Source organism: Arvicanthis niloticus, chromosome 26 (genome assembly GCF_011762505.2).
Source record: "Arvicanthis niloticus isolate mArvNil1 chromosome 26, mArvNil1.pat.X, whole genome shotgun sequence".
Classification (NCBI taxonomy): Eukaryota; Metazoa; Chordata; class Mammalia; order Rodentia; family Muridae; genus Arvicanthis; species Arvicanthis niloticus.
In genome coordinates, this window is record NC_133434.1 from 68,743 (window position 1) to 212,921 (window position 144,179).

Here is a 144,179-nt window from a genome sequence, read left to right on the forward strand (position 1 = left end):
AAGGTAAGCAAATGGCGGGAGTGGCAGTAGTAGACAGAAAGCAAGTGATTTGGACCAGCAACCTGCCAGAAAAGACATTGACAACAGATATGCTTTTGCCACTGCCAATATTCACAGGACAATTTACAGACAGAGGGGACTGCTAAAAAGTCATTGTCCTAGACATCAGAAAACCCAGAATACTGTTGCTGAAAAAAAATCAGGTGACTGCTAAAAAGACTGCTCAAAGAGCTATGATCCTGACTGTTGAAAGTCCTAGAAAATATCTTGATGTCCATGTTAAAAATAGTCCTTCCACAGAGAGAAGGACAAAGATATGTGACAAATTTACATTGTTTAGCTCACCTAAGAGCTAAACATCTGAAGAACTTGATAAAGTCCTCTCAATTTTATGTGGTGAACTTATCTGATGTAGCTAAAACAGTAATAAAAAACTGTGAGGCCTGTGCCCTGACTAATGCTGGGTATTCAAGATATACCCAGGAAGAAGACTTCAAAGAGATAGACCTGGGGCCTAATGAGAAGTAGACTTCATGAAAGTCAAACCTGCTAAATATGATAACAAATACTTGTTAGTCTTTATAGATACATTTTCAGGCTAGATAAAAGCCTTTCCTACAAAGACTGAGACTGCCAACATGGTGACTAAGAAGATCTTAGAAAAAAACTTCCCCAGGTATAGAATACCCAAGATAATTGGGTCTGACAATAGACCTGCCTTTGTTGCCCAGGTAAGTCAGGGACTGACCACCTAGCTAGAGATTAATTAAAAATTACATTGTGCTTACAGACCCCAGAGCTCAGGACAGGTATAAAAGATAAATAAAACTATTATTAGCCTTAAAGACTGGCTGGAGATGACTGGACAGCCCTCCTTCCTTTTGCCTTGTTCTGGGTTATGATTTAAGTTAACACCTTATAAGATTTTATGTTGGGGGGGGGGGCTGGGGAGATGGCTCAGTGGTTAAGAGCACTGGCTGTTCTTCCAGAGGTCCTGAGTTCAATTCCCAGCAACCACATGGTGGCTCACAACCATCTGTAATGGGATCTGATGCCCTCTTCTGGTATGTCTGAAAACAGCTACAGTGTACTCATATAAAATAAATAAATCTTTAAAAAAAAGATTTTATGTGGGAGGTCTCTGTCACTAACTGAGATAGATAGAATATATGATTCTGATGTTGTTCTTTCTAAATTCCTATTTGTCCACATGAAAACACCTGAGGTGGTCCGACATGAGGTCTGAGAGCAGTTAAAGAAGCTTATGAGACTGGAAACCTGAATGTGCCTCATCAGTTCCAGATTAAAGATGCTGTTCTCATCTGCCACCACCAGGTTGAAAACCTTGAGCCTCACTAAAAAAGACCATACCTGGTGCTCCTGACCACCCCCACAGATGAAAGTCGAAGACATCTCTAAATAGATTAGTTACCTTTCTTAGAGAAAAAATAAGTGCTGTTCAGATTTTGATGTTATGCAAACAATATCATACTTTACGGGGTCATAAAAATCCAGATTATAAAGATACTAAAATGAATTCTATGATTAGAATATCTACATCAGCAGAAATGGGGAAATGAAAGAGTTAAAAAAAAATTAAACCTTCCACAGATGGAGTCAAAAGTGCAGATCAGCTTGTTCTGCACTCTGGGTCCTAGGAAACTAGCTATTTACAAGACAAGATTGATTGAATAGGGTTTGAGCTGGGAGTTCAGGTCAGCATGCCCGTGCACACTGGACACCAGGAACAGAGATAGGGTTTCATGCCCATGCACCCTGGATACCAGAAACAGAACTGACCACAAGATAGGGTTTTGTGCCTGTGCACCCTGGATACCAGGAACCAAAAGACAAATTGGACAGGGTTTGATTTCCCCATAACCCTTCATTGAACCTGTCACAGAAGCTTTAAAAGGCTTTACCACACTGATTACATTCATAAGGTTTCTCTCCAGTATGTATTCTTTTATGAGATCAGAGAGGACTGTGACTTGAAAAGGCTTTACCACATTGGTTATATTCATAAGGTTTCTCTCCAGTATGACTTCTTTCATGCCTGCAACAATAATGGGAACATGTAAAAGCTTTACCACATTCATTAGCCTGATCAATCATTTTACCAATATGAATAAATTTTACAGTTGGTTTAATAATAAAGAACACTCAGATCTTAATGTTTTATCACTTTGATGTTCATGGTTGTACTTGCTCACTGTGGGTTGCTTTACCTCTTTGAAAATATCTATGATGGTAAGAGCATTTACTACATGGCTCACATTTATAACATCCTTTTTCTATATGAGATTTCTATATGATATATTTCACATGTCTGATGATATCAAGGTATTAAAACACTGATTGCTTTCTTAGTATTTCCTGTAGTGTGAATCACACCACAGCAGCACTGTGAGCCAGGACAAACAGAAGAATTTCCAAACTTCTAGTACCCATAGAGATTTTCTGCAGTGTGATGTGGGCATTTCCCTGGTAATGTCAGAAAACCAATGAATTGCAAATGTCTATCATATTCAGAAAGTCTACCAAAGACAGAATACTACATATCTTCTCATTTTTCCAGAGTAGGAAGAGGTACGTTGCTTCTTTCAACATCCCTATGCTCACAAGGTTTTATCCATTCTGACACTTGATATACCCATTAAAAGAAGGATGAGTGAAAGTTTTCCAAATTGAATTCACACCATTTGACATTTTGTTCTTTGTAAACATGTGGTATATGGATTAAGGTTTCTCTATGACTTTCTTCACTCTTACTAACTGACTACTCAATAAACTTAGAAATGTCACTACAAGAATATGAGTATCACCAAATTTACTATGGACTATTTGCTTATTGGTTGGCTTTGGATATATATTTATCACTATTCAATGTGCAACATCTAAGTATTATGAGACTATTCAGATTGGTAGTCCCACAGCAAAGCTCTAATGGAGCTACAAATCAATTAAAGGTATCTCTTAAGGCATTGTTGCCTCATCTTCTTCCTTAGAGGAATGGCTTACAAACATAAATCAGATAACTGACATTGAGGAACATGGCTTTTTCGAGAATATTATAATCATAGCTCTACTTAAAGGACTGATTTTTTTTTTACATACTTGCTTTTATTTAGAGCTTCCAGAGCACATTAAAATTTCCTCACAGGCGTATTTGTATCAGCTTGCACATGAAAACTACCTTTCATGCCTCCTAGAACTTTGACGTTGTTCTTCAATATGATGAGCATCCTATCTGTAACCTAAAACAGAGTGTCAGAAAATGAATAATATAGTATTGGAAATTAGGTAAAATTGAAGTTACTCTGAATTTTGACAGCACTGAACCTGATTTATTCAGCTTAATCTTCCTTGTTCTCAATTGAAATAACAGAGGATCATCAATAATGAAGAATCACTTGTTCCATTATTTTGAAAAACAAAACATAATTCACAGTCTTACCTGTAGCAGTGAGATTCTGGTAGGTCTCCAGCATCACATATTTGTAGAGATTCTTCTGGGAAGGATCCAGCAAATTCCACTCTTCTGCCGTAAAGTTCACGTGCACGTCCTCATAAGTCACTGCATCCTAAAATATCCCATACATGTGTACAACACAAAGCATGATCGTGACATTACTGTAAATAAATGGATACTTTCTAGACATTGTAATAATGTAATTCTAGTGCTTCCTCCACTTATTTCCTGAAACAGAAGTTATAATCTAATCATTCTGTCATTTTAGAAGGAAACTGAATTATAAGTTTCACCTGTGTTGCTTCTGATCCCTTTGAATATGATATAGCCTTGCAAGGGGGAAACAGATCAACTGTACTGAGCAAACATCTAAAAAGCTGTATGAACAATTACTAACTACAAAAATTATGAGCAAGCATTAATTAACCAAAAATTAACCAAAAATTAGTTGGGCAGAACGACATACACCTGGAATCCAATGAGTCTGAAGCCTCAGGCAGTATTGATATTATGAACATATGCCATCTGGAGAAATAGAATATAACCTATATATTTGGCTAAATTTTAAAATAAAAGATGTGGATGAAGAGCTGCACAGAAGCATGTGCTTATTTTACAAAAACATGTCAGGTGGCTTCTGTGGTTTCTATATCTACTATCAGCACAGGAAGTGCTTCACAGAGAAATTTTGTCTTGAAAACAAAAAAAACAAAATATATAAAGTTAAAAATATAAAACCACCATGCTTGCAAAATAGCTTAGCATTGAATAGCAAATGTTTATACTGTATCTTATGTGATTTAGGGACTGAGAACAAATGGGGACTGTATGGGAGTGTGAGAAGAAAGTGGAAGAATCAGTTTCAACCACAGCACAGTAGACACAGAACAAAATATGTCCTGACTAAATAAAATGCATGGGTAAAGCTGGAGCAGAGACTGAGGGAATTGTTAATGAAAACTTGCCCAGCTGGAGACCCTCCTTATGAACAAGCACAATCCATGACATTATTAGGGATACTCTGTTAGGCTCCCACATAGGAGCCTTGAATAATTGTCCATTAAGAGGCCCCATCCATCAGCTGACTGAAATAGATCCGAAGAAAAACAGTCAAACATTGAATGGTCCTTGGGGACTGTTATGGAAGAGTTGGGGGAAGAATTGATGGCCCTGAAGAGGATAGGAACTACTCCACAGGAAGACCAACAGTCTCAACTGACCTGGACCCTTGGGAACACTCACAGACTGATCCACAAATGAAATAGCATACACAGTCTGGACTAAGGTCCCTGAAACATATGTAGCAGATGTGCAGCTCAGTCTTCATGAGGGTCCTCCAACAATTGTAGCAGGTGCTGTCCCTAAAGCTACTGCCTATTTCTGGAATCTGTTTCCTTAACTGGGCTGCCAGGTCTGGCCTCAGTGGGAGAGGATGCACTTAACCCAGCAGAAACTAGATGCCCATGGTGTGGAGATACCCAGGGGCCCACACCTTCTCAAAGAAGAAAAAGAGAATATTGGAGGAAGGAACTCTGTGAGGGTGGGTGATCTAGAGTAGGGACTTCACAAAGTTCATAGCCATTTTATTTATAACAGCTTGAAACTGGAAGAATCCAAATGTCCCACAGCCAAAATATGGATATAGAAAATGTGGTTCATTTACAAAATGAAACATCATTTAGTTAATAAATAGAAGGACATCATGAATTTTGCAGGCAAATGGATACAACTAGAAACTATTATCCTGAGTGAGGTAACCCAGACCTAAAAAGCACATGCATGTATGTACTCACTTACAAGTGAATAGTAATCATAAAATACAGAAAAGCCACACAATACTTCATAGACCCAAAGAAAATAAACAAGAAAGAAGGCCCAAATGATCATGGTTGACTCTCACTGAGAAGTGGGAATAAAACAGTCATAGGAGGCAGATGGAAGAGAAAGAACTGGATGGGAGAACAGATAACAAAAGGAAAGGAGGGTAAGGAACAGGTGTGGTGAGAGACAGAGAGGGACAGAGGGACAGAATATTGAATTGAAATTTGCACCTGGCAGGGGTGGGAGGGTGGAGGCATCTATAAGATGTGACAGAGACCATGAATTTGAGGGCACCAAGGTGAATTTAACTGAGATGCATAGCAGTGAGATATGAACCCTGCAGAGGCCATATCCTGCAGCAAGGCAGGACCCCCAGTGCAGAGTTAAGGACACAAACCAAACCAAAAACCATTCCACCCAAAATTGGTCTTGTCTACAAGAAACGCAGGCACAAAGATGGAGTAGAGACTGAGGGAATGACCAAAATATACCCAGTCCAACTTGAGACCCATCCCAAAGGCAAGGATTAGTCCCTGACATTAGTGAAGATACTCTGTTATACTTGCAGACAGTAGTTTAGCATAATTGTCCTCTGAGAGTCTCCATCCAGCACCTGACTGAAACAGATGCAGACACCCACAGCCTAACATTGGAGAAGGCTCAGGGAGTCTTGTGGAAGACTTGGGGGAAATGATTGATGGCCTCTGAAAGAACAGGAAGTGTATAAGAAGACCACCAGAGTTAACTAACCTGGACCCTAGGAGACTCTCAGAAACTGAGTCACCCACCAAAGAGTATACACAGGATGGACAGAGGTCCCCAGCATAAATATACTACATGTGTAACTCAGTCTTCACGTGGGTTCCCCAACAACTGGAGTGGGGGATGTCCCTTAAGGTGTTGCCTATCTGTCCAAAGTATTCCCCATACTTGGCTGGCCTGTCTGACATCAGTAGGAGAGGATGTGCTTAACCCTGCAGAGACTTGACATGCCATGGCTGGGGGATAATCAAGTGGCCACCCACCCTCCCTGAGGAGAAAAAAAAGTCAGGAATGAGGTACTGTGGAAGATGGAATGGGGAGGGGGTAGTAACTGAGATATAATGGAATATATAAATAAACAGGAAAAGAGAACAATACATATAAATAAAATAAAATATACAAATCAGCATATTAGTTTTAAATTTTGCCCTACACAATGTCTCAGGGCATAAGCCAAGTAAGAAAGATTTTTGGCTGAAATATCACACAAATGACCTCTAGCTAAAGTTTTCACAGAGTCTATTTTCCACTGAACTAGCATGACCTCAACTACCTTTGGCTGCACTACTGTTAACACCCCAATCAGTCCTATGAGAACAACAGGTTAAGATCTATGTACAGCTTTCTATGACTTTTGCCATCTCAATTTCTGATATTCTCCACAGTCCTTCAAAAGAGAACATAGATTCTGTCCAGCAGCATAATCACATTTTGATACCATTGTTGTTGTTGCTGTTGTTGTTGTTGTTGTTGTTGTTGTTGTTCTAACTTGCTACTCTGCTGCTGTGATTGAATCTTCTGAGCAAAAGCATCTCAGGTAATAAATAGTTCTTGTACATGGTTCTGTCAGATCACAGTCCATCATTCTGGGAGCTTAGATTAGAAACTGAAAGCAAAAAGTATGGGCAAACACTGTCTCCTGGCTTGCTCTCTTGCTTGGTTATTGTCTCATGCTCAGCCTGCTCTCTCATCCAGCACTGGCCTACTTGCTTAGGGATATTGCCAACCTCAGTGGAAGAGCCTTCCTAATCAATCATTAACACTATCTCTCACAGACATAGCAACCAGCCATTCTGATGGGGCATGCCCTTGATTGAGGCTCCTTCAGGTGACTGAAGCTCTAAAATATTGGGAACTAAAAACAACTATGATACAGACACAATAATAAATGAGGAAGTTTGGGTAAAAACCCCAAACCAATGATTTAACCACATCAATTACAGAAGCCCCTGCCACCACAAGAGGGAGTTGGAGTTATGGCTGAGCAAGGACAAAATAGGGAGGGTACCTGGCTCAAAGCAGGGAAGGATACACTGGAATGGGGAGCTCAGAGGCTGTGCTGACCTGGGGTGAGCATCTTTAAACCTGGGTTCCCAGGCCAGTGCTATGAAAGATGTGGCTAAAACAGCTGGAAGGTGGGTAGAGAAACAGATTGCTCCACAGACCTGGAAATGGCCTCCCCAAAGGCCTCTGGTCCAAGGAAGATATGCTAACTCTGTTGTAATGGATGAAGAACAACCTTCCATCTAATGACAACTCCAAAACTACAGAGTCACACATGGACTAGGCAGAGGGTAGAACGGGAGGGTGTTGGGAGCCGACTTTAGCAGAAAGCGGCTAGATCAACTTTGCAGCCATCTGGAACCATATACCCTGACGAAAGATTTGGTTTTCAATAGCCTACAACAGCTGAAGCACACTCTGATATCCCACATATTTTGTGTTGCTGTTTACTGCCCCCAGCTGCAAGGTGCACGTGGTGGCCACGCCTGCAAGGTATTGCAGTTCACGTGCTGTCCACGTGCTATCTACGCCATACATGCCTGTAAGGCACACGTGCTATCCACGCCTGCAAGGCATTTCGGTGCACGTGCTGTCCACGCTATAGACGCCTGTAAGGCTTACATCATATCAACACCTGCAAGGCACGTGGTATCCACGCGCCTACAAGGCACGTGGCAAAAGCCTATAAATAGCTTAGAATTCCCTTCAATAAACGAGACTTGATCAGAATCTCTGTCTTGTCTCCATTCTTTGCGTCTCTTCCCCTTTATCCTCTCTCTCTCTCTCTCTCTCTCTCTCTCTCTCTCTCTCTCTCTCTCGCTAGACCCTGACCCTCGGACCAGAACGGGCAGTACGGGCAGCAACAGTTTGGCGTCCAACATCGGGCTCCAGTAAGCGCAACAGGAGGGGAGGGAAAAATGAGGTCTTTGTCTTTTCCACCCTGTAAAATAAAGTAGGAAGAATGTGATTGTGCCCTGGATGCAATGGGTCTTAGTTTTGTTGGTAAGAAGGATTTAACCCAATGTGAGGGGTAAGTAACTAAATCAATTGGAATGGAAACAGTCTCATTTCCTCTCTCAGTCACAGAATAAGAAAGTGCCACACACAAAACAGACAGGCACAAGGGGGCGGTAAAGGCTACCCAGCAGATTCCTCCACTTGGACAGAGGAGAAAATGAAGACAGGATGGCAGCTGTGAGCCCTGTAGCAAGGTTCCAAGTCTGCTCTAACCTTCCCAGAAATTAAGACCAGAGGCACACAGTCTCTGGAACATCTTTGAAGCACTTTGGGGTTACGACTCTCCAGCGTATCCACTGTAGCAGGGTTCCACGTTCAATTTAGTCATCTCCCTCCACATATACTCAAGAAAAACCTGAAAACCAAGGCACACACACAAATCTGGCAGACAAGCCACTGACACAGAAACAACAATGGTGCATCTTAAACACCTGCCTTTCAATCCTTTAGTTGGGAGTTCTGAGGGTCTTGGGGTTCCAGTCAATGCACCAAGATGTTATGTCCAAGTCACAGGGACACCCAGAGACCAACAAGGAGCCTATTGCAATGCAAACACATGGAGGTCTTTATTATGAGCTCTGTAATAAGGATTCTCTCCAGTCAGCCTCAGGAGATCGAAACTGAGAGACCAATCTAGGGGTGCTGGGTATTTATTGCAGGTAAAAGTTACAAATGCAAGATTGAGACATTAACATACAGGTCAGCAACTTAATATTTTAGAAACTACATGTCTGGCATAATCTACAAGAAACAATCAAGGGGCAAAATCATCTGACAACCATTATGGCTAGGTTAACTTTTTTTCTGTAAGGTGTATTAGTTAAGTAGATGTAGCTTAGCTCAGCTGTCGTACCTTGACTGGCTGTTTACAAGGGAGGCTTGCCATAGGATGTTTGCTCAAGTGGATTTTGTGAGCTCTCAAAACAGAATTGATTGAGCTTTACAAACTCATCTTTGTGCCTGTGGTCCTTATTATTGAAAGATGCTCCTGTTCGTCCACAAGCCATGCATGGCAGTCAAAAAGGTAGTTTATCCAAAGACCTGCCTCACTATCTGTTACTGCAGATCCTAATATCAGTTGAACTTACTCTGAGACAGAATACCAGTGTCTCTCCCCTGTGCATGCCTCTTATAGATAAGATAGACAATGCCCACCTGCCCTTCCTTTCCTGCATCATCCCTGTATCTCAGCCCCACTTGGGCAGACAGTTCCTGTTCAAACACATGCTTTACCTGCCAGGACACAAGGTAAGCTTTCTATAGATCTACCACACTGTATTTTATCCCAGATGCAATGATCACAATTTCCCCTAGCAGTGTACTAAACACCAGAGACAGCTTTACCTCTGTCCTGACTATGTCTCCTTGTGGATTGCTAAGATCATCTCTTCTTGCCCATGTCTTTTCCCTGCTCACAACAATACCCAGTATTCCCTATTGAGGATACCCACCAAACAGGCCAGTAAAAGAGGCAACATTAGGCAACTTTCTCTGTAAATCCAGACATCAAACAGTAACCCAGGAACAAAACTCCCACCCAAGCAAGACAAATCCAGTAATCAGTACCGAGATAATAATCACTTCAAACCCAGAGGCCTAGATACCAGCATAGGAATATAATAAATAACAGCCAGAAAAATAAGTCCCCAAATGAGCCAACCTATCCTTTCACAGCAGGTCCTGAGAAATTAAAACATGCAACAGAGATGGTACAAAAGAGGTTGTTTGGGGGGTAGGGAGATGAGTGAGAACCTGGGGAAGGAGTAGAGGCAAAGAAGAGAACCTGCACACAGGCACACAGACAGGGAGCAGAGAGAAAGACCTGAGAGTAGAGAAAGAAAATGGAGAAGGGGCATGTGCAGAGAACAGAGACAGGGAACAAACATAGAGAGCTGTGTAGCTGGTGATCCTTGTATATAAAGCACACTTGACAACAGCAGCAGGTGATGAAGTCAAGGAATGACTTAAGCAGTTGCTAAGTCCCTGAGAGCAGAGCATTGAAATTGCCTGTGCACTGACCACTACAGAGGCAAGGTTCACCCAGGGAACAGGAAAGGAAGAGAGAATCTCAGACATTAAATATGAATATGACAAAATGAATACATCATCAAAAAATGTGGATTCTAAATGTTTTCTGGCCCTAAACAACCAGTAATTCTGCAACATATGAGAAGGGAAAACTACAGATGACTGGAATAGAGAAAGAAGAGTATCAGCCCAAAGGTCTAGAAAATATTTTCAATGAAATCATAAAGAAAAAATTTCCTAAACCAAAGAAGATGCCTGTTAATGTACAAGAAGCACCCAAAACACCTAACAGATTGGAGAAAAAAAAAAGTCGCTTTAACACATAATAAACACTAAACATAAAAAAAAAGCAATATAAAAAAACTGCAATAAAAAATTAACAAAAACTAAACAAAACAAAAACAAGCAATGTATGAAAACAGATCTGTTAGATTTATGGCTGTCTTTTTAAAAACAGGTTTTGTTTGTTTGTGTGTTTGTTTTTGAGACAGGGTTTGTCTGTGTAGTCCTGGCTGTCTTGGAACTCACTCTTTAGACCAGGCTGGGTTCAAACTCAGAAATCCTCCTGCCTCTGCCTCCCAAGTGCTGGGATTATAGGCGTGCACTGCCCAGCTATGCCTGTCTTCCTAATGTATTCTATAAAAGACAAAAGGATTTGGACACATGTGCTGCAGAATCAGAGAAACCACCCATGTTTCTACATGAAAGCAACTGGTCCAAATGTTTTGGGCAGATTCAGAATCAGTCATAATAGTGATGTTCCTTAGAGGTCACCTCCTGATCTAACATGTGAGGAGCATCACCAGGGACCTCACAGGTGGTCACATCTGGCTGATGCTTCCCATGCAGCCCCAGAGAGGACCCAGCACCCCAGCTTTTACTGCTCAGCCACCTGCCCCTACCCATTGTGGGCAGTGATCCTGTGCTCACCATGACTCGATTTCAGAGCTTCCCTGAGGTCTTCACACAGCACCCATAGCAGAGCTCAGAGCAGGACACAGAGAGCCACTTAAGACTGCACAGGAACAGTGAACTTGCAGACTGGCATCTGGAAGAACCTGCCTTCTTGTCTGATTGGCAGGTCTGCTTGGAAGCATTGATAGGCCAGTAAGTCTTACCACTCCTCAAGGTTAAAGTGTGATTCCTGTGCAGGGCCAGACCTTTTCCAAATCTCAGAAGTTGTTTGTACCCCATTAGCATGTGTACATATCCTTCAGAAGGAATCTTACCCCACCCAGCCCTGGGGGAGAACCCACCATTCCAGCTCTGGCTGTTCAGCCTCCTGCTTCTCCCCTCTGAGAGCAATGATCCTGCACTTACCAGAACCTGACTTCAGACCTTTCCTGAGCTTTCCTCAGAGCATTTGCCTTCTTCTACTAAAGCCTCTATCAAAAAAATGACATTTCCCTGGCATGACATGTACAATTTCTACTAAAATGGAATAGCAGGCCAAGATATTTCTTTTCAAGGGAAGATAGATGGATAGAGTTGATGGTAAAGCCTTGCTCCAATATTCAAAATCTATGATTCACAATAAACACCTGCCAAACGCTCCAAACAACATTCTTTGCAGCACTGAGCAGCAGAGAAAGATTGGGTGCTCAAAGCAATTTTCAATTACATACAGAGGCAAGCTTCAGCTACAGGCAACATTGATATAAACAGAAATAAATAATAAGCAGGAATTTTAAAAAGTGGGAAATGTTTTTTTTTAAAAAAAGATTTATTTGTTTTACGTGTAAGTACACTGTTGCTGTCTTCAGACACACCAGAGGAGGGCATTGGATCCCATTACAGAAGGTTGTGAGACACCATGTGGTTGCTGGGAATTGAACTCAGGACCTCTGGAAGAGCAGTCAATGCTCTTAACCACTGAGCCATGTCTCCAGCCCAGAAAGAAATTCTTAATGACTTGGGATTGAAGGGGAATGAGAACCAAAAAGAAAGTATAGCAGTGTTGCATTTGAAATCAATAATTGACTTTTAAAACAAATCTATGTAGAATGAATTTGGTAGCATTCCTTCTGTTTCTATTTTGTGGAATAGTCTAAGGTGTATTGGTCTTAGCTCTTCTTTGAAGGTCTGGTAGAATTCTGCAATAAAACTATTTAGTTCTTGCCTTCTCTTGGACAGGAGGTTTATAATGCCTGCTTTGATTTCCTAAGGGGTTATACTACAGTTTAGATAATTTACCTGATCTTGATTTAATTTGGGTTTATGTTATCTGTCTAGATAATTGCCCTTTTCTCTGGCTACACATTTCATCTAGATTTTCTAGTTTATAGAAAGAACTAATGTTTTTTTTTTTTTAATTCCTCAGTTTCTCTTGTTATGTCTACCTTTTCATTTCTGATTTTCTTAATTTGGATACTGTCTCTGTGCCCTCTGGTTAGTCTGGCTAATGGCTTTTCTATCTTGTTGATTTTGTCAAAGAACCAGCTCTTGGTTCTTTTGTTGAGTCTCTGTACTGTCCTCTTTGTTTCTAATTGGTTCATTTTTCCCTGTGTGGAGGTGGGCAGTGAGAAGCAGCTGGGTGCCTTGTAGAGCATAGGCCCTGAACCCCAGACTTTTCTTGGACGGCAGGTGTTCCACTCTGCTCCCAGGCCCTGGTTCATTTAGCTTTAGCCCTCCAGAGCCCACAGAGAGGTCTATGGCCATCAGTCAGGAGGAGCAGTGCCTCAGGCTCTCCCACATGTAGATTAGATATATCCAAGCTCTTGGACCAAGTCAATAGATGTTATCTGCTGACTGACCCTAACATACTCTGAAACTGTATATAAGGGCTCTATTCAGGGGAAGTAAAGTGTATGAGAATCATCCTGTAGCTTCTGTAGCAAGAGCTGTAACACTTGGGAAGAGATCTGCTCTCCCAGAACCTGCCTGGAACACCAAGCTGCCTCCTTGCCAGCTAGCCAGCTCCTTATTGGCCCAGCCTGGGCCAGCTCAGCATGGAGACAGGTGCAGCACCTGGGAGTGACTGGGCGGCAACAGCAGAAACTCAAGTAGAGGCAGCAATGAAGGCAGGCAATCTCCTGCTTGCACCCTGTCCCGAGCTGGGCCGGAGATCGTCGTGGGACACCCTCCAGAACAAGGGACACACATCTGCCCTGAGTTTGATTATTTCCTGGTGTCTATGTCTCTTAGCGTGTTGACTTCTGTTTGTTCTAAAGCTTTCTGGTGTGCTGTTAAGTTGCTTGTGTAGGATCTCTCTGGCATGTTTATGAGGGTACTTAGTGCTATGAATTTTTGTCTTACCACTGCTTTCACTGTGTCCCATAAGTTTGGGTATTCTATGTCTTCATTCTCATTGAATTCTAGAGTCTAGTCTTTTATTTCCTGAGCAAGTTATCATTGTGTAGAAAGTTGTTCAGAATGTGGTTTTCTGATGTTTTTGTAATTACTGAAGTCCAGATTAGTCTGTACTGATTTGATAGGATGCATGAGAATATTTGAGTCTTCTTGTATCTGATGAGGCTTGATTTGTGATAGGTTTTTTTTTCTTTTTTCTTTTTCTTTTTTTTTTTTTTTTTGGTTTTCTTCGAGACTGGGTTTCTCTGTGTAGCCCTGGCTGTCCTGGAACTCACTCTGTAGACCAGGCTGGCCTGGAACTCAGAAATCACCTGCCTCTGCCTCCCAAGTGCTGGGATTAAAGGAGTGTACCACCACTGCCCGGCGATTTGTGACAGATTACATGGTCAATTTTGGAGAAGATACCATGAGGTGCTGAGGAGAAAATATATATAATTTTATGTCTCCCTTTTCATTTCTGATTTTGGTAATTAGGATATTGTCTCTGTGTCCTTTCATTAGTTTGGCTAAAAGCTTATCTATCTTGTTGATTTTATCTATCTATCTATCTATCTATCTATCTATCTATCTATCATCTATATATATATATATATATATATATATATATATATATATATATATTTGTAGGGTTAAATGTTTCATATGGAAGAGCCAGAAGAAAGACTTAAGGAGGTGAAGAAGATGGCAACCCCATAGGAATAACAACAGTGTCAACTAACATGGACACTTTAGGGCTTCCAGAGTCTAAACCAAAAACCAAGGGGCATACAGGAGATAATTCATGAACCCGGGCATGTGTGCAGCAGAGGACTGCCTTGTCTGGCCAACATGGGAGAGGATTTACTTAACCCTGTAGAAACTTGATGCCCCAGGAAAAAGGGAAGCTGTTGGAGGAGAGGTCCATGTGGGTGGGTGGGAGAGAAACCTCTCAAGAGGCATCAGGGAAGAAGATGGGGAGAAGACCACAGGGAAGAGGGACCAGAAAGGGTGCAATGTTAGAATGTTAATAATTTTTAAAAATTTAATTAAAAAAGGAAAAAGGAAACATAATTGAAAAAATATACATCTACATTGAGTTTGAAAAAGAGCAGATAGATGGCTTCCTGGCAGAGAAAGTGGCATTAATTCACTACTCTTTGACCTGGCTGCTATGTGCAATGTTAACTTCTGTGATCTGTAATGTGACACACACAGCTACAGCCAATGGCCTGTGTCTCAATCATCTGACCTAACTTAACACTGAAAGTGCATTGGAAATATCTCCAAAGTTGGAAATTCAACATTCCTTGGATTATGCAAAAATTCATAAATTATATACATATTAATCTAGTTTGTCTTCATTCACCTGACATAAATAAATACATGCTGGCAAATTAGAAAATTATTACCCTGTTACCATCAGGTCTTTTTTTGTAATGGTGATTCCAGGGTTAGAGATTGGAAGCTGTGTTATTAAAACAATCATCTCAACAAAAGTAACTTATTTAAAAAGTGCTTCATTTGCCTCCCTGTCCAATTTAAGGAGAAGAAAACAACCATGGCATTAATCAAACATTGGGTTAAATGTAAGCTGAATACTTCATGGAATCTGTCATGGAGCCTATGATGGGTCCCACCGCAAATTTCATTGTGTGAACACCAACTATTGTATATCAAGTACATTGACATAAAATAGACCTTTTCACTTCCAGAAGTTATAGCCACATTCCATTCCATGATGTTGGTCCTTGATTCTGTAATAAGGAGTAACATTTATCACCCTCTGGTTAATGAGTGTGAGCCCATTTATATTGCCAAAGAAGGTCTTAAATATTCCAACATAGCTGAAGTACAAGAAAAAGGCTTTGAAACCAACTGTATGAAGATGATAGAGGTCCTTAAAGTGGAAATGATGAAATCACTTAAAGAAATCGAGGAAAGCACAATTGGAGGAAATCAATAAATACCTCAAAGACAGCCAGGAAAATACAAACAAAAAAAAAGTGGAGGAAATGAACAAATCTTACAAATAAAGCCAAGAAAAACAAACCAAGAGTAGTAGGAAACAAAACTGTTTAATACCTAAAAGTGGAAATAGAAACAATAACAAAAGCACAAACTGAGGGAATGATGAAAACAAAACTTTAGGACTGCAAAAAGAAACTACGGAGGCAAAATTCACAAACAAAATACAGAGATGAAAGACAAATCTCAAACATTGAAGATACAATAGAAGGGATGGAAATATCACACAAAGCATATGTTAAATCTAAACCTTCCTGACATAAAATATCTAGAATATCTAGGTCATTGGAAATGGATAAAACATAAGGATACTAGGACTAGAGGAAGTATATTAGATCAAATTCTCAGAAAATATTGATGACAAAATCTTTTTTTTTTTTTCCAGACAAGGTTTCTCTGTGTAGCCCTGGCTGTCCTGGAACTTACTCTGTATACCAGGCTGGCCTCGAACTCAGAAATCAGCCTGCTTCTGCCTCCCAAGTGCTGGGATTAAAGGCATGCACCACCACCACTGGTGATGACAAAATCTTAGAAGAAAAATTTTCTAACATAAGGAGGGAGGTACCTATCAAAGTAAAAGGATCATCAAAACACCAAACAGAATGGACCCTAAAATGAAGTCTCCTGTATAATAATCAGAACACCCAGTACCAGGTGGAGGGCATTATCCCTGAATCAGAGGACACTTGCTGGATTAACATTCCTCGGGCCTCGGGGTGGGGAAGGCCCAAAGCAAGAAGACACATTCCTGATCACAGAAAAAGATACAAGTCATCTTGGTGGGGCTCTGACTGGAGCAAGTGAGAAATAGTTAACCTGAAATAGTTGGTAATGACAGGGTAGGGCACAGTGATATGGTAAAACTACATTCTTGAGAAGAATGAGTGTGCAGAGTGATTTTCACATGACTCTAAAATCATTTGGGGTGGGTTCCTCTGAATCAATCACTGTTCATTGACACTCTCAGTATCAAAGACCACAGTTCACCAATAAAAAGACAAAGGCTAACCAAATAGATGCTAATAAAAATCTATCCTTCAATTGCAGACAAGAAATATAGCTCAACATTGAGAATAGGCATTAATTCAAGGTAAAGGAATGTAAAAAGATATTCCAAGCAAATGGACCAAAGGAGCAAGTTGGTGTAGTCATCTTAAAATGTAAAAATAGATATTAAACAATTAATCAAAAGAATCAGATAAAGACACTACAAATTTCTCTTTTTTTCTTTTTTCTTTTCTTTTCTTTTTTTTTTGTTTTGTTTTTTTGTTTTTTTGTTTTTCGAGACAGGGTTTCTCTGTGTAGTCCTGGCTGTCCTGGAACTCACTCTGTAGACCAGGCTGGCCTCGAACTCAGAAATCTGCCTGCCTCTGCCTCCCAAGTGCTGGGATTAAAGGCGTGTGCCACCACCGCCCGGCTTTTTTTTTTTCAAATTTCTTAAAGGAAAAAAAAAATCACCAAAGATGACATTTCAAGTTTTAACATCTATGCCTTAAACACATGATCACCAACCTTCATTAAAGAAAGCGTTTTAAATCTAAAATCACATAACACTCATTCACTTATATTCCGAGATTTCAATACCCCATTCTCACCAGTGGACAAATTCTCCAGACACCTACACCCTCCAAAAAAAAAAAAAAAAAAAAAAAAGAGAGAGAGAAATATTCCAGCTAACTTACAACTTGAACATGAGTCCAGCTGATACTTTGAGAACATTCTACTGAAATACAGGAGAATATGCCTTCTGCTCAGCACCTCATGAATCTTACTTGTAAACTGAACACATATTCAAACACACTTCTAACCGCAATACATATACGAATATTGAAATAACACCATGAATCCTATCAGACCACCATGGATTACAGCTGGATATCAACAAAACCATAAAGAACACAAAGCTTACAAACTCATGGAAACTGAACACCTCACTACTGAATGAAAAATAGCTTAAGACAAATATAGAGAAAAAAATTAGATACTGTCTAGAATTCATTGCAAATGAATATGCAACATGCAGAATCATATGGAACACAAAGAAAATGAGTGTAGTGGTAAGAAAAAAGTTCATATGCCTACATGAAAAATTTAGAAAGCTCTCATACTAGCAATTCAACAGCATGCTTTAAATTCTAGAACAGAAACAAGTGAGCAATGAAAAAAGGATTAGACAACAGTAAATTATCAGTTGGGGGCTGAAATCAACAAAATAGAAAGAGAAGAATGCAAAGAATCAATGAAACATGAAATTGGTCCTTTGAGCCTTTTATTAGGCAAGATAGTCAAAGCCTTACTAAAAGATGAAGAATATCCAAATTAGTGAAATCTAAAATGAAAATGGGGACATGCAAGGTCTAAGTCCTGTTGTTCAGAAGGATTTAACCCAAGGTGTGGGGCTAGTAACTAAATCAATTGGGGTGGAGTCTGTCTCATTTCCTCAGTCAGTGAATAACAAAGTGGCACACACAAAATAGACAGCCACAAGGGGGCAATAAAGGCTACCCAGCATATGACAACACTTGTACAGAGGAGAAAATGAAGACAGGATGGCCCTGTACCTGGGCTCCTGGTTTGCTCTAATCTTCCCAGAGATTAAAACCAGAGGCACACCATCCACTATACTAGGCTCTGGAACATCTTTGAAGCACTTTGGAGCTACAGCTCTCCAGCGTATCCAGTATAGCAGGGTTCCAAGTTCAATTTAGTCATCTCCCTCCACAAATACTCAAGAAAAATCTAAAAACTAAGGCACACAGACACAAATCTGACAGACAAGCCACCAACACTGACAAAAGAATGGTGGACCTTAACAACTGGCCTTTCAATCCTTTAGTTGGAAGTCATGAGGATCTTGGGTCAATGCACTAAGATGTTATGTCCAAGTCACAGAGACCCCAAAGACCAACAAGGAGCCTATTGCAATGCAAACACATGGAGGTGTTTATTATGAGCTCTGTAATAAGGATTCTCGCCAGTTAGCCTCACATGAGATCAAAACTGAGAGACCAAGTCTAAAGGTGCTCAGTATTTACTGCAGTTACAGCAAGAATGGGGCATTAACATACAGGTCAGCAACTTAATATTTTAAATCATCTGACAACCATGTTGGGTAGACTAACATTTTCTCTGTAAGGTGTATTAGTTATCTATATGTAGCTTAACTCTGCTGTCATACCTTGACTGGCTGTTGACAAGGGGGATTTGTCATAGGATGTTTGCTCAAGTGGACTTTGTGCACTCGCAGAAACAGAATTAATTGGGCTTTACAAACTCATCTTTGTGCCTGTGGTCCTTATTATTGAAAGATACTACTGTTCAACCACAAGCCATGCATGGCAGTCAAAAAAGTACTTTTTCCAAAGACCTAACTCACTATCTGTTACTGCAGATCCATATCAGTTGCACTTACTTTGAGACAGAATACCAGTGGAAGTTGCCTCTCTCCCTGTGCATGCCTCTTATAGATAAGATAGACAATGCCCACCTGCCCTTCCTTTTCTGCCTTATCCCTGAGTCTCAGCCCCACCTGGGCACACAGTCCCTGTTCAACCACATGCTTTCCCTGCCAGGACACAGGTAAACTTTCTAGAGATCTACCACACTATTTGTTATCCCAGATGCAATGATCACCATTTCCCCCAACACTGTACTAAACATCAGAGGCAGCTTTACCTCTGTCCTGAATATGTCTCCTTGTGGATTGCTAAGATCATCTCTTCCTGCCCACCTCTTCTCCCTGCTCCTAACATTAGCAAGCATTCCCCATTGAGGATACCCACCAAACAGGCCAGTAAAAAAAGGCAACACTCAGGCAAATTTTTCTGTAAATCCAGACATCAAACAGTAACCCAGGAACAAAATTTCCACCCAAGCAAGACAAATCCAGAAATCAGTACCTAAATCAATAATCACTTCAAACCCAGAGGCCTGGATACCAGCGTAGGAATATAATAAAATTAATAACCAGGAAAATATGTCACCAAAAAATCCAAGCTATCCTATCACAGCAGGTCCTGAAAAATAAAAACATGCAACAGATATGGTACAAAAGACTTTGTTTAGCCAGGCGGTGGTGGCACATGCCTTTAGTCCCAGCATTTGGGAGGCAGAGGCAGGCGGATTTCTGAGTTTGAGGCCAGCCTGGTCTACAGAGTGAGTTCCAGGATTATATAGAGAAATCCTGTCTTGAAAACCAAAAAAAAAAAAAAAAAAAAAAAAAAAGACTTTGTTTGGGGGAAGGGAGATGAGTGAGAACCTGGGGAAGGGATAGAGGCAAAGAAGAGGACCTGCAGACAGGCACACAGATGGGGAACAGAGAGAGAGACCTGAGAGTAAACAAAGAGAATAGAGAAGGGGCATGTGCATAGAACAGAGACAGGGAACAAACATAAAGAGCAGCTGTAGCTGGTGGTCCTTGTATACAAAGCACACTTGACAACAGCAGCAGGTGATGGAGGCAGGGTCTGACTTAAGCAGTTGCTAAGTCCCTGAGAGCAGGCCATTGAAATTGCCTGTGCACTGACAACTACAGAGACAAGGTTCACCCACAAAACAGAAAAGGAAGAGAGAGTCTCAGATATTAAAGATGAATAGAACAAAATGGATACATTGGTCAAAAAAATGTGGATACTAAAAGTTTCCTGGCTATAAACAACCAGGAAATCTTCAACATATGAGAAGGGAAAAACTACAGATGATTGAAATAGGAGAAAGAAGAATTTCAGCCCAAAGGTCTAGAAAATATTTTCAATGAAATTGTAAAGGAAAAATTTCTAAACCAAAGAATATGCCTCTTAATGTACAAGAAGCATCTAAAACACCCAACAGATTGGAGGGAAAAAAGTCCTTTTACCACATAATAATCAAACACTAAAAGTAAAAAATAAAGCAATATAAAAACCTGCAATAAAAAAAATTGACAAAAACTAAACAAAACAAAACCAAGTAATGTATGAAAGCAGATCTGTTAGATTTATACCTGTCTTCTTAAAAACAGGTTTTGTTTGTTTGTTTGTTGACAGGGTTTCTCTGTGTAGCCCTGGCTGACCTGGAACTCACTCTGAAGACCAGGCTGGGTTCAAACTCAGAAATCTGTCTGCCTCTGATTCCCAAGTGCTGGGATTGAAGGTGTGCGCCACCACTGCCCAGCTGTGCCAGTCTTCTTAATGTATACTATAAAAGACAAAACAGTTTGGACATGTGTGCTGCAGAGTCAAAGAAACCACCCATATTTCTACAAGAAAGCAACTGGTCCAAATGTTTTGGGCAGATTCAGAATCAGCCATGATAGTGAAGTTACCTTGATAACTTCATAATCTTCATGATAGTGAAGATCAGAGGTTACCTCCTGATTTAACACATGAGGGGCATCACCAGGGACCTCACAGATGGTCACATCTGGCTGATGCTTCCCATGCAGCCCCAGAGAGAACCCCGTACCCCAGCTCCCACTGCTCACCTGCCTGCTCCTACCCATTGTGGGCAGTGATCCTGTGCTCCCCATGACTTGATTTGAGAGCTTCATTGAGGTCTCCACACAGCATCCAAAACAAAGCTAAGAGCAGGGCACAGATGACCAGTCAAGCCTGCACAGGCACAGAAACTTGAAGCAATCACACTAAAATCAGGGACTAGGTAAGGCTGCCCACTCTCTCCCTACCAATTCAATATAGTACTCAAAGTCCTAGCCAGGGCAATTAGACAACAAAAGGAAATCAAAGGGATATAAATAAAAAAAGGAATAAGTCAAAATATCACTATTTGCAGATGATATGATAATATACATAAGTATACCCCAAAACTTCCACCAGATAACCTGATAAAGAATTTCAGAAAAGTGACTAGATGTAAAATTAATTCACACAAATCAGTAACCTTCCTCTACTCAAAGGATAAACAGGCTGAGAAAGAGATTAGAAAAATGACACCTTTCACAATAGTCATAAATAATATAAAATTCCTGGGTGTGAATCTAACCAAGCAAGGGAAACATCTGTAGACAATAACTTTAAGCCTCTGATGAAAGACATTGAAGATCTCAGAAGATGAAAAGATCTCCCATGCTCATGGATTGGCAGGATTAATATAGTAAAAATGGCCATCTTGCCAAAAGCAATATATAGATTCAATAAAATCCCCATCAAAATTCCAACTCAATTCTTCATAGAGATAGAAAGAGAAATTTGCAAATTCATTGGGAATAACAAAAAAAACAGAATAGGGAAAACTATTCTCAACAATAAAAGAACTACTCGGGGAATTACAATCCCTGACCTCAAGCTGTACTACAAAGCAATAGTAATAAAAACTGCATGGTATTGGTACAGAAGCAGGTAGTAAGATCAATGAAATATACTTGAAGTCCCAGAAATGAACCCACACACCTATGGTCGCTTGATCAAAGGAGCTAAAACCATCCAGTGGAAAAGGGACAGCATTTTCAACAAATGGTGCTGGTTCAACTGGAGGTCAGCAAGTAGAAGGATGCAAATCAATCCATTCTTATCTCCTTGTACAAAGCTCAAATCCAAGTGGATCAAGATCCTCCACATAAAACCAGATACACTGAAACTGAAGAGAAGAGAAAGTGGGGAAGAGCCTCGAACACATGGGCACAGGGGAAAAGTTCCTGAAAAGGACACAATTGGCTTATGCTCTCAGAACAAGAATTGATAAATGCAACCTCATAAAATTGTAAAGCTTCTGTAAGGCAAAGGACACTGTCAATAGGACAAAATGGCAACCAAGAGATTGGGAAAAGATCTTTTCCAATCCTACATCTAATAGAGGCCTAATATCCAATATATACAAAGAACTCAACAAATTAGACTCCAGACAATCAAATAACTCTATTAAAAATGGAGTACAGATCTAAACAAAGAATTCTCAACTGAGGAAACTCAAATGGTTGAAAAACACCTAAAGAAATATTCAACATCCTTTGTCATCAGGGAAATGAAAATCAAAACAACCCTGAGATTCCACCTCACACCAATCAGAATGGCTGAGATCAAAAACTCAGGTGATAGTAGATGCTGTGAGGATGTGGAGAAAGAGGAACACCCCTCCAATGTTGGTGGGATTGCAAGATGGTGCAACCACTCTGGAAATCAGACTGGCGGTTCCTCAGAAAATTGGACATAGCACTAACTGAGGACCCAGCTATACCACTCCTGGGCATATACCCAGAAGATGCTCCAGCATATAACAAAGACACATACTCCACTATGTTCACAGCAGCCTTATTTATAATAGCCAGAAGCTGGAAAGAACCCAGATGTCCTTCAACAGAGAGGAATGGATACAGAAAATGTGGTACATTTACACAATGGACATGCAAAGGCTTTAGCACATTGATTACATTCATAGTTCTGTCCAATATGGGTTCTTTTACATTTTTGTGAAAAATCCTTATGGAAAGGCTTTTACCACAATGATCGCATTCATAGATTTCTTTCCAATATGGGTTCTTTTATGGTTTTGAAGACAAAAACTTTGTGACAAGGCTTTTACTATATTAATTACATTCATACAGTTTCTCTCCAATATGTGATCATTTATGTCTTTGGAACCTTTTCACTTATAAATGGGTTTTTCCACATTGATTACATAACTAAGATTTCTCTCTGGTATGTGTTCTTTTATGTCTTTGGAGACTACTGTGACATGAAAAGGCTTTACCACATTGAGTACATTCATAAGGTTTCTCTCCAGTATGTACTGTTTTATGAGATCGGAGACTACTGTGAGATGAAAAGGCTTTACCACATTGATTACATTCATAAGGTTTCTCTCCAGTATGTGTTCTTTCATGTATTTGGAGACTATTGTAACATGAAAAGGCTTTAACACATTGAGTACATTCATAAGGTTTCTCTCCGGTATGTATTCTTTTATGAGATTGGAGACTACTGTGAGATGAAAAGGCTTTACCACATTGATTACATTCATAAGGTTTCTCTCCAGTATGTGTTCTTTCATGTCTTTGGAGACTACTGTGAGATGAAAATGCTTTACCACATTGAGTACATACATAAGGTTTCTCTCCAGTATGTGTTCTTTCATGTATTTGGAGACTACTGTGACATGAAAAGGCTTTACCACATTGAGTACATACATAAGGTCTCTCACCAGTATGTGTTCTCTTATGACATTGGAGACTACTGTGAGATGAAAAGGCTTTACCACATTGAGTACATTCATAAGGTTTCTCTCCAGTATGTGTTCTTTCATGTCTTTGGAGAGTACTGTGACGTGAAAAGGCTTTACCACATTGATTACATTCATAAGGTCTCTCTCCAGTATGTGTTCTTTCATGTATTTGGAGACTACTGTGAGATGAAAAGGCTTTAGCACATTGATTACATTCATAAGGTCTCTCTCCGGTATGTATTCTTTTATGAGATTGGAGATGACTGGATCTTGCAAAGGCTTTACCACATTGACTACATTCATAAGGTCTCTCTCCAGTATGTGTTCTCTTATGACATTGGAGACTACTCTGACATAAAAAGGCTTTACCACATTGATTACATTCATAAGGTTTCTCTCCAGTGTGTGTTCTTTGATGTCTTTGGAGACTACTGTAACATGAAAAGGCTTTACCACATTGATTACATTCATAAGGTTTCTCTCCGGTATGTGTTCTTTTATGATATTGGAGATGACTGTGACATGAAAAGGCTTTACCACATTGATTACATTCATAAGGTTTCTTTCCAGTATGATTTCTTTCATGCCTGCAACAATAATGGGCACATGTGAAAGCTTTACCACATTCATTACTCTGATCAATCATTTTACCAATATGAATAAATTTTACAGTTGGTCTAATAATAAAGAACACTCAGATCTTAATGTTTTATCACTTTGATGTTCATGATTGTACTTGCACACTGTGGGTTGCTTTACCTCTTTGAAAATACCTGTGATGGTAAGAGCATTTATTACATGGCTCACATTTATAGAATCCCTTATCTATATCAGATTTCTATATGATGTTTTTAACATGTCATAAGAAATATGAGATAACTCAGAGCATTAAAACACTGATTAAATTCTTAGTTTTTTCTGTTGTGTGCATCACACCACAGCAGCACTGTGAACCAGGATGAACAAAAGAATTTACAAACTTCTAGTACCCATAGAGATTTTCTGCAGTGTGACTTTTGGGATGTTCCCAGTAAAGTCAGAAAACCAATTAATTGAAAACATCTATCATATTCAGAAAGTCTACCAAAGGCAGAATACTACATATCTTCTCATTGTTCTGAAATAGATAGAGGTACATTGTTCCTTTTAGTATGTCTATGCTCACATGGTTTCATCCATTCTGACACTTGATATACCCATTAAAAAAGAAGAACAAATGAAAGGTTTCCACATTGAATGCACACACATTGACTTTTTGTTCATTGTAGACATGATTAATGTTTCTCCATGACAACATTCTTGACTCTCATAAACTGACCTTGCAATAAACTTAAAAATTTCACTACAAGAATACGAGCATCACCAACTTTATCATGGAGTATTTGCTTATTAGAAAGTTATGGATACATGTTTATCACTATTCAATGTGCAACATCTAAATGTTATGAGACTATACAAATTGGTAGTTCCACAACATAGCTCTAATGAAGATACAGATCAAATAAAGGAATCGCTTAAGGCATTGTTTCCATCTCTTCTTTCTTACAGAAATGCCTTGCAAATACAAATCAGATAACTGACATTGAGGTACATAGTTTTGGGAGAATATTATAATCATAGCTACAATAAAAGGACTGATATTTTACACACTTGCTTTCCTTTGGAGCTTCCAGATCATATTAAAATTTCCTCACAGGCATATTTGTATTAGCTTAAACATTAAAATTACCTTTCATGACTTCTAGAAGTTTGATGTTGTTCTTCAGTATGATGGACTTCCAAATAATAGCCTAAAACATGGTACCAGAAAATGAATGATATGGTATTGGAATTAGGCAAAATTCAAGTTACTCTGAATTTTCACAGCAATAAACCTGATTTATCCAATTCAATATTACTTGTTCTCTATTGAAAGAAGAGATCATCATCAGTAACCAAGAAACATTTTTTTCCCTTATTTTGAGAAGCAAAAGAAAATTCACAGTCTTACCTAAAGCAGTGAGGTTCCAGTAAGTCTCAAGCATCACATCTTTGTAGAGATTCTTCTGGGAAGGATCCAGCAAATTCCACTCTTCCACAGTGAAGTTCACATGCACATCATCAAAACTCACGGCATCCTAAAATATCCCATACATGTGTACAACACAAAGCCTGATACTGACATCACTACAAAGTAAATATATGCTTCCTAGACAATATAGTCATATAATTCAGGTGATTCCACCATTTACTTGCTGACACACAAATTAGGATATAATAACCATGTCAATTTAGAAGGAACTTGAAATATAAGGTTCACCTGTGTCACTTCTGAACCCTTAGAATAGGATATAGCCTTGCAACACAAATGGCAATTGAGAGAGATATGCAAGGGGAAACAGATCAACAGTACTGAGCAAACACTTGAAAAACTGTATGAACAATTACTAACTACAAAAGTATTGGCAAGCTGCATATATTTGCTCATGTCTTTAATCACAGAGGTACAGTCAGGTGTATGTCATTGAGCTGGATGCCAGCAAGGTCTATGAAATGAGTTTCAGGACAGCAAAAGTTACACATGAAGACCCTCACTCTGCTACAAAAATAAACCAGGAAACAAAAATGATAGAATGAACTCACAGTTCTTTACTGAAGTTCCTGCAAAGAATTATACATTCACTGCACTTCTGTATTCCTCTTGCATAAACATGAAATGAACCAGTTTAAACAGCAACATTAATTGAATTTTACTAAAAGGAAATGCATGTTTAAACAGTTAAAAATGGACAGATGAAAATATTAGTAATGTATATGTTGATCAGAAATAAAGAATGTAGTTCAGGAGATATAGCTCAGGAGTTGAAAGATATTGCTGGTCTTCCACATAATGGTGGTCAATTTCTAACATACATATGTGGACCAACACCTGTCCATTTCTTCAAGATCAGGAGTTCTGAGGCTATCTTCTGACCACAGTAAAGATGAGGCACACATGAGATTCATATTCATGCACACAGTCATAATACACTTATTTATTCAAAAATTTCACAACAAACATAAGAGTGAGGCAGAACATCATACACCTGCAATTCAATGAATCTGAAGCATCAGATAATATTGATGACATGAGCATAAGCCATCCAGAGAAATAAAATATAATCTATGCATTTGGCTGAATTTCAAAATTGAAGATGTGGATGAAGAGCAGCACAAAAGCATGTGCTTATTGAACAAAAACATGTCAGGGGGCTTATGTGGTTTCTATATCTACAATCAGCACAGGAAGGGCTTCACAAAAAAATTTGGTCTAGACAACCAAAAACAGAATGAATAAAGTTAAAAATATAAAACCACCAGGTTTGCAAAATAGCATAGCATTGAACAGCAAATGTGTGCACAGTATTTTATGTGATTTAGGGACAGAGTCCAAATGGTGAATATATGGGAGCATGAAAAGAAAGCTGAAGGATCAGGCTCAACCACAACACTGGAGACACCCAGAACAAAATTTATCCTGTCTAAAAGAAATGCAGAATTAAAGCTGGAACAGAGACTGAAGGAATGGCCAATGAAAATACATTCAATTGGAAACACACATAGATAAGCTTGAATCCATGACATTATTAAGGATACTCTGTGATGCTCCTACACAGGAGCCGTGCATAATTGTACATTGAGAGGCTCCACCCAGCAGCTGATTGAAGCAGAAATGGAGATCCACAGTCAAAAATTGCTTGGATTTTGGTAACTCTGATGCAAACGTTGGGGACAGGATTGAAGGCCCTGAAGAGGATAGGAACTCCACAGGAAGACCAAGAGACTCAACTGACCTTGATCATTGGGGACATTCAGAGACTGAGCCACAAACAATAACACACAGAAGCTGGACAAAGGACCCTGGCCCAAAAGGAGCAGATGTGCAGCTCAGTCTTCATGATGGTCCTCCAACTACTGTAGCAGGAGCTGTCCCTAAAGCTGCTGTCTATCATTGGAATCTGTTCCTTTAACTGGGCTGCTATGTCTTGACTCAGCGGAGAGGATGCACCTAACCCAATAGAGACTTGATAAACTATTATGGATACTCAGGGGCCCACACCCTCTCAAAGGACAAACAGAAGATACAGGAGGAACTCTGTGAAGGCAGGTGACCTAGACTAGGGACTCCACTAAATTCATGGCCATTTTAATCATAACAACTTGAAACTGGAAAGAATCCCGATGCCCCTCAACCAAAATATGAATATAGAAAATGTGGTTCATTTACAAAATAAAACATTATTCAGCTATTAAATACAATGACATCATGAATTTTGCAGGCAAATGGATATAGCTAAATACTATCATCTCAGTGAGGTAACCCAGACCTAAAAGCACATGCATGTATGTACTCACTTACAAGTGAATAATAATCAGAAAATACAAAAAACCCACACTACACTCCATAGACACAAAGAAAGTAAACAAGAAGAAAGGCCGAAATGAGCACAGTTGAATGTCACTCAGAAGGGGGGGTAAAGCAATCATAGGAAGCAGATGGAAGAGAGAGAACTGGATGGGAGAGCAGATAAAAAAGGGAAATTGAGGAGAACAAGCAACAGGTGTGACTGGAGACAAGAGAGGGCCAGAGGGGAAAAACGAATCAAAATCTGCAGCTGGCTGTGGGGAGGGGGTACATTTAGGATGTGCCAGAGACCATAAATATGTACCAAGGAGTCTAAAGTTGATCTTAGCTGAGATGCATAGCAGTTAGATATGGACGCTGAAGAGGCCACATCCTGTAGTCAGGCAGGAACCTCAGTGGAGAGTTAAAGACGCCAACCAATACGAAAACCTTTCTACCCAAAATTTGTCATGTCCACAAGAATACAATCTACAACATAAATTCTGTACAGCAGCAAAATAATGTTGTTGTTCTAACTTGCTACCCTGCTGCTGTGATTGAATCCTCTAAGCAAAACCATCCCAGGTAATAAATGTTTGTTGTACATGATTCTGTCAGATCACAGTCCATCATTTTGGGAGCTTAGATTAGAAACTGAAGGCAAAATCATGGACAAACACTGTCTCCTGGTTTGCTCGCTTGCTTGGTCACTGTCTCATCTTCAGGTAGTTCTCTAATCCAGCACTGGCCTACTTGTTTACGGATATTGCAACTCAGTGGAAGAGCCTTCCTAATCAATCAATCATCAACACTATCTTTCACAGACATGGCAACCAGCCATTCTGATTAGGACATGCCCTCAATTGAGGTTCCCTCAGATGACTGTAGCTCTGAAATGCTGAGAACTGACAACAACTACGACACAGACAGAATAATAAATGAGGAAGTTGTTACAACACAAAACCAATGATTTAACAATATCAATTACAGAAGCCCCTGCCACCACAAGAGGGAGTTGGAGTTATGGCTGAGCAAGGACAAAATAGGGAGGGCACCTGGCTCAGAGAAGGGAAGAATACACTGGAATGGGGAGCTCAGAGGCTGTGCTGACCTGGGGTGAGTTTCTTTAACCCTGGGTTCCCAGGCCAGTGCTACCAAAGAGGAGGCTAAAACAACTGGAAGGTGGACAGAAAAGCAGATTTTTCCACACAACTAGAAATGGCCACCAACAAAAGACAAGACCTCTGGTCCAAAGAAGATATGCTAAATTTGTGAGAATCGATGAAGAACAACCTTCCATCTTATGACAGCTCCAAGTCCAAAACTACAGAGTGACATATGAACTGAGCAGAGGGAGTAGTTCAGGAGGTGTAAAATGAGGTCTTTGTCTTTCCACCCTTTAAAATAAGGTAGTCAGAGCCTGATTTTGCCCTGGATGCTGTCTCAAAGAGCTCTCTGTCATGGACTAGTCAATGGGTCTAGGTCCTGTTGTTAAGAAGGATTTAACCCAAGGTGTGGGGCTAGTAACTAAATCAATTAGGGTGGAGTCTTTCTCATTTTCTCAGTGAGAAAATAACAAAGTGCCACACAGAAAATAGAAAGCCACAAGGGAGCGGTAAAGGCTTCCCAGCAAATTCTTCCACTTGGACAAAGGAGAAAATGAAGACAGGGTGGCATCTGTGGGGACTGTCAAGGTTGCTCTAATCTTCCCAGAAATTAAGACCAGAGGAACACCATCCACTATACCAGGCTCTGGAACATCTTCAAAGCACTTTGGGGCTCAGACTCTCCAGCGTATCCACTGTAGCAGGGTTCCACATTAAATTTAGTCATCTCCACATATACTCAAGAAAAACCTGAAAAACAAGGCACACAAACTCAAATCTGGCAGACAAGCCATGGACACAGAAACAACAGTGGTGCATCTAAACACTGGCCTTTCAATCCTTTAGTTGGAAGTCCTGAGGGTTTTGGGGTTCCAGTCAATGCATTAAGATGTTATGTCCAAGTCACAGAGACCCCAATGACCAACAAGGAGCCTATTGCAATGCAAAAACATGGAGGTCTTTATTATGAGCTCTGTAATAAGGATTCTCGCCAGTCAGCCTCACATGAGTTCAAAACTGAGAGACCAACTCTAGGGGTGCTGGGTATTTATTGCAGTTACAGCAAGATTTGGACATTAACATACAGGTCAGCAGCTTAATATTTTAAAAACTGCATGACTGGCATAATCTGCAGGAACCAATCAAGGGGGGGAAAATCATCTGACAACCATGATTGGTGGGCTAACTTTTTCTCTGTAAAGTGTATTAGTTATCTATACTCTGCAGTTGTACCTTAGCTGGCTGTTTGTAAGGGTGGCAGGGGGCTTGTCATAGGATGTTTGCTCAAATGAGCTTTGTGCACTCTCTAAAACAGAACTGATTGGGCTTTACAAACTCATCTTTGTGCCTAAGGTCCTGATTATTGAAAGATGCTCCTGTTCAACCACAAGCCATTCACAGCAGTAGAAAAGGTACTTTGTCCAAACACCCACCTCACTATCTGTTACTGCACTGTCTGAAACTGTTTTCCTGAGCAGGTACCCCACAGCTCTGGAATCTCAAAATATTAGGGTTTCAAAGGTAACTTCAATATTATAGCTTCTTGTTCCAGTATCTGGGATCCACACAAGAGATTGGGTCACTTCACCAGTTCTTCCCTCTATAGCACTCTAGGTTCTGCTTCACTCCACTTTACGCCTGCTGCTGTTCTCTCTGCTCATCCCATGGGACTGACATCTTCAATATGCTGGGTTCTTCCCCTGCAACTAGGATTCACTGCATTCCTCTCATACATTCCCTTCACTGTGCCAAGCCTTAGCTGCTCTGCATGACAGGTTCATTTATGCCTTTGAAACCAATACCACCTGGGTGATTCTCACAGATGATCGACTCCAGGTGCACAACAAGGGACAACCTTGGCTATCTCTGGAATACAACTTCTTTGTCCTCTCAGAAAACACTTCTAAGAAGATGTCACCTCAGTGGTGCTGGTTTCTTCTTCATCACCACTAATTTTTTAACTACACCCAACCAGCATCAATTGTCTCAGTCGTTCCTTTTATTCTTGCCTCTAAAGCCAGAGCCACATGGACAAAGCTGCTGAGTTCCTCTGCTTACTGGGGTTGGAACAAGGCTCCTTCTATTACACCATCACCAACTTTATATTTTTCAACAACTTTATTGCCTAAGTTCGGCTGTCCTTGAACTTGCTCCATAGATGAAGCTTGAACTCAGATCTGCATGGCTCTGTCTCATGAATGCTGGGTAATACGTGTGTAACACTCTGCCTATACCTAAGCTTTTCTTTACCTAAAAACGCACACTCACAGGTACCCCAGGACCTCCTCTTCCACCAGCTGGACACGGCACCTGGAAGCTCCGGTCATCTCCCCAGTCTTTTGGCGGTGGCCCCGCGGCGGCTGATTGGATCGCGTCGTGCAGTTTGTGACGTCAGAAGGAACCCGCAGGGACAAGAGTGCTCCTCCAGGATCACCCGCAGCAGTGGAAGCGGCAGTGGAGGTCTCCAGGCTGGTGGTGAAGGCATTCACTTCCGAGGGGATCTCCAAACTGTCCTGTGCACCAGGCCTAAGCATTCATGGGAAATGTAGTCTCCGGCCAGCCGCCATCTTACTTTTTCCTCGCAACATCATGGGATATGTAGTTTGAAGGCCAGCCACCATCTTGGATTGAGTTTACAATGCATGCGCAGTTAGTTCTCTGACAGCCATCTTGGCACAACTCCTTATGGGAAATGTAGTCTCAGGCAGGCTGCCATCTCTGAGTAGCCTTGGCTATCCTGGAACTCACTGTGTAGACCAGGCAGGCCTTGAATTCAGAAATCTGCCTGCCTCTGCCTCCCAAGTGCTGGGATTAAAGTCATGTGCCATCAATTATTGATCATTATTGGCTATTGATTAGAATTGACTTTTGATTATTGATTACCATTGACTGCTGATTATCAATGGTTGGTTATCATAATTGATCACTTTTGGTTATTGACTAGCATTGGTTATTGGTCATTGATTAGTATTGATTACTGATTAGCATGATTATTGATTATTATTCCATCACCATCATGCCTCTGCTTCCCAATTGCTGGGATTAAAGATATGTACCACCACTGCCTGGCTGTGCCTGTCTTCTTAATGTATAGTATAAAAGACAAAAGGATTTAGACACATGTGCTGAGGAGTCAGAGAAACCACCTGTGTTAGTACAAGAAAGCAACTGGTCCAAATGTCTTGGGCAGATTCAGAATCAGCCAAGATAGTGACTTTACTCAGCGGTCACCTCATGATCTAGCATGTGAGGGGCATCACCAGGGACCTCACAGGTAGTCACATCTGGCTGATGATTCCCATGCAGCCCCAGAGAAGGCCCAGCACCCCAGCTCCCACTGCTCAGCTGCCTGCCCCTACCAATTGTGGGCAGTGATCCTGTGCTCACCATGACTCGATTTCAAACTTTCCTGAGGTCTCCACACAGCACCCAACAGCAGACATCAGATCAGGGCACCATTCAAGCCTGCACAGTCACAGCAAACTTGCAGACTGGCACCTGGAAGAACCTGTCTCCTTGTCTGATTGGCAGGTCTGCCTGGAAGCCTTGATTGGCCAGTGAATCCTACCACTCCTTAAGGTTAAAGTGTGCTTTCATGCCAGGGTCAGACCTTTTTCAGATCTCAGGAGTGGTTTGCAAGCCATTACCATTTGTTTCTGTCTTCAAAGAGAAATCTCACCCCACCCAGCCCTGGGGGAGAACCCAGCATTCCAGCTCTAGCTGTTCAGCTGCCTGCTCCTCCCCTCTGTCAGCAATGATTCTACACTTACCAGGACCTGACTTCAGACTTTGAATGAGCTTTCCTCACAGCACTTGCCTTCTTCTTCCTGTAATCAAGGTGAATATCTTCCATAGCTCATTACTCTAAGTGCAGTAGAGTTATCAATCTGACCCACAAGAGGAAAGATACCCTGGCTATTTCTTACCATTTTGTCTAAACTCCACCCCAGTTGCCTGGCAACAGCCAGGTATGTTCCCCACAGTTACCTGGCAACAGCCGGGTAGGACTAACCCACTGTAAAGGTGGCTGGTTGCCCCTTCCTCTCTCTTTTGATCTCTTGCTCTCTCTTTCTCTTAATCTCTTGGGGTCTTCCCTTCCCCTGAAAACCCCTAATCTCGGGAGACCCTTGCTCAAGTCTCGGGAAATCATGGCCACCCCAAAATCGCAAGAGACTCTACCTGGATGCAATCAGCAGAAGTTTAATAGGGAGAGTTGGCCGGCCAAGGTCAATTTGTTTGCTCACACAGGAGCTGAATTGACAAAAGACCAGCAAGCTGAGAGGCTTTTTAAAAGGGAAAACCACAAACTTAAAAATTAATACAAAAAGACAAAAATATATTTAATCCATATACCCACTCAGGTAAAAGTAGTATAAAATAATAATACAAGTCTGAATCTTTCCTTAAAATAGGTAACATGAACATACATATTTAAATATTATTGTTTATTTTTAAGGCATGATATATGTAACCATACAATCCTGGTCACAATGATATCTCATTGAACCCTATCCCAGTTCTAGTACACAGCATGGTCTCTATCTCTTAAGGTTCTAAATTATTTTTAAAGGGTTGACTGCTCCTAGACTAGTAGATGCTATTCATAATGAACATTGTCCTCACTCATATTAGAACAACATATATCTGTCCTTTAAAATATGATAGATACATATTTGAATTTTTATGCAGATGTAAACATGTTAATAATTTAAGAAATAAATAAGTAAAGCCTCTTTAAAAACAAATGATTGAATAAAATGATGGAAAGATCTGAAAGGTATAGAAAACTTATGAAAAATATAACATGTTTTTATGACCCCCTAGACCTGAGCAAAAGAATGCAGGTTCTCTAGTTCCACCAAGAATGAAGAACTGAATATAAGATTTTAGACCTTCACTGCCCCAGGATACATTCTGGGAGGGGTACATTATCCCTGAGTCAGAGGACACCTGCTGGATTAACATTCAAGAGAGGAAGGGAGGGGCTAATTAACATTCCTCAGACCCCAGGAAGGAGAACCCACCTGTGGGTGGGGAAGGCCCAAAGCAGGAAGACACATTCCTGACCACAAAGAAAGGTGCAAGTCATCTGGGTGGTCCCAGGAACTGGCTGACCGCAAGATAAATGGTTGGGCAAGGTTACATCCTTACAAAAAAATAAGTGTATAAGATATTTTCCTGCATGAACCTGACTAAATTTGGGTTGGGATGTTTTTAAGACTTTCTACTGTTTTTATGTTATGTTTCCTTGGTTACCCCCTCAGCCCCCCTTGGTTTGCAGCTCTGCCAGATATAAGCCCTCCACTCCCAGCTGATGGGGTCGACACTCCTCTACCCCTGCATGGGTCACAAGTCTCAGCCTCAGTCAACTGACCCCAAGATATACCTCTTGCTGTTGCATCAAGAACAGTGTCTTGTGAGTTATTGGGTGGCCACGAATTCCTGAGGCTTGAGGGAGGTCCTCCCTTCGTGGCAGGGTCTTATAGATCCACCTCAGGGCTTGTGTCTTATCTTCTAAACTAAACAACAAACATTTTCATATTTTCAGCTCTGTTGAATTAAAATAATCACAGCAGGAATTTTTAAAATATTGCTAACCCTCTATGAGAAAGAGAGAGAGAGAGAGAGAGAGAGAGAGAGAGAGAGAGAGAACATGGCTGACCAGTATTTGTACAATATGGAAGTGGAATAACTATTTAGGTAATATGAATTTGTCTCCTGACATATTAAATAAAATATTTTTGATGAGACTGATTGCAGGATATCCTCAGTCTCATAAGGAACAATTTGTCATTTTCTGCAAGTAAAGCCAATAATTTCACTGTTATCCTAGGGTGAACTATGATAATTTTGAAATGTGGAGCCATTGAGAACTTAGAAAGAGGGGATATAAATTGCTTATTTCCCACGCCTAAAGAAATATTTTCACAATAGATTGTGAATGCATTTGTTTAACCTATTGCATCCTATGGTATTAACATTTATAAAATGTTAGAATGATCTGAAGATGGAAATGGTTTTAATAAAGAAGGAGGTATATATAGGTTAGGATGAAATGTCCAAAGTGAGAAGAAAAAAAATACAAAGCATTTGGAAATTCTGAAGGAATAAGTTAGGTATTAAAGGCACTTAGATTATGAGACATATGGGAAATACCTATGGGATTAAAGTCTCTGTCTTCAGAGCCACTTTTATGACAAGGTGGCTGTGATCTACGTTTAATTCTATCCTGTGTCCAGTCTACATTGACAAGAGTCAAAATATAGGGATGATTCCCTCAGAGCTTCTAAGGGAAGTCACACTCAGTCCAAGCAAGAATATAGAGTAATGTTCACTAAGAAGAGAAAATAGTACAAAGAAAAGCTTTAAGATACAGAGATTCTTTAGAAGGTCAAGTGATAACCTAGATATGAAATTTCGATAGACCTTAACAGAAGGTCAATAGAAGTTGATTTTGCTAAATGTGGAGTTTTAAGCAGGCATATATGACTATGATCACTTTCAAAATGCTTAACCTCATGTGCTTTGGTGAAATTAGTGGGGTCTCATGTTCTTACACAAGATCTATCAACGAGATCTGGCTTGGGCCTTTGGGTGTCCCTTACCTTCTGTAACCCGCTGTTGACCACGGCCTGATCAATTGATGGGGTCCCCATGTCTGCGGGAACATTCTTTTTCTGGTGTCCTCTCTTGTTCTTCACTCCTGAAGACCAGAACCTACAAGGGTCTTACAGAAGAAAGGCTTTTATGGGGGAAAGGGTATTCCTCCACTAGATTTATCTAGGTGACTATATTGGGCACTAGATCTAGGTGTCTGAGGGATCCTGGCCTGTCTATTGCTTTAATTACTAACTTACTTTTTACTATAAATTTGTATCTGTACCAAAATGGAGGCCTATTCTTTTGGCTCTCTGACACAGGACAGCAGGAGAGCCTGTAACTTCTTGTGGCAGGCAACCTGTCTGACCTGTCTGACCTGCCTGCAGGCAGGTTTGTTGGTTCAGCATTTCTAAGCTGGAGTCATGTCACATGACTTGTCTCAGCGCTACTTATTCACTTTTCCCTTCTTAAAAATCTCAGCACTATTCACTCACTACTTTTTTAATAAAAAAATAAAATTATAACTCTCAGGTGAATAATCTTGCTAGGGCTGTTTGTCCAGCTGTCCTGGCTCCACTGCCAGGTTTTTTTTTTTTTATCACTTGGGCTCTACCTATCTTCATAGGCAGCAGGTGGAATGCTGCTGATTTGTTACAGCAGTGACCGCAAGGTACACTCAAGGTACCCAGTACAGCCAGGAACACCAATCTAGGTAGCTGTCGCACGCTGTCGCTGTGCTGGGGAATCATGAGTTGTCACTTGCCAAGTGTGGGCTGGGCAAGGGCGCCCTCCATGTAGTGTTACCTGGAGGATACCCTACATGTAGTAGGCAGGTTGTCCGAACACGAACCGTGAACACGAACCGCGGTGGCTGCCCCTTATTAAAGGACCTGCCCGCCTCTCTGCAGCAGTACTCTTGCACCAGCGGCTTCATTTCTTTCTCTGCCGGTGATCATGTTATCTCTTTTTTTTTTGTTTTGTTTTGTTTTGTTTTTTTTTGTTTTTCGAGACAGGGTTTCTCTGTGTAGTCCTGGCTGTCCTGGAACTCACTCTGTAGACCAGGCTGGCCTCAAACTCAGAAATACGCCTGCCTCTGCAATACTGGGATTAAAGGCGTGCGCCACCACCGCCCAGTATGTTATCTCTTTTTACCTCAAGATGTTTAACACAGTAGGTTAACGGCTAACACACAGATGATTCGCCAAGAAAAGACACACACACACACACACACAAAACAACACAAATAGCTCACCCCTTTCATGGGTGGCACATAAACCAGGTGATACAGACAGTTCTCACCCCTGCTACAGGCACAGGGACCAAGTTACACAATAAGGAAGGGCATCAGAAATCTGCCTGCCTCCAAGTAAGACTCCAATAACCAGACAACGTGGTCAGTATTCAGATTCAGATTTAACAGATTCAGACAACTTAGTCAGCCTATGCTGGACCAAGTCTAACAGATTTTTAACACGCCAGCAATGAACAACCCCAAAATAGACACACTGCCATGAGAGCACAACAAGTGAGAGCACAACAACCACAGTGGCCATTTCTGACCTTTTCTCTCTAGTCTCATTGTTAACACACAAAAAGACTAACAAAAACCCGTCTCAACTGCCAATGCCAGCAGAGGGATTCCACATCCTCTCCAGCACCTAGATGAACCCCCAAATGTCTCTGAGTGTGCAGCAGCTAGTGACTCCCCAGCACGTCTGCTAGTCACTCATTTATCTCTTCTCAAGACAGAAACAGCTGCCAGTCCAAACCGAAAGTGCACTTTTCAGAAACCAAATAATTCAGACAGACGGGCACAAACAACTTAGAAACCAAACAACTTAAACAAACCTAGACAAAACATCACATGAGAAATCAGACAATTTAGACAACCCAGCACATGAAAAATCAGAAACCAGGCAATTCAGACAAAAGGTCACACAACAACCAGACAGAAAACTGCGGTGTTCCCTTACCTCCCAGTGTGGTTCTTGGAATAGGGTGGTCGAAAATCCCAGACGAGCCCCCAAATGAAGACCCCCATACTCGGGAGACCCTTCCTCAAGTCTCAGGAAATCACAACCACCCAAAGATCACAAGAAAACATACCTGGATGTAATCAGCAGAGGTTTATTAGGGAAGAAACCTGGCAGCCAGTGGTCTCACTACACATTCGTGCAGGAGTGGAGTTCGACCCCAACATTCAGTCTGTGGAGGGTTTTAAAGGGAAAAACCACAAACCAAAGGAGTGGGGAGGGGGTGAAGGGTTGCCAAGGATACATAACATAAGAATAACGAAACATTCCAGAGAAACCCACCCTGAAAGGTTAATAGCCATGGAAATTACTCAATACAATCATTTTTCTCAAAAATGTAGTCTTACCAAGTCACTGTCCCCTATACCATCATTAAAAAATATTTCTCACTTCCTCCAGTCACAGCCCCACCTAGATGGCTTGTATTTTTTTATGGCCAGGAATGTGTCTTCCTGCTTCGCCCCCCACACACACACACACAGGTGGGCCTGCTGCCTGAGGCTTGAGGAATGTAATCCAGCAAATGTCCTCTGATTCAGGGGCAATGTCCTTCACCTGGAACGTGTCCTGGGGTAGTGAAAATCTTACATTCAGTTCCGCTTTCTGGAACTTGCATTTTTCTGCCCAGGTCTAAGGGCAAAGAAAAAGTCTACATATTTCATAAAATGGTCTTTATAATTTTTCACTCTACATTACAAATGCAAGATTGGGGCATTAACATACAGGTTAGCAACTTAATATTTTAAAAACTACATGTCTGGCATAATCTGTAAGAACCAATCAAGGGGGCAAAACCATCTTAAAACCATGATGGGTAGGCTAACTTATTTTCTGTAAGGTGTATTAGATATCTATACTCTGCAGTTGTACTGAAAGACCCCTGAAGGGAGACCTTCACTCAAGTCCATATTGACGCACACCCAAAGACACATGAGAGACCTTCTTGATACAATAGCAGAGGCAGTTTAATAGCGAGGGCCCTCGGGTCAAAACGTATCTCACACAGGAGATGGAGGATTCGACAAAGAGCCCAGGAAACTGGGGATATTTATAGGTAGAGGTTGGGGAGAGCGGGAAAGTTTGGTGTGGTTACATATGATTGGATACTTCAAATATCAGCAATTTTCATAAGCATTTTGAACTGGCAGGATGACTAGTTGTTTTAACTACCTGTCTGTACATGTCCGGACATGTCCTTGCATGTCTTTGTGACCATGAAACCTCAGACCTCCCAGAAGGGAGGGAGAGAAAAAAACACCAGGTGGCCCATTACTCACTTGGGCTTGTTTGGACTTGTCTGGGGCACGTCCCTTTATTTTCGGTCATCCTGTCCCTGGTGGGTCCTGGTGTTTTCATTATAGCTATTTTTATCATGTTGTAGGTGGTCTTTTGCTGACCATGAGTTTTTCAACGCTGCTTTTTTTGTTCTCACAGTACCTTGAGTGGCTGTTGACAAGGGGGATTTGTCATAGGATGTTTGCTCAAGTGGACTTCGTGCAGCCTCTAAAACAGAATTGTTTGGGCTTTACAGACTCATCTTTGTGACTGCAGTTCTTATTATTGAAAGATACTCCTGTTCAACCACAAGCCATATATGGCAGTCGAAAAGGTACTTTGCCCAAAGACTTAGCTAACTCACTATCTATTACTGCAGATCCTAATATCAGTTGCACTTACTTTGAGACAGAATACCAGTGGAAGTTGCCTCTCCACCCTCTGCATGTCTCTTATAGATAAGATAGACAATGCCCTCCTGCCCTTTCTTTCCTGCCTCATCCCTGTGTCTCAGCCCCACTTGGGCAGACAGTTCCTGTTCAACCACATGCTTTACCTTCCAGGACACCAGGTAAGCTTTCTAGAGATCTACCACACTATTTGTTATCCCAGATGCAATGATCACAGCTTCCCCTAGCACTGTACTAAACAGCAGAGGTAGGTTTACCTCTGTCCTGACTATGTCTCCTTGTGGATTGCTAAGATCATTTCTTTCTGTCCACCTCCTCTCCCTGCTCCTAACATTAGCAAGCATTCCCTCTTGAGGATACCCACGAAACAGGTCATAAAAGAGGCAACACTCAGGCAAATTTTTCTGTAAATCCAGACATCAAACAGTAACCCAGGAACAAAATTTCCACCCAAGCAAGACAAATCCAGAAATCAGTACCTAAATCAATAATCACTTCAAACCCAGAGGTCTAGACACCAGAATAGGAATATAATAAATAATAACCAGGAAAATATGTCACCAAGAAATCCAAGCTATCATATCACAGCAGGTCCAGAGAAATAAACACATGAAACAGATATGGTACAAAAGAGGTTGTTTGGGGGAAGGGAGATGAGTGAGAACTGGGGGAAGGGATAGAGGCAAACAAGAGGACCTGCAGACAGGCAGACAGACATGGAGCAGAAATCCCTGAGAGTAAATAAAGAGAATAGAGAGGGGGGCATGTGCAGAGAACAGAGACAGGGAACAAACAGAGAGAGCTGTGTAGCTGGTGGTCCTTTTATATAGGGCACACTTGACAACAGCAGCAGGTGATGTAGGCAGGGAATGACTTAAGCAGTTGCTAAGTCCCTGAGAGCAGGCCATTGAAATTGCACTTGTAAGGCCCACCAAGAAGGGAGAAACTCCCTCTTCATCCACGGGAATTTACAGCCACTCCAATAACTGCAAGACACTGAACTTGATGCAATCAACACAAGATATATTTGAATTCAAGGCATTGAGGTCGCACTTCTGGTCTGTCCTATGCAGAGGCAAGCAATGAAGTATAACCTCCTTAGAGAAGAGAAAGGGCTTTTTAAAGGAAAAAAACAAAACAAAAACGAAACCCAGGGAGATGAGAAGGGGAAATCATGATTAAGTATCTATAGAAGGTACCTGTCCAGTGTTCAGCTTCTGTGACAGGTTCAAGAAAAGGTCATGGGGAAATATCTCTTTCTTCTGTTAAGAATCAAATCCTATCTAATTTGTCTTATGGTCAGTTCTGTTCCTGGTATCCAGGGTGCACAGGCACGCTGACCTAAACTTCCCATTCAATCTATCTTGTGGTTAGTTTTTAGTTCCTGGTACCCATGGTGCTTGGTCACGATGTCCTGAACTCCCAGCTCTGAACTCCTAGCTTATCTATTTTGTCTTGTGGATAGCTAATTTCCTGGAGCCCAGAGCGCAGAACAAGCTGATCTGCACTTTTGACTCTATCTATGGAAAGTTTAAGAATTCTTAACTCTTTCACACTGACAACTACAGAGACAAGGTTCACCCACAGAACAGAAAAGGAAGAGAGAGTATCAGACATTAAAGATGAATAGGACAAAATGTATATATTGGTCAAAAAAATGTGGAATCTAAAAGTTTTTTTGGCCCTAAACAACCAGGAATTCTACAATATATGAGAAGGAAAAACTACAGATGATTGGAATAGAAGAAGAAGAATATTAGCCCAAAGTCTAGAAAATATTTTCAATGAAATTGTAAAGGAAAATTTTCCTAAACCAAAGAAGATGCCTGTTAATGTACAAGAAGCATCCAAAACACTCAATATACTGAGGGGTAAAAGTCCCTTTACAACATAATAATCAAACACTAAACATAAAAAGTAAAACAACATAAAAAACTGCAATGGAAAAAAATTAACAAAATCTAAGGAAAACAAAACGTAATGTATGAAAGCAGATCTATTAGATTCATGCCTGTCTTCTCAAAAACAGGTTTGTTTTGTTTGTTTGTTTATTTGTTTGTTTTCAAGACAGGGTTTCTCTATGTAGCCCTGGCTGTCCTGGAACTCACTCTGTAGACCAGGTTGGGTTTAAACTCAGAAATCTGCATCTCTCTGACTCCCAAGGGCTGGGATTAAAGGTGTGCACCACCACTGCCCGGCTATGCTTGTCTTCTTCTTCTTCTTCTTCTTCTTCTTCTTCTTCTTCTTCTTCTTCTTCTTCTTCTTCTTCTTCTTCTTCTTCTTCTTCTTCTTCCTTCTTCTTCTTCTTCTTCTTCTTCTTCTTCTTCTTCTTCTTCTTCTTCTTCTTCTTCTTCTTCTTCTTCTTCTTTTGTTTTTTTTTTTTGAGGAAGGGTTTTTATGTGTAGTCCTGGCTGTCTTGGAACTCACTCTGTAGACCAAGCTAGCCTCGAACTCAGAAATCAACCTGCCTCTGCCTCTGCCTCTGCCTCCCAAGTGCTGGGATTAAAAGCATTTGCTACCACTGCCTGGACTATGCTTATCATCTTAATGTATACTTTAAAAGATAAAAGGGTTTGGACACATGTGCTGCACAGTCAAAGAAATCACCCTTGTTTCTACAAGAAAGTAACTGGTCTAAATGTTTTGGGCAGATTCAGAATCAGCCATGATAGTGAAGTTACTCAGAGGTCACCTCCTGATCTAACAAGTGAGGAGCATCACCAGGGACCTCACAGGTGGTCACATCTGGCTGATGCTTCCCATCCAGCTCCAGAGAGGACCCAGCACCCCAGCTCCCACTGCTCAGCCACCTCCCCTTACTCATTGTGGAGAGTGATCTTGTGCTCACCATGACTCAATTTCAGAGCTTCCCTGAGGTCTCCACACAGCACCTGACAGCTAAGCTCAGAGCCGGGCACAGATGACCATTCAAGCCTGCACAGGCACCTCAAATTTGCAGAATGGCACCTGGAAGAACGCGCCTCCTTGTCTGATTGGCAGGTCTGCCTGGGAGCCTTGATAGGCCAGTGAGTCTTACTACTCCTCAAGGTTAAAGTGTGCTTCCAGACCAGGGTCACACCCTTTCCAGATCTCAGGAGTGGTTTTCACTCCATTAGCTTTTGTTTCTGTCTTAAAAGAGGAATCTCACCTCACCAAGCTCTGGGGGAGAACCCACCATTCCAGCTCTGGCTGTTCAGGTGCCTGCTCCTCCCCTCTGAGAGCAATGATCCTACACTTACCAGGACCTGACACCAGAACTTACCTGAGATTTCTTCACAGCCCTTGCCTTCTTCTTCCTGTAATCAAGGTGAATACCTTCCATAGCCCATTACTCAGTGTGTAGTGGAGGTATCAGTCTGACTCACAAGAGAAAGGATACCCTGGCTATTTCTGAGCATTCTGTCTAAACTCCACCCCAGTTACCTGGCAACAGCCAGGTATGCTCCTCCCCACGGTTACCTGGCTACAGCTAGGTAGGCCTGACCCCCTGTAAAGGTGGCTGCCTGCCCCTTCTCTTTTGATCTCTTGACCTTTTGTTCTGTCTTTCTCTTGCCCTCTTAGGCTCTTCCTTCCCCCCACCCCCCACATGCTCATGCCTGGCCTCTATTTCTCTACTCTGCATCTCTCTGCCTTTCTCTGCCTCTACTACCCTCTTAACTCCCCTCCCCATGTCCTGAATAAACTATATCCTGTACTATACTGTCTTGTGGCAGGTTCCTCATGGAGAAGAGCTGTCTCAGCATGAGGCATTGTCCCTGGGGGGGGAGAAATATCTCAGCAGGAGGCATGAACCTGCTCATACATCCTCTTCCCCCACACCTTCCCCCACACCAAAGAAAATATTCCATCTGTCTTTAAAGAGAGATAACTATGGGGAGGGGCATACCTGGTTGTCACCAGGTAACTGTGAGGTAGATTTTTAAACAGAATGCTAACACCATCAACATTAAAAAGGGATTTTAGGAAATAAGAGACTTGTTTTGTGGCTTCATGCTGGGTTCAGGGAAACTGTAGCTCCCTTTCACCAGATGATAGGTATTAATCAACCCTAAAGAAAAGCCAGAACCATAAGGGAAACACAGTTGAACACTACTGTTAGCCAGCACATCTTCACCAATGGCAAAGTGAAGAAAAAACACAGTTGTATTAGTACATGTTCTGTAGATAAACATATCTCAAATCATAGAGCGAATGAATCTTTGTATACAGAAAGGTTATTTAATAGAATGTCCCAGTAAAGGCTGTTGGGCAAGGTAAATTATAAAAACAAGGGCTGTTTGACTTCATGTTGCAGGATATTACAGCTGATCTTCAGTGTATACCAACATTCTGAAGAAATAAGTACTTACTAATACCAGTTTTAAAACACAAATTGAAAGACCCCCAAAGGGGACCCTCACCCAAGTCTGGACCTGCACGCACCCAAGGACACATGAGAGACCTTCTTGATGTAATAACAAAAGGTAGTTTAATGGCAAGGGCCCTTGGGTCAGAACATATCTCATGCAGGAGATAGAGGATCTGACCCCCCCCCCAGCCCAAGAAGCTTGGGACATTTATGGGTAGGGGTTGGGGAGAGTGGGAAAATTTGGCGAGGTTACATATGATTGGATATTTCAAACATCAATCATTTGAGCTGGCCGGATGACTAGTTACTTTTGACCATGAAACCTCGGACCTCCCAGAAAGGGAGGGAGAGAGAAGTAAACACCAGATAGCCCATTACTCACTTGGGCTTGTTTGGACTTGTCTGGGTATGCCCTTGCATGCCTTTATTTTTGGTCACCCTACCCCTGCAGGGACTTAATATTTTATTATGACTATATTTAACAAATTGTTGGTGGTCTTTGCTGACCATGAATTTTTGTTATTGTTTCAATGCTGCCTTCAAATTTTATTTTCACAAAATAACCAACAAATAACCAGCAAATCACCTTTGTTTTGTTAAAAAAAAAAAAAAAAAAGTAAGGCAAGTACAAAAAACAAAAACACCACCCTGTTCAATGTCCTTTATATATGTAGGTTGTCAAAAGAATCTATAGCCCAGATTAAAGGTGGATCTGAACATCTCAAAACATCAAGATTAATAAAGGATTTCTCACTTCAAAAGGTGTAATTAAGAAATATGCCCCACACAAGCAGGGTTTGAGTTAAGGTTAGGGGATTAGACAGTTATGGTTAGTGTTAGTATTATGTCTAAACTCCACCTCCACAGTTACCTGTCAACAGCCTGAATGCCCTGAATAAACTCTATTCTATACTATACCACTGTGTGACTGGTCCCTCAGGGGAAGGAGATGCCTCTGCATGGGCCTGCTGAGATATCCCTTTCCCCAATACCTCTCCACACACCCACAGAACATATTCTCTTTGTTTTTGTATAAACACATCAGTTAGGATTAGGATAAGAGTCTTTAGAATTAGGTTTAGGAGGTTAGGAAATTAAGAGGTGAGGGTTAGGATAGGGTTAGGCTCAGGGTTAAGGCTAAGGTGGCCACCATTATTCTTGATGGTCCCACTCAATCAATATTATCCCTATTACACAAAGAAGAAATATCAGGCCTATAAGGTATTCATTTTATGTCTTAATGGTTTGTTTTATTCTTATTCTGATAGCTTCTCTCTTACTTATAGAAAGGCTTCTCAAAAAAACCTAAGATTTTTCCCAGCCATTTGTCTCCAAAACTAGCATACTAACAATGGAAGCTAAGACTTTGATATTCACAGAACCCCACAGATGATCAAAGGATAAGTTGCCAAGAGCCAGACAGACTGCAGCAAAGAACATTTATGCTGCCCTATGCTGGGTCTCACTGTCAGCTATTCCTCTGAGATAAAATGCACTTCAGTACTCTTCTGTACTAGACATGTCTGGTTTACTTTCTGCCCAACCTAAAAATATGCTTATTAAAGATTTCTATGTAAAGTTTTCACTTGACAATGAAAATTGTGAAACAGGAATCCCAGACAAGCAATAGACACAAATTGACAGCTTATTAAAATTTGACTTTTTATTAATTACGTGTAGAAAATCACATGAGATATGGTTTGCTATTCACATCATGTACTTAATAGCAAATGAATTACAAGTAAATTAAATTTGTTAAGTTGAGCCTACTTCATTTTGTTCCTGATGAAAATAAACTTAAAAAATTGATATGAAAGGACAAAAATATATTTAATCAATATATCTACACAGGTAGAATAAATATAAAATGATAATATGGGACTGACTCTTTCCTTGGAGTAGGTAACATGATATAATTAAATTTTAACATCGACTTTTTTTATATAGAATAGAGTTTATTCAGGGCATGGGGAGGAGGACCGGGAGGGTAGGTGAGACACAGAGAGAGAAGCAGAAGCTGGCCATGACCACATAGAGAGAGGGGGAAGGGGGTAGGGGTGAGGGGACAGAGAGAAGCTAGAGTCAAGAGATTAAGCAACATTGACTTTTAAAAATATGATACATGTAAACATACAGTTCTGGGTACAGTGATATCTCTTTGAACCCTATCCTATTTCTAGTACACAACGTGGTCTCTATTCCTTAAGATTATAAGTTACTTTTAAAGCAATTACTACTCCTAGACCAGAAGATGTTATTAATATTACACATTGTCCTTATTCATATAAGAATAGCATATCTATGTTTTTAATTATGGTATATGCATATTTAATTTTTTGTTTGTTTTTTTGTTCAAGACAGGGTTTCTCTGTGTAGCCCTGGCTGTCCTAGAACTCACTCTGTAGACCAGGCTGGCCTCAAACTCAGAAATCTGCCTGCCTCTGCCTCCCAATTGCTGGGATTAAAGGGGTGTGCCACCACTGCCTGGCCATATTTAAATTTTTATGCAGGCATAAACATGTTAATAATTTAAAAGATATTTATATCCAGTAAATATCTGTTTTTAGTTACTGGATATTTTATTTAAATATTTAGGTTTTCTTATTTTCTTTTGGTTTTGGGGTTTTTGTTTTTTTGTTTTTTGAGACAGGGTTTCTCTGTGTATCCCAGGCTGCCCTGGAACTCACTCTGTAGACCAGGCTGGCCTGGAACTCAGAAATCCACCTGCCTCTGCCTGCCAAGTGCTGGGATTAAAGGCATGTGCCACCACTGCCCAGCTAGTTTTTATTTTTAAAAACAGATAAATATACAAAGGTAGGAAGATCTAGCACAGGGCTTATCTTATCTTCTAAATTAAACCACACCATTTTCGAACCTTCGGGTTTGTTGAATTAAAATAATCACAGCAGGGCTTTTAAAATGTTACTAAACCTATATCAAAAAACAAAGCATGACATAGCTGGCCAGTATTTGTACAACTTGGCAGGGGAATAACTATTTAGGTAATGTAAATTTGACTCCAGATATACTGAGTAAAGTACTTTTAATGTGACTGATTGTAGGATGTCTACAGCCTCATAAGAAACACTTTGTCAATTTTCTGTATGGAAAACCAATTATTTCATTGTTATTCCAGGGTGAACTATGATAATTTTGAAATGTGGTGTCACTGAGAATGTAGAAAAAGGGGATATAAACTGCATTCTTCCTACCCCTGAATAAATATTCTCACAATAGATTGTGAATTTTTTTGTTTATAAAATGTTAGGATGATCTAAAGATGTAAATGGTTTCAATAAAGAAGGAGTTATATATAGATTATGATGGAAATTTTCCAAATGAGAAGAAAAGCAAACCTACAAAGGCTTTGAAAGTTCTTAAGGAATAAATGAAGTATTTAAGGCGCTTAGATCATAAAAGTTTGGGGAAATACCTATGGGAGTAGATTATTTGTCTTCAGATCAACATTTATGGCAAACTGGCTGTAATCTAATCATCCTATCCTGTGTCTAGTCTACATTGAGGAGAGTCAAAATATAGGGATGATTTCCTCAGATTTCTATGGGAAGTCACACTCGGTCCAAGCAAAGATATTGAGTAATGTTCACTAAGAGGGAAAATAGTACAAAGAAAAGCTTGAAGATACAGAGATTCTTCAGAAGATCAAGTGATGATCTAGACATGAAATTTCAACAGACCTTAAGAGAAGGTAAAAAGAAGTTGATTTTGTTAAACATCTAATCTTAAGCCGGCATATGTAAAGTATATCACATTTAAAATGCAGTGTGTCTCTTTAGCAAGTAAAGGGACAAGAGTCCTCAAAAATTATGTTTGATCATGTGAAATGTTATTTAGAAAATAAATTCTCACTCCTGATTCTCATTGTCATATATAGATGTTGGGAGCCGACTTTAGTAGAAAGCGGCTAGATCAACTTTGCAGCCATCTGGAACCATATACCCTGATGAAAGACTTGGTTTTCAAAAGCCTATAACAGCTGAATCACACTCTGTTAAATATATTGTTTATCCCACATAGCTTGTTTTGCTGTTTAGTGACCTCAGCTGTATGGTGCACGTGGCATGAGTTCATGAGCTCCTGGCAGGATTTATAAGCTGTGCCCGGGAAGGGATCGGGGGTTCACCATCTTGACTACCAACTGCTAAACATCCTGAGTAAACTGCTGTGAGAAGGAACTGGTTGTTCTGTGTCTTAATTCCTGCTGGTCAGGGTTGGCACGGCACATTTGGTGGCCCGTATGGGACGTTAAAGTCCCGGGGTTCCAGAACTCTCAGCGGACAGGGCAGTCGACCGGTAAGTGCCTGGTGAATGGGGCCAAGATTCTAAAAAGGTTCTCGAAAGGAGACAAGAGTGAAACCTTGGTAAAGCAGCTTTAAAGGTCTTCAGTTTGCAGCAAGCAGGAAAAGAAGGAAAGTGAAAGCTCCAGTAAGCAGGATTCAGTGAAGGACACCTTGGGAATTGGAAGCAGCTATCCTCACTCCTGCGCTGGAGAACCAGTCAACTGACAGAGCTGGCTGAATTCGGAAGCGAAACAAAGGTAATTGCATAGTAATAAAAATGGGGCAAGAAATAAGTGTCACGAGAGCCAAACAGATAAATAGATAAAGGTTATAGTAACAAAAATGGGGCAAGAAATAAGTGAGTAAAAACAGATGAAAAAGGCTTTAAAGACTCAAGGAATAAATAGAAGGCTGCTCTAGGCAGAGAGCTAAGCAGAATGATAAGGTTAATTGATTTAACTTTTAAAATGGGTGTGATTCTGAGTTGTATAGTTATATTTTTCTGGATAAAAACTCAATGTAAAGGTTTTCTGGTTACTGGCTTAAGGAAAGGCTGATTTGGAAAAAAAAAGTTTTTCTATGAGTTTTCTGAAGAGATCATTAAGGTAGTAGTTATGTCTTCCAGAATTATATGGATCAGACATGACAGAGGTAGGCCTCCAGAAGACTAGATTCCAGAGAATCAAAATAATTGATACTAAAATTTGTTTTGAGATTTGTATATTGCAGAATACACAGCTTTGGTGAATGAATCTTCTTATCACCTGCATGTGCACTGATGCCCTGGACTTCCAGCTGAATGCAGTTAAGACAGACGTCAGAGGCTTATCAATTTACCTTTCCCCTCATCCCTCTTCTAATATCTCAATGCCCAATGTTCAGCTTGAAGTTAATGAAGAGTCAGCGCCCCAATTCCCTGGACTTGGGGACTGAGGTGGTTAATATTAGACTGTCTTTATCTGTATAATTGTTACTAAGCTGATGCAAAATTCAAGGATTTCATTGGTATAATTTCTTCTATTGAAAATTTGTGGGTACAAGGCTTAGACCTTTTACTTCTCCAACAGGGGAAGTTGTGTGTTGCCTTAAAGAGTGTTTCTTTTATATCAACAGTTTAGATATTAAGTCTCTTGTCTCTCGGGTTCATGCTGTTCAACAAACTGATGGCCTTGGTACGGCAACAGATAACAAATGAAACCCATACAGGTCCGCTATTACAGGCTGACAGTGACTCTGAAACCTCTGTCATCAAGACTAACGAGGATTAACCCCTAACTTACATGCTAAGCCGGATAGCCAATGATGGGTAAGAGAGCATATCGAGACCCTTGCCCCTAAAATAAGGGAGGCCTCACCATCTTAAGTGAGGCTGGGGTCCTTTGTTCCAATCTAGGACAGGCATGGTTTCCATAAGTTTTCCCAGCCTTCCCTTTTGAAAAAATTTTTAAAAGGGGGGACCTGTTGGGAGCCGACTTTAGTAGAAATCAGCTAGATCAACTTTGCAGCCATCTGGAACCATATGCCCTGATGAAAGACTTAGTTTTCAAAAGCCTATAACAGATGAAGCACACTCTGTTAAATATATTGTTTATCCCACATAGCTTGTTTTGCTGTTTAGTGACCTCAGCTGTATGGTGTACGTGGCATGAGTTCATGAGCTCCTGGCAGGGTTTATAAGCTGTGCCCAGGAAGGGATTGGGGGCTCGCCATCTTGACTACCAACTGCTAAGCATCCTGAGTAAACTGCTGTGAGAAGGAACTGGTTGTTCTTTGTCTTAATTCCTGCTGGTCAGGGTTGGCATGGCACATATAGATGCATCCCAATATCCCAGATGAAAGAAAAGACCATGGAATACTTCAGCATGGCAGGGTCTATATACAGCCAAGAAAAACTGAGCAACCTTATTAAACACTGAGGTCAAATCTAAAAGCTACATTTACTAAATACAGAACACCATCTCACTATCAAAGAGTACCTCTCACTGAGTGTGTCCTTCATTACCCTAGACATGCATGCTCACTGATTTAAATGTGTTGCAAGAGCTTCTGCCATCAAATTCACAGATTTATAGAATTATTCAAGTATCCTATCCCATGCCCTTGAACTTCAACTGTCTTTTCTTATAATGCAGCAGATATATGTGCTTCATGTGTGCAGGGAATCCAGAATTCAACTTGTGTGCTGAGTTTAAGCAGCTCTGCAAAAGGACATTCCTTAGATAAGGACAGCCACCTGTATTTAGGGACATTATCCAGACAAAGTCAGGCAGAGAAATGAAAGCCCTGCTGATAAAAGGAGTCCTCCATTTTGAGCTGAGTTCCACTCAGATTTGGGGGACTGTGACCTTCACACAGGTTTCCAACAACCTTTATTCCTTAAACCACAGATCTTGGCTGTGAGAGAAACTGTACCAAATACTGGAAGCTGATTCAAAATACAGCCTAGGACACTACCCAGCTCTCCAGGTAGCTGTCCCATAATTGGCTGTGTAAGGTGCCTTCTAAAGGTCATTCTGTTTTGCTATCAGTTCAGCACCTTTGGGGTATCAAGGAATATGGTAATTCATACCTTATAATTTATAATCATTGGCCCACTGTCTCACTTCTCTGATGTGAAATGAGTTTCTTTATCAGAAGCAATATTGTGTGGAATGCGATTGTGGTGAATGAGGAACTCAGTATGTTCATGGATCGTGGATTTGGCAGAAGCAATATGTGCATAAAAGTCAAAATCATAAGCAGAATACCTGTCTGTTCCAGGAAGAAGAAAGCTTTGTCCTTTGCCCAAGAGAAATAATCCAATGTGAGAGGATGACTCTACTGTTGTAGTGGTCTTATATTGCAAATTACAATTGAATGTTAACTAGCCCTATATTGAAATTTACAACTTAATGTTAGCTTGTCATAGATTGCAATTTCCCATTCCAAGTTAAATACTCCTATAGTAAAAATTAAAATTTCATGTTAACTAGTCCTAGATTTCAATTTTCAATTTAATGTTAACTAGTCCTAGATTGAAATTTACAATTCCAAGTTGACTAATTCTATGTTGCAATTTACAACTCGATATTGATGAATCCTAGATCACAATTTCCAATTCCATGTTAACTAGTCTTATATTGAAATATACAATTCCATGTTAACTAGTTTTAGATTGCAATTTTCAATTTAATGTTAACTAGTTCTATAATGAAAATTTCAATTTAATGTTAACTAGTCCTAGATTGGAATTTATAATTTAATATTAACTAGTCCTAGATTGCAATTTCCAATTCCAAGTTGACTAACCCTATGTTGCAATTTACAATTCCATGTTAACGAGTCCTAGATTGCAATTTCCAATTCCATGATAATTAGTCCTAGATTGCCATTTCCAATTTCATGTTAATTAGTCCTGTATTGAAATTTACAATTCCGGGCTGGTGAGATGGCTCAGTAGTTAAGAGCACTGACTGCTCTTCTGGAGGTCATGAGTTCAAATCCCAGCAACCACATGGTGGCTCACAACCATCTGTAATAAGATCTGACACCCTCTTATGGGGGTGTCTGAAGACAGCTACAGTGCACTTACTACTACTACTACTAATAATAATAATAATAAACTATTGGGCCAGAGCGAGTTGGGGTCGGAGCAAGAGGGAGAAGGGAAGGGGAAAAAAAAAGAAATTTACAATTCCATGTTAACTAGTCCTAGATTGTAATTTTCAATTTTATGTTAACTAGTTCTATATTGAAAATTCCATTTATTATTAAGTAGTCCTATATTGAAATCTACATTTTAATATTAACTAGTCCTGTATTGAAATTTCCAATTTAATGTTAACTAGTCTGATATTGAAGTTTTCAATTTTAACATTAAATAGTCCTATATCCAAATTTCCAATTATTTTTAACTAATCCTATATTAAAATTTCCAATTTTATGTTAACTAATCCTGTATCAAAATTTCCAATTCAATATTAACTAGTCCAATATTGAAAATTCCAATTTAATATTAACTAGTCCTATAATAAAATTTACAATGTAATTTTAAATAGTCCTATATTGAAATATCCAATTTAATCTTATCAAGTCCTATATTGAAATATCCAATTTAGTGTTACCTAGTAGTATACTGAAATATAATATTACTTGATATTTCCAATTTAATATTAACTAATCCTATATTGAAATTTACAATTTAATGTTAACTAGTCCTACACTAAAATTTCCAGTTATTTTTAACTCATCCTATGATTAAATTTCCAATTATTTTTAACTAGTCCTATATTGAAATTTACAATTTAATATTAACTAGTCCTATACTGAAAGTTCCAAGTATTTTTAACTAGCCATATATGAAAATTTTCTAATTAACATTAACTAGTCCTATATTGAAATTTCCAATTTAATATGAACTAGTCCTATATTGAAATTTCCTATTCAGTATTAACTAGTCCTTTATTGAAATTTACATTTTAGGGGGCTGGAGAGATGGCTCAGTGGTTAAAAGCACTGACTGCTCTTCCAAAGGTCCTGAGTTCAATTCCCAACAACCACATGGTGGCTCACATTTTAATGTTGACTAGTCCTATATTGAAATTTACAATTTAATATGAACTAGTCCTATATTGAAATTTACAATTTAATGTTAACTAGTCCTACATTGAAATTTACAATTTAATATTAACTAGTTCTATACTGAAATTTCCAATAATGTTTAGTCCTTTATTGAAATTTACAATTTAATATTAGCTAGTCCTATGCTGAAATTTACAATACACTTGATCATGTAGAGACTTGATGCCTTAGGGAGGTGAGGTGGTGGTGGGTGGATGAGAGGAGTGGAGGTGGGGGTGATGGAGCATACTCTCAAAAGCAAAGGGGAGGGAATAGGGTAAAGAATTCTGGGAGGGGGGAACAGATAGTTGGGCAATATTTGTGTGGCAAATAAATAAAACAACTAAAAAGAAAGAAGAGAGGAGAGAGAGAGAGAGAGAGAGAGAGAGAGAGAGAGAGAGAAACACTAATGTATAGGGGGCTAGCCTTATCAAGCAAGTCTTTCCATGAGGCCCTCATGTACAGAGTCCTTCTCAAACCCAGGAACATACTTGGCAGAGCCAATAACAGTCTGGGGCCTGAGCCTGAGGAGCTTATCCTAAGGCCCCAGTGGATTGAGAATAAAATAGAGCTCCTTTTCTAAAGCCAGGAATATCCTTGGGAGAGCTGGTAATGGTCTGGGGCAGGGCCTTCATGACATTTTATGTTCCCAGAACCCAAATCTTTCTACCATATGGGGCTGTGGTTATCAGTCCTAAGGCCACCATAGGCTTGGTCAGTAATGTTCTTGAGATAAGGTACATTCTTTTTCCGCAGCATCGTTTGTGAGACTCCTCCCAAGTTTGTCCTGTTGTATGATAGTTTCTGCTGGCTTCTTAGAGGTCTCCCATTTCTTTCCATTTTTCCTTTGTAAGTAGTATAAAAGATGCTATTCTTAAGAGCTTTACTTAGCATAAGACATGGTTTCCGCAAGACTTCCCCACTACAACTTTTACACATTCTACTACTTTTTCTCTTTTTCATCCTCTGGGACCTTCAGCTCAGGACCCTGTCACTGAAGAATGACCCTTTGTATTAGGGCAATGGTGTACTTAAGAAATAATTTCAGGATTGTGTTTGCTGAATAAATCTCCCATCTACCTAACTGATAAGACTTGCAGTCTCCTGTCCCTATTTAAATTGTTCAAAGTATAACATGGGGCCTGAACCTAAAAGAGCATTAGCCAGAGCTGAATTCATACTATCATTAAAGAGAATTTTTAAAAGTAATCTTTAATTGTGTACAGTGATTTCTCCCTGGGAAGGCATATTAATTCTAAGACAGTTGTATCTTCAGCCTTTTACAAAATTTTTCCAACAAAAGTTATGTTGAATCAGGTCACCTTGCTGCCAGTCTGTTGCTCCCCAGGGAAATGACCTTGCTTTCCCCTCGATCGAACTTCCTAAATTCTTTAGTCAAAAGGCTTTACCACAACAGAGTTTTAAAATTACCCATTGGAATCATATGATTAACTCTCCATTGCAGCAACAGGAAAAGGATTTGCATGTGAAGCATGGCTTCTGCCTTCAGACCAGAACATGAGGAACACGTTACTGTGTACACTGCACAGTGAAGTAGGATAGGCAATAGCTACATCACAGATTAAAGTTTAAGGGAGTCAGCTGTAGGGGACACTATTATAAAGAAAGACCTGATACAAGCAGGGTGAGTGATTTTGTAATTTCCCAGCATGTATTAATTTATGTATGTGAAGGAAAACAGACCAGATTGTGGGGGTGGACAATTTGGGTAGGTGAGCCAGTGAATATTGAATTACCAATTAGGGGACCGTACTGTCGAGATATGTGGAATGCTCACTGAGATAGTTAAGTCAGCTCAGAAACTTGAAACACAAACCATTGGCTGTGATGCGTTTGTCATCAGTAACATTGTACATAGGGACAAGGTCAAACACTATCTTATTAATGCCATTCCCTCTACCAGGGAATGTCTGCTCTTTTTCAAAGTTAGTATACCTATGTGTTTTTTCAAATATATTTACCTTTTTAAAAAGTCAATTGTTGGTATTGATTTTTGAATTTCATTTTCTTTATGTATCACTGCTATAATCTCTTGTTTCTATTCTCCAAATTTTCCTCATCATTAAGAATTTCATTCCTTTTGCCCAGAGGCTTTGATATTTGTTTCTGTTTAGAGCAGTGTCTTCTATAGCTGAGACTTTGGTTATTGTATGTAGTTAAGACTTGCTTTGAAGACCTAATCCTGCCTCTGTTGTACTATGACTTCAAGTCAGTCATACACCTCCTTTCAAGCTGGGCCCTACTGCTCAGTGTGAAGGAAAAGACATTACTGAATGAGTGTTCTCTGACCTCCATGGCTTTTTTGTGGGAATTACAAATAAAGAGGGAACTGTGTAACAGTTGAGTTTCATTGAACAACTTTGAAGCTGGTGTAGTCACAGCACAGAAAGGCTGTGGAGGAAAGAAAGTGGGAGCTTCCTGTTTTGACCGTAGTTGGCTTTAGCAATGAGTACTCAGGTAATCAATTTTAGATGATCAGTAGAAGTCCAAACTGGCCATTTGGAGATGATCACAGACAAGGGCAATCAAGAATCTGGATGTGGAGCTGAATTTATTCCTACAAACCAATTTTCTGTAGTTACACTAGTTCAACCAACACAGTTCTATTCAAACTGGTATTGCTGTGCATAACAGGATTGTTATGATTTTGTCTGAAAGTGCACAGCCTGAGAGAAAAGCTATGAATACTATTTTGGTGTGCTCTAATACCTATGTCTACTCCCTGAACAATATTAGACCATAAAGCCTGTTAAAACTTTTAAAATAAATTTTGAGGTTATAATTAATCATTTTGAACTTTCTCATTTTTTCCTACTGATGAGTCTCAAACCCTGGGACAAATGGCTGAGGTGCCCACTTAACAAATAAAGCAGATGTGGCTGTCAGTTCTCCCTGACATTTCTCAGTTCCTACCTTTACGAGGTGTGCCTGGTAGAACTGCAGTCTACCCTATGGGGTTGGTCTGTCTGTTTCTCAACTGCCCTTTCTTATGTAATGCAACCATTTTCTTACCTGGTCTTTTTTTATCTATCTTTTACCCTCCTGACTGACAGGTTATTTCTCTTCATGGGTGAGGGGTTACTTCTATGCCTTTGAAATAAGGCAATTGAATCCAGATTAGATTATATTAAATGCATGTTTACTGAGAAATTGCAACAGGGTGGGTTCACTGGTCCCAAGGACCTAGGCTGGGAAGTCACTTTGGTGGGGGTGGCTTGAGGGGAAAGAGAAAAACAGAAAGTGTGTATGCACAGACAGAGAAGGGAAGAAGAAGAGCAAGAGAAGACCAAAATGTTTGGATTATATAGGAAAGTCTCTGGAGAAGGCATCCCAGACCCTGGGCTGAAAAGTTCAGGGTTAGGAACAGGTTGTGCCAGATAGGGAATGAGGGGTACTGGGAAAACCTGGAGGCCAGGTATGCTTTGATATGGAAAATATGCACCTCAGTCCTTCTCTAGAACACTGACTTCTTGATCTGGCTCTCTTCTCTCCCCTCTTTTCTCTCCTTACTTGGCTTGGGTCATGGCCATTCTGAAATTTTGCAGATGTCCCTATGTCTTGCTATGCTCTCCCTTTTATCTATAATAAAATTTCTACTACACCATAACTAAGAGAAGCCATATCTTTTCTTTTTCATTTCTTTGTGTCACTCACCTCCCATTGACAATTTCTTGGTTTCAAATTAATGGCCACTTTTGTTTCTTTAATTGGTGTTAGTGTTTGATTTGACAGAAGTTTGGCTACAGGACTTCCCAGCTATGAGGTAGAGATGGCTCCACTGGATATTGAGTGTGTAATGTAATGTGCATACAAAGTACCCTGTGCCTTGGAAGAGTAACAGGAAGTGCTATGGAAGACTGAAAAGTTCTACTAAAATACAAATTTCCCAGAGTAGGGCTCTGTCTGTCTTTAGGGTGGAAGGGCAGAACTGGGAAGGCCTCAGCTGTCTGAGTCATTTAATCTCTGATCCCCCAGTATAGGAGCTGCCTTTGTCCTGAGGCCCAGCTTGGTTGTCTAAACTAATGAGGGGCTCTGGGCAGGCCTAGCAATCAGGAGCACCAGGTTCTTTCAGTAGCTTGCAGGTTCTTTCCATGATTGTCCTGATGCAGTTGTAGGAGCAAGGGAGACCACAAGCCATGTCATGATGAGTATGGGAGCCACTGACACCAGACCAGGAGGAGCATGTCTGCTGAGTCTTATCTGCTTGGACTGAGATAGCCTGTGGGTGAGACTGTGGTTCAGTTGATTCATGTGTTGACTTGGGCAGAGGCCCTTGGCCTCTTACCCTACTTGAGTGTGGATTCCCTGGATGAGTGGGTGAAAGGGGGAACGGGATGAGATATGACAGGAAGACACTAAAGCCCTGGCAGTGGAAAGCTCTGGTGCTTATATCACTTTCCAGTGTGCACACATAAACATTGCTTTTGGTGTGCAGTAGGAAGACAGATTGGAAAACTGAAGGTCTGGTTTCTAAAACTTTTGAATGCATTTCTCATTCCGTTTCAAGTGACAAATTTTGTCATTTTGAAAGTGGTATAAAGGACTTAATGGGGATCATCCTTTGGCAATACTTGATCAAAATCTTTTTACCTTTCCACTAATACCATCCACCTTGGCATGCTTCAGGGAAATTCAATTTCACGGTACAAAAGGAATTTCTGAGATGCAGAGGTTTCCTGGGTGGGCATGGTGTTCAGTAGGTGGATAGGGCAACTTCTACATCCTATGCAGTAACCCATGTGGCAGAAAGCAGACATTAGATTATTCTTCAACATGATTTTGTGTGTATGCTTCAGTGGAGCTGGGTTTGCCTGAAACCACAAGTGGGCCTGAGAGGCTGCAGAGCCATAGCCTACCTTTCTGATCATCTCTGTTCCCAAAGAGAGCTCTAGAACATGGGGCCTCTGCTTCAAAGATAGATTAGTAGTAGTCAGAGAGTCAGAAATGTAACAGTTTAGGGGTCACTTTGAAGTACTTTTTTACAAGTCATGAAGTCTGTGTTTATTTAATTTCTATACCTGTACAATCATAAGTAACATTGGTCAAGTTCATATTCTTCCTGGTGGATTTTTCTTACTTCTTTGGATGAAAACTTGTATGTATTTTTAGGGTTAATGATTTTGGCTTTTTTAGTCCTTGCCTTCATTCTTTCTCAAATACTGTATACATTCTTGATTGTTGTAGCTTTTTGGTAAATACAAAAGTCACATTATATCCATGTGTGTACCAATCCTTAGTGATTCTATTGAAAGTTTTGAGGTTTGCATATGCTATATAGCTTTGTTATTAGCTTTCCTTTTATAAATTCTTATGAAATTTTTTTTGATTATATTGAATTTATGCTGCAAATTGGTCATAGCCAGCATCTTTTTTTTTTTTTTGAAAATACTTCATTTTCATAGAATTTAGTGTAGTATAAAGGGGTAAAAACATTATTCTATATAATCACTTGTTTTGCAAATCACAGTAAGTGTATAAAACTGAAACTGAGAGGAAAAGTGTACAAAAGCCATAGCAAAAGGAATTTAGTATAGAATTTAGTGGCATAGCACGTTGTGATGGTTACATAAAAGCTATCCCACCAAGTACGATTTAATTGAGAAGAAAAAAAGTGAAAATTAAATGTGGTTCAGAATTGAAAAATGAATGAAATACTATTGTTTATTAACATACAAAATAAAATTTGATGACAGACTTTGTGACTCTCCACAAATATCAACTAAAAATTGTTAAAACCCTGTTCTTTGGTTAAGGTAAAATTGCACATATTTAGTGTATGTATCTGATGTATTTGGACTCTCTACACTCTACTGCTGCTGCTGTTCTTTCTGCTCATCCCATGGTTCTGACATCTTCAATATGCTGGGTTCCCCTGCTACAACTAGGATTCACTGCTTTCCTCTCATACACTCCCTTCACAGTGCCATGCCTTAGTTGCTCTCCATGATGCATTCATGACTTCAAAACCAGTTCCATCTGGGTGATTCTTACACAGGACCAAATCCAGCTGCATCACAAGGTACAACCTTGGCTTTCTCTGGAACACAGCTTTTTGTGCTCCCAGGAAACACTCCCCAGAAGATTTCACCTCAGTGATGCTGGTTTCTTCTTTATCACCTCTAGTTTCTTAGTTACAGCTAAGCCCCTTTTATTCTTGCCTCTAAAGCCAGGACCATATGGACAAAGCTGCTGAGTTCTGCTGCTAGCTGGGGCTGGAACATGGCCCCTTCTATTACATTATCACCAGCTTTCTATTTTTCAACTTCACTGCCTAACCTTGGCTGTCCTGGATCTTACTCCATAGTTTATCCTTAAAATAAGATATCTGCATGGCTCTGTCTCCTGAATGTTTAAATAAAATGTGTGTAACACTTTGCCTGTACCTAAGATTTTCTTTACCTAAAATTTGTTCTGAACCAGGACAACTTTAACCAAAAATCTGCTTCACTCTCCTCAGATGTAAGGCATGTATCACCATGGCTGGACCTAAGCATTTTTAGATCTTAAATTGAAAACCCAGAATAGTAATCACAATTCATTACCTGTATAATCCATTACATTTCACATGAAAACAATAACCAGAAAATAATAATGCCTAACATGATACAGTTCTCCTTTTTAAAACTCCAATCCATATGTTTAGGTGGATGGAATCTTGCTGTAACATCACCATTCCTTTAATACCATTGAATATCCTTGATCACAGGATTTAGCTTCCTTCTTCTTCCTGGTGAGGCTTTTCTCTTTTGACCTAACATTTTATATATTTTTCTTTCTAAGATTACTATGCTTGCTCAAAACAATCATCATGAGACTAAACATAGGTCAAAGGCTTTGCTTGGCTTTCCTGAGACTTCCTTTGTCAATGCAATTAACATCAACCTCTTTACCTTATCTTCAAGGACACTCTACAGACAAGGGCAAAAGGCAGCAACATTCTTCAGCAAAACGTCATAAAAACTATATACAAAGTTCAAATCACCCTTAGTACATGTGTTTCATATTCCTACTAGGATGGCCCATTAAGTTCCACTTAATGCATATACAGATCCAAAGTCTAAAAATCCACATTGTTCCATAAAACAAAACAAAAAAAACATAATCAGGCCTATCATAGCAATACTTAAGTCTGGGGTACCAACTTCTGTCTTAGATAGAATTTCCATTGCTAAGAAGAGACTTTGTAACCAAGGCAATTGTGTTAAAGGCAAATATTTAATTGAGCCTTTCTTAGCAAGAAGCATGTCAGTATGCAGGCAGCCATGATGCTGGAAAAGGAGCTGAGAGTTTTGTATCTTCATGAGAAGGCATTCAGGAAGAGACTGTCTTCCAGCCAAGTGGTAGGAGAGTCTGTTTTATACTGGCCTGAGCTCCAAATATCACAACCATAGTAATTCAATTCCTTCAAAAAGGTAACATCTACCCCCACAAGGCACATCTCTTAATATTGCCACTTTCTAGGGTCAAGAATATTTAAATCACCACAGTTTATTTCTACTATAAATTTTTTCATGCTTTTAAAAATGATTAGGATATGCAGATGTAGGTGATTATGGCTGGAGAACACAGAGAGTTCCGAATGCTCTGGGTTCCTCCAGTGGGGAGTTAGGCCCGGCTGCTGTGGCTCACTAAAGGCTTCTCCACGGTTCCTCACAGCATGGCCCCAAACATGAGAAAGTCCTTGGTCTCCAAAACAGGTTTATTAGCATGAAGGATGGTGGATGGATATGGATGCACCACCACTCCCCATAAAACCCAGGGCAGACCTGAGTTAAATAGGAAGGGAAAGAGGGGGGAAGGGCTGGGAAAGTATGCTTAATTGACTCCACCCTCTGGCCTTATATAAATCTCTTTAGGGCCTAAGGCCTGTTAATCACACCCTCTACCTGTGCCCTACATGACTGAAGAGTGCAGGTTGAATGGAGATTAGACCTTGTGTCAGGAGCCTAGATTCTGGGGGCATGGCCAAACACCCACAACCCAAGAACCAGGATACCCTTCCATGGTGTGACATGCAGAAGCTTTAACATGTTGATTACTTTCAGATGGTTTCTCTCTCATATGTGTTCATTTCTGTATTCAGAAACCACTGTGGCATGTAAACAATTTTCCAACTTTAGTACAATCAAAAGGTTTCTGCCCAGTTTGTGTTCTTTTACATCTTTGGAGACTACAGAGATAGGCACAGGCTTTATCATATTCATTACACTCATAAGGTTTCTCTAAAGCATGTGTCCCTTTAAGTGTTTCTTTTACATCTTTGGAGACTGCAGAGATAGGCACAGGCTTTACCATATTCATTACATTCATAAGGTTTCCCTAAAGGATGTGTTCCTTTAAGTGTTTGAAGAGTACAGTGACATGCAAAGGCTTTATCACATTGAGTACACTCATAAGGTTTCTCTCCTGCATGTTTTCTTTTGTGTATTCAGAGATGACTGTGTCCTAGAAAGGCTTTACCTCATTTATGACATTCAGATTCTTTACAGTATGTGTTCTTTTATGTATTGGGTGATGACTGTGACATGATGGTCTTAACACCTTGATTACACTGAGTAACTCTCTTGGTTTTACCTCAGTGATTACATTAATAAGGGTGCTCTCCAGTGTGATTTCTTTTGTTTATGTGTAAAGAATTATGACATGCAAAGGCTTTACAACACTGATAGCATTCATATGGTTACTCTCTTGTATGTGATCTCTTATGTCACTGCAGATTATTGTGTCTTGCAAATGTTTTACAACACTGATTACATTCACGAGGTTTCTCTCCTGTACGTGTTCTTTTATAATACTGGAGACTATAAAGCTGTGAAAAGTCTTTATCATGTTGATTACATTCATGAAGTTTCTTTCCAGTATGCTATCATTAATGTTTTCCAGACTAGTGGGACATGGAAAGGCATTGGCACATTGATTACATTCATAGTTTCTCTCCAATATGGGTTCTTGTATGTTTTGGGAGAAAAAAACTTTATGGAAAGGCTTTACCACATTGATTACATTGATAAGGTTTCTCTCCAGTATGTGTTTTTTTATGATATTGGAGACTACTGTGACATAAAAAGGCTTTACCACATTGACTACATTCATAAGGTTTTTCTCCAGTATGTATTTTTTTATGTCTTTGGAGTTGACTGTGTTGTTTAAAGCCTTTACCACATGGATTACATTGATAAGGGTTCTCTCTAGTATGTGACCTTTTATGGATTTGGAGAGCACTGTGACATGAAAAGTCTTTACCACTTTGACTACATTCATAAGGTTTCCTCTCCAGTATGTGTTCTTTTATGTCTTTGGAGACTACTGTGACATGAAAAGGCTTTACCACATTGATCACATTCATAAGGTTTCTCTCTAGTATGTGTCCTTTTATGTCTTTGGAGTTGATTGTGTTGTGTAAAGCCTTTACCACATTCATTACATTGATAAGGTTTCTCTCCAGTATGTGTCCTTTTATGGATTTGGAGAGAACTTTGTTGTGTAAAGGCTTTACCACATAGACTACATTCATAAGGTTTCTCTCCAGTATGTATCCTTTTATGACATTGAAGATTACAGTGTAATGAAAAGGCTTTACCACATTGACTACATTCATAAGGTTTCTCTCCAGTATGTGTTCTTTTATGTCTTAGGAGTTGACTGTGTTGTGTAAGGCCTTTACCACATTCATTACATTGATAAGGTTTCTCTTCAGTATGTGTTCTTTTATGACACTGGAGATAACTGTGACATGAAAAGGCTTTACCACATTGATCACATTCATAAGGTTTCTCTCCAGTATGTGTCCTTTTATGGATTTGAAGATGACTTTGAGATGAAAAGGCTTTACCACATTGACTACATTCATAAGGTTTCTCTCCAGTATGCGTTCTTTTATGTCTTTGGAGACTATTGTGACATGAAAAGGCTATACCACATTGATCACATTCATAAGGTTTCTCTCCAGTATGTGTTCTTTTATGTATTTGGAGAGTATTGTGATATGAAAAAGCTTTACCACATTGACTACATTCATAAGGTTTCTTTCCAGTATGTGTTCTTTTATGACTTTGGAGACCACTGTGACATGAAAAGGCTTTACCACACTGATTACATTCATAAGGTTTCTCTCCAGTATGTGTCCTTTTATGACATTGAAGATTACGGTGACATGACAAGGCTTTACCACATTGATTACATTCATATGCTTTCTCTCCAGTATGACTTCTTTTGTGCCTGCAACAATAATGGACACATGAAAAGCTTTACCACATTCATTAGCCTGATCAATCATTTTATCAATATGAATATATTTTGCAGTTGGTCTAATAATAAAGAACACTCAGATCTTAAGGTTTTATCACTTTGATGTTACCGGTTGTACTTGCTCACTGTGGGTTACTTTACCTCTTTGAAAATACCTGTGATGGTAAGATCAGTTACTACATAGCTCACATTTATAACATCCTTTTTCTATATGAGATTTCTATATGATGTATTTCACATGTCTGAAGATATCAGGGTATTAAAACACTGATTGCTTTCTTAGTTTTTCCTGTAGTGTGAATCACACCACAGCAGCACTGTGAGCCAGGACAAACAGAAGAATTTCCACACTTCTAGTACCCATAGAGATTTTCTGCAGTGTGACTTGGGGATGTCCCTGGCAATGTCAGAAAACCAATTAATTGCAAATGTCTATCGTATTCAGAAAGTCTACCAAAGACAGAATACTACATATCTTCTCATTTTTCTCGAGTAGAAAGAGGTACGTTGCTTCTTTCAACATCCCCGTGCTCACAAGGTTTTATCCATTCTGACAACTGATATACCCATTAAAAGAAGAGGGACAAGTGAAAGGTTTCCATATTGAATTCACACCATTTGACATTTTGTTCCTTGTAGACATGTGGTATATGGATTCAGGTTTCTCCACGACTTTCTTCACTCTCACTAACTGACCACTCAATAAACCTAGAAATGTCACTACAAGAATATGAGTATCACCAAATTTACCATGGAATATTTGCTTATTGGATGGCTTTGGATATATATTCATCACTATTCAATGTGCAACATCTAAATATTAGGAGACTCTTCTGATTGGTAGTCCCACAGCAAAGCTCTAATGGAGCTACAAATCAATTAAAGGTATCTCTTAAGGCATTGTTTCCTCATCTTCTTCCTTAGAGGAATGCCTTACAAACATAAATCAGATAACTGACATTGAGGAACATGGCTTTTCGAGAATATTATAATCATAGCTCTACTTAAAGGACTGATTTTTTTTACACACTTGCTTTTCTTTAGAGCTTCCAGAACACATTAAAATTTCCTCACCGGCGTATTTGTAACAGCTTGCACATGAAAACTACCTTTCATACCTTCTAGAACTTTGACGTTGTTCTTCAATATGATGACCTTCCCAACTGTAACCTAAAACACAATACCAGAAAATGAATGATATAGTATTGGAAATTAGGTAAAATTCAAGTTACTGTGAATTTTGACAAGACTGAACCAGATTTATTCAGCTCAATCTTCCTTGTTCTCAATTGAAATAAGAGATGATCATCAATAACCAAGAATCACTTGTTCCATTATTTTGAAAAGCAAAACAAAATTCAGTCTTACCTATAGCAGTGAGGTTCCAGTAGGTTTCCAGCATCACATCTTTGTAGAGATTCTTCTGGGAAGGATCCAACAAATTCCACTCTACTGCAGTGAAGTTCACATGCACATCATCACATGTCACTGCATCCTAAAATATCCCACACATGTGTACAACAGAAAGTGTAATCATGATATCATTGTAAATAACTGGATACTTTCTAGACAATGTAATAATGTAATTCTGGTGCTTCCTCCACTTATTTCATGAAACAGAAGTTATAATATAATCATTCTGTCATTTTAGAAGGAAATTGAATTATAAGTTTCACCTGTGTTGCTTCTGATCCCTTTGAATAGAATATAGCCTTGCAAGGGGGAAACAGATCAACTGTACTGAGCAAACATCTGAAAAGCTGTATAAACAATTACTAACTACAAAAATGATGGGAAAGCTGAGTGTATTTGCTCATGTCTTTAATCACAGAGGTACAGGCAGGTGTATGTCATTGAGCTGGATGCTGGCATGGTCTATGTGGTATGTTGCAGGACAGCAAAAGTTACATATTAAGACCCTCACTCTGCTACAAAAATAAACCAGAAAACAAAAATGATAGAGAGAACTCATGGTTCTTTACTGAGGTTCCTACAAAGAATTATAAGTTTACTGCAGTTCTGTATTCATCATGTAAAAACATGAAGTGAACCAATTTAAACAGCAACATTAATAAATGTTACTAGAAGAGAATGCCTGTTTAAACAGTTAAAAATGGACAGATGAACATATTAGTAATGTATATGTTGATCAGAAATAAGGAACATAGAGTAGGAAAGGCAGCTCAGGAGTGGAAAGCTCTTGCTGGTCTTCCACATAATGGTGGTCAATTTCTAGTATTTACATGGGGATCAACAACTACCCATTACTTCAAGATCAAGAGGACTGAGGCCATCTTCTGACAACAATAAAGATGAGGCACACATGATATTCATATTCATCCACACAGGCACAATGCTCTTATTTATTTAAAAATTTCAGAACAAACACAAGAGTAAGGCAGAGCAATATACACCTGGATTCCAATGAGTCTGAAGCCTCAGGCAGTATTGATATCATGAACATATACCATCCAGAAAAAATGGAATATATATATTTCGCCAAATTTTAAAATTGAAGATATGGATGAAGAGGTCCACAGAAGCATGTGCTTATTATACAAAAATATGTCAGGTGGCTTCTGTGGTTTCTGTATCTACTATTAGCACAGGAAGGGCTTCGCAGAGAAATTTTGTCTTGAAAACAATAAACAAAGGATATAAAGTTAAAAATATAAAACCACCAGACTTGTAAATAGCTTAGAATTGAATAGCAAATGTTTATACTGTATCTTACATGAATTAGAGACTGAGACCAAATGGGGAATGTATGGGAGCATAAGAAAGCTGAAGAATCCATTTCAACCACAACACAGTAGACACACAAAACAAAATATGTCCTGTCTAAAAGAAATGCAGGGGTAAAGCTGGAGCAGAGACTGAGGGAATGGCCAATGAAAACTTGTCCAGCTGGAGACCCACCTTATGAACAAGCACAATTTATGACATTATTAAGGATACTCTGTTATGCTCCCACACAGGAGCCCTGCAAAATTGTCCATCAAGAGGCTCCACCCAGCAGCTGACTTGAAACAGATGCAGAGAACTACAGTCAAACATTGAATGATCCTTGGGGACTGTTATGGAAGAGTTGGGGGAAGGATTGATGGCCCTGAAGAGGATAGGAACTCCTCCACAGGAAGACCAACAGTCTCAACTAACCTGGACCCTTGGGGACACTCAGAGACTGATCCAGAAACCAATAGCACACACAGTCTAGACTAAGGCCCCTGGAACATATGTAGCAGATGTGTAGCTCAGTCTTCATGATGGTCCTCCAACAACTGTAGCAGGTGCTGTCTCTAAAGCTGCTGTCTATCTTTGGAATCTGCTCCCTGAACTGTGCTGCCATGTCTGGCTTCAATGGAAAGGATAAAGTTAACCCAGCAGAGACTTGATGCACCATGGTGTGGAGATACACAGGGGCCCACAGCTTCTCAAAAGAGAAACAGAGGATATTGGAAAGAGGGATTCTGTGTAGGCAGGAGACCTAGAGTAGGGACTTCACAAAGTATATAGCCATTTTATTTATTTATTTATTTATTTATTTATTTATTTATTTATTTATTTTGGTTTTTGGTTTTTCAAGACAGGGTTTCTCTGTGTACCCTGGCTGTCCTGGAACTCACTTTGTAGACCAGGCTGGCCTCGAACTCAGAAATCTGCCTGCCTCTGCCTCCCAAGTGCTGGGAGTAAAGGCGTGTGCCACCACAGCCCGGCAGCCATTTTATTTATAACAGCTCAAAACTGGAAAAATCCAGATGTATCTCAAACAAAATATGGATATAAAAATGTGCTTCATTTACAAAATGAAACATTATTTAGCTATTAAATACAAGGATATCATGAATTTTGCAGGCAAATGGATACAGCTAGAAACTATCATCTCGATTGAGGTGACCCAGACCTAAAAGTACATGCATGTATGTACTCACTTACAAGTAAATAATAATCATAAAATACGGGAAGCTCACACTAAACTTTATAGACCCAAAGAAGCTATACAAGAACAAAGGCCCAAATGAACATGGTTGAATCTCACTTAGAAGGGGGAATAAAGCAATCATAGGAGGCAGATGGAAAAGAGATAATCGGATGAGAGAGCAGATAAGAAAAGGGAATGGGGAGAACCAGGAACAGGTGTGGCAAGAGACAAGCGAAGGCTTCGGGGTGGGGGTGGGGGGGATGAATAAAAATCTGCAGCTGGCTGGGGGGAGGGGGTACATTTAGGATGTGCCAGAGACCATGAATTGGAGGGCAACAAAAAGACTAAGGGGTTGATCTTAGCTGAGATGCATAGCAGTTAGATATGGACGCTGAAGAGGCCACATCTGCAGTCAGGCAGGACCCCCAGTGGAGAGTTAAAGACACCAACCAATCCAAAATCCTTTCTACCCAAAATTTGTCATGTCCACAAGAATGCAATCTACTACATAGATTCTGTACAGCAGCAAAATAACCCTCTGATACCATTTTGTTGTTGTTGTTCTAACTCGCTACTCTGTTGCTGTGATTGAATCCTCAAAGCAAAAGCAACTCAGGTAATAAGTGGTTGTTGTACATGGTTCTGTCAGATAACAGTCCATCATTTTGGGAGCTTAGATTAGAAACTGAAGGCAAAAATCATGGATAAACACTATATCCTGGCTTCCTCTCTTGCTTGCTCACTGTCTCATCCTGAGCTAGCTCTTTCATCCAGCCCAGGACCACTTGCTTAGGGATATTGCCACCCTCAGTGGAAGAGGCTTCCTAATCAATCATCAACACTATCTCTCACAGACATAGCAATGAGCCATTCTGATGAGGGCATGCCCTTGATTGAGGCTCATTCAGATGACTGTAGCTCTGAAATGTTGAGAACTGAAAACAACTATGACACAGACACAATAATAAACAAGGAAGTTGTTACAACCCAAAAACAATGAGCTAGCCATATCAATACAAGAGGCCATGCCACCCCATGAGGGACTTGGAGTTGTGGCTGAGCCAGGACAAAATAGGGGGGGGGGGGGGGCATTTACTCAGAGGAGGGAAGGATACACTGGAATGGGGAGCTCAAAGGCTGCGCTGACCTGGGGTGAGGCATTCTTAACCCTGGTTTCCCAGGCCAGTGCTACCAAAGAGGAGACTAAAACAGCTGGAAGGTGGACAGAAAAGCTGATTGTCTCACAGACCTGGAAATGACAACCAACAAAGGACAGGATCTCTGGTCCAAGGAAGATATGCTAAATTTGTTAGAATCGATGAAGAACTACCTTCCATCTCATGACAGCTCCAAGTTCAAAACTAGAGAGTTACATATGAACTGGGCAGAGAGTAGTTCAGGAGGTGGAAAATGAGGTCTTTGTCTTTCCACCCTGTAAAATAAGGTAGGCAGAGCCTGATTTTGCCCTGGATGCTGTCTTGAAGAGCTCTCTGTCATGGTCTAGTCAATGGGTCTAGGTCCTGTTGTTAAGAAGGATTTAACTCAAGGTGTGGGGCGGGCTAGTAACTAAATCGATTAGGATGGAGTCTTTCTCATTTCCTCAGTGAGAGAATAACAAGGTGCCACACACAAAATAGAAAGCCACAAGGGAGCTGTAAAGGCTACCCAGCAGTTCCTCCACTTGGACAAAGGAGAAAATAAAGACAGGATGGCAGCTGTGAGCCCTGTCAGGGTTCTATATCTGCTTTAACCTTCCCAGAAATTAAGACCAGAGGAACACCGTCCACTATACCAGGCTCTGGAACATCTTCGAAGCACATTGGGGCTCAGACTCTCCAGCGTATCCACTGTAGCAGGGTTCCTTGTTCAATTTAGTCATCTCCCTCCACATATACTCAAGAAAAACCTGAAAACCAAGGCACACAAACTCAAATCTGGCAGACAAGCCACAGACACAGAAACAACAGTGGTGTATCTTAAACACTGGCCTTTCAATCCTTTAGTTGGGAGTCCTGAGAGTGTTGGGGTTCCAGTCAATGCATTAAGATGTTATGTCCAAGTCACAGAGACCCCAACGACCAACAAGGAGCTTATTGCAATGCAAACACATGGAGGTCTTTATTATGAGCTCTGTAATAAGGATTCTCGCCAGTCAGCCTCACATGAGTTCAAAACTGAGAGACCAAGTCTAGGGGTGCTGGGTATTTATTGCAGTTACAGCAAGATTGGGACATTAACATACAGGTCAGCAGCTTAATATTTTAAAAACTGCATGACTGGCATAATCTGCAGGAACCAATCAAGGGGGGGGGAAATCATCTGACAACCATGATGGGTAGACGAACTTTTTCTCTGTAAGGTGTATTAGTTATCTATACCCTGCAGTTGTACCTTGACTGGCTGTTGATGGGGCGGGGCGAGGGGGGGGTGCTTGTCATAGGATGTTTGTTCAAGTGAACTTTGTGCACTCTCTAAAACAAAACTGATGGGCTTTACAAACTCATCTTTGTGCCTGAGGTCTTGATTATTGAAAGATACTCCTGTTCAACCACAAGCCATTCACAGCAGTAGAAAAGGTACTTTATCCAAACACCCACTTCACTATCTGTTACTGCACTGTCTGAAACTGTTTTCCTGAGCAGGTACCCCACAGCTCTGGAATCTCAAAATATTAGAGTTTCAAAGGTAACTTCAATATTACAGCTTCTTGTTTCAGTATCTGGGATACACACATGATCATCTGTGCTCCTCAAAAGAGATTGGGTCATGTCACCAGCTCTTCCCTCTATAGCACTCTAGGTTCTGCTTCACTCCACTTTACTGCTGCTGCTGTTCTCTCTGCTCATCCCATGGGACTGACATCTTCAATATGCTGGGTTCTTCCCCTGCAACTAGGATTCACTGCATTCCTCTCATACATTCCCTTCACTGTGCCAAGCCTTAGCTGCTCTGCATGACAGGTTCATTTATGCCTTTGAAACCAATACCACCTGGGTGATTCTCACACATGATCAACTCCAGGTGCACAACAAGGGACAACCTTGGCTATCTCTGGAATACAACTTCTTTGTCCTCTCAGAAAACATTTCCAAGAAGATGTCACCTCAGTGGTGCTGGTTTCTTCTTCATCACCACTAATTTTTTAACTACAGCCAACCAGCATCAATTGTCTCAGTCGTCCCTTTTATTCTTGCCTCTAAAGCCAGAGCCACATGGACAAAGCTGCTGAGTTCCTCTGCTTGCTGGGGCTGGAACAAGGCCCCTTCTATTACACCATCACCAGCTTTCTATTTTCAACAACTTTACTGCCTAAGTTCGGCTGTCCTTGAACTTGCTCCATAGATGAAGCTTGAACTCAGATCTGCATGGCTCTATCTCATGAATGCTGGGTAATACGTGTGTAACACTCTGCCTGTACCTAAGCTTTCCTTTACCTAAAACGTGTTCTGGACCAGGATGATTGAATCAGGGATCTGCTCATCTCCTGGGATTTAAGGCATGTACCACCATGCCTGTACTTAAGTATTTTATTTTAGATCTTAAAGTGAAAGCCCAGAATAGTAATCACAATCCATCAACTGTCAGTTTCACACATACTGGTGACCCTTGTATCCACATGAAAATGATAGCCAGGTGATAATTGAAAAATATGAAAATTTATAAATGGTATGGGAAGTTTTTATGACCCCTAGAGCTGAGCCAAGAATGTAAACCAGCTGGTTCATTAGCTCCAGGTTCCAGGAACCAGCTGACCACAAAGAAAGCAGAACTAAAACTACAGGTCAGTTGGGTCAATCCAGAAACTGGCTGACCACAAAGTAGATGGTTGAACAAGATTACATTCTTTAGAAAAATATGTACAGGATGTTTCCCACATGACCGACTGAATAATGGGTTGGGACTTTCTACTATTTTTATGATGCTCTTCCTTGGTTTTCCCTTCACCCCACTGGTTTATGGTTTTTTCCTTTAAATACCCTTCTCCCCCTGGCCTCGAGGTCGACACCCCTCATTACGAGTCTCAACCTCAGCCTGGCTAATTCCTGAAATAAAGCCTCTTTCTGTTTGCTGGCCTCTATCTCCCAAGACTAGAGTGAGGGTCTCCTCTCCTGGGGGGTCTTTCAATAATAACGCCCAACACGATACAATTCTCCTTCATACAAGTCTGGGGGCATGTCCATAGGTCCGCCAGCCAGTAACTGGAAGCAGCTCCAGTCATGCCCCTGCTTCAGATTCACAGGCACCGCCGCATGCTCATGGGTACCCCGGGACCTCCGCTTTCACCCGCCCAACAGGGTACCTGGAAGCTTTGGTCATCTCCCTGGTCTGTGGCGGAGGCCCCGCGGCAGTGGCCGATCAGATTGTGCCGCACAGTCTGTGACGTCAGAGGAGCCCGCCGATGCCACCAGGACCACAATGCTGCTCCCGAATCACTGCAGCAGTGGCAGCAGTGGCGGCAGCATAAGTCTCAGGGCTGGTGAAGGCAATCGGCTCTGAGGGGATCTCCAAACATCTGGCCTGTGCGCTGGGCCCACGCCTTCATGGGAAATGTAGTCTCGGGCCAGCCGCCATCTTGCTTTTTCCTCGAGACATCATGGGATATGTAGTTTGAAGGCCAGCCGCCATCTTGGCATGAGACCTTATGGGAAATGTAGTCTCAAGGCCGGCCGACATCTGTGCATCGCCTTGGCTGTCCTGGAACTCACTCTGTAGACCAGGGTGGCCTCAAACTCAGAAGTCTGCCTGTCTCTGCTTCCCAAGTTCTGGGATTAAAGGTGTGTGCCATCAATTATTGATCATTATTGGCTATTGATTAGTATTGATTATTGATTAGCATTGACTGCTGATCATTGATTGTTTATTATCATGATTATTGATCACTTTTGGTTATTGACTAGTGTTGATTATTGGTCATTGATTAATATTGATTATTGAATAGCATAATTATTGATCATTATTCCATCACCATCATCCCCCTGCCTCTGCCTTCCAAGTGCTGTGATTAAAGGCATGTGCCACCACTGCCCAGCTATGCCTGTCTTCTTCTTCTTCTTCTTCTTCTTCTTCTTCTTTTTTTTAATTGAGCACAGTTTGTGAAGGCTTTTTATTTATGCTTTACATTTAAAAAAAGAATCCCAGGATTTTCCCTCCAGTATGTTTTCGTCTTGCCTCTTCATGGTCCATGATGCCAGCAGAGGTTGTCAACACAATGAAACCAAACTGGCGTGATGGGAGCAGATTGTTCTGCCATTTTTCTAGGTCTTTGAGTTGAACATCAAATCTAGGGCTGATAACTCCACACTTGTTCAACCTGCCCGTGAGGTTCACAACTATCTTCCCAGTTCTGTGGTCATCAATGATCTTGAATTCATCAATGTAACCATGCTTCATCATCACAGTTAAGAACCAAACGATGACTTTAGAACACAGCCTGATGAGGACCTGGCGTTTGCCCCGCTTTTCGGCGTTATTGATGCTCTTGAGAGCATCCACCAGAACATTCATTCGCACCATGGTGACAGCGAGGGAAGATGGCAGAAAGAGCGTAGGAGGGGCAAACGCATGGAGTTATGGCTATGCCTGTCTTCTTAATGTATGCTATAAAAGACAAAAGGGTTTGGACACATGTGCTGCAGAGTCAGAGAAACCACCCGTGTTTCTACAGGAAAGCAACTGGTCCAAATGTTTTCAGCAGATTCAGAATCAGCCATGATATTAACATTACTCAGAGGTCACCTCCTGATCTAACAAGAGAGGAGTATCACCATAGATTGCACAGGTGGTCACATCTGGCTGATGCTTCCCATGCAGCTCCAGAGAGGACCCAACATGCCAGCTCCCACTGCTCAGCTGCCTACCCCTACCCATTGTGGGCAGTGATCCTGTGCTCACCATGACTCAATTTCAGAGCTTCCCTGAGGTCTCCACACAGCAGCCAACACAGAACTCAAAGCAAGGAACAGATGACCACTCAAGCCTGCACAGGCACAGTGAACCTGCAGAATGATATCCAGAAAACACGCCTCTTGTCTGATTGGCAGGTCTCTCTGGAAGCCTTGATAGGTCAGTGAGTCTTACCATGCCTCAAGGTTAAAGTGTGCTTCCTGACCAGGGCCAGACTCTCCAAATCTCAGAAGTTGTACTCCATTACCATGTGTGCATATCCTTCAAAAGGAATCTCACCCCACACAGCCCTGGGGAAGAACCTACCATTCCACCTCAGTTTATTCAGCTGCCTGCTCCTCCCCTCTGAGAGCAATGATCCTACACTTACCAGGACAGCCAGGGCTACACAGAGAAACCCTGTCTCAAAAAATAAAACAACAACGACAACAAAAACAAAACAAAACAAACAAACAAAAAAACAAACCAAAGACTGTGATATTCACAGAACTCTACAGATACTCAAAGGATAAGTTGCCAAGAGCCACACAGCCTGCTGCCAGCAAAGAACATTTATGCTACCCTATGCTGGGTCTCACTGTCAGCTATTTCTGCAGTTAATTTTCCTCTGAGATAAAATGCCCTTCAGTACTCTTCTGCTCTAGACTTATCTAGTTTACTTTCTTCCCAACCTAAAAATATGCTTATTAAAGATTTCTATGTGAAGTTTTCACTTGACAATGAAAATTCTGAAACAGGAATCCCAGAAAAGCAATAAACACAAATTCATGGCTTATTAAATTTTTCCCTTTTATTACTTATGTATAGACTATACACATGAGATCGTGGTTTGTGATTCATATCATGTATGAAATAGCAAATGGATTACAAGCAAAGTAAATTGGATATGTTGGCCTAGGTTTATTTCATTCATAATAAATTAAACTTAAAAACTAATACAAAAGACAAACATATATTTAATCCATAATCCCACTCAGGTAAAGTAATATAAAATAATAATACAAGTCTGAATCTTTCTTTAAAATAGGTAACATGAACATATATGTATTCAAATATTATTGCTTATTTTTAAGGACATGATATATGTTATCAAACAATTCTGGTTACAATGGTATCTCATTGAACCATATTCCAATTCTAGTATACAACATGGTTTCTCTCCCTTAAGGTTCTAAATTGTTTTTAAAGGGTTGACTGCTCTTAGACTAGTAGATGCTATTCATAATGGACATTGTCCTCACTCATATTAGAACAACATATCTGTCCTTTTAAATATGATAGATACATATTTTAATTTGTATACAGACATAAACATGTTAATAATTTAAGAGATATTTATAGCCAGTAAAGCCTCTTTAAAAACAAATATAAAATGATTGAAAGACCACCTCAGGGCTTGTGTCTTATCTTCTAAATTAAACAATAAACATATTTATATCTTCAGCTCTGTTGAATTAAAATAATCACAGCAGGGGTTTTTAAATATTGGTAACCCTCTATGAGAGGAGAGAGAGAGGGGAGAGAAAGAGAGAGAGAGAGAGAGAGAGAGAGAGAGAGAGAGAGAGACAGAGAGAATATAGCTGGCCAGTATTTGTACAATATGGATAAAATTGAGATTCTTCTTAAAGAATAAGCAAAAAAACTTTCATAAATCAGATATAATAAATTTCATAGCTGAGTTTGCCAAAAACAAATATAAATTTCTAGTTTTAAAAACAAGCCATTTCAATTACTTTACTTTTTTTTTTGTATTGTAGCCACTATATCTTATCGTTTCTTCACAGCATGTGTGTTTTAACAATGTCTTTTTCTAGTTGAAGAATATTTGGGAAGCATAGTACAGTTATCTTGAAACACACAGCTATGAGGAAACCAACAGTCTGTCAGGGGTAGCTTTGCTTATACACTGAAGGCCTAAAATCAGCCATAGGCCTAAGTCAGCCTGCTAACACAAAGTCTCCGGTCTCTGTGAAGAAACACTGAAACAGCTGGCTATAAGATATTATAAACAAGCCGGGCAGTGGTGGCGCACGCCTTTAATCCCAGCACTTGGGAGGCAGAGGCAGGCGGATTTCTGAGTTCGAGGCCAGCCTGGTCTACAGAGTGAGTTCCAGGACAGCCCGGGCTACACAGAGAAACCCTGTCTCAAAAAACCAAAGGAAAAAAAAAAGATATTATAAACAAGCAGCTTTGGTGGGAAATTGCCAGCCTGGGTCGTCATAGACCTTGGGTAGCCTTGGTGGATAGTACCAACTTAGATAAGAATAAATGAATCATGGGCGGAGTCATAGTGTTCTGCCCCTTGAACCTTCGCCCAGCTTACACTCCATTCTGGAAGATATCTTTACTCCCCTAAACACCTACGCTCCTGTGTCATCCCCTTCCCTACATCCTGCCTTTTTGTGTATATAACCCCTGTGTGAGAAAGTAAAAATTGCGATTTAATCAGCCTATAGACAGATCGCCATTTTTTTTTTTTTTTGCGTCTTTGCCTGTTTTCCCCCTCCCCCACTCTCTTTCAGGTGACCTCCCCGGACCCCTGTTTAATGCCCTGCTGGACAGGACAACAGACCATATCATAGTCCCCTACCCCCAATCACAAACTGTCTGAGGTATTTTTCTCTGATAAAGAAGACACATTGAATGAAGTATTATCAGGATCTGGTGAGGCATGACTGAAATCCATCTCTTCTAATTCTGGAGGTAAATCTGAGAGCATTCCCTGAGTCAATGAATAAATAAATAAATAAATAAATAGATAGATAGATAGATAGATAGATAATTAATTAAATAAATAAAATCAATTGTGTTGGATTAGTATGCAGCTGGACTTTAAAAAAACAATTTTATGTTAATAGTTGTAGTTTTTCTTTTATTATTATGGATTTAAAGAAAAAATATTTCTTTTTAAGGAGTTTACACAATTCCCTACTTAAAACAGTAAGTCTTTATATAATATTAGGAAAGAACAAAATATAGATGCCAAGTGTGTGAACTAAGGAGAGTAGAATCTTAGACAAAGGGGAGATCAAGAGGGAAATGAGGAGCTATTCTGATGACACCAGGCACCTCTAAGGTGGCATGGTTGCACACATGAACAACTATTTCAAACCAAGAACCCTTGTTTTGTTAAAAGAATAAATGTAGCAGTTAGGGGAGATATTCTTCTATTTTACTTTAGATAAAAGTTTAACAGTTTAAAAAGGCCATGTGGGGTTTCTGTTTGTTTGTTTCCTTTCCTTAGACTATGTCCATAAGGAGGCGAAGCACCCACTAGGGATAGTTCAGTATAAGATTATGGCTGTTTTAATGATGTATCTGCTCATTTCTTTACTGGAACAATTAGGACATGCCAACACCTATGAGCTAAGTTTAACCTTTTTTTTTTTTCATCTGTATTTGTAACACAAGTATCTATACTAGAGAAATACTCAAGTTTTATGTGGCTGACAGTGTTGGTATCCACTTACCCATAAGAAATTGGACCTAGGCTGGAGAGATGGCTCAGGAGTTAAGAGTGCTGACTGCTCTTCCAGAGGTCCTGAGTTCAAATCCCAGCAACCACATGGTGGCTCCCAACCACCTATAATGAGATCTGATGCCCCCTTCTGGTGTGAATACAGCTTTGAATACAGCTACAGTGTACTTATATATAATAAATAAATAATTGTTTTAAAAGAAAAAGAAATTTAACCTAAAATAACATAGTCTCTGTGGAAAATTTTCAACAGCATTACATGTGTTATGGGTTTGGGGAGATTAGTAAACAAGAAGAAAGAGAATAGAAACAAATGAAAGCTGACTAGAACCCAATTAAAGAACAGAAAGGTGGGGCATGCTGGGGAAACATAAGAAATATACTGTTGAAATAAGACCTGATTTTCTTCTTCTATATAATAGTGACAATGATACATCCTATAATTTTTGCCCTAAAGCATGCAAATAAGTAGAAAACATTCAACTTTTTGGTCAGGCAATATAATGAAAAAAATAACATATGTGGAGAAAGTTAATATTTATTTTTGTGTCACTAAATGACCCATGGATGCATACTGAATATACCACATGCTTTCTAAGTTGCAGCAATATGAAACTTAACAATTTCTCCTAGGACATGGAGCTATTGCTGATCCAGTTCAGGTACAAAGGGGCCTTTGCTGTTCAGAATGTAACATCAGTGGCTTTGGTTCATGTTACTTTTGAAATATACTTCGTGAATGATGGCAAGAAAGTTCAAATTGGACCTGACTGAATATGAGCTTCATATATTGGAAAATCAAGTGAATTGGAAATATTCATGGTATTCTAAATTCTAGTCAAAAGACCATAAAACTATAGAAGTGGTGTTATTATTTATTTCTTCTTCATTGCATTAGATACAGTTGACTGAATAAAATTGAGAATAGACCTTAAAATGTTCATTATGTGAGGTAGTTCATAGCACTGATGCATGGATTTCACTGCAAAATTCTTTCAGTATCTTACTGGACACCAACACTGACACATTAAACAACTCTTTGTCAGTGATTGAAACTGCCCTTTTTCACAAAGATACAAGTAGGCCCAGTAAGTTTCTTCTACTACCTCATCCCCCACATTGCAGATTGAACCCAGGGTCTCATTTACTCTGAGAAAAACATTCTGTCACATGCACAGCTTCAATATTTTTTTACATTTTTCCATCAGTAACAAGTATTTTTGAGCTTTGACCAAATGCCGTTTTTCCCAAGAGATCATTAACACTTTCTCCAAATACATGCTCAGTGTCTGTAATACTTATGTTAGGGTCTAAGATGTAAATGTAAAACTGACAATCATTCTTATCCTCCTTGCAGAGTGGAGAATTGAAGTTTAAGAAAGGTAATTGATATGGCTAGGATCACACAGTGAATTATCAGGGGAAGAAAGTCCATAACTAATGACTTAGAGTGATGTTGGCAACATTATCTGTATGTTAAAATGACTATTATTTATTTAAAATAGACAACCTTTAGGTAATCTAATGTTTCAGTGGGGAAGTACTATATATATATATATATATATATATATATATATATATATATGCCCTGGACTTCTTTATAAGGGCAAAATATCTCATAGATCACTTATCTCATCCAACTTATTCAAATAATTAATGAGTCAAATAGTGTATATATATTTTTTAAAATAAGAAAGTAACGGAAAGTGTTTCTATTTTACTAAATAGGATAAAATATATTTCCAGAAGTAAACTTCCAAATATTTCAAGGGTCAAACATCATCAGTTTAAGATATAAACTGGATTACTTTTGTTTATCACTACTAGTATCATATATATGTAATTATATGCATAATTCATTCATTTTTTCTGTTTAGAGGCTATACACATGACCTCCCTGCCTCGAGTTTCTAAGTGATTACAGGTGTGTGTCACCACCTTACCTAGTGTCTTTTATGCTTGGAGAAATTATTTTGAGATTCATTATACTCAATCAGAAGTACAGAAAGTGTCACAGTTTTTATTGAGGCTGCTGACTCCATAGGCTGTGACATTTAGTATAATTTGGTATCATTTTCTATTTCAGCCCATGTTTTGTTCATATCTTACTTCAGAAGTCTTTTCATCAGAAGAAACCTAGAGAGAGGAAAGCAACACGCATGCTTCCTTCTCACTTATTAGTAAACTTTGGGAAAGAATGAAGGTAGAGCTGAAATTAAAAGTAGAAATTCACACTATGAGTTATTCTAAAATGTCAAGAGACAATGACAACTACTGGTTAACTGGTTCTAAAACTGAATTAAAAATTGATATAAGATTTTTTCAGACAAGAAATATATTCTAAGTTAGTCTAAAGTTGGAACCTATTAGTGTGTGTGCATGTGTGTATGCCTATGTTTGTGCATGTGTGTGTGTGTGTGTGAGTGTGTGTGTGTGTGTGTGTGCCTGTGCACACGCATGTTGTACAGCTATTTAAAGCTATGATACTACTGGGATTGTGTTCAATACTTGTTGCAGCCCGAGCTGCTCCACGTTTGGGGGCCAAAATGTCTCGGACTGCTCTGTCAATGTTGGAACCCACACTCCCAAAAGCCTTGGGGGCTAAACTTGTTAGCCCACACTGCCCCAAGCAGCTCTGGTCTGCGGGTCGGGGTTCAGCAAGAGAGAGAGAGAGTGAGGATGAACTCAAGGAATAGAGACCAGAGTGTGATTCAATCCCATTTATTTTTCAGTCTCTCTTCCTAGTTCAAGTCCCAAGTCTTGAGTTCCTAGTCTCCAGTCCCTAGTCCCTAGTCCCTAGTGCCTCCAAGTTCCAAGTTTTTTCTTCCAAGTGCTAAGTGCCTAACATCTAATTCCAAGTTCTTCCTCTTCCTCTTGCCAAGTGCCTAATACCTAATAACTAACTCCAAGTTGTACTCTTAATGCCTAATTCCTACTCCAAGTTGTACAGAGAAATTTGATATATTTTCCAAAATAACAATTTGTGAAAATTGTGTTATTTATATATTTTTGCTAGTATCCTTAGTATCTGTCCTAACAGACAACAGGTGGCCCCTCTTGTTGGCACTGCATTGAACCTTCAGTGATAGGCTCTTTTGGTAGGAAGTCCACTCCCAGACAAATACAAAGTTAGGAAAAAATGGATTTTTAAAAGATCTATTTATCTATTATTTTTATGTGCATTGGTGTTTTGCCTTTATCTAGATCTTCTGGAAGAACAGCTAGTGCTTCTAACCACTGAGCCATTTCTCCAGCCCCAAGAATGTTGTTTGAATGGCTGTTGTGATTTGGGAAAGGAAATTTTTTTTTATCAAAACTGGGTAAGTAGTAGCTTCAGATGGGGCAATGGCATTGTGGGATATAAAATCATATCCTTAGAATGATTTTAATGCCTCATTAAAATGTAGTCACTTTCCTGAAATCTACACTTTTAAGACTGGCTACTTATTATATTGTTTACATAGATCAGGGTTGCTTAAACTTTTTCCAAGTGTCCAGTGGAAAGGATGGATCATTACTCAGTATTGAGGCCACCATGGACTTCCTGGGGTGACAAGAGCTGCTCATCTCGGTTCTCCATTGTCTGCCTTTTTGCAATCTACCTTTTCAGTTTTCTCCGATACCTCATCTCTGTCTCCAGTATCTTTTCTCCTTGGCTTTCATAATTAGATGCTATTCCTGTCCAATCATTGCCACTCATATTTCTTTCTGTTACTACATATTTTTCCCCTGCCTTTAACTGTATCTCTTCCAGGGCTTGGATCTTGGACTAATTTCTTTATTTTCTGCCTGGTTTTACCTGAGACACTGTCACAGTATCAACCTTCACCTTTATGCTGATAACCCTGGGATCCCTATCTCTAGCCCTGACCTCTCGCCTAAGTTCCTGCCTCTTATCTCTGCCTTTCACCACTGGAGAGTTCTGCCTGGATTTCCCACCACCACACACCCAGAGCTGGCTTCCCAGATTCCTTCCTGCCTATGAGGAAGGTGTGTCTGTGTGTCTGTGTGTATATAAGAAAATAGAGCACACCAAATGCCCAAGACACACAGAGAGTCTGTGCATGCCTATGTGAGACTTGCCCTTACTTCCAGTGCAAACAGCAATGCCACATTGTAACTACCTACCTAGGTGTCAGAAGTGTCACATCACTGGCTCAATTAATCCTCAAGACAATATTGCACCATGGGAAACGTTTGCATTTTTTCAGAACAGGAAATGGAGACATGAAGAAATTCAACAACTTGCCCAAACTACTTACAGCTTACACAAACTACTAAGTGGATAGACTGTGACTGCCTATCCCAAAGCTTATGTGCTTTCCATTACATTCACAACTACCAAAATACTTTTATTCACAGTTAAATTTTCTGAACAATGCGGGTAGGGGCAGCAGTTATCTCTATGAGTCTGGCGTTTGGTGGATCTATTTTTCTAGACAAGGTTTGCCTATAATAGGTGGTGACCAAATGTGTAAGCTTTGGATTCAGCAGACCTGGGCTCTCTCCCACTTCATGTTCAATGAGTGGGAGGAGGATTAGCCGACTGTAGAGTGAAGAAGCATACACCTTCCTCTTGGGAGTATTGGAAAGAACTAATGAAATACCGTTTGTCAGAAATCAACCCTAGTTGTCAGACTGCAGTGTACCCTTGTAACTCCAGCACTCAGAAAGAGAGGCAGGAGGATAAGGAGTTCAAGGCCAGCCAGCATGGTACTGTAAGGCCCCCATGAAGGGAGGACCTCACCCAAGCCTCAGGAATTCGAGGCCACCCATTGACTCACAAGACACCAAACTTGATGCTATCAGCAAGAGGTATATTTTGATCAACATGTTGAGGTCAAGACCTGTAGCCCACGTAGGGGCAATGAGGTCTGACCCTGGGGCTTTGGAGACAGAGAGAATTTAAAGCCAAAACCCACAACTCAGGGGAAACCTCCTTTACTGAGGGGGAGTAAAGGAAGGCTTTTGGAGAGTACCTGTGGAAAGTCCCAGCTTATTATTCAGTTTGTGACAGGGTTCAAGGAACAGGCTATTCTCTTAAGAGCCTATTGGTAATCAACCATCTATCTTGTGGTCAGCCAAGTTCCTGAAACACAGAGCTCACGACCAAGCTGATCTGAACTCTTGGTTCTGCTTGCCTGTTAGGAATTTTTGAAAATTTTTAACCCTTTCATTTCCCCATTTCTTCTGATGTAAGAGTTTTGATCATAAAACTTGGTGTAACATCAAAATCTGAACAGCACTTTTTTTTTTTTTAACAAAGGTAACTATTTAGAGATGTCTTCGACTTTCACCACTGTGGGGGGTGGTCAGGAGCATCAGGTATGGTCTTTTCTAGTGGGCTCAAGGTTCTCAACCTGGTGGTGGCAGATGAGAACAGCATCTCTAATCTGGAACTGATGAGGCACACTCAGGTCTCCAGCCTCATAGCTTCTTTTAACTGCTCCCAGACCTCATGTCAGACCACCTCAAGGGTTTTCATGTGGACAAACAGGGATTTAGAAAGAACAACATCAGAGTCATATATTTTATCTATCTTAGTAAGTGGTAGAGACCCCCCCCCCATAAAGTCTTATAAGGTGTTAGCTTAAATCTTAACCCAGAACAAGGTAAAAGGAAGGAGGGCTGTCCAGTCATTCCCCGCCAGTCTCTAAGGCTAATTTTATCTTTTTTTAAAAAACCTGTCTTGAGCTCTAGGGTCTGTAAGCACAATGTGATTTCTAATTAATCTCTAGCTAGGTGGCCAGCCCCTGACTTACCTGGGCAACAAAGGCAGGTCTATTGTCAGACCCAATTATCTTGGATATTTCAAACCTGGGGAAATTTTCTTCTAAGATCTTAGCCACCACATTGGGAGTCTCAGTCTTTGTAGGAAAGGCTTTTACCCAGCGTGAAAAAGTATCTATAAAGACTAACAAGTATTTGTTATCACATTTAGCAGGTTTGACTTCCATGAAGTCTACTTCTCAGTAGGCCCCAGGTCAGTCTCTTTGAAGTCTTCTTCCTGGGGTCATCTTGAATACCCAGCGTTAGTCAGGGCACAGGCCTCACAGATTTTTATTACTGTTTCAGCTATATCAGATAAGTTTATCACATAAAATTATCAAGTTCTTCAGGTGTTTAGCTCCTAGGTGAGCTAAACAATGTAAATTTGTCACATATCTTCATCTTTCTCTCTGTGGAAGGACTATTTTTAACATGGACATCAAGATATTTTCTAGGATTTTTAACAGTCAGGATCATAGCTCTTTGAGCACTCTCTTTAGCAGTCAAATCTGTCATCTGATTTCTTTTAGCAACAACATCTTGAGTTTTCTGATGTCTAGGACAATGAATTATGGCCACTTTTTTAGGCAAATGGATGGCCTCCAGGAGGCACAGTAGTTTTTTTGTTCTTAATGTCTTTTCCTGCAGAAGTCAACAGTCTCTCTGTCTGTAAATTGTCTTATGAATATGGGCAGTGGCAAAAGCATAGCTGCTTTCAGTGTTCTTTCTGGCAAGCTGCTAACCCAAATCACTTGTTTTTTATCTATCACTACTGTTCCCGCCATCAGCTTACCTTCAATCACAAAGCTGCTCCCGTCAGTATACCAGTTTGGACTCCCTGGCCAAGGTTGGTCTTCTGCCAGAATGTCATCAGTCTCAGGCAGTAAGGTAGCAGGGTTCAGGATGGCCAGGGAGGAAAAGATCACCCTTTCATGTGGGCATTAGTCATCTATCAGTCAGGGGGCTGCCAGATAATGTTTTCAAGGGAGTGGGGTATCACAACAGTTATCTGCTGTCCCAGAGTCAATTTCCATGGCAACTGGCAAGGAACCAGAATGTCCTGTTGTAACAGTCTATGAATGTGAAGTCTAATTCTTTCTCTGGCTTCATGACTCATTGGGTACTGCCACACTCCAATAGAGGAGGTGCTGGTTTCAGTCCAAGCTTTTGGAAATTCTGTTAACCATTTATTAATGTTGGGGCTTCTTGTTGTTCTTGAAGCTCATAAAGCCGGTACTCATCTTCTAGTTTTAAGGCCAATATAATAGAGGTGGGGGTTCTCTCTAGACACCCCTGGTCCTGTCTGAGTAAACTTCAACTTTGTCTCTCCCCAACAAAGGCATAGGGCACTCAGGAATAACCAGAATGAGACTCTTGTTTTTTCTCCAGGTCAACAGTTTGTGTAGTCTAAGAATTTACAGTAGGCACACTGATCCTTTTTTTAACAGATGTCTTTGCATTTCTCTGTTCCCATTTGGTCTTGGTCTTCTGTTGCCCAGGGTTCCCTGTCTGTCTCCTTTCTCTCTCTCTATTTCTTACAACTGTGGCCAGTTTTCTAGTCTTTAGTCTCTCTTTTGTGATATACGTTTTCTGTCTCTTTAACTAAATCCTGCAGGGTATAATCTTGTAATCCCTCTATATGCTGTAACTTTTTACCTGTCACTAGAGCCCGGCAGGGTAAACTGTATATAAAAATGGTATGATTCTGTATAATTAATACATGCTAATAAAAAAATTAAAATCTGCCTGAAATACCCATCCATTGAAAAGTGTTTATATGTAGAGCAGCATATTTACTCTGCTACATTGTATTCACAGTGGAGCTCGGTAGTTAGGCAGTAGAAGAGGAGGTGGAGCTGGGAGAAGAGAGGAAAAGGAGGGGAGAAAAAGAGGAAGGGAAGAGGAGAAAGAGAGGAAGGGGAGGAGAAGAAGGCTATCAGCCATGGAGAACCACAAATGGGTTGAAAGCTGTCCTAGGTAGCATCATCTCTCAAAAGGTTAGATATTGGGTAACAACGCTGATTGTGTGGGTATCTTGTTGATTGAGCATTTCTAAATATATAAATCCTTTAGATAATCATTAAGCTTCAAGAGTCTCATTTCTACTGGGTATTGTGAGGATGGCAGATATTGTCTAGGGTTCAGCCAAGCTTTGTGGATGCAGTGTGGGGGATTGGCAGAGCCAATGCTGACATCTTGTGGGTGCCAGGGCTTGTGCATCTAGCTAGCTGGAGCCCCTCAGAGCTGAGGAGTAGCAGGGACATGATGGCTGCCCAGGAACAAGCCAGACTGGGCACCGTTTTCTAAATATCAGCCCTACATATATGGGACATGATATATCCATATGATGGAATATTATCTGATGGTAAAAGAAATAAATTATGCTGCAGGCAACAATATGTATGAGCCTTGATAATATGCCAAATAAAAGAAGCTAGATACAAAGAGTCATACCTTATTCCATTTCATATCAAGTTTTCCGAATAGGAATAACCAGTAAAATTAGAAAGTAGAAGAGTAGTTGATTAGTTGGAGGTAGGGCTGCTAATTAGGGGGTGGAGGTGATGAGCAGACTATTATGGGCTGTTGGCTGTACAGTTCTGTGTATCTGTTAAAGTCCACAGAAGCATGCACTATAATTGGGTGAAGTATGTGGTATATGAATTACCCCTCAATAAAATGGTTAAGGAGCAGAATGAATCTCAAATGTTCCATCCATCATTAACCAATTCTTATTGATGACTTTGCCTCCCTTGCCTGGTTTGTCCAGTGACAATTGGACATTTGTTCCTTCTTAGGATGTCCTGACTAAAACTCACCCATTCTCCCCTGCCTGCCCTTGTAAACATTTAGTGGGCCTGCTTTGCATTCTTTTGAGATGTTTGAATATTTGAGGGATGTCTGCCTCCTGTTTCCTATGGTCTGGCCTCTGTTGTACCTGGACTACCCAGAATATGCTGCTCTTCAAACAGGTGGGCAAATCCCCTCCCCTCCCCTCCTAATCCACAGACACTTGGGGGACATAGCACACAGATATAAAACCAAAAAGAAGGCATGACATAAGCCTACTAAATGTTTGTATGTATCTCTCTCTCTCTTTAGTTGGGTGCTGACAGAGTTTACATAAGTGGGAGACCATTGGTTGGGAAGTCTTCCAAAAACAATTGGCTTTTGAGGGTATGAGAATTTTGGTTGATGGGGGTATGGTGATGAGAGTTGTTTGTAAAGGCTGGAAATGGGCTTTCCTTCTTCCTGCTCTGTGCATTAAGCATATATCATATGCTAAACCCTGAGGTATTTTTTTAAGCATTAAGATTGAGCCAGGTGTGGTGGTAATCCTTTAATCCAAGAACCTGGGAAATAGAGGCAGGAAGGTTTCTGAGAGTTCCAGGCCAGCCTGGACTATGTATTGAGTTCCAAGACAACCAGAGCTACATCATGAGACACTGCCTGAAGAAACAAAAGTCTCCACAAGATTAAGTTCAGCCCTGCAGGAGCTTACAGTTGTGGGGGGTTGGACACACAAAAAATCCTAGGAATCCTGTATATAATGAAACTTTGATGAAGGAGTTTGCAAAGGACCATAGAAAGTGTAGGAATTCAGTTAAACTTAATTTTTAGTTAAAGTTAATTTTTAACTGCCCCAGGACACATCCTGGGAGGAGCAAATTCCTTAGTCCAAGGACACCTACTGGATTACCCTGATGTATTAACATTCAGAGAAAAAGCATATTAACATTCCTCGGACCATAGGGGTGGGAACCTACCTGCAGGTGAGAAAGGCCCAGAACACCAATCCTTGCCACTTACAGACAAGGGAGGTCCTTGCCACCTCATTCCCCAAAGACCAATCAGTTTAAAAGTCACACTGTTCCACCAATCATATTGTGCCTAGTCACTGTTTCTCTAGTCCACCCCTTAAACTGTATAAAAACTGTTCTTAACCTCAACTCAGGGTTCTTCTTGTCTGCATGTGAGAGAACCCCAGTGCACTGGATTATTGTTATCATTAAACCTCATATTATTGCAATATGAATCCCGTCTGTGAGTGTCTCTGGGGGAGTGCGTCCCCTGGTTTTGGAGTCCAACAAGAGCTGAAGTGTGGACTTGCAAGGGAATTTCCTGTCACTTCCTGCCACAAACCCCTTCTTGCTTTGATTGAACTGTGAGGCAGTGTAAGCCATGTTTCCTTGAATCCTGGCTTTGGAGGTCTGGAAGGAAGGAATACTTTCTCCAATTTGTCACTCAGAGAAGGAAACTGAATAGCAGCTCCCCGACCCCACAGTCGAGATTGCCAAAATCACAATCAAAACAATATAATGCTGATCCCACAAATCAAACACACTGATTGACTACCTCTACCAAATGTTCACTTTGATCACAGCATTTTAAAGCGTGGACCTATAAGGTTGGAGGCAGTACTTGCCAAGCATGCAGAAAGATCTTGATTTGATCTTCATCAAAAAAAAAAAAACAAACAAACAAACAAACAAATAAAAAATTCAGATCTGAGTCCTTTAGCATATCCTTACAGTATTCTCAAAGTAGACACACATCCAGAGAACTGTCTATCTGTGTCTTGAAAGATTTAACATGTCTGCCTGGGGATGCATAAACCCTTTTGCAGGTGATGAAAGAGCGTAGAAATGGGGATGACATATTCAAACAGATTAGCGTATTTTTAATAGAGTGCTACTCAGATAATTACTTCTACAATCTACAGGCACAAAACAGATTGTAGCCCCCAAACAAAAAAGGCAAGTTTATTGACTGAATTCATACGTATTTAGCATCCTTTTCTGTTCTATATTAGTATCTTTAACTGGACAGTCAATCATAAAAAATTTCAACTCTCAGTAAATCTTATCAGTCCCCAAATAACGGGATCTGTGTTTACAAGCTGCTGATTGTGTTCAGTCTTTGATAAAAACTACAGTCAATAAACTCGGAGACATTACATGGCTGGTAGGAGCCTAACTATTTAATCTTTGAAAAGAGAGTGAACACAATGAACTCCAAACTTAATCCCTTCAAATACTAGAGAGACTTTAAAGCTTTCCCTTTAACTCCCAGAAAAGCATCCTGATTGCAGTTTGTTCTCTGAAGACAGGTCTTTATCATCTACATTCAATGATTTCTAGAACCTGAGCTTGGGAAGGGTGATGGCTATTTAACTATTGTATGAATGATCTCAACAGTCTTTGACACTTTAAAACTTGACAGGAACATTTCTCTTTCATTTCACAGAAGCAAAACACATTACTTTCTGGTTTCATTTCTCTTAGTTAAGCAGGCAAGTTTCCATTTGTTTAGAATTCCTGGATATTAGTACTTTATTTGTTGCTTTGAGGTTTGTAAGAAGAGGCTGGACTAAAAGACTATGAATTAACCCAATGGTCCATATTGCTTAACAAAGGAGAAAAGTTTAAAAATCCTGGTCAGATGCTTTGAAGAAGACAGGTTGTGAATATCTGTGTATAGGGACATCAATTTAGATACTTAAAGAAATTTTGAGTTTTCTGTGGTGGGAGGGAGGGAGGGACAGAGGGAGGGAGAGGGAGAGGAGAATTAAGCATGCTTTGAACAAATGCTCTTTTGGTCCTCCAGAGCTTTGGGGATACCTGACACACAATGCTGTTGGCTGGAGAATACCTGGATACCTGACACACAATGCTGTTGGCTGGAGAATATCTGGGGATACCTGACACACAATGCTGTTGGCTGGCGTCCTACTCACTGCTTCATCTGAGATGCCTGGCTTTCTGCTCTTCCTCCACCCTGGTTTAAAAGCCTGACCAAGGAGGTTTGGGTTATTGCTCCATTCCTTATCCTGGGCATAGAAGTATTCAGGAAGGCTCAGCCTTGTTACCCACTGAACTTCCAAGATACTGAGCCTGAGAGCAGAGCCACACCATGGGCTGCAGAACGCTAATGTTTCATTCGCCACAGGTAATGAGGATATTCTGGCTGGCTTGACACAGCCAGGCTGAGAAGCCCTCTGGAACCTTCACTTTGTGGATTAAGAAATGGCAGGAAGTTGACCAATGTCCTGAGTCCAGGGACATGGCTTTACCCTTCAGGTCAGCAGTGGGAAGTCTTGGATGAAGGTTGACATGCTTTTCACATAAACTTTGAACTCACACTGATAGACTATCGGTAAGGAATAGATTTGGTATGGGGAGGGATGGTTTGGGGGTCAATAACAGGCTTTCAACTTCTGAACCCCACATTCATTGACTCAGTTCTGGTGTCACAGTCACCCATGGATACTTCTTTCCTAGCCTGAGCCACCCCCTTGGCCCTCTGACTCTGCTCATTTTGTTTAACTAGACAGAGCCTTTGTTCAGGTGGACTTTCTCTACCCCATTCCCACAGCTGAACAAAGCTGGAACGTGGCATAGAGATGAGCTGGCTTGGCTCTGTTCGATTTTTTTTTCTTTTGTTCTTTCTGTGTCTGTGTCTCTATCTCTGCCTCTCTTTTCTGTCATTGACAGGGTTTCATCCACTCCAGGAACAAGATCCTTAGCCCATAGGTAGTGGGCTTACAATAAGGACAGTCCCTGCCCTCCCTGGGTGGTTTAGACTAGGATACTCTTGGAGTCTTAAGCTGGTCTTCATCAGACAGGGAGAAGCTGAGTCCAGCTGGAGTTTCCTTGGCCAGCTGCCCCTCACCCCCAAGGATCTAGACATTTCTGTCTCTCCCTCAGCAAAAACCTAAGCACAGCTTGTGCTGACCAAAGGCAGATGTTTCTACCAAAGCCTAGAGGTGGCTCCTTTGTACCTGGAGCCTAGAGAAGATCCAAGAGAAACTGAGGCACAGAGTGGAATATTAGGGACTTAGAAAGACAGTAAAAACTCTGTTCTTCTGGCACCTGCACTTGCAAAGCCAGCAACCCACCCCTTTCCTTTACTACCTTTCATCCCTCTACACAGTCCTTGGGACAGCTTCTCTGTCTAGCCATTCCTGTGGCTTGGATGCTGGTGGTTCAGTTTAGGTTCATTCTTCAGGTTTTTACCCCAGGTAACAGGAACACCATACCATTGCCTCGAAGACTGCAGAGTAGGTGAACACTCAGAATCCCTCTGTAAAAGGGGCTCATAAGGACTATGGGTGGGCTCTGACAGTCCATTTTCTGTCCTCCTCTGTAGCATCTCAACACAAGTGCCAGGGTGGAGGGAATGTCACAGAAGGCAGTGATCAGTTTTCACAGAGCTGGACTCCTCTAGGTGAGTCTCCACAGACAACTGAGCTTCTATGGTCCTGCTCCCTGCAGCAACAGCTCCTCAGCTGACTTTGCTTTCAGTAAATGCAGTGCTCTGGTCACTATTGCTGGTCCTCATTGTCAGCATTACCATCTCCCATCACAGCCAGAGTAGTTAAGGAGGGCAGTGTGTGTGGGTGTAAGGCTGGAGTGTCATGCTGTGTGGTACTGGGTATATCTCTGGGCCTCGGGTCTCCTTATGCCATGGGGAACTTGGCCAGGTGATTTCTGAAGCACATTTCTTCCCTGGGAGAGAGTGTGACATTTTGAAGATTCAAGGCAGTGGTCAGCTCAGGGTCTTCTCTTTTGCCATGAGGTATGTGAGGGCTTTGAACCCAGAGATAAAAGGCACAGGTAGATATGTCGTTTATTACAAGTGTGGCCTGAGCATATGTCTGACAAACAAGAGCACAGTGAACTCTAGGCAAGACCTGGTGGGTGAGCAAGCCTCAGTGGGAAGAACTGTTTGTATTAAATTCACAGAATTCTTTATGGGCCCTCAGTCCTACATTAATAGGTAATTGGTAGAGCCTATTCTCATTGAAAGAAACCTAGCCTAGCCTACCTTCAGAAGGATGCTACATACCCAAATCATAGCCTCTTGTGTCTGCCATAATGTAGCTGTAGCTGTGTATCCCCAGCCTGGTTTCTTGACTTCTATAATCCCAACATGTCCCCCTGGGTCATGCACCCCAAACTCATGAACTGAGTTCAGATCCTCGTGGAGTGAAGAACTCACATATGTGCAGAGGGTGCTAGAAGAAGGTGGTGGTTGGCTCCTCCTTGGACTGTCCTCTTTCTGCCTTTGAGTAGGTAGACTTTTCCCTCCCAGAAAAGGTACTAGGGGCTTCAAGACCTGCTGGGGCCCAAGGGTCCAGCTACAGGAGTAAGCCATTCATCTCTATCCCTGTTTCCCCAGCCTGGGAACTGAGGCTTTGTCTCTATCTCCAGAGTGGAGACTGAGGCTGAAACCTAAGTACCCAGAGAGCTGCTCTTGCTCTCATTACAGAAGCCAGGCCAATCTGGGTGTGAGCATCTGGGGCCTCAGAAGCAGCTGAAGCACCTGCTTCCAGATGTAGCTGAATAGATCTTCCTGGCTGTCTGTGAGGCTGCCAGGACACACAGATGCCCCAGGCAGACCAGTGAGGAACGTCATACTGCTTCTCCTCCAAACAGACTTCCTTGCTATGTTCTTGATCTTCACCCTCACTGATTGGTCACTTCTGTACCTGTCCACCACAATTCTGTGAGTGCTGCCTTGTACTCATGCTCACCCTATCCACCATTTGAATTTAGCATGAGAACCAAGCATGGTACCAGAGACTGTGAGAGCCAGTCTGACAGCAGGGAGAACATACGGATTTTAGAGAAAAGTGGGCTTAATCCCATCTCCACCAATGGCTGTGTGACTCCAGGTAGGTTTCCTAGTCTCTCTGTGTTGTTTCTTCATCTGTGACGATAGGACAAATTCAACTTTCACTGGGTTGTTAATGCCTTTAGGTTTACCTTCTGGTTGTATAGGCTGAGGAACAGCAACAAAGAAGGGCAGGGACTTATCCAAGGTCACACAATAGACCTGATGGAAAGGCAGCCTCACCCTGCTGACCCACAGGGTCAAGAATGAGCAGCAGGCTGTAGACTATTTCCAGCTTCAGGCTGGAGTAGCAAGAGGTGTGTGTGTGTGTGTGTGTGTGTGTGTGTGTGTGTGTGTGTGTGTGTAGGGGTGTTTGGGGGCACAGGGCAAGCTGCAGAGGCTGCTGGTGGAGAGGTGGCCTAGAGGTCACAAATTCCGGGCAGAGGCTGGACCATGCATTCTCAGCTGGACTCAAGACTGACAGGCATGCCACAGGTGGCCCTGGAAGTTTAGTTCTGCCTGACCTCAGGCTGGGCCAAGCTAGCCTTCTCTGTGCTAGCCTTGGCACCCAAGGTCTTTTCAGGTAGCCCACACTGTGCTTAACCCTAGAAATGCACAGATTACAGGTGATTATATCATTCCCTGGAGCTTGGAAGCTGGTGGGGCTGGAACAGGTGACTCTTGTCATGTGGGTGCCCACAGAACATGCATGGAATCAACTCCTCAGGAGTCCAGATCTTTCCTACCCTTTCCCACTATGTCTTCTTAGTGATTCCACAGGCAAGCCTCTCTCTAGGAATTGAGCTTGTATATTTTCATAGCTGGGGTAAACCATGTCACACACCCTGACTGCTACCCACCACCTATCCACGGGCCTGCTATAGGCACAGCGACCATTTGACCCCTCTCAAAGCAGATTCTCTCCCTCACCTGAAGATGAGAAGGTGGGGCTCAAAGAGGTATTGTCATTGGAATGGGGCAATAAAAAAAATGAAGCCACAGACACCCCAGAGTCTAGGCCCTGAGTTCACATTCTTGAGCCTGTAATGTTGACTGCAATCATCCAGTGTGCCTTCTTTGTACATTCCAGCCACCGAAGGGGCAGACTGTCACAGCCTGACAGGACACCCTCTCCTCTGCATCTGGCCTTTCCAGCTGTGATGGTTAGAAGCAACTCAGATCTTCTCCCCTATGCCCAGGCTTCATGTGGACTCAGTCGTATCCCCTCTGAATGAGCTGGGTTGAAAGCTGCCTAATTCTGGTGGGCCAGACCTCCAGGACCCACTATGTCATCTTCAGCAGCCTAGAACTTGAAGTCTCTCCAGCACAAGGGGTTGAAGGTAAATTTTATGAAGAAGAAAGAGTCAGACTCCATGGTAGATCTCAGATATGGTCCTCTATGGCCACCATCCATCTAATGGCCTGGGTGGATCTCAGCATAGCTCTGAAGCTTGGAATGGGTTTAGGCCTCTCATAGCCTCTGCTTTTTTTGCATCCAGCCAATAGTAATAATGCTTTTTATGAGATCTAATGAATTATGCAAGCACTTTGCCCAATGCAGAGAATCACAAGAAACAGCACCTGGTTGAAGCACCGGGGTGCAGAAGACTCCAGGCAACCAACCCACAAGACCAAGTGAACAGAAACAGGTGAGAGTGGGGAGATCAAGCAGGAGAGTTTGCAAATCGAAATCTCTGGACTATGCTGGAGCTCCTCTGCTGCTGAATCTTCCCTTCTCTCTGTCCCTTGTCATACATGCCTCTTGGTCTGGTGGACTTGAGGAATATCAAAACCTGTATTTGTAGGGCCCAGTGAAAAAATAAAACAGGCTGCCTGTTTTAGTGGGAATGGGACTGGTGCAGGGACTATAGGACAGGATGGAACAGGATACCCAAGATAGCTCCCACATGCTAATTTAGCCTGTCCCCGGATGCTTAGGAAAAGATGAACTCTGGCATCACAGAGCCTCCTGCTGTGGGAGGGGGCACTGTGGATGAGGCTCAGTGCAGATCCTAGTGCAGGGTTATCAGGTTGTATATGCCTTGTAAGTGGTGGGACCTCAGGCAGGGTTAGCAGGCTGTGTATGGCTGTAAGTGGTGGAACCTGAGCACTTACTTGATTGCTTCCACTACTATGGAGATCTGGTTTCATGGGTCACTCTTTGGCACACTGGTCCTTAAGCTTTAAAGGACCTCACTGTGCCATCACCATTTTGAAATCCTTGATACATTGTGTACAACTGACTTTGGGTTTTATTTTTCACTGGGCCCTACAAATGATACAGCTGGTCCTGATTCCAACAGATTCCCACAGGTACTTGGGTGCAGGCAGAATGGCTGTGATTTAATGCTTGCTTCCTTGGGACTCTCTATAGGAGCTGTGTCTTCCATTTGGTCTTCCACGTTTCCCTCTATATTAACATAGTAACATTCTCTCCTTCTCCAGGCCTGCTTGGGGGCCACTCCCCAAGGTTAATTCCTAGACTTTCTACCATAATATAGATGCTACTCTCGTGGAAAGGAGGGATCTCAGCAGAAAGGAAAGCTAGGGTGCAGCATGGTTAATCAATACCAGCTCTGGCTCTGTCATTTCCTGCCTCTATAGCCCACCCTCTCTAGGCCTCAGTTATCCCATTAATGTGAAATGGCCAACTTCCAGAGGGAACCAGATCAGAGAAAGATAGATGGCAGCAACCAGCAGCCACTGTCACTTCGTAGAAGACTTTTCCTTTTTTACTGAGTTATCACTCCTGAGGAGACTCAGCCCCACCTCAAAAGGGGGCCCTAGGGTGGGGAAACCAGGAGAGAGCTCAAGGGTACATAGATCTGACCTTGAACTCAGGTTTTGAATGGCATGTGGCCTTAGTCTCCTCACCTGTACAATGGTGATAGTGACAGCCACTCCTCAAGGGTAGGTATGGAGGGAAAATGGTACCAGTGCAGTCAGGTACCCACGGGAGCAGAGGATGTTATTATTACTATGTCTACTGTTACTATCTCTGTGAACTAAACTAGAAGGCAAAATCCCTTAACAGGATGGAGAGACCTACCAAACCTACTGCTCCGGCCTGTGGGGAATTCAACAGGGACTTGGGGGGGTGGGGAGGGGGGAAGAATGAAGAGACAAGAGATACAAAGAAGAGCAAATCAGGGGTTCTGATCAAGCTCTCACATTTTATTTTCAGGTGGCAGGTTATAAAGGCATAGCGAAATGGAAAGTTTAGGCAAGGATCATTGCTTAAGGCCATCCCACTACTGTAACCTCACTGCCTAAGGCCAACCCACTATACTAACCAGCTTCTTGGAAATACCAGATGTTCTTTCAGTTCCTGGAACCTGAGGCCACAAACGTCCTTTCTTAATCATGAACTTTAACTGACTAGGCTTCCCAGAATAGTGGGTAATTTCATGGGTTTGGCTCCTGGCATCTCCTCCCTTTTGACAATTTTTATGAGGCCAGTGAATAGCTAAGGATGATCACATTATGAAGATAAATGGGCATTAGCCAGAAGGGGGAAGTATTGACCTGACCCTCCAAGTATCTCTTACTGGTGTCTTTTAGGGAGAAGAGGCATTTTAGTCTTGTCAGTCTCTGCAGATCTTTTCAGCAGGACATGATCAAGAGGGGAAGTGACACCAACCTCTATGCAGTCAGGTTTGCTTCATGCGGGACTCAGAAGTGGACAATTTGGGTCCTCCCCCTGTGGTACTTAGTCACACACCCCTTGCATGTACACACGCCAAGGTAGGTGAACATAAATCTGAGTTTTATGTAGCCAACAGGATTCAGTAAGCTCAGGGCGGGAATGATTTAGTACTAAAAAGGTCCTATTGACGACATCAAGAATAAAATGTTGCGTATCAGTATTGGGCTGTGGTGTGCACACAGGTGTGGGTCCTGTGGGTTGAGTTGTGGGTCTCATGTGTCTGTCACCCCAAGGAGCCAGCTGGGGCTGAAGCTCAGGGTGGTAGAAAGGCAGAAATTCGACTGTGTTCACTCCAGACCGCGGGGCAGATGTTGGGCTGTGAAAAGCAGCAGGGCTCCACTCTGGATGTGGGGAGAACACAGTCTGAGAACCCGCTGGGGGCAGACCTCTTGGGTTGGGGGTCTTCGGGCCAGGAGGTGGCTGGGGACCAACTGGTCTCAAGCCCTTGGGCTCCCAGGCTCCGCTGATTGGCCGCGGAAGGATTGAAACAAGGGTCATATGGGCTGGATCAACCTGCAGCCGAAGGGGCGAGGGGGAGAAGCTCCTGGTGGTGTCATGCAGGGAGGGGGCTCTTGGTTATGATGACTCACTTGGCTGGATCACAGCTGGCTCAGCTAGCTTGCTTGAGTTGGTGGCCTCTGTGGCTCGAATGTAGAGAGGTGGTTGGCAGGAGGTTAGACGGTAGTTGAAGACCTTCTCCACAGTTCCCCACGGTGGGTCCCAAAGATGAGAGGTAGTCCATGGTCTTAAAATGTTTATTGTCATGGTGGAAAATGGAGGAAGCTATACCCCATGTTCTCAGGGTGGGCTTGAGGTTAAATACCTTCTGCAAGGAGGGGCGTCTGGGAAGGAATGCTTAATTGGCTACGCCCTCTGGCCTTTAGGTATCTCATGAATGTAGAGATGTCTTGAGACTCTGTGGCCTGTAGTCATGCTGTCTACCTGTGCTATGTGACTGATGGTCACAAACCTCTCTGTGGAAGGGGCTGTAGAGGGCTGTGGCTATGTGAAAGAAACCAGAGCCCGGGAGCAAGGATGAACACCTACCTTTAGGGTCTCCAGGGTTCCAAGCAAGCTTGACTAGGTACCCAGCTGCCTCTCACAGCCCACTGCCCCACATATCAGGTTTAAATATCATCAGGAGGAAAGGGAACAGTGGAGTAAACAGTAGGAGCAGGATTAAAGGGCTGTTTTTGTGGAGACAAGGGATTCAAGACATGGTTTGGTCCAATAGGAACCACCAGCTCATCAACTCCAGGGGGCTGCATCAGAAGCTTTATGGTAAATAGTAGGCCATCATCAAAGCGTTCCTTGTAAAGTCTTAGACCCCAAGAATGGCCATTGGTCCATCTACTATTCTTTTTTCCTTCGTCTGTAAATTGGATATGAAGCGGGTGACACCAATCTGAACAGTCTGGAATGTTAGTCCAACCTGGGTTTCCTTGACTTCCTGTTTTATGATGTGTATAATTGGCAGCGACTGTGATTAAGTCCCAGGAGGAGGAGGGATGCCAGTAGGTGTCGCCTGTTGTTTCACACCCCCAACTTTTGCAGAAAAATTCGTTTTTACCCCCACACCTTGGGTTTAAAGATAGGTCGCGGTGATAACCGGGGCACACATAGAAGGTAAGTACTCTTAACATGCTCCTTCTATCTTTAGTGCCACATCCGCCCCAAGGATCAAGGCCATGCCTGCTGAGAGGAGAGGGTGACGATGGAGCCCTTTGAAAGTTTGAATACCCCTCAAGGTCCCAATTAGCAGGGGCACCTATAGCCAATTTACAAAGATCAGGATAAAGGCTAGGCCACCAGGTTTCAGGGTATGTGACCTTTGAGGTACTCCACACGACCTCTCCTTCTCCATTAATCACTTGCCAGGTTAGGTTGAGAGGCTGATGGGGATTATCGTTACTTGTTCCTATGGATGTCCAGACCAGTGCCAGGGTCAAGCTTTTCAAGAGCAAACACCATGGGTGTCTCATCATCGTATCCTGAGGAGAAAGAAAAAGAAGATTCTCAGGGATATCTTTTCCCTGAATTTTCAATTATCAGCAGGGATCTCAATAGGGAGATCTATCTTTGAAGGAGCATCTATTTGTTTCACTAATCTTTCTGGCAGCCATCTAGCTGCACTTCATTGGTATCAAACAGACATACTGATACTCAACCCCATATGAGAACTGGGTCTGGGCTGTTCCATTTAAAGGTAAGAACATCCTTCCACATAACTGTGGCATAATTTTTTATTAGTCTCGGGGTGCCAGATGTGATTGGCAGCAGATTTGCCATGAGCATCCAGATTTAGAAAATTGAGAACAAACAAGGCATGATGGAGAATATTTTAGGGGACCCCTTCTGGGGGTATAACTTTCCCTTCTTTAACTTATGTAGAGTATTTTTGGTAGTCTGGTGGGCACATTCAACAATGTCTTGTCCCTGGGGATTACAGGGAATGCCAGTAATATGTCTGATTCATAACAAGGGGCAAAACTCTTGAAAATTTTTCCCAGTGTAACCAGGACCATTATCAGTCTTAATAATTTTAGGCTTACCCATGACGGAGAGACAATTTAAAACATGGGCTACAACATTTTTGGAAGCCTCTCCAGTATGTAAAATAGCAGAAATAAATCCACTAAAGGTGTCCATGGTCACATGAAGATATTTAATATTGCCAAATTCAGGAAGATGTGTGACATCCATTTGCCATATTTCATTTGGAACCAAACCTCTGGGATTAATGCCCGGATGGGGAGTAGGCAAAAGTATGACACAGGCGGGGCATTGTTTAACAATTTGGTGTGCCTGTTTACGAGTAATCTTAAACAGTAGGTGAAGGGTTTGGGCATTTAAATGATGTAGGGCATGACTTTTCTGTCTAGGAATGGCACTCTGAAGCCCAATGCTTCCCTCACTTGCAGTGGGGACACAAGGAGGCAGGAGATGTACATTCTGCCTTAGGGGCTTTGCACTCCCTAGAGAAATGCCTTGGCTGTTTGCAATTAAAGCAAGTTTTGGGTGGCCACTCTGAGTAAAGTCTTTAAGGGCAGCTCCAGTGGCAAATCCCATCGCATAAGCTGAACAAATGCCCACACACAGTTTTATATAATCAGAAATTTCACCAACACTATGGTGGGACCATATGGTAGCCTGACAGGCAGGGTTTGCATTCTTGAATGCAGGGTGTTTGAGAAAGGCGAGGCCGGCAAGCCTTTCAGCCTCGTTGGTAAGGTAGTTGATGAAGCTGCTGTAGGGCTCATTGGGACCCTGGAGGACTTTGGCTAGAGAAGTGGTTGCCGACCCCTTGGGAGGGAGTCGTTTACAGGCCTTAAGACACAAATTTTGAATTTGGGCTAGAAGGCCAGGAGGGAACTGAGCCTGTTTCCATTAGTATCATAAGGACTCCATCCCAAAAGCTTACTTTGGTCCACTTCTTTGAGGTTTTACTTTCAGAATTGTGAAGCGGTATTTCTCTGCAGTTTTCAACAAAATCAATCTTCCAAAGAACATAATTGCCTCCCGCCAGGGTGTCATGTGCCAGAAAATACCAATCATTAGGGACAAGCCACCAGTCACTCAAATTTTCAATTAAGGATATGGTAAAGGAGGCCATCGAGCCATAATTTGTCACTGCCATTTTTACGTCTTTTACATGTTTAAATGCTAGACTGAGATATTGTTGATCTTTAACCTCTTTTCTCCCTCTGAATCTCCCAAAGGCTCATTTTTTTTTTTTTTTTGTTTTTTGTTTTTTGTTTTTTGTTTTTTCGAGACAGGGTTTCTCTGTGTAGTCCTGGCTGTCCTGGAACTCACTCTGTAGACCAGGCTGGCCTCGAACTCAGAAATCCGCCTGCCTCTGCCTCCCAAGTGCTGGGATTAAAGGCGTGAGCCACCACCGCCAGGCCCAAAGGCTCATTTTCATTATCAGACGCTTCCTTGCCAGAAGAGTCATTGTCCTCTTTGTTAGACAAGTTGCCTTTTCTACCTGTCCCTTTGGAGGGGGTAGATATCTTAATTTTGGTAACAGGGAAAGCCTGTAAAGTTTTCTGGGGTTTCTGATTTCTTTTTATCTTGGGAAAAGTAAGCTAGGGGTGGGTAAAGGGGGGATTGGTTAATTCAAGGTCGAGCTCCCAAAGTTCTTTTATCAATTGTAAATGTTCCCTTCTTTTATGTAACAATTCTTTAAGGGAAGCCACCTCTGACAGAGTTTGGCTTTTGCTTAATCTGTAGAGTCTGTGATGTCTAAATCGAGAATGGGGGTGCAAAATGGGGGAGCAGTGGCATAAGGAGGTGGTCTGGGCAAAAAGGAGCACAGGAGTGGCCAGTCAGGATTATATTTGGCTGCCTCCTCTTCTAGAGAGGATGCCTCTTTGGGAGAGAGACCACCATCAGGCCCATTCTTGGCCAGGTGTTTTAGGGTCACAAGAGAAGCATAGAGGTTAGTAGGGGAGTTATGAGCACCACCTGTTGCAGACTCGGGGAGCAGGGGAGGGGGACAGGGGACTCAATCTGGCATGGGGTAGAAACAGATTCACAAACAGAAGGTGGTCGGGAGTGTCATTGTAGGACTTTTTCTCCCTCTTTTACTATCTCTTGAATGTCTGACATTGTTTATATCATTCACCACGTTCCAATAGAAAAAGTCCTGAACAGGGACTCTCTCAGGACCAAAGGTCCCATAAAAATCTTTTAAGCAATCTCCAACTCTAGCCCATCTTTTCTCATCAATAGTCCCCTCTTGGGGGAACCATGGACAAACATCATTAATGAAATCAAAGAATTTTTTAAGATCTTTTTTCTTGACCCGAGTTCCTCCTGTCTTGAGGGACTCCTTGAGACCCTTTAAGAATAAATCATGCTTACTTAATGCTTGTCCCATGATTGCATTGCTCTATCTTACCTTAAACGAATCGGTCTCACAGGTGGGTGACTCTGTTGCGATCACAATGGGGAGTTCATGGCGGTGATCCTATGGTTGAGGGATGTCCATGGAAGAGCAACGTTCGATCAGACCCTGACCCAAATTAGGCCCTCGGGGAATTCAATGAGGACCTGGGGGTGGGGGGTGGGGCAAAAGAATGAAGGGACAAGAGATACAAAGGAGAGCAAGTTGAGGGTTCTGATCAAGCTCTCACATTTTATTTTCAGGTGGCAGGTTATAAAGGCATAGTGAAATGGGAAGTTTAGGCAAGGATCATTGCTTAAGGCCAACCAACTATCTTAACTGGCTTCTGGGAAACACCAGATGTTCTTTCAGTTCCTGGAACCCAAGACGGAAAACATCCTTTCTTAATCTTGTACTTTAACTGACTAGTTTTCCCAGAACAGCAGGTTATTTCGTGGGTTTGGCTCCCAGCAGCCTACACAGGGTCTTGACAGTAGAATAAAACCACATGCCCAACAACCAGGCTAGGCCCATGTCCTCTTCTTTTCGGCTTGGGAGCTCAGGAACAAAATGGAAATTGGGAAATATGCCATTTCCCCACCCAGCTCCTCAAGCCAGATCTTCTATTTCAGGTGACCACCAGATACTTGCCTACCCCTCAGTGGCAGATTCCCAGAACCAATATAGCTAGCCATCCACTCACCTGCTAAGGCTTCTGCCAGTCAATCACAACTCAAGGTTCTTGTGATGTTGGGGATGGGAGGCTGTGGCAAAGGAGGTGCTGAGTGGATTCTATGCTGTCTGAGTCCTGCAAAAGAAAGCAGAGAGGACAATGAGCTCTGGGTTCAGGACTGCAGGAAAGCCCTGAGTCCCCTAGTTGACCTCTAGTGTACCCTCAGAAGGGCCTCAGTTTCTTCATTTGTAGAATAGCAGAGTGACTTGGCTGTGCACAGAATCATGTCTGCCCAGGTCCCTCAGACCACCTCCTGGGGAATAAAGCCAGGTGCCCAAGCAGAACTCTATGGAAGCTGGGGGCTGTAGCTCTTCTTAGAAGAGGCTCAGAGTCTTGAAATTCATACTTGAGACTCTAGAATCAGCCCCAGTGGCCCCTATATCCTGTATGCAGACAGCAGTAGTCGAATCTCCATGCATGTCACCACTATACCCACCAGCATCCAGCTGGGTCTCCTCTGTCTTTCCAAGCCTTAGTGGCCTTGAGGCCCATGCTTGGGTCCTCTGAGAGGCCCTATCTGACTACCTGCTTCTGTTCTCGGCAGATTTGCAGCATATTGAGTAAGTCTCTCTCAGATTTCTAGTCTCATCAGAAAGGTCTAACCTACCTTTCCTTGGACACTGTTCTTGAGGGTTCCAGGGACCATTTGGTGTTGCATGGAGCGTGGAGGCTGAGCAATAAAGACAGCAATCCTGGCACAGTGAAGGTGAACCTGTGAGCCAGCTGATATGTGCCTTCAGTTAGGAGACCTCCAGAGCATCCCCAAAGGCTTCCTGTTGTCTGGTTCAAGAATGTAGTGGTGGCTATGACAGACGTGTGTGTGTGTGTGTGTGTGTGTGTGTGTGTGTGTGTGTGTGTGTGAGAGAGAGAGAGAGAGAGAGAGAGAGAGAGAGAGAGAGAGACAGAGACAGAGACAGAGACAGACAGAGACAAAGAAAGAGATTTTCTCTTCTACAAATGAGGAAATGGAGGCCCTGAAAGGGTACTCTCTTCCCAAGATTACCTAGTTAAGTGAGAGGGGCAAGGTCAGAAGGATATCATGCTAGATATCCTAGATTTGCCTGCTGCTGGCAGAATCAGGTATGGTGGCTGCTTTGGCAGATTCCTCTGAGCTGTGTCCCCAGACAACTGACAGTTGGGGATCAGCTATGGGGAATCCTTAGGGATGGAAAAAGTATCACAGAGAAGAAAAATTTCCCAGAAAAAATTGCTCAGCCTGCTAGCCTGCTAGCCCTCCTTCCTCCAGCCTGGAGACCTGAAGCCAGGGCTCAGAGAGGGCAGCATAAGGAGCCTCTTGCAGAATCTGCACAGGTGTCAATGAGCAAAGACACCCATTAAGCTGATCTACAGCTGGCAAGCCTTCCTGAAACTCCCTTCTGGACATTAAATACTGCAGGTGGTACACACACTGGTATCACCACTTTAGAGGAAGGTATGGAGACAGTCTGCTGGGCTAGCCCAGGACCCAGAAAGTCCATTTTGACAGCAATGTACACAATAGTTCAAGTGGTTCATCAGTACCAGGTACAACAGCCCCACAGTGAACACCGCACATGAACACAGGCACAGAATGGACAGATTAGTGCATTATGAACACTCTTTCAAAGTATCCTGATGAGATGGCCCTAACCATAGCCAGTAACACACATAAATCCCACCAACAGAGCACTGGTCTGAAAGCCAACCATAGGCATGAACACACTTGGAGACCACTTAGATCAAGGTAAAAAAGAGACAAAGGAACTTGGGGCTGTAGCACAGCCATGACCAATGTTGTAGCTTCTATTAAGGGGCAGCTTGCTCTTCACCTATGACCTGGTATGAGCCTTCAAGCTTGCTTTGAATAACAGGATTCAGTGCAACTGGCATTTGCTGGGTGTAGAGACCTAGCGACAGGAGGCTCTATCTTTCTGATCATGACTTTCTGAAAGCCTTAAGACTTCAGAAGAAAGCATTCTACCAGGAAGGAGAAGCGAGGTACAGCCAACATCCCAGCCCAATGCCCAGTAGTGTCAGAGGCCTCAGGCGACTAGAGGAGCCAAATGCACCTAAGGTACATCCCAGACAAGAAGGAGGGGCCTCTTGCAGAATGCTCCCTTCCCCTCCTCTAGACTACTTTTAAAATGGAACAGATAACCGAGGCCATGCTTCACCAATCAGAATCTTTTGCACGGCAGGAGTGGCATCCGAGAGGAACACAAGGCTTTCTAGGGAGTCTATAATGTTGTGTTTCTTGGTGGCACAGTGGTTACACAAGCATGTTCACTTTGAGACAATTTATTCAGCTACATGAATAGGGTAAGTCACTTTCCTGAGTAACACTTCAATAGCAGCTGGATAAAAAAACCTGATCTGAGTGACAGGTCTGGCTCCTCCCTGCACTGCCCCCATGCCCTACCCCCCCTACTCTCCACACTCCACAGCTGCCTCACCTCTGCACCTGGGATGTCCCACCCCTTACCACCATGCCAGGTGGTGCCTTCTGCAGAAAGCCTTCCAGACCTCCCTCCCACTCTTTTTTGGATCCATGTGTGCTTGTACAGTTTTGGGAAGGAGGGAATAGAGCCTATCTCGGGCAAGGTTGAGTCTTTTTCTTCTGACTCCAAAGATTCTTCAAACAAAGACCCATCAGGGTTAGATGATACATTCCATCTCCTTATTCTCCCAGAGAAAAGACTCCTACAGTGCTCTGTCTCCAGGTGACACAGATCATGGGCCAGCATCAGACTAGGAGACCCTTTACCGTCATCTCTATCCCCAGTGAAGACCAAAGGTGAAGCTGAACTTGGGGATGCAGAGAGATTTCTACAGTGAGGAGGTTTAAGGGGATCTCTTGTTGTAGATGACACTATAAATGCATGCCATTTCCCCATAATTACGTTTTAAAATAAGACCACAGAGCCTCGAAGGGCCAAGGAAGAGGTGTGAGAACTGACAAGTACTCTGCAGTACTTCAGGGTAACCCTCAGCCTCAGCCTGCACAGCAGCCTCCCCTCCCTGCTGGGGTAACAGAGTCTCAGCTGACCCCCAAGGCTAGGACCTAGGCACTGTAGAAACTTAAAATTAATAAAAAGCTCTGATTGTGGTTTTAAACTCAAATATTAACTCCCCCCAGGGACATATCTTGGGAAAAGCACATTTCAAAGGCTCAACAAACATTCCAGAGGAAGAAAGACCCAAGATAAGAGTTTATTAGCCCTTAACACAGTAAAAAACCTGGGTAAATAGAAGCTACTTAAGCTGACCTTCTTTGTTAGGTGCAAATTTGGGTTACTTAGCAACTGGGCATGAGAATGGAAACTAAGCTGGGGAACAGCTGTTAAAGTCAGCCCATGTAGTTATTGATTAAGAAGTAAAACTGCCTTTCTGAGCCTTGTGAATATTGATATAAAAACAGCCCCAGCTCTAATTCGGGGCTCTTCTGTCTGCATACAAGGGATCCCTGGTGCACCAGTATCAATAAACTTCATGCAATTGCAGCGAGTCCTGTCTGTTTGTATTTCTGGGAGAGCATGTCCCTTGGTTTTGGATATTTAAATCCAACAGCACCTACAACCAACCCTCTTGAACCTCTTGTCTTTATCTTCCCAGCTCCAGCCCTGTTCCAAATGTATGTGCGACCACTAGCTCCTTAGCTCACCACCCATCTGAAAGGTAGGCTAATTCAGCCATCTTGGATAGGTCTGTTTTCCCTCTTCCATGGAAGGCATGAGGGCCAATAGGCCAAGGTGATGTGGGTCATGGGTCTTTTTCTGTCCCTACTGTGCCAGCAGTAATTCCAGCTAACAGCCTTCTGAGGTAGCCAGCTCACTCTACACAGGCCATTGCACCTACACCCTGCCTCAGACACCCTTTGCTAAGAAAGGAAGCCTCTACTGAGCAGTGATGCATAGGTATGAAGAGGTTTTGGGGCTGCTTGGCAGGAATCTGACATTGGCCAAGGACAAGAAGTAAGTTTTGGCAGGAATCTAATTTTAGGCTAAAACAGAAGTAACTTCAGTCAGGAATCTAAGTCTTAGGCTAGAACAAAGAAGTAGGCCTCAGGCATGAATATGACTCAGGGGCATATTCATGTAGGCTCATATCAAGTAGGCTCAGATTTTTTGTCATCCTGATGAGCCCTTAGAAACAGTGATTCATGAGAATGATCACAGGAGTGATCATGGGACTTTGTTTATTGTCATGTTTGTTTCTGAACTATTTGCAGTTATTGGATTGCTAGTTCCTCAACCTAGAACTGACCTAAATACTTGCATGCAATTAAAATGGTTTAAAAGCGAATTGGGAAAAAATAAACCCACCTCAGCCTTCAGCCTCAGAACTGGCTGGGGTCAAGCTGCAATATTGTCTAATTGTCTTTTTCTTTTAATCTTCACTCCTGCACTGGAGAATCTGTTGAATGACTGAGCTGGCTTGGTCACATAGGTGAACCAAAGTGTGGCCAGACTGGGTGAGGGTCCCAATAACTACAAGGGATGACTTTAACAGCTGTTCCCCAGCTTAGTTTCTCTAGGTCCCTAGAGAGAGGTCTGCTGGAAAGGCAGCTGTTTGTATGTAGAGGGGTGGGTGGGGTGAGAAGAACATCCCTAAAGGTATTCAGGCAGAGGGAGGGCCCATGAGGTTACAGGTAAATCAGAAGCAAGCTGGAGTTCAATTTCTCAAACTCCCCTGAGGACCAAGTCACTCAGATGATTGCTGAACCCACAGTGTCCTGTCCTCTCCCTGGAGAGAATGTGGGTCTCTCCAAGGAATTTAAATTGTTAACAAGACCTCCCAGGTGATCTTCTGCATCTGGAAAGATAGGCAACACTGGCAGGTGACCTTCCAGGTCCTTCTGGGCCCAGAGATTATCGCTCTCTACCTCCCCAAACCCATCTGGAAGATACCAGCCCTCCAGGGCAATGGCCTGAACACATCATCAACAATGATTTAAAAGCTTCAGGAGGGAGCAGGGGTAAGATTGGGGGATTCACCCCATAATGGTGGTAGCAGTCCAGCTCCTTCCCAGCTCCCAAGACCCTAGAGCCCCATGCTTAGCATGGGGTTGCGTCTGAGGGAGCAACCGCTGTTTGTCTGCTGTTCAGTGAGGCTCCAGAAAAGCAATTATCTTGCTCTTAGTAGAAAGGCAATGGGCCCTTTTAAACACACACACACACACACACACACACACACACACTTCATCCCAGGCCAAGATGCTGTGGTGGCCCTCATTACCATTCCAGATTTCTGACTTGCTCGCTCTACCTAAATGCTCTGAGCACACTTCCAACACTTAAATCATTTAGCCCACTAAACCAGATACGGCAAAATGGGTGCTATTTCTTAAAAACATATTAAATTGAGAGAGCATATTAAATTGTTGATAGCCATTAAACAGGAGGAAAATATTAAACAGCTCTCAGCCCTTATCAATAATTCATGCAGTTTCCACTGGAGTGATCACTCGGGCAGCCCGGGGAGCCAACTCCTGCCAGCAAGGAAAGCAGTGGCTGGAGAGAGGCCATCAGCAGGCTTGCCCCAGGCCCAGCAGTCACCTTGGGTAGGGGTATGTGGGGGCAGGGAGGTGAGGTATTGCACTTGTAAGCCTGCAACCCTCTGCTCTTCCCCACATCATTAACAAAGGGAGACTCCAGCACCACCTACAGGAGCCTCTTAATTAAATCCAACCTGCTTTTATTGGGCACCTACTATATATTAGCAGCTAATGGCTCAGGGGCTAATGGTGAAGGCGGTAGGGAACCCATTGCAACGTGACTATGTTATACAATGATGGAACCAATACTAGAGGTCCATGGGGAGGCGATGCAGAGAAGTCAGGTCAGTCTTGGTGGCCTTAGCCGCCAAGGAAGGATTCACTGAAATAACCCCTGGGGAAATTCTTAGATGGGGGTGGAAATTGCCACGAGGGTAAGTGGGGAGTAGAATAAGGGAACAGCCTTGGTAAAAGCTGAACATTGCCTGGACCTGCTTGAGTGGCAGCTGCTGCCTAGGTGGGATGGCAGCTTGAGCACAGGAAGCAGAAGGCATAATAGGTAGGAGGCTAGCACTCTCAGTATACACAGGCAGGAGCTTGGGGTTCACTCTAGCTGCCCTGGCCAGTATCCCCACCACACTGGGATGGCAGATCCATTTCCTGGTTCTGATTCAGGACACCTAAGCCAGTGTGACACAGGCCTGGAGGCTGCAGGTCCAAGGCCCTGCTGCATTCAGCCACAGACGGGCCTGGCAATGCTACCCTTGGGAGACAGGCTCCCCACTGCTGCCCAACCATGCCAAAGACCCAGACACCAGGGCTGTGGGAGCCAGCCGATACCTGATACTGCCCTGACTTACAGAGGAGAGACCAGCCACAGCCAGAGGCCATGTGAGGATCCCAGGCCCAGATGGGTTGCTCAGCCTAACCTTACCCAGCCCCTCTACTGTGGCCAGCACACACTGGTCTTCCTGAATGTTTTTCAGGGCTGTCACTTGTGGCAGCAGAGGTTCTACCAAGTGTGGATCCTACACTCAGTGGAGAAAGCTATTGTCTCAGGGAGATGGAGACAGCATCATTATGGAGAGGAGATGGATATCACCACACTAAAGACTGTAAAGGCATTACTGGGAGAAATTCAGTCTGCAAAGTGGGGAAGCAAAAGGTCCCTTTCTCAGATACTTGGACCTTCATTCAGAAAAAGTAGCCTGGGATTCAGGGAATATCCTTCAGGTTTCAGGAACCTATGGAGTAGGGGTATGGGTACATCAAGCCGATGCAGAGGTGAGACTCTGAAACCAGACCCTGCTCTGCCATCAACTGTGCACACAGTGATATATACTGAGGAGAGCCACATGGTTCCCATGGGACAGGGGTGACCTCCAGAGTAGCTAGATTCAGCCTGGAAGGAGCATGGAATTCCTGAGGTTGACCCCAATCAACACTGCTCTGTTCACCTCAACACTCAGAATGATGTCATGCTTCAGCCTCTTCCTTCCTTGTGCTCTGGCCAAAGTCTCAGGGATCCTGTGTATTCCTGTCATCAACCCTTCTGGTTGTCACATATGATCTCTTCTCTCTAATTCAGGTTTCACACAGGTGCCTGACCCTGGGCAGAACTTGGGAGCAGGCTATCTAGAAAGTCTTGCTGACCAGCAAAATCAAGACCCAAATGGGCATAACCCCAAACAAATGCACCTGGCTCTACCTCTGACTTTCTATTGCAAGTACTTGTCATATTCAAATTTCCCGATCTCCCAGCTCTTCACTTATTGCTGTGTTCATAGAAATCTCTGTACTCAACCCTCCTGGACTGTCTTGACCCAGGCCTTTGCATGGGACAGTGCTCTCTCCAGTTGTAACAGATGCATACTTTCCACATTACCTTAGACTGAATTCTTGTCACATCTGTTCTGAGCTAACTGGGGGACATCATGAATACCAACAGGGCTCCTTTCAACAGCACTTGACACACCGGGTCAGGATGAGCCTCGAACTTTATTACACTCCAAACCACCCACCCCAGTTCCCAACCCAGAACCAGTTCTTCCTCATGGATAACCTGCAGAGGTCTCACAGCAGTTTTATAAGCTGTTCCCCAGAAAGAGGGTGAGATACTCTTAGCCAAAAGTAATGAGATTGTATTCTTGGAGTGCCCAAGCCAAAAAGAAGAAGCAGGCTTGAGAATTTCCAGGCAAATGCCAACAGAAATTAGGGACAAATGAACATTAACTTTCAAGTTGAGAGCTCAAGTGCTAGTGCCAAGGTCTTCAACTCTGGACTATGTGGGTCAATTGGCTTCTCTTAGCTCATGCCTGAGGCCACTCCTGCCCCTCCCCCACTGGCCATCTGCTTCACCTTAGTAGCCTCTGTTCACCAAGACAGTAAGTCTAGAGCACAGGTACAACCTCACAAATAGGCAATGCCATTTAGCATGCACTCATCTGGCTTTCCAGATTCAGGGCCACTAAACAGAGTGATGAGTGCCACTGCCTTGGGCATTCACTATACATGACCTTTATCCTTCCTCCACTGCATGGAGTGATAAAGACTGCCACAGTAGTGTGAAAAGTAGACTCCAAGTTCCACAAAATTTGGATGAAGCTAAAGAGGAAGTCATGTCTGAGATCCAGGTCAGAGTAGCTGTTTGGGACTCTGGGCCCAGGCCTCCCTCAGTCTTTAATGTCGCCATACTCCTGGGCATCACAGCTTAGAACTTTGACAAAAGCTATGGGCATCATTTTGCCCATCATCCTGCCTTTTATGCAGAGACTTTTGTTCATCTGGTCATCAAAATGGCCCAGTGAAGCTGAGCATGCAGGATCAGGACTGTAACGCTAGCACCCAGGAGACTGTGGCTGGAGGATTTCAAGTCTGAGATCAGTCTGAGCAGATTATTAAAATTCTGCATCAAGAAGGAGTGCTTGCCCTAGGTTCCATCTCTAGCACTACAAACAGAACACAATGAAGAGCTTTTAAAGGCAGCTGGTGAAGGTCATTATCCACCATGTGACAGATGAGAAACCCAAAGCCCAACTGGGAAGGAGCCTGACTTACCCAGTGATCTAGCCAGCAAGCTCCATCTGAACCTAACTTGAAAATGGCTGCCCTTAAAGCCATTAGCAAACAGGGAAAACACAGGATGGAGAGGTCGAAGGAACTGACCACAGTCATGTGCTCCTGATAGAACCTGGGTTGGCGCCCTCATCTGCCTGCTTTGGAAATAGGCTTCTGTGACGCAGCGTTTTTCCTAGAGCCTGGCTTGCAGTTGGTAGACATGGTAGGGGAGAAACAGAGACTGGGGTGCTCTGGGGGTGGGGGGGTGATGAGAGATTGAAAAAAAGGTGGGTAAAGGGCTCCAAAGACAAATGAGGCTATCTCCCTACCACTGACAGGGTTCCTGACATGACCACTCTTTCCTAATGATAAGGGCCAAAGACCTTATCCATGAACCTAGGATCAGACCAGATGCCTGGAATACACTGAACATTTGTGTGTGTGTATGTGTGTATGTGCATACATGTATGCATACATATCCTCCTTGTATATCCCATATTTTCATATATAGACTTATTATTTCATATATATGGACTTATTAAGGTAGACAGCACAAGGTAAGAAAGTGGCTGTATGCACATGTGTAGACATTCCCCATCATATCCCTGCCAGTCACATGTGTTAAACACAGGTTGCATGCTTACAGGTTGACAAGCAGACACCCATCCCACAGGACCACTGCTACCCTGAGTGCTGGCAGGCACACCTGTATGGCATACCGTGTTCATTTCCACTCAAATCAAGAGCAAGGATGTGAATAGGCTCTGGTGCCCATGCTCCAGACATGGATCAGGACACGCGTACACACTCATGCATGGTAGTTCCAGAGGTAGCTAGGACATGGAGACAAGCAAAGAGAACAGGTGGCAGGCAGCCATCTCCAGGACTGGGTGAAGAACCCTCACTGTGCTAAGTCAATGGGACAGCTCACAGCAACCCCATTAATCACCAAGCCACTTGCCGCAGCTGTTTAAATCACCACTGCTGGACTTGGCACTCAGGACAAAGGGCCAGCAGCTGTGGGCAGGAAAGAGGGAGGATGTTGGCATTTGTCATCACCCACTCCAGGACTACCTCCCTACCTGCACCCAAGGTAGACCTCTTTGCCCTGCCAGCTGCTAGCCCCTCCTTGCACTAACCTTTCCTCCTCCATGTTCAGCCAAGCCTCAGAGTGCATTCACAGCTTGGGCACTGGCCTCCAGTGCTAGTGCTGACAGCTACTAACAGTGACTAGTGTCCTATGGGCACATGGGGATGGAGGAGGGGAGACAGACAGTCACTTCCTCACAGGAACACTGTGGAGGGCAAGGACCCACAGTCAGTCCCACCCAGGGGGAGTCCCCTCCCTTGGCGCACATCACTTCCTGTCTGTAAAGTGGGGATGGGCTCAGGGCCTCTGGGGCTGCTCAAGCTGAGGATCATATCAAGGAGGATATGTATGCATACATGTATGCTACTGGGGAAAAGATCTCGTGGATGCTGATTAATTATGACTATTAATAATACAGCCATCAGTACCTCATGGGCCTGGTGCCCCGGCAGCAGAATGAATAGGTCTCTGAATAGGCTGCTGGTGTCTCCACCAGCAGCGGACACATGGTGAAGAAACACTGGGGAGAGCTGTTTGTACTGCCCAGACAGATGAGGACAGCAGACATCCAGAAAGGCAGACAGACAGGCAGACAGGCAGACAGACAGACAGACAGACAGACAAACAGACGGTGGGGACCAGTTCATCAGACAGTGAATACCAGACAGTCCCTGAGGCCAAGCCTTAGGGAAGGTCTCTCTGTGTCTGCCCCCAGGGAAAAGCTTGCCAGGCACTAGCTCTCCTCAGCTTTGCCCTGCTGCCTAGAGCCCTGAGTTTCATACAAAGACTCCTCGGATGCTGTGGAGTGCTAGCTTGGGTCAGTACTGTGATAGGTGCCTGCAGCATCATTTCACACCTGTCTGGTGTCCTCCTCTCTGGCCTCCACCCGAGCCCTACTCCCAGCTGCCTCCCTGCACAGTATGAATCTTTCTCCACATCTCCCTCCCCACAGTGGGAGAGTGGGTACAGCCACCATCCCTCAGACCAGAGTCAGCTGGCCTGGTTTGCTGACAACCCCTCCACCCAGCTCATACTCTACTCTGCAGTCCTGGCTGTGGGGACTTCCCTGTTTGTGTCCCTGCAGCCTCAGGGTGCAGGCAAGGACAATCAGGCTACAGACATTTGACTTGGGTCTAGACACTGGATGAAGTATCTTTTTCAAGGAAAGAGATGAGCAAAGTGGGGCAAACTGAGGCTTGAAGAGGACAAAGGGACCATCTGTCACATAAGAAGACGGGTTAAGACTGAAAGCTAAGCACCCCCATTTCTGTATTTTCCTGATGGGTAGGTAAACTGAGGCTCAGACACTGGAAAGTGCCTGCCACAGGCAACTTGGAGTTAGGAAGAACCCCAGGACAATCATCCTGGGTCTATCTCATAGAACCAAGACAGAGCTGCCTTCTCTGACCCCAACCTCAAGTTCAGGAAGTTGCAACACTTCCTTGTTTCCATAGTAACCAGCTACTGATCCAGGAATACACTGAAATGTTTTCATTACCTCCTCTGTGCCAGCCCTGGGCCAACCTGTGAGTACACAGGCAGAAAGAGGGAATGTGAAGGGAGGCCCAGTTCCAGCTCCAGCTTAGGATGATAGCAAGCAACTAAGAAAGAGAGTAGAGGGGAGGAAAGAGGGAGAAACTTCAGTGGAGAACCTTCCCAGCATCTGATACTATCAGGGGACAAGCTCAGGGGTACAGCTTTTGACCTGGTTTCTTAGGTATGAATAGGAATGAAGAGGCTAGAGAAAATGTCAAGGTTCTGGGCTTGAGGTGCCTGGCACATTAGACAGCTGCGGTATGCTATGTGAGCCTGGTGGCTCAGCTGCTTGAGAGGCTGAGACATGTGAAAGGCCCCACCTGTACTGTAGAGAGTGAGTTCAGGTCAGCTTGGGCAACTAATCGAGAGCTAGTCCCCAAATAAGAAATTAGTAGGGATTGGGATATAGCTCAATACTCAGGGTCTGAGCCCCCAACCTTGAATAATCCATGTGCTGGTGGTACCTGCCTTTAGTCCCAGTGCTTGGAAGACAGCAGCTGGAGAATCAGAAATTCAAAGCATCCTCAGCTACATAGAAAATTCCAGGCCTGAAATCCCAAAGTCTCATAAAGTCAGGGAGGGGAGTCAGTGGTAGAGTGCTCACCTAGCATGGGTAAAGCTCCAGGTTTGATTCTTAGTCCTGTGAAGGAAAGAGGGAAGGGAGGAAGAGAGAATGGTGGAGGGGGAACAGGGTTGATCACTGGCTGAAAAGGAAGACAGAGACCAAATGCAAAGTGTAGACCAGATGCCCATGACACTTCCCAATTCCAAGTGTGTAATAGGCATGGTGACAGAGTAGGTACTGTAGCAGTGACAATAGAGGTGACAATCCTAAAGGATTCTAGATAACTACTCTCTCCTGGGAGAAGAAGACTGGGGACTGGACAGAATCCCTACCCTAGTTTTCAGGCTAGTGAGAGACGCCCCCTAACTGTCACAGGGAAGCAGGCTTAAGTGATGAAGACCTTAAGAACTTAAGAACTACGCAGAGGCTGCTGCTCTGCTTGTGGTCCCCCATCCTGAGTGCACTTGGTCCAGCAGGGATAAGGCCAGCCTCAGAGAGTGGAGGATGGAGGCTGAGAGAGGCCAGAGTGCTGTGGTAGGAACACCCAGCATCTTGCTAGTTTTGTTTCCCCTCTCTGGGCCTCAGTTCTCTACCTCGAAAGTGGGGAGAAGGAGGGTGATATGGACAGGTTCCTCTATTATCATCTCAAGATCTGTGGGTTCTGGGAGGGGTGGTATCATCTGACACTGCAGAAACAAACCCAAACTGTAGTCTAGGACAAAGCAACATTTGGTGACCAAATAGGCCAGATAAGTGAGTAAGGAGTCTCAGGGAATGGCAATGGTTTCTGTGGGACCCTGGCTCTACTCCATGTAACAATTGGCAGAGTACTAGACAGTCCCACATGTAATGAAAAGTATCTTGCTGGAGGATGGCAACCATGGGCAGGCCACCATCAAGGGACCAGCAGTGCCCCAGACACCATGGTAAATAAATACCTCCATGCTTGCTCCAGGCCCAACAGCCGTGGAGAGCAGAGTCAGTCAGTGGCTTAGGACCCAGACCTCTGTGAGACAAAACAGAAATCCCAAGCAGGGTAGCAACCCTGATGCCAGCCATAGAGGGCCCTGTACCTGAGCCTTGCTCACTCCAGTGGAGGGCTTGGTAGGAACAGCCACATGCTGCACGTGTGGAATACCTAGGTTCCAGTTTCAGCTCAGCTACTGACCTGCCCCTCTGGTTTAGACTCAGTGGGTAAATGAAGGGTTGGCCTGGTCTGGGATGATGTTATTACTGATGCATGTGGTAATAACACTCTATGCTGTCTGACATAGTGGCATTGCACAGCACCTGACAAGGGTAGGGCCTCCTGTCTGATGTTCCTAACAGGTACAAGGGATGCTACAGCAGGAAGCAATGCCAAAAGTTCTGATTCCAAACCCAGGGCTTCTTACAGAGAGCCCTGAGCTTTGGAGCCTGAGAGTGTTTGGGTGGGATGGGCCTGGACAGATGGCTGTGGGGAGAGAGGGACAAGCTGGACTCAAGCAAGTGCCAGTGGAAGGTGGGCTAGAGAGGACACACCTCTCATGTCCACACTGCCCCCCTCCCTGGACAGGGCTCCACCTCTAGTGGTGAATGAATGTGACAGGAAGAGCCTGAAAGACAGAACCACCCTCCAAAAGCACCCAGTACAGGATCCTGCTGGCTCAGCAAATGCAAACTGCTTTCTGCCCCCTGGGTCCCAACAATCTGCCTCCCTAGCCACTTCCACCCACGTCCCACAACCTGAGGGTACTATTTCCCCACCCAGCCTGATGCCTTCAAGCTGCCCAGATACAAAGAAAATAAGAAGGCTGGGGCACAGGCTAGTTTTATTTCAACTTAAACCAAGCTAGGGTCATTTGGGAAGAGGGGCTCTCCATTGAGAAAAAACCTCTAGAAGATCAACTTGTCAATGTTTGGCAGGCAGTCTATTCTTCTAAGTTCCTATAGGAAGTTGTACCTGCAGCCAAGGTGGATGACTCCACCTGGGTCCTATTACTAGGTCTATTGTGGTAAAACAAGATCTTTCCAGCCTGCTCAAGGCTGGGGGGTTGGGGGGAGGGAGGAGAGGACGACACACAGCAGTCCTCTGTCCTGCACCAGTTTTAGCCTTCAGGGTGCTGCACTGAGTTCTTGCCCTGAATTTTGTGGAGGGTGGGCTACAAGCTGTAAGAGGAAATAAACCCTTTCTTCCCCAAGTTGCTTTGGTTCTCATGTTTTATCACAGTGATAGAAACCCTAACTTAGAAATTTGGGGTCAAAAGAAAGTCATCTCCTCCAGGGAGTCCATTCTGCTTTCTCCATCTTGCCTTAAGATTCAGCTGAGGAGGACCCAGGCAATACAATTCTGCTGTGTAAAGAGGGGTAAGTCCTGGATTCTTCATGGTTCTGGGATGAGAACTGGGCCCCAGGAGCTCTTCTAAGCTTCATGGAACATGAGACTTGTCAGCTGGAAGGAACCACTGGGGAATAAAGAACAGCCCACTTCTGGAGGTGCACAAGGCCACACATGACACTTTGGGGATGTCATACACAGGACATTTATTTGTATGGCAGGTATCAAAGAATGTGGATACCTCAAGGAGTTGGGAACCAAAGGTCCAGAAATACTGGAAATAGGTATGTGGAGCCTGTGAGTGGACATGTTAGGGCTCCTAACACCAGGAAAAGATGACCCACATAAATTCTGACCTGGCCTGCTGCCTTCCTTGGAAAAAGAGTTGGGGGAACTTCTCCCCACTTAATCCTCCCCAAAGAGCTGCAGACTGAATCCAGATACAGTACATCCCATGCAGCAGAGAAGACTGTCTCCCAGGGACACCAACCTATCCCAAAAGGCTATACCTATAACTAGTTATCCTAAATACCTAGGACTTGACCCTGGGCCAGGTAATATGTCTCAGGAGGTCTCTTTCATTAGGAACTTTAGTAAAATCCTTTTCTCTTTCTTCAGCCTTGGTTTTCAAGACAGTAAAATGTCGAGCTGGATGAGAAGCAGGCTTCTAAAGACAATATCCTCTGAAGGCAGAGGTCGCACTCAGAGCTGGAATGTGGCCAAGAGGAGCTTCAAGATACATCCAGTATTCCTCTCATGGCCAGGGACTCCAGCTTTGTGGGCAAATGCATCCTCCTGATACTGTTCTAAGATGTCCACACAGAAGCAATCTGTGGGCCATTTCTCCAGAAGATGGAGGAATATAAAAATGAGGCCAAGTACTCTTTACTATAAGAATTCCTCTCAAGCAAACTAGGTTGACAATTTGTGGGGGAAGGGTATTGTGCTACCTCATCAACCCTAATCAGGATGCAGTGATATCATCCCAGTTCATAATTGGTGGATAGGGAAACTGAAGCTCAGAGAGGTCTATGAGTAGCCAAAGGTGTCATGCCATTCTCTGTCTTCCTTCACAGATGCTCTGCACAGAGCTGAGCAGGTGTGAAGGCCTGGTCTAACCTGGGTCTTATCAAATGGACAGAAGCCAAAAGGGAAGTTTTTGGCATCCCCTGCCTCAGTTTTCAGGAGGGAAGACAAGACTCTCAGACAGAAAGCCAGATAGATGACTTAGAATATTCTCCAGGTGTGCCAGGCCTCTTGGTAGGTTGAGTTAAAATGTCTTTGGATCATTATTGCCTCTATGAGAGGATAGGCACCCATCTCATGCTTCAGAAGGCCCTACAGACAAGGAATCAGAAAGCGTTGGTTGGTTCTGAGTCGGTTTGACCTTGAGCAATTGGTACATTGGAGGTAAGACTTTGGGAGGGCACTCATGACAGTTACCAAGGCTACCATTCCCTAAACACTTGCCACAAGCCAGGCATTGAACACTCTCTAGCTTCTTAACCTATTGGGAGGGTGGTGTGTTAGCAATTGTTAGAGCATGAAGAACTCTTATACAGACTCGGAGGCCGTCAGAGATGTCAAATATAAAAGGTAGAGTTGAGAACAGACTCCAGACAGCCAGGAAAAAAGAAAAAACTGAAACAGGCTGGGGAGGCGGGTGTCTCAGTCCCAAGCATTTGACATTCGAGTAGGAAGACCCAGTTTAATCTCCAGGACCCGTGTAAAAAGCCAAGTATAGTGGTGCACTCTTACAATACCAGAGTTGGGAGGCAGAGACAGGAGGATCCCTAAGGCTCACTGGTCAGCCAGTATAGACTAATCAGCTAAGGTCCTGGTGAGAAACACAGACACACACAGACAACACACACACACACACACACACACACACACACACACACACACACACACACTCACTGAGACCATACAGGCATTCATACTCACATACATACACACATATATACACACTTACATTTACACATACAGAGTAGGGTAAGAGCAGGGATGGGGGGATTTAGTAAAAGATTTTAAGTGTATAAACAATAGCAACTTCAGTGATACACAATCCTCTCCATCTGAACCAGCCTCTTCCCAACTTCTTTGCTGTGACAGCCTGCTGTAGGAAAGCCATCTTGGTGGACTTAGAGCCTGTCCTTCAACCCCTCTGGGTTTGGACTCTCCCTATCTGCCATCCAAAAAGGGCAAATAGAGATTCTGGAAGGACTCCTTGCACTTCTAAACACCAGGAGAAAAAGTCAAGACTCTTTCTTGATTGCTCCTCATTCTGTCTGCTCCTGGGCTAGGCTGCATGCCGGCTGTTGGAATGTTGTTCTGAGCTTCTCAACTGACCCAGCTGAGGTCAAGGTCCACCTAGGGTACAGGGTGAGAGACTGGGCAGGAGCCTTGAGGACAGAGCAAAGTCCAGACAATTATATCCTGAGCCAGGTCCGTTTTTCCTCCAGCAGCTGTCACCTGGACCTGACACAGGTGATTCTTAGGGTAGAGCCAGCAGATTCCAACCCTGCTTCCTTGTCCAGAGAGTAATCAACAGCAGGCAGACAAGCCATCCACCATACAAGCTCAGAGTCAGCATGAAACAGGTTGGGGGACCGGAGGGAGGAAACCTTGGTGCATGAGAGCTTGGCCTTTCTCAAGGGGAAGTTGGTTTGCTTTCTCTCACATCAGCATTGCACTCTCAACCTATAGACATATAGGCACATGCACACACTTAAGCTTGTGTACTACAAGATGTTTAGAGACTTGAGTCCTTAAAACCGAACTCAAGGGTCACCCCTACCCTCCCTCAATCCAGTTGGGCTCCAGAGCTATGTGCCCTACCCCAATCCTTGAGCAGGCCTGAAAGACCTTGTTTACCACAATAGACCAAATAATAGGACCTAGGTGGAGTTACCCACCTTGGCTGCATGTACAACCTGCTACAGGAACCTAGAAGAATAAACTGCCCGCAGAGCTTGCCTTGAGACATCTCCAGCTGTGACTAAGGATGGATTCCCCTACCCATCTCTGGCTGAAAATAACTGGTTTGGTGGGACTTTCCCTTTAAATTAGAAGAGCTGAATATTAAACTTCGAGCCTTGATCAGAGAACTTTGCCTTGGCTTCATGTTTCTCTCTTCCTTCCATTCCTTTCTTAATTTCCAGCCCCCCTTTCAGGTGAACTGCGGCTACACTGAGCTAGGTTACAAACAGCCTTTACTGAGGTGCACTAAAGACTGGCCAATAGTAGATGTTCTGTAAGTGTCTAATGAACAACTCTATAGGCTTAGGAGTTCAAAGCCCAGAGAAGGGAGTTCTAAGGTAGAAGGGGTATTTCTTCCTATGGTCTGAAGACCCCCAGACTCGAGAGACCCTCCTCAAGTCTCAGGAAACCACAACCACTCAAAAACCACAAGAAACCATACCTGGATGCAATCAGCAGAGGTTTATTAGGGAAGAAAGCTGGCAGCCAGCGGTCTAACTACACACTCGAGCAGGAGTAGAGTTTAACCCCGCCAGCCAGTCTGAGGATGGTTTTAAAGGGAAAAACCACAAACCAGGGGAGTGGGAAGGGGGGTGAGGGGTTGTCAAAGATACAAAACATAAAAATAGTGGAACATTTCAGAGGTACTCACCCTAAATGATTAGAGTCATGTGAAAATCACTCTGCACACTCATTATTCTCAAAAATGTAGTCTTACCATGTCATTACCAACTATTTCAGGTTAAATATTTCTCACTTCCTCCAGTCACAGCCCCACCTAGATGACTTGTATTTTTTTATGGTCAGGAATGTGTCTTCCTGCTTTGGGCTTTTCCCACCCACAGGTGGGTCTACTGCCTGAGGCTTGAGGAATGTAATCCAGCAAGTGTCCTCTGATTCAGGGTAATGTCCTTCACCCAGAATGTGTCCCAGGGCAGTGAAGGCCTGAAATCTTATTTTCAGTTCCGTGTTCTGGAACCTGAACTTTTTCTGCCCAGGTCTAAGGGCAAAGGAAAAATCTATATATATTTCATAAAATGGTCTTTATAATTTTTCACTCTACAGGTCCACAGCTAAGAATATAGGGTGAGCCTTTTTTGGGTTTAAGAGGAGCCTACAGGCAGGGAAGGGTTCTGTAGACCCCAGAGGAATCCCTTATTGTGAGCAGTTTCCATTCAAGCCAGATACTTCAAAGGAATTTTGGACAAGGATCCACTAAAAGCACAAAAGAGTCCACTCTGACAGTCTTGCCATCAGTGGCCTAGCCATGTCCTGGTCTGCATAGAATTTGACAAGCATGTGGGAAAAAACTGACAGACAAAAGAATCAAACTCCCCCATATTTGAGGGCAAGGGCCAGAGACAGGCAGAGCTGAACATGTGTGCACATCTGCATGTGTGCTGGAGGAAAAGGGAGAGAGCCATATGAACCAACCAGTAGGGGAACAGGCCCGTCCCTCAACCCCTGTTTCTGGGGACAGGTGTCTCAGGAAGGTTCATAGCTCCTGGAGATTCAAAGCCTGCTCTAATGGCCCCAAGAATAAGCCATTCTAGTTATTAAAGGCCCTGTCATTTCATGTCACTCTTCAGCCTCAGCTTCCTCAGCTTCCCTACTAGTTCTGGCAAGGATCTGACCTAGGAGGTCTTTGGAAGGACATATCTGTTCTGATAGCTTGAAATACAAACATACTATAAAAAAAACAACCCCTCCCCAACACACACACCACCACCACCCAAGAGACCTGGAAAGGCAGTCCCTATCCCCAACCTGCTGTCTAGGGCTAGGGCTGGGCAAAGCAGAGTCTCCACACACCGTCTGTCTTCAACAGCCTGCCATGGCCAAAATCTCAAAGTGGTTACAATTACAGCCAGGCTAACAGGATTAGGGAGCGTTGAAATCTAAGAAATCTAATTAACTCAGACACCTCAGCCTCCCCAGCACAATCCTAGTAACCCTGGCAGCTGGATCTGATGGGAGGGGCAGGCTTTGGGCCCTTGGGGCTACAGTCATCACCTGTACCAGTATGCTGGGCCAGGACAGGTCAGCATCAGGACAGGACAGATGGTACCTGGGGAGGTACCATCTCAGTCTGCCCAGTTACCCACTATCCACAACCCCACCAGCCAAAGTGGGTATCAAAAAGTAGCAGTCAATTAGGCTCTAGATGACTAGATGCAAGGGTGGTGGCCATGGGGGAGGGGAGGGAGAATCCAGGGGCCCTAAAGGGCAGCCACAGGAGACTGACTCAGCCAGAGAAGGGGCAGTTTGAGTCACACTCTGTATTTATAGCAGCTCAGGGGCAATCTTGCTTCCTTCTCCAGGACCAGGCAGAGCTGAAGCTGGTGCATTCATACACCTAGGCAGGCAGGCAGCAACTGAGGTTCAGTGTTAGCTCTAATTAGGGTTGCGGGGGTGGAAGGTGGGGTGGGGGGAGGGAGACCGCCAGCTGCTAGGGGCATAGACCATGTATAGCCAGAGGCTGGTGGGTAATTATTTATTTGGCTGGTCTTTCTGTCCTTGCTGGACAAAAGCTCCTAAGAGTGTCTTAAGACCCGACCTGCGGGTCCTAGTAATTCCTGGGAGCGAGGAGGACCAAAACCTGAAAAAAGAACGGGCGAGAGAGGGGAAGGACTCAAGGAAGCAATTGCTTGTCAAGAGCAATTATTAGTATTAGAGCGCAAAGCGCCTTTTTATAATACATTTTACAAGGGGAGGGGGTAAGAGGGGCCAGGTGGTGGGAAAGTACAGAATCTTCTTGGCCTGTGCCCTGAAACAGTTTGTGGTCTACCTGCTTTTCTCAGAAGACATGGTACACTGCTTTTCTCAGAAGACATGGTACACTGCTTTGAGTCTATCTGCAACTGCCAAACTGGACCTTGTGGTTGCCAGGCAGGATGAAGCTGCAGGGAATGTTGTGCAGGTGGGGAGAGGTAGGGGGTGAGGGTAAGGGGCGAGGGTCCTGGCTTCTGACAGTCTTGCATAGTTCTGGGTCTTGTGGGCCACTGTCTTTGCTCTATAGATTCTCATTAACCACATGCATAGCCAATCCTGTGTCCCTGACCTAACCCTACCCTCATTATGCAGCCCTTCCCAGGTCAAACACAATTCAAGGGAAGAAAGTGTCAAGAGGCAAACCTGGTACCCTACAGCCAATGGAAGAGAACCTCTTGGGCAGACCTTTCCCTGCACTTCTCTCATCTCAATAAGGCTGAGAACAGCTATTGAAAGGGTGCCCCCCCCCCCCATGTACACATATAACATTATATGATACACATATCCTATAGGACTCGGACCTCATGGTCATTAAAAGAAAATGAGTCTGTGGTTGGGAAAGGCCAAAGCATCTTAAGCCTAAAGTCAGGATTTATTAGCGGGTGTGGCTTTCCAGAAGGCATGTAACTAACTCACAGCCATCTAATGAGTATACATGCTGTCTGAAGGTGGTGAGCACCCTATCACAGGAAGCATGCAAGCTGAGGCTATCAGGCAGGTAAGGATAATGAAGCAACCTCTGGAAAAGGTTTTCAGCAGCCCTTACCACAATCTGGCCTTTCTGTCATAATTTTATTCTGCACCAGAGTCTGCCTAACTTTCAGGATGGAGACTCAGATGTTTGTATCTGCCTCATCCTCTCAGAAACCATGTGGGATGATAGAAGTTCTGGGCTTGAACCCATTTTACAAATCAGGAGACTGAGACCCAGCAGAGTGACCTCCTGTCCCACACAGCTAGTAAGCCACAGCCGTCTGATATGGTTTTCTTTCCCCCGTCTAGTGTCTATGGTAGGTTTGCTGTGTGTTGCCTCTCTGAGAGAGGGCCTAACCTCAGACTCATGGCCAGAGCTTCCAGGGCAGGCTTCATGCACCCAGGCAGGCAGGCTGGCACAACTCGGGGTATCTTCAGAACAAAGATTTCCCCCACAGAGAGAGCCTGGGTAGAGGCCACTGTGTCCTGCTGAGAGGATCCAGCGGTCACCAGGAGAAACTGCAGCCATAGGGTCAGGGTGAGGGGTAATTAGGACAGCAGCCTTTGTTATCCATACAAAATCTTAGGAATCTCATAAAAATACAAGAGAGGCAGGGGCCTAGCAAGGACCCATGGGAGCAGTTATGAATGAAAATTTATGGGACCCAGGCACTATCCAGCAGGCCCTACGTGCTGGTATCATGCCACCATACCCACAGACAGTTCCCCAAATTAACTTGATGCAGTACTGATTTCTTACAACATTGGGTCAAAGACCTAAGACTTGAGTCAAAACTACCCAATGAACCTGGGGCTAGAGCTAGGTATCCAAGCTTCCTACACAGGGCTCTCTTGTCACCAGACTCTGAGGACATACACAAACTTCAGGTTTTTGGATCTTAGCTGGGTCCTTCCAGCTTCTGGTAGGAGTGAACCTGGGGACAACTGTGCCATGTTGGGTCATCTTAACAGTAGCTAGACATGAAAAATATGGGATTATTGTGGCTAGGGAAGTGTTGCATGTGCATGTGTGTCACACACACACACACACACACACACACACACACACACACACGGGGGTGTTGGAGCCAAACCCCAGTTTCTAGGTCTTTCTTCATTTGTCCCAGATCTTCCACCACCACAACTTTTCCTTAGAATGAAAAAAGAACATTTTGTCCCCACAAAGAAGCCAACAGCCAGTTTCTGCACAGACAAGACTATTTATTCAAACTTTTTTCATAAGTCCAGTCCCCTCTGTGAGCCTGTGAGCAATACTCAGAAAGTCTTAAAACCGCAGCTAAAGTCTCTATAGCTCCTTCCCCAGCCCCAGTCACCAAGTTCCCAAGTCTAAACTTCTGAGTCAAATGAGAAAACTAGGTCCCCTAACCGTGTGACTTGGGGTCAGTGATGCTTCTGTTCTTTGGAGAAAAACAAAACGACCAAAACCATAAAACCATAAAACTCAGAGGACAACACCATCTCCTTCCAAAAACACTCCTAGCTGCACACGCTCCTAGGCAGATAGATAGGACTTTCAATGTGCCTTTTATTTGATGTTGCTGTTTCCACATCTTTTTCTTGAAAAGGAAAAGCTCAGCACAAGGCTCCTGGGTGTTCACAAGCCCTCTGCCTCAGCTCAGGGGCCAGGAATTCCCCCTTCTTTGGACCTCTTAAAAAAACCAGCCCGGATAAGAAAAGCCCTGAGCTTGCTCCCCCATCTAAACTTTCCAAATAGATCACAGGCTACTCTTCCACACTCCACACTCCAGTCACACTGCAAGCATAAGGAGGCAGGCCGGATTCGCCAGCAACCAAGTCGCCTGTTTCTGCAGCCTCAGCCACCATCCCTTTATCTGTACCTTCAAACAACAACAACAACAATAAGCAAAACCAGGCACCTCTGGGAACAGCCTCTGGCCTCCTACCCTGCCCTGTGTACCCAGCCTGTCCTCACACCGATGAAAGAGGGAGGGAAGGAGGGAGGGAGGAGGGAGGGAGGGAGGGAGGGAGGGAGGGAGGGAGGGAGGGAGGGAGGGAGGGAGGAGACTGCATTAGTTAACCCTCTGGTCTACTAGGCCCAGTTTCCAAGTTGCAGCAGAGGCAAACTGTTGCTCAAGAAAACCATTGGCACCAGGAGGCAGCTGGAGCCAATGGCTCGCTATGTATCGCCAGGATAGGGGCTTCAACAGGCGCAGCCCACAGACTGCCCTTCCAAATCCCGGGGGATGGTCCCCACTGTCCATGCCCAAGGTTGTCCACCCACAGGGACTCGAAATGTCCCTGGCAGTGCAGAGAGGAGGGAAAGGCTGGCGGAGCGGTGCACTCACCCCGCCAGCACAGCCGTCAGTCAACTTCTGGGAGATCTCAGAGAGAACATTTTGGGCTGTCAAGTTAAATCTTTCTCCCTCGTTTCGGGGCATTGGAAAAGTAGTCAGGGGAAAGGGGAAAGGGGAAAGGGGAGAGCGGGGGAAGGAGACGCGAGGAGAGCGGGAGAAAGCGAGCAAGCAATCTAGGCGGCCAGGCTCCAAACCCCAGCTATCCTTAGCACTGCCAGCCCAAGAAGCTGCAGCTCCCGGAGCAGACGTTGACCGAACTCTAGGCATCGAAGCAGAGATCTGGCCGCCGGGGCTTCCAGGGCTCTCCGGGTCGGGTGCGGGATGCCAGGTTCCTTGAGCCCGGGCTGTGGGACACAAGGTGGAACTGTAAACCAGAGAAACAAAAAGTTTTCGGCAGGTAGAGGGAAGGGTTAGGGTAGCCACTTCGATCCGCTGACCCCGGGGGAGGGTGGGGGGCACAAGCCCGCAGTCCTGACGAGCTCCGGTCCGCTAGCCCTCCCGCCCGGATTGCTTATATTCCTGGAGTGTCTTTTAAACCCGAGGCTGTGGCCCGCTCCTGGCCTTCTCCCGCGGTTTTGGGGCAGTTTCCCGTGAAAATCTGCTGGCACACAATGGCCGGGAGAGGAGGCCGCCCCTCTCCCTTGTCCCCACCGCTCCAGGGCTAGGAGCCTGTTCTCTGCACCGCGCCCTCTCCCTGCCTGGCCAGCTTCCTGGACAGACGTCCCGGGCCAGAAGGGGACGCGCTCCAGCAGCCTACACCGCGACACCGAGGTCTTGCTCCTCACTGTTTTCTCCCTGGCCCTTGACGCCGGGAACGCGAAACAAGCTTTCAGAGCTTCCCTCCCACAATCCGGACCGAGCTTCAGCTCCGGCCCGGCCCCTCAATCTCCTCTCCGTTCGGCCTCTTACTCCCCCGGGGCCACCGCCGCCAGAGACAGAGAGGAAGAAAGAACGCGGGAAATTATTTTCAAATTTGCAACGAGCGAGTGGGCACACACACAGACACATCTTCCCCTTGGGCTCGCCTCCCGATTGGGGCAGCCCTGGCCAGGCGTTGGCCTGAAAGCGCTCCGAATGAGAAGTCTCGGCACATCTCCTCAACAAGTCCTGCTGCAGCCAGGCGCAGCGCTTCCCTGGGCTATTCTCCCCTAAAACAACCGCGCCCCCATCTCCCTGTACAAAAGTGTGTTCTTCATAGAAATTCGGAGGCAAAACTTAACACCACCAACCCTGGCCTCCCTAGAATCCAGCGCCTTCCCGGCGGTTCTCCTTTGCACAAGAGCGCACAACTTCACATCTTTCCAAAAGAGGCAAGGGAGACCCAGCCAGTCTCCCGGGTCCTCTCCTCCCTTCTCCGAATCGGTATCCCGGCTGGCCCCTGACTGTTTGGAGCGACGGCTGGGAGGCTGTCAGGAGGTGGGCGCCGAGTCCGCGCGCACACTTACACCGGCGCCCCATACACCCGAAGACCCCACGGGTCCTCGCGCTCATCCGGAGCCGCTCTACACAAGCTGGGCTCTCGCTGGTGGCCAGGGTCTCAGCCCCCGGCGGCCAGACCAGCGCGCCGAGTCCGCACGGCTGGCTTCTCTCGCCTGGCCGGAGCTAAACCTTTAAGCGGAAAGCCCTAGTACAGTATCCGGCGCTTGCACCCTGACGATCCATCGGGAGCGGGCGAAAGCCTCGGTGCTAACGGGCGGTTGGCTCTGTCCGCAAACTTACCGGACCACTGCCACCTTTGGAGGATGCGCCGCCGCCACCGCGGTGTAGGGCAGGTTGGAGCCGGGAGTAGCTCAACAAGAGCGCTGAGATCTACTCGGCTCCGACTCCGGCTCTGGCTTCTCACCGGCGGTGGCTAGGATCTGCGCGCTGCGCGGGCGCTACTTGCTTGCTCTACAGCCCGATCGCTGCTCGCACGGCCCGCCGCTTGCTATCCCGGGAGCCCGCCGCCTTCGCTGGCTTTTTAAAGGTCCACGGACAGTGAAAAGGAACTCGGCTTTAAGGGTTGAGTGAGTGAATCAACTCGCCCAGAGCGCCGCAAGTTGAAGTGTCAGATTACATTGGCTATTCTATTTCCAAAGGGCCCCGCGCCACCGGCCTCCCGCAAAAGCCGGCACGGAGTATTGGCGGGAGCAGAGTGCCGGCCTCCAGCGCGCAGCTATGCTTGCCTTGGTTCGCTCTCCACTTGCGCTCTCGCTACGCACTCCCCTTTCCTTTCCTTTCCTTTTCTTTCCTCCTCTCTCCTTTTCCTTCTTTTCCTCCCTTTCTTCCCAGTTCCCAGGTCTCAGCTTTCTTTCGGACTCTGTTAAGCTACACGCTACCCTCACCCTCTTATCGTCCCTCCTCTCGCCTCCCTTCTCTGCTCTTTAACGTCCACCCCCTCCGCATCCCTTGAGTTTGGAGCGGGGAGATTGATGTACCTAGGAAAGGACCACCTTGGTAGGAGCAAAATTACTGCCAGAAGGGTACCCCGCTCCAGCTGGTTCCCTGCAGGAGTGCACTGGAGCCTAAGGTGCTGTCAGCTATCTCAATTGGAGTAACTGGGCTGCTAAGGAGACACGGTGTGCCTAGCTTCCCTGGAGACTTTGCGATTGTTTCTAACACGGTGTAACTGAGAGAGGGTGAGAGGACCCTAACCTTCGATACTATGGATGATGTTAGAGGAGTCTCAAGTGCGCCTCCATTGACACCCGAGAAGGAGCGAGGGGTGCAGAGGGAACCATAAGTCCCCACTGCTACTTGAAGTTAGGAGCCAGAACGCCGAACTGCTTGGTAGGGAGCGCCTTGCTTTGGCTTTGCAGAAGTTGAAATTACCCAACCCAGCTCGCAGCCCAGGGCTGGGCTCCAGCTCTTAGTGGCGAAGGGTACTCAGGTAGCGCAGTTAGGTGCGCCCACTCACCGGGGTTCACCTCGCAGATCGGCCCCCAAATGTATCCAAGTGCTTACTCCCTTTGGCTCACATCCATTGCTACTCACACAGAAACTCCTTGCGCCTACCTTTCAGCGTGGCACGCATACTCCTGATAGCACGCATGACCCCTCCACACACTTGTACACACACTTTCCATTCCAGATATGCCTGTGCACCTGGAGTCATACAATTGAACACACAAATATCGCTGTACACTACCCCTGGTACGTTTTTAAAAAACAAAACACGAGGCATTCCCCGTGCATTACATCTCACATTCAAGTACACATACCACACATATATTCCCCTATCTCTTCCACATCCCTTCCTCAAACCCACCCGCCTCCCAATTAGAGGAGAGAATGGTGACCTCTGGTGAACATTCATGTTCAAGAGCTTATGTCCAGAAGGCCCCACCCCCTTCCTTAAAAAATTACATAGAATGCATTTATTTATTTGTGGGGAGGGATACACATGAAGATCAGAGGACACATGAAGAACTGAGGAATCAGTTCTCTCTTTTCACCAGTGTAGGTCCTCGGGATTGAACTCGGATCCTCAGGTTTGGCAGCATTTACCAAATGATGAGCCGCCATGCTGGTCCCCAACCCCTTATCTCTAGCCTACATGTACATCTAGAAATACCGGAAGTAGCTGCAGAGGGTAGAGGAGCCAAGCAGGACAGAGTCCATGTTGTTTTCAGCCTTCTCCGCCCACCAAGCATGACACCTGAGGGCAATAAATCTGAGAAATCATACCCCCAGCCTCTTGTGAGGACCCCATGCCCCAAGCACTGGGATTCCCAAGGCCTTGTTATCTCTGTTTCTCTGTCCAAGAGGTTACTGGGCCAGTTGGCTCCCTCTGGAGTCCTTATTTAGTGCCTACTGTGTGCTGAGTGAAGACATCATGGCATTCACTTTCTGCCTGCAGTTAGGGACATTACTGTCCCCTACAAAGAAAAGTGAACTGTAAATATTGTCCACATGCTGTTCAGGCCTTCATTAACATGGCTTCTTTTAGCCAACCACCCTAGCTCTGCATTCTTATCCAGAAATTCTGTGTAGTCCTAGGCAAATTGTTCTCCCTTTCTAGGCCCTCTATAAACTAAAGGCTCATAACACTGATCAAGCCTTGCTGTTTATCTACACAAAGTTCCCAATCTCAGCTTCAGCAGCAGTAGGGCTTGGGTTGAAACAGAGAAATGAAAAGTACACTCTGTCCAGTCAATTCAGGTTCCTGTATTCCCACAGCTCAGAAGGCAGCTTCAGTACCCAGCAGAGTGTGGATTGTGCATTGCAGGCTCAGCTGACACCCACCTTTCCAGCAGGGTTAAGTGCCTCTAGTTTCTGACCCTGATGGAACCATCAAGACTGACGAAGAGGTCCACTGCTAAGGCAGGGCCTGAGCCTGAGTCCCAGGAAGCAGGAAGTCCAAGGGCCAAGATCGAGGCAGTGATGAGAGGATCTATTCAGCATGCCGTGAATATGGCCTCTGGACCAGGCTGTCATCAGTGTGCTGAGGCAGGAACAGACATAAAGGTGCCAGTTCCTGCCTCTCTGCTCTGGAGCCAAAAGATGTGTGAAAATGGAATTCACTGCTCCCTCTCCTTCCATGTCTCCAACCTGGTATCTCCAGGCTGATGGAAGAACACAGAGGTTTCCTGGATGCTCCGGGGTAGGGTTCCAGGTCCAACTGCATCCCTGAACTCATCTCATTACCAGGGATGATATGGATGAGGTAACCTTTGAAGTGCTTCGGGGAAGATGTAACCACCTGCTAGGAACTGATCTCTGTCTGTCTAAGACCTTCCTGGACAGTGAGTAAAGGAAACATAATTAGTCTTCACCTGTGGTTAACCAGGAACCTTTGGGTCCTGCCCAGCTCTGTGCCTATATCTCTTAGGAGCAGAGAGTTGATCTAACACAGAAAGCCTGTACCCTCTAGCACAGAGCCTCTATGTTTCAGCTAGATTCTTCTCCCTTCTCTGAACATTAGAAAACTGATGTGCCAGAGGAAGATTCCCAGTACTATGACCATCTAGGATTCATTTGTATTGGTTTCTGGGAGGCTGGGGCTTTTTGAGACAAGGTCTTGTCACATAGCCCAGGCTGGCCTTTGAACTCAAGAGTTCTGCATAGGTTGAATGCTGGGATTACAAATGTGAGCCATCATATACCCAGCTAGGATGTAGCACTTTGATGGGTGACTAAGATGAGCTACAGAGGGAGGTGGTGACTTTCCCTGGGCCACAGGCCTGGGAAGTACAGAGAAAGCATGAAAGGTGGGCCACTTCCTGCAGCAGCACCCACTCCCTACAGCTAGAGCTTACCAAGCAGCAGACTGGGGCTGGTGTGTGAAGGACAGCTGGGGAGACAAACCCAGCGTGCCAAGCTCTTCTGTAGAAAAGCTGAGGCCTGGCATCTCAAATGTGCACAGTTTTCACACTTTCCTGCTCTAACCTGTCTGCATGCTCTTCATGCTCGGTGGCTTCCAGGAGAGCCACCATCGCATGCATACAACTCCTTGCATGCTTTTTTTGCACAAGCTCCTTTGTCTCCCAAGACACACCCATTCCAGCCTTCTAGTTTATATCTGCAGCCACCTGCTCAGGAGCCTACTCTGATAATATCACCAGCCAAGATGTCTATGTCATCTCCATCCCTGAATGCTACCAGACTGCCTCCTTATCCATGTGACCATAGTGAATGCCTGTTAAGTTCTTGCTATGGAGCCGGGCGGTGGTGGCGCACGCCTTTAATCCCAGCTCTTGGGAGGCAGAGGCAGGTGGATTTCTGAGTTCAAGGCCAGCCTGGTCTACAGAGTGAGTTCCAGGACAGGCAGGGCTATACAGAGAAACCCTGTCTCGAAAAACAAAAAACAAAAACAAAAAAAAAGAAAAAGAAAAAGAAAAAAGAAAAAAGAAAAGAAAGTTCTTGCTATGGGCCAGGTTCTCAGTAGCTTGAACTCTAATCCTCACCTGAGTTGAGGATTAGTACTAATGGCTCCATTTTACTGATAAGAAAACTGAGGCCCTAGAAATCTCAGTCGCCACCTCACAGTGGAGAGCTCTTTGGTACCCAATCCTTTCTGGTACCTCTAGGGGTAGAATGGTTCCTTGCTCTATACTATCACCCAGCGAGTTGACAAGCAGTCAAGTACAGTGGAAATATGGGGCACACATGGAGAGACCAGGCTCCCAGGAAGGACTGCCCAAATTGGATTCCATATTTTAGGTTTAGGGAAAACAGATCACTGATGTTGGACAGGTACCTGGAAGGCAAGTTCTCATGGAAGCTATAGAAAAGCAGACGAAGGTAGAACGTGGATCTGCCTAAGGTCACACAGAAGGGATAGTACCTGGGCTAGCAAAGTGACAGGCATTTCTGCACTTTGCAATCTGCCTTGGAGCTCCTTCAACCATGTTCTTTATGAAGAACACACGGTTCCAGACGCCTTGAGGATGCTGGGCTGTTCAGTGAGTGGCTCTAGTTCTTTCCCAACTCAATTAAAATGAAAGAGAAGAAAGAGAAGTGGGTTAGGGCTGGTGCCAACCAGAACCAGAATCCCGCTGCATAAGATGGAGTAGAAGCTGGCCACCCAGAGACCTTGCCTCAGCCCTTCTGCAAGTATCAGGTGCAGTTTAGGAGGGCTGGAGGACTACCGCCAACCATCATGGTTTCCTTCCTCACCCACCTGCAGCCTTGGGTGAGCTGGACCCCTTCCCTGGCAGGTAGCCTTTCACTCTATCAAGAAAGGTCTGTGGGTGCTGCAAAGATCTCTCTTCTAGGACATCACTTTAAACACTGGTTTAATTCCAGTGTGAACACGGGAGGACTTCCTAACACCCCCAGGAAGGAAGGGCATCTGCAGGTGCAGAGGAATGGGAACCAAGAGGTGCATCAAACAGCCCTCTGCAGAGACAGCTACCCGTTTGCTCTTTGGAAAGGGATCCCCAAGACTCCACGACCATCTCTTTTTGCTTACATCTCTTCTCTCTTGCACCTAAACTCTGACCTTTCCAGACCATGGACAAGTCTGACCCAGGTTACCTCAATGATCAGCCCTGCAAGAGTAACATTCTGGTCACTGGCCAGGGTCTCTGAGAAAGCTACTGCCAGAGCTGGCTTCTCAAGCTCCTTCCTCCTCTGGGAAAAACACTTGTAAAGAGCACTCTCTGTCCCATGTAAGTGCCACAACAGCCTCAGAAGGCAGGCTGACTGTACAATCCACTTTGTGGAAGAAGAAAATGACTTGGTGGTTTGGCCAATATCACACACATGGGGGACAGGGCAGGGTCTTGTCAGGATTTGAACTCTGATCACTTGATTCAATGTCCCCAACCCAGGTGATGTTTCAAAAGATGCCACTCCTAGCCCCAGATGTTGCCAGGGGACAGGATCTCAGAGATTTTGATTCATTCAAATAATAATTATTGGCTATAGCTGTGTCAAACACAGAGCTAAGTTCTAGGAATCCAATAAAGAGGAGGCAGATGTGATCCATGCTGCCACCATCTGTCAGATAATTCTGATAGAGGAAACCAGCCAAACAGGACCCGTGCAGACAGGCCTGTTCCCAGAGGTTCAGTCCATGTGCTCCAGAAGGAGCCCAGGGCCCAGGGCCCAGGGCCCAGAGATTTGTGCTCCCACTCTGGTATTGTGTCTTCCTGGCTGTGTGGACTGAAAAAGGTCTTCCTGACATCTGTAAACACATAGTTTCTCCCATGGTTTCTAGGTCCTTTCCCTACTCCCACCTTCTAGGTCAAGTGGTTAATGATTTCCTGGCATGAGTAATTACCCTGGTACGGTGTTTTCTTAAACCCAACTTTCCATGGGCACTTGAAGGCAAGAGGGGCTGCTCAGGTCATCTGACTTGAGCCCCTCACTAAGCAAGAACACCTTAGCCTCATTTTTCCACCAAGTAACAGTCTCTCTCTCTCTCTCTCTCTCTCTCTCTCTCTCTCTCTCTCTCTCTCTCTCTCTCTCTCTGTCTGTCTCTCTCCACCTTCTGGATTAGATAGACTGCTCAGACCTCTGGGCAGTGGCTTGCTAGTAAATGTTTAACACCTGGCTCTCCAGACTGGGAAAATCTGATTCATAGTATCTGTTGATTCTCTTAGTGTAAATAGTCCTGCCATAGTGGCCTGGTGCCACATGCTTAGCAGTTCACACAGTTAATGAAAATTTGACCGCTGTCATTCCTGAGCCAGTACAAGCAGGCTACAACACAGAGTTGCCCCTAAGAAAACTTTGGTCCAGCTTGACTTGCTGGAAAGTTCTTTCTGCTATGGAGCAAACCTTCTCACTGCTTATATCCTGATCTGAATCCTGTAGGTCTTCCAGGCTTAGTGAGGCTGGAATAGCCACCTTCCCCTCTGCCCTTTCTCCCTTCCTACCTCCTTTCTTCCCTTCCTTACTCCCTTCCTTTCTCAAATACTTATTGGGTCCTGGTGACATTGTGGTGCTAGTACTGTGGCTACACAGACCTTATCTTTTTTCCCCCAGCTCCACCTCTCCTCCTGTGCCCTCCCCCCAGCCTTGAGCACACTGGAAAGACCTTGTTTACCACAATAGACCTAATAATAGGATTTAGATGGAGTTATCCACCTTACAACATCCTACAGGAACTTAGAAGAATAGACTGAGCTTGTGTTGACTGCCACCCTTTCTCTTCTTGCCTTGGGCAGCCCTGCCTCCATCTCCAAGCCTCCCAGAGCCTTTAATGTCTCTTTTGACGCTTATCGCTTTCTACCTCGGATTACAGCTATTTGTGTACTAGATCCAATATGTCAGCTCTGTGAGTGTGCATGCGGCTTATAGAGCCTGGGAGTGGGGGTGTCTATGATGTTCCAAGCCTTTGCACATCCTTACCCAAGCCTAGAGATAGGGTGGAGTGATACATTGCTCTTTTGTGACTCCCCCAAAATAAAGTGGTTAGCACCCAAGGAAGAAACGTCTCCAGGCCCTTTGCTAGAGGAGAGAGAGGCTACTGATGGATAAAGCAATGTGAGAAAGCCCACTGAGAGAAGAGATTGTGATGGACTATAACAAAGGTAGAGGAGTGAAGTGGGGGGGGGGGGGAGGGGCAACAGGTTCATCTAGGAATAAGGTTCACATTTCCATGCAGACTGTTGGGCAGTCCTGCGGTGTTCATGGGCTTTTGAAGACAGTATAGAGCAAAGATAGCTGGGCTGACCTGGACCAGGTTGATATTCTGATTCTCTAAAAGCTTCTTTGAGCTTCTATAGTCTTAGACTCTTACCTCACCTAGTATTGGGCTCATCTTTCCACTTTTCTTATTTTCCCCTGCAGAATAGGCATGAAGAGTGGACCTTGCAGTCAGTAGAAGGATGAACTAGATGGCAGGAGGCAAGAGGTGGATGGAAGTACTTGGGAGAGAGAGAGAGAGAGAAGATGGTAGGGCCAGAGGAACCCAGCATGCCTGGATTTATCTGTTTTCTGTTGCTAAGTGCTTAATGCTTGCCAGCTCTGTTGGTGTCTACAGGGGCAGATGCATACTGAATTCTGTTTCTCCCACTAGCTTAGGATAGCCCAACCATGTCTCCTGAAAGCAGGCCTTATAGACCACATTAAAGAGTCTTCGAAGAACATATTATGCCCCAAGAACACTATGAGACCCACTTTTCTCTGTAAATCTACCCAAACCACTGTCTCTTTGATCCTCCCATAAGAACTGGGTCTCAGGTGTGTGACAGAGCACTAGAATGAAAAGTGACCCTTCACTCAACCCAGGTAGGCTCTCAGGACCCTTGGAGGCTTGGAAGGCTGTGGGGAGGGGTGTGGTGAAAGGGTAAATTAATCCAGGCTTACCCTCAAAGGCTCTCTATGATGCTAATCTCTTTGGCTTTTGATGCATCTTCCCTCTCCCCTCCAGACTCAGCCTAGTTTGAGCTGGAGCCCTCATTCTACACTGGGGCTGGGATTAGAGTTCCCCAGGTGAAGCCCAGTATATCCCATAATGAAGCAGAAGGGTTTATCCCTGGGCAGGAGACCAAAGTCTAGGTGCTTGTGTATGCATTTCACTCTTCTTTGCCAGAACTTTCTCACTCACACTTTTGTTCTCCTGGGCTTGCCCTCTCCTCTTCAGAGGGGCTCTGGTCATCCTATATCACACAGAAGCCCAGCATTTCCTTGGAAAAGGACCAGTGGCTCTGGCTATTAGCAGAGTTCAGGCTGAAATCTTGCCTCAACTGCAGAGTTTGTTCAGGTAGTTTTTGTTTGTTTTGTTTGTGACCAACATTCATAGAAGAATCCTAAATGCCAAGGGGTACTAGAATATGCATAGGCCCTTAGAGTCCTCACAGACCCTGTAATAGGCCTGCAAATGGGGAGGCAAAGTATCCTGAGGAACTATGTACTAAAGTGGTACGGTCTGAGAAAACGTGGTGTGACAGCTCATCAGAGTTTATCACTGTACAGAGAGCACAAGGCCCAGACAGATATGCATACTCCATGTGAAGAATGGGCCTGCTTCTCATGTGTATCTTCCTTTCCATACCCAGTCTTGTTCTAGACATGACCTGCATCTTCTCAGTGGAGCTGGGAAGAGAGCCCAGGCCTCTACACTGCTGCAGAGCAGTTTAGGGCACCTTTGAGGATGCTAGCCTCAAGGGACTCATAGAGGCCTCTCAGCCAACCCAGTCTTGCAACATCCCTGCAAACCAGGGCTCATACACAATTAAAGTTTTATTACATTATATTTCCTACATATAAAAGACTGTGAGCTATGAGCACATCAGGGCAAAAGCTCCTGACTACTCTGTTTAAGAACTAGATTATTTAGACACTGGGGAAGATGTGCCTTTCGGCCCCTTACTTACCAGAAGGAACCAGTACCCTAAATGTGGTCATTATTCCCTTCCTATTTAAAATAAATCATTTTAGGACGTGTGTGTGGAACCGCTTGACTAACTGCACCTGTAGAGTGAAAAATTATAAAGACCATTTTATGAAATATATATAGGCTTTTTCTTTACCCTAAACCTGAGCAAGAGAATGCAGGTTCCAGAAGGCGGAACTGAATGTAAGATTTCAGGCCCTCAAGCCTCAGGGAAAAGAATCCCCCTGTGGGTGGGGAAGGCCCAAAGCAGGAAAACACATTCCTGACCACAAAAAAGATGCAAGTCATCTAGGTGGGGCTATGGCCAGAGCAAGTGAGAAATAGTTAACCTGAAATAGTTGGTAATGACAGGGTAGAGCACAGTGACATGGTAAAACTACATTCTTGAGAAGAATGAGTGTGCAGAGTGATTTTCACATGACTCTAAATCATTTGGGGTGGGTTCCTCTGAAATGTTCCACTATTTTTATGTTATATATCCTTAACAACCCCTCACCCCCCTTCCCACTCCCCTGGTTTGTGGTTTACCCCTTTAAAAACCCTCCTCAGACTGACTGGCGGGGTCAAACTCTGCTCTTGAGAGAGCTCACGGTTTGACCTTGGCCAGCCAACTTCCCTAATAAAGCCTCTGCTGATTGCACCCAGGTATGGTGTCTTGGAGTTTGTGGGTGGCTGAGACTTCCCAAGACTTGAGTAAGGGTCTCCCGAGTTTGGGGGTCTTCACACCTTTGAGACCTGGCCTTAGACTCTCAGAGGACATGACTTCTTTAAGGGAAAGGGGGACCTTTGAGGATTGCCTGTACTCTGATGTCTCCCTTTGCTTCAGGGCCACTCAGAAGCTGTGCAGCAAATGCTATGAAATGGGGCTCAGGCTCCTGGTACAGCCAGCCCAGCAGGGTAGCACCTAGCAGCTGGACATTTCTTAAATAAGGTGTGCTGTGTGTTTGTCTGGGTGGTGCTCACTACCTGTAGGACTCCTACCTTCCGACTCAGGATACCCACCTACCCCTTCCAGCTCCAGACCCAAGGTTTCATTGCAAGAAGGTCTTTCTTGGAAGATCTGATCTCTGTATTCATCAGTGTCTTTAGGCACTCAAAAGGTCACCCACTCCCAGGGCAGAGATGTTAAGTGACTAATACCCAGATCTCAGGGGAGTTGAGCATTGGCCCCCAAATCCAACATAAAATGTGTTCATGAAAGCAGGTGGACAGCCTTAGGTATAGAGACCCCATGGATATAGACTTCCTCCAAGGACCTCTGGTAGACTTCCTCCAAGGACCTCTGGGACAGTCTGGCCTATGAAACTGGAGGCAAGTCTCAGGGAGGCTCCTAGTACTTGGGGATGCTCTGATACCCACTTGCTGGATGTATGTGTAAGTCAATAGACATGCCTACATGTAAGTGTAGTTGTTAAGAACACACAGGCATGCACACGTGTGTTCACACACACATACACAAACATGCTTACTATATGTATAATATGGATCCCAAGTCCACCATGATGCAGGGACTTTCTTCTTCTCATGGACAAGCCTGTTGGATCACTGCACATCACACAAGGCACATAGATGAAGAACCTATCGTGCACTAAACCGCAGGGGCTGGGTGGGGTAGGACAGCAGGCATGCAATTGGTCTTTGAGCAGCCTGAATAACTTCACATGTCACCCCACATTGCCCACCAGCCCTAATAGCCTCCAGTCCCATAGCCTCAGCCTCCCAGACAGAGTCCCTAGCATCTAGTGCCTGTAGGTCAACAGTGGGGGCAGAATCATGACACCAGCAACCATGCAGCCAGTGCTTGTTTGCTAAATGCCATCAGCATAGGGCCTGTCAGAACCCTACCTCCACAAGGAAGCTGGCAGCAGGAAGGTCCAGAATCTTCCCCTTCTCTTTCACTTCCTAGGACCTAAGCTGTGCATTTCCCCAGTGATATTTCCACAAGTGTCCTATAGAAGGGTGCATATCTGGTTGGGATGAGCTCTGTATGTCCCCACAGAAGGACACTGAGTAGTTTAATAACCCTCTTCTGAGTCCACCAGGCCCCTGGATGCGGGGGGGGGGGGGATAGAAATGCTCCTAGGAGGGAAGATTAGGTCCCGTTGAAACTGCCAGTCTACACTAGAGGGGCAAAAAGCAACCTGCTTTCAAAGCACCTTTTCTGGCCCTTAATTACCCTCTGTCACCCATAGGTGAAATTTTCACTCAGACAGCTGAAGTAAGGTGCTCATGCCACACTGGCTGCCACATGCTGGTGGGGACTGGGCTTTCCTGCCACCTTTGTGCAACCATCTCAGCTTGGGTTTCTGATTTTAATGATTTCCTGAATTAATTCCATTTCCTATCTCGGGGAAAGGAGGAGAGGTGATCCTTTTGGAAATTCACATAATTGCCTTTATTTGATTTTTTATTAAAGTGCATTCAGAGATAATGTGATTGTCCCTGTTATTATGTTGTTCATCAATCCTGCTCAGAGAATCTGTGGTGAAAAAAAGAAAAAAGAAAACCCAAAGCCTCCAGAGCATGCAGGGTGGGATGAGAGAGAGAGAGAGAGAGAGAGAGTACTTCACAGTGGCTTGGGACTCTTCTACCCTGGGGGGGAGTCACAGTGCATCTCTGGCTCCTTACACACACACACACACACACACACACACACACACACACACACACACGGCTTTTGCCTGGAGGGCAAGGCCCACTGCATGCAGTCTGTGAACATATTTTACATGCCTTCCAACCTCAGTTCACCCCATCTCCCTCCCTGCCCACTTTGGAGACACAGAGGGTCAGAGATGAAATCTTTCCTATGTGTTCAGTTCCCTGCAAGTTGATCTGTTTCCTGCATAACCTTTGGCTTTGGGATACTAGCATACAGAATTTAAAAACCAGTGTCTTCTTCAGACTGTAAGACCCCCCGACCCCCCACGAAAGGAGGACCTCCCTCAAGCCTCAGAAATTCATGGCCACCCCAATAACTCACAAGACACCATTCTTGATGCAACAGCATGAGGTATATTTCAGGATCAGTTGACTGATGGTCAATTCGTATCCCACGCAGGGGCAGAGGAATTGACCAAGAATGGCTGGGTAAGGAGGGCTTATATAAGAGAAAACCACAAACGGGGGGGGGGTGGGGGGGTGTGGTGGTGTGAGGGGTAACTAAGGAAACATAACATAAAAATATCAAAAAGTCTTAAAAGGTCCCAACCCAAATTTAGTCAGGGTCATGCGGAAAACATCTTATACACTTATCTTTTGTAAGGATGTAACCTTGCCCAACCATTTATCTTGCGGTCAGCCAGTTCCTGGGACCACCCAGATGACTTTCATCTTCCTTTGTAGTCAGGAATGTGTCTTCCTGCTTTGGGTCTTCCCCACCCACAGGTGGATTCTCTTCCCTGAGGTCTGAGGAATGTTAATCTAGCAAGTATCCTCTGACTCAGGGATAATGTACTCCTCCCGGAATGTATCCCGGGGCAGTGAAGGCCTGAAATCTTACATTCAGTTCTGCTTCCTTGGGACTAGTGAACCTGCATTCTTTTGCTCAGGTCTAGGGGTCATAAAAACTTTCTTTATTTTTCATAAGTTTTCTATATCTTTCAAGACCAGGTACAGTTCTTATCTACTTGGTTCAGTTACAATATGGGCAGATTGCTTCACTTTTCCCAGTCCTTGTTTACTAATAAAGATAATGGAAAACAGGCTGGTACTTTGGTGCACTCCTATGATTCCATCAAGAGGGAGGATGAGGCAGGAAAAGCTCACAGCTAGTGTAAGATTTCAGGTCTTAGTCCAAACATAAAATTGAAAGAATCCCACTGTCCCAGGACACATTCCTTAGTCATAGGACACTTGCTGGATTAACATTCTGAGGAAGAAGGGAGAGGCTGATTAATATTCCTCAGACCACAGGGAAGGGAACCCACCTGCCAGTAAGGAAGGCCCAGAGCACATAAACACATTCCAGGAGAGGGGACCAGGATGGGAGGTGGTCAGGAAGCTGGGCCCTTAATGTGGTAAACCTGGGCAAATTTCATTGTCATAAAAATAATGTACGAATCTGAGTCACCTAGAGACCTGGGAAGGTCAACCTTTGTGGTTGCCCTTGTGAAGTCTGTATAAAAACTGCTCCCAGCTTTGGCTCAGGGATCCTCTTGCCTATGTGAGAGGAAACCCCAGTGCACTGGTTACTATCAATAAACTTCATATTTTTGCAGTGAATCCCCTGTCTGTGTGTATCTCTGTAGGAGTGCATCGTCCCCTGGTTTGGATCTTAGAGTCCTACACTAGCTAATGGGAACATGAAGACTTTTATTTGCACAGTGATAAAATGGAGTGACTGGGCAGCCAGCAACATGGTGTAAACTCCCATGGATGCCCATCAGGGTGGAATGCATGGATGCCCATCAGGATGGAGTGCATGGATGCCCATCAGGGTAGAGTAGTACCAAGTGGCCTTGCCTGGAGCCCATCCACTCAGACTTGGCTGCTTGTTCAAAAGGTGACCCACTCCTATTAGAAGAAGCTGCAATCAGGGAGCATGGGATAGGCATCCACTTTCAGAGCTCCTTTGTGGCGGCGGCGGGGGGGGGGGGGGTGCGGGGGGGGTTCCTTTCTGTGACAAGCCTTGCTTCACTTTTTAAAAATGCAATGAAATTCAACTTGCTTACTGAGTTTTCATCATTTCTCTTTATTTTTGTTGCAAGTCATTTGGTAATGGCCACAGCTAGGGAATTCAGAGAATGGTAAGAACGGATTTTGCATTTAAGCTATTGGGGTCTTTAGTGCTTACCACTCAGCAGAACACTCAGATGTGGTATCCGAGGCTTGTTCTTCATGATTCCTGCCACTGGGATGCTGTTACTATTGCTTTCTGTGGGCCAGGCTGCATGCCACCGCCACCCAGATCCTTGAGACCACTCCTGCTGAATCATGGACTCCTGCCCTGGAACCTGTACAGGTTTCTGACTACATGCTTGACAGTCCCAGAAGAGGTTTGCTGCTGTCTCTCCAATCAGACAGGCTTGTGGTCTGTCCAGGAAGATATGTCCTGTCCGTTTACAAAGAAGGTCAAACCATGGGCTAGGAAGGGCCTCTAGAGTCTCAGTTAAAGGAATCTCATCCCAGAGTGTGAGACAGACACTACCAGTCATAATGGGCCTCAGCTTGGGCTTGTCCTGGGATATAGAATGTTTAGTTCTGAGCTAGGCTGGTTTTGGCTTAAGCCACTGTGCTAGGGACTGTATAACAGGGAACTGCTCCCCTCCCCAATAAATTGCACCCACCCCTTCAAAATTCTGATAATATGGATGGTTCACATACATAAGGGATAGTGAACCCAGAAAAAAAACAGTTCTCAAGGCTGTGGGCACATCGGCTGAGGAGCTGAATGAAGAGCACATAAGAGTCTCTGGTTGGTCCCATGCTTGTTCCCATTTCTCTTCTCTGAGTAGCCCAGGCTAGGAGCAGGAGCAAACCCAGACCCTATAGATGACAACATCAACTGAAGTTGGGAGGCTTGTCTAGCCTCAGTTACTGTACCCTGGAGGCAAAGCCTAGCGTGGGTACTGTGAGCATTCCAAAAGTCAGTTCTAGGGGAGGACCAGAGCCTTTAGAGTCTGGGACCTGAGGCTTGAATGTACTGCAGGATGGATAACACCTGACCAACCAGTTACTCAAGCTACCTAGAAGTCAGTGGGCTGAGTTGTTCTCACTATTCTACTGGCCTTCCAGACTTGCTGCTGCACCTCAGCCTCCTAGCTACACTCTAGCTTTGCTCAGCATGTGGCTTCTTTTGTTTCTCTCCTTGGCAGCCTCAGCCTGGCCCCTGCCCCCACCCCATTGACCTTTCCCCTCTGAAATGATGTGCCTTTTCCTGCCACCCTCATGTGCAGCACAGACAAGATGTTTGCTCCTTATTGTTTTAAAAAATCCTACTTTTGGTGCTGAGGGTGGGGGTGGTCTACTGACTGAGCTTCAGAATTCTGCTGTGTGCTGGTGACCTGTGGGCAGCATCTGGGCCTAGTGGAATTTGGGGCTACTGCTGGCAGTGTCCACAGCCTTGAGGACCGCGGATGGATCTCATGTACTGGTCCAGGCTCTGGCATACTACTATCGATTCATGCACCTAAGGAAGCTTGTTGGTCAGGCATTGCTAGTTGGTTCCCACTGTGAGTAGCTGAGCCAGGAGGCAGCTGAGGGCCAAGCTTCTAAACTCTAGTCTAGCTTCCACCCAGGATAGAGCACTATGGTAAAGCTTTCCACCCTAACTCCCTCTTCTTTACTCGTTTCTCTAGCACAGGGGCTACAACAGAACCAAGCAACACAGCTTCCTAAAACTGCTGTGTCAAGCTCTCAGGCTTGAGTAAAGTTTAGGATCTGAATTAGAATTTCAAGTCCACCCACTGTGGGTCCTTTAGCCATACAGATTATCCACCCTGGGTCTATTGGAAGTCTTAGTTACTAAATGAGAAACAAGTGAAAAGTATAGAAAATTCTTTAAAAGGTATAGAAAGTTTTCTCTATGTCCCCTAGAGCTGAGCCAAGAATGTAGGTTGGCTGGTTCCAGGAACTAGCCGACCAAAAGGAAAAAAATGCAAAAGTCATCTGGGCGGTTCCAGGAACTAGCTGACCACAAGACGAACAGTTGAACAAGATTACATTCTTGAGAAAAATCTGTGTACAGGATGTTTTCCACATGACTGACTGAATTATGGGTTGGGAATTTCCACTATTTTTATGATTTTTTCCCTTGGTTACCCCCTCACTCCCCTGGTTTGTAGTTTTTCCCTTTAAAAAGCCCTCCTCTCCCCAGGCTTTTTGTCAATTCCTCTACTCCTGCGTGAGTTATGAGTTGACCATCAGCCGGTTGATACTGAGATATACCTCTTGCTGATTGCATCAAGATGAGTGTCTTGTGAGTTATTGGGTGGCTGCAAATTCCTGATGCTTGGGTGAGGTCCTCCCTTTGTGGGGGTCTTACACAAGGAAGAGATTCTAGCAGCCTGAGGAAACTTTACTGGTCAGCCAGGTGGAGCAAGATGGCAGAGGTGATGGGGAGCTCTGAAGGTGGGTGAGCAAATGAGTTCTATGAACTTGTTCTCAAACAATCCTGAAGGCAGCAGAACAGAGCTGGACTGAAGACCAACAAGGGGATTTCAACTCTTTTCAGAAAAATTAAATGACTCACCTTCTCACCAAGAACAAGAATCACAAAGGTCAGATTGTCTATTCCTGATCACCTGGGACAGAGTGCCCAATCTTTGGCTTGCTCCAGCAAGCAGGTAGGAGATGGGAACTCTTTTTTTCTTCAGTCTGGAGCATCCCTGGCATTCCCTGAGGAGTGTTGGCACAGCAGCACCACCACTACTCCCAGGACCTGACTGTCCATTTTTCATTAACTTCATGTTTTGAGCACCCTAGCTCTAGCCTTGGGATCCATTCCCCGAATCCCATCTCCTGGAGCAGGACTGGGCATTCTGGATTGCCTTCACCTTGGGCCAAAAGGAGAACATGAGAGGACCTCAGGAAGGGCGGTTATCTCCAGTATTCTTGCAGATAAATGAGCCTCCATGACTTGGGTGGGGCTTTAAACAGGACCCTCCTATTAGAGCTGCCAAGGAGGCAGAAATAAAACCACTATGTCCCCTGGGTTTTCATCTTGGAGGAGGGTATGGGACTGGGGCTACCTATTGAGAAGCACTGCTACCACACAGTTTGAAAGCCACAGGACAATCTTCAGGCGCCCCTTCACAGTGGGGTCCCAGTGATTGAACTCAGCTCATCAAGTCTGGCAGCAAAGATCTTTATACACTGAACTAGCTCGCAGCCCTATTCAGCAAGCTTCTTTAGATAAAGGCTGACTTTGTCTTTTACAGTCTACAAGGGTCATTGTACCCATTTCCCAGATAGACAGACCAGAGCCTAGGACAGGAATTCCTTCCTTCATAGTTTCTGTTTTGCAGGAGAAAGTGTGCCCTCCCCCAGCCTTGAGAAGGCCTAAAAGACCTTGTTAACCACAATAGACCAAATAATAGGACCTAGGTGGAGTTACCCACCTTGGCTGCATGTACAACATGCTACAGGAACTTAGAAGAATAAACTGCCCACTGAGCTTGCCTTGAAACATCTCCGGCAGTGACCAAGGATGGGTTCCCCCACCCATCTCCAGCTGAAACAAGAAGGGATTTGGTGGGGCTTCCCTTTAAATTGAGAACTGAACATTGAACTTTGAGCCTTGATCAGAACACTTTGTCTTGGCTTCATCTTTTCTCACCCTCTGTCCCTTTCTTCATTTCTAGCCCTCCTTTCAGGAGAACCCGGTTGGTTCATGGCCACAGGTGGCTACAGAAAGGACAACAACAACAACAACAAAGATTCAAAAGTAAAAGTTTTCAGGATACATTTTGAGCTCATATCTTACTTGTAGACTCATATCTTATGCTATGCATGTCTGCAGAGCTTAATCAGTGAAGAACTCACAGCAGACTGATGTTCCAAAGCCTTATTACAGAGAACATCAATTCTGACTAGACAGCAAAAGGCCATTGTAGAGTGAAAAATTATAAAGACCATTTTATAAAACATATACAGGCTTTTTCTTTACCCCTAGACCTGAGCAAGAAAATGCAGGTTCCAGAAAGCAGAACTGAATGTAAGATTTCAGGCCTTCACTGCCCCAGGATACATTCTGGGAAGAGAACATTATCCCTGAGCCAGAGGACACTTGCTAGATTAACATTCCTCAAGCCTCAGGGAAGAGAACCCACCTGTGGGTGGGGAAGGCCCAAAGCAGGAAGACACATTCCTGACCACAAAGAGAAATGCAAGCCATCTAGGTGAGACTGAGAAATAGTTGAGCGAGTGACAGGGCAAGACCACATTTTGAGAATACAGAGTGTTTTCCACATGACCCTGATTCACTTAGGTTGCGTTCCTCTGGAATTCTCCACTATTTTTATGTTATATTTTCTTAGCAACCTTTCACCCCCTCCTCATTCTCCAGGTTTGTGGTTTCCCCCTTTAAAAACCCTTCTCAGACTGACTGGCTTTGTCAATTCAACTCCTGTATGAGTGAACCGAATTGACCTTGGCTAGCCAACTCTCCCTGATAAACCTCTGCTGATTGCTTCCAGGTAGGTATCTTGCTATTTTGTTGTTGTTGTTGCTATTTTTGGGTGGCCGTGATTTCCTGAGACTTGAGTAAGGGGCTCCCAAGTTTGGAGGTCTTCACCATAACCCATAGTATATCAATTTCCAAAACTCCTTTTTTCCCTACAGCTTCTCTAAACAATTATGGGGACCCTGAGCTGAGCACTAAAGCCTAAGTGTAATCCAAGAGTACCCTAGCATTGGAAGGCTCATGGCATACCAGGAGAGACCAGAAAGCAAATGACTGTAGTGAACAGACATGGCTTAATGGGATAAGTGTAAGCAGAACCCACAGTAGAAAATGAGAATTATCATGGAAGAGGCTTCTAGCAACTACTCATTCAAGTAGCTCGGCCACCATTCCTATGTACATTAAGTAACAACTCTGCCAGCCACCAAATCACATACAGACAAATGACAGTGGCCAGGATACATATTCTGGGGTCAGGAAGATTACAGTTTAAAAGCCTCTATTTTAGTTACTGAAGAACATTCTCCTTAAAGCTAAAACAGTACCCTTCCAAAGGCATCTAGTTAATGAGAAAAAAGAGCAATTATGTATGTTTACCCTACACACTAGTTGACATTCTGAGGGACATTGTAGGTACTCTGACACAGTGGTTCTCAAGCATAGGTTAACATTACTGCAGCATGGTAATCTTTTAGTAAGCAACAATACCAGGTTTTAACCCAGACCAATTAAATTAAAATAGCTAAAGACTGGAAGTTGGCACTGTCATTGGGGGCGGGGGGAGGGACCTCTCTTGGAGATTCTGGTATATAACTGAAAACTCCTACCCATTCAGTTTTGTCTTTTTCCAAATTATGAAAAGCAAGATTACAGTTAGTTCATTAATAAAGTAAAACCCATGACACACCCCACAACTTACAAACCATAACATTACCATCTTCCTACCACCTAATGCAGCCTCCCTTGACTCATATTCTCCAAGTATAACAATTATCTGAACTTTTATGACAGAATTTTTCATTCTTATCTAGTTATATCCTATGTATACATAATACATATAAACAACACTTGGCAAATAAGCTTGTTTTTTAGTTTCATTAAAAAGCTACCATCAGGGCTGGAGCCTTGGCTCAGCGGTTAGAGCACTGACTGCTCTTCCAGAGGTCCTGAGTTCAATTCCCAGCAACCACATGGTGGCTCACAACCATCTGTAATGGGATTCAGTGCCTTCTTCTGGTGTGTCTGAAGACAGGACAGTGTACGCATATACATAAAATAAATAAACAAATCTTTAAAAAAAA

At 43.5% G+C, this 144,179-nt stretch overlaps 2 protein-coding genes and 1 pseudogene across 9 annotated transcripts; all 3 read right to left on the minus strand.

The window, feature by feature from the left end:
- Nucleotides 1–1,865: 1,865 nt before the first annotated feature.
- On the minus strand, nt 1,866–31,847 carry LOC143438912 (uncharacterized). Of its 6 annotated transcripts, none has more exons than XM_076924556.1 (9): nt 31,571–31,847; nt 29,961–30,070; nt 25,842–25,968; nt 25,581–25,641; nt 22,084–24,438; nt 21,159–21,254; nt 3,458–3,584; nt 3,118–3,257; nt 1,866–2,056 (listed from the first exon to the last, which is right to left on the minus strand). In XM_076924556.1, exons 2-5 carry the CDS (start codon nt 30,045–30,047, stop codon nt 23,313–23,315), a joined length of 1,401 nt encoding a protein of 466 aa, XP_076780671.1. In that variant the 5' UTR covers nt 30,048–30,070; nt 31,571–31,847; the 3' UTR covers nt 1,866–2,056; nt 3,118–3,257; nt 3,458–3,584; nt 21,159–21,254; nt 22,084–23,312. The 6 variants fall into 6 exon arrangements, with proteins under 6 accessions (XP_076780671.1, XP_076780670.1, XP_076780673.1 ...); XM_076924555.1 differs by having other exon boundaries at nt 21,159–21,285; XM_076924558.1 differs by having other exon boundaries at nt 21,159–24,438; nt 31,631–31,847.
- A 26,683-nt stretch (nt 31,848–58,530) lies between these two features.
- On the minus strand, nt 58,531–84,576 carry LOC143438914 (uncharacterized). 3 transcript variants are annotated; one of them, XM_076924560.1, is made up of 5 exons: nt 71,378–71,667; nt 68,870–68,983; nt 64,524–64,650; nt 64,274–64,325; nt 58,531–63,125 (listed from the first exon to the last, which is right to left on the minus strand). In XM_076924560.1, the coding sequence occupies exons 2-5, from the start codon at nt 68,966–68,968 to the stop codon at nt 62,165–62,167; spliced, it is 1,239 nt and encodes a 412-aa protein (XP_076780675.1). In that variant the 5' UTR covers nt 68,969–68,983; nt 71,378–71,667; the 3' UTR covers nt 58,531–62,164. The 3 variants fall into 3 exon arrangements, with proteins under 3 accessions (XP_076780675.1, XP_076780676.1, XP_076780678.1); XM_076924561.1 differs by lacking the exons at nt 68,870–68,983; nt 71,378–71,667 and adding an exon at nt 83,022–84,576; XM_076924563.1 differs by lacking the exon at nt 68,870–68,983.
- LOC143438769 (small ribosomal subunit protein uS8 pseudogene) lies at nt 72,165–72,625 on the minus strand (annotated as a pseudogene).
- Nucleotides 84,577–144,179: the final 59,603 nt, after the last annotated feature.

Excerpts from the sequence above, each read along its gene's own strand:
- LOC143438912 (XM_076924558.1), bottom strand. The coding sequence starts at position 30,047 with ATGACTAAATTTAATGTGGAACCCTGCTACAGTGGATACGCTGGAGAG. Across the intron at positions 25,969-29,960 it reads TGAAGATGTTCCAGAGCCTG|GATGCCGTGAGTTTTGATGA; the intron begins GTATAGTGGATG and ends GGGATATTTTAG. Across the intron at positions 24,439-25,580 it reads ACTTCTAGAAGTCATGAAAG|GCATGAAAGAAATCATACTG; the intron begins GTAATTTTAATG and ends TTATTGTTGCAG.
- LOC143438914 (XM_076924560.1), bottom strand. The coding sequence starts at position 68,968 with ATGTGGAGGGAGATGACTAAATTGAACAAGGAACCCTGCTACAGTGGA. Across the intron at positions 64,326-64,523 it reads CTGGAACCTCACTGCTATAG|GTTACAGTTGGGAAGGTCAT; the intron begins GTAAGACTGAAT and ends ATTGTGTTTTAG. Across the intron at positions 63,126-64,273 it reads CAACGTCAAAGTTCTAGAAG|GCACAAAAGAAGTCATACTG; the intron begins GTATGAAAGGTA and ends TTATTGTTGCAG.